Source organism: Anabrus simplex, chromosome 3 (genome assembly GCF_040414725.1).
Source record: "Anabrus simplex isolate iqAnaSimp1 chromosome 3, ASM4041472v1, whole genome shotgun sequence".
NCBI lineage: Eukaryota > Metazoa > Arthropoda > Insecta > Orthoptera > Tettigoniidae > Anabrus > Anabrus simplex.
Genome location: NC_090267.1, coordinates 9,799,678 through 9,919,738, shown reverse-complemented (window position 1 = coordinate 9,919,738; position 120,061 = coordinate 9,799,678). Strand labels below are relative to the sequence as shown.

Below are 120,061 nucleotides of genomic sequence, written 5' to 3'. Positions count from 1 at the left end.
GCATGTCCCGCTCTCCATGGTACAAGTCCAATCTTCGCATTCATCGTCAGCTTCACGTTCCTACACTGTTTGAACAGATCATGAGGGTGGTTTCCCAGTCGAGCGACGAGGGCATCGCCCTGCTAAAAAGGGTAATCAGGACCACGAAACCTAATACTCGTTTCAAGTACCGGGGACCCTGGCTCCTGTACAACAAATTCTAAGTTTCGACACAGTCTATTCATTCTCACGTTCCAAATTCTGTTTCTTGAGAGGGCCCTTCTCCCATGTTAATACGCGACGTCACGTAGCGATGACGGGGTTTCAGTTCTGACCTGCCCTCCTTCGGACAGGACAGAGTGATTTTTCCCCCACCCATGCAGGCAAAAAGCGATTTTCCTGGCTCATCAGGGATTCCATGGACACCAATGAGTAAAAGGGCACTATATTCGCCCTGGGGCTCCCATCGACTCGTTACCTTGGAAAAAAATGTGATTTACAGTACCGACTGCTCGTCCGCATGGACATAAGTTACTTTCGATAAGATTAAGGCGATTGAGATGTGCAGGCGTACAGACATGATTTAGACGGAGCCGTATGATTGTAGTAATATGACGCCGAGTGTAGTTACGAAAAGCGAACCACGGTTTATTAGCAATGTCAGGCATAAGCGTGAATAAGTGCTTCCGTTTAAGCTGGGAAGTTAGGCGCCATTCTGCACTCCATTGATCGTGGATGAAGTGACGACAGTGTTCCCATAAGTCTGTGTGAGGAACTGCGATGTAGTAGTCTAATCCGGTACCCAGAGCTGCCTCCTTAGCTAGGTTATCTGCTGTGATGTTACCTTGTATTCCAGAATGACCCGGAATCCACGCGAATAATACATTAATATTAGACAAGTCATTACTTAATTTGCGTAAATTTTGAATGTACCAATTATTTGTATGTTCGGGATTGTCTAAAGCCATCAAAGTGCTTAAGGAGTCAGAACAAATTACAGCTTTTAATATTCCGGAATATTTTATGTACAATAAAGCCTGGCGTATTGCAAATATTTCGGCATTGAAAGAAGAAGCTAGCTGTGGGAAAGTGTATTTTTTGTTCACAGCCAGTTGGGGGGAGTAAAATGCAGCACCTACACCAGTTGGAGATAGATTCTTCGAACCATCAGTGTAGAAAGTGATATATTGCTCGCGGGTACACAACGCAAAATGAAATAGACTGTTCGTGACATCACTATTTGTTCGTAGTATTGGAGGACTATTTTCGAAGATAGTGTGAAGAATGTCGGGTTTAAATGTACTAGCTCGAAAAGGTATAAAGTATTTCGGGTGGTTTAATGTTTGTACCATGCTAGTACGAAAGTAACCGAATTAGTTAAATGCCCATAATAGAGCCGGTTGATGTTCTTCATTAACATTCCGGTTTTGATAATATTCGTGCAACAGCTATAGTTTCGGGACGATTGGGTGGCGATATTTATTTAATTTGTTTACAAGATATTTGCTGGCGAGTAGTCGTCGTCGAAACTTTAATGGCGGTTCCGATGCTTCAGCTAAAAGTGCGTTCGTTGGGGATTATGATTAAGCGGAGTATTTTAAACTGAAAGGTATCAAGTTTGCGTAGGTGGCTAAAAGATGCTATATCAAGAAAGTGACAGCCATATTCGAATACTGACCGGATGATATTTTATATACCGTAAGAAGGACATATGGATCCGATCCGCAGGTGCGCTTAGTGAGAGATTTAATGATATGATATTTAGTTTCTAATTCGGAAAGAATATATTCGATATGTTCTTTCCAGAGTAATTTGTTATCAATTTTAATTCCTAAATATTTGATCGAAGTTTTGATACTAATCTCACGAGAGCCAAAGGTAATTGGCGTATGATCATAATTTCGTTTCCTCGTAAAAATCATTGCAGAGGATTTTTGATATTCTGTTTCTAAATTATGATGTAGAAGCCATCTATGGAGGATCGTTCGTGTACGTTCAATGGTAGTACGGGATTCAATTGCCGATTCTTTAATGGAATAAATAACTATATCGTCAGCATATTGTAGGATTCTAGCCTGTTGAGAAATCACCCGCTCTAAGTCAAAGGTATATAACAGATATAAGACAGGGCTCAAAATATCACCTTGTGGGAGACCTTTGGAAGTGTAGCTAGAATCGAGACTCTGGCCATTGTTCTTTATAAAAATATGACGATTAGTGAATAATTGCCGTATGATATTAATAAACGGAAGAGGAAATTGCCACTTATGTAATTTGGCAATAGGTACTCCGATGTCCACATTATCATATGCTCCTTTTATATCGAGAAATATAGCCGTCAAAACGTCACCTCGACTTCGAGCTAGTAATAAGTCTGTAAAAAATATATTAAGAGCGTCTGCCGTACTGCGGTCTTTCAAAAACCCAAACTGATACACTGGAAGTATATTATAATATTCTAAACACCATAGAAGACGGTGCAAGAGGATTCGATGGAAAGTTTTACGAAGGCAGGAACCCAAAGCGATCCTTCTATACCCGTTTCCGTCTTGAGGATGTTTACCTTTTTTTTAATAGTGGTATAATTTGAAAATCGTTCCAATCGACAGGAATTGCATGGCTATCGAGTATGGCGTTGAATGTATTTAGCAGCGTTTGCTTAGCGTGGGACGGTAGATATTTCAATATTTTTATAAGTTATAGAATCTCTGCCCGGACTAGTATCTTTTCGATGTTCGAGTGCCAAATCTAGTTCATGGAGGGGGATATTCTGTAATAGAGTAGAAAATCTTGCGGAGGCAGGTATAAAACTATATTCATAAGAAGGTTCCACGTAATCTGGTGTTAGTTGGTGGTAAAATTGGGCAATTCCGTTAGGGTCCGATTGAGAAACAAAATTTGTGTGAGCATTACTTAAATGTTTGATGGCTGCCCATATATCTTTGATAGGAGTGTGTCGATTGATAGATGTGACAAATACCTTCCACGCTGTTCGTCGTTTTTCATTAAAAATAGTCTGTATAGAAGCGACAATTTTTTTATATTGGATATAGTGATCATAGGTGCCGTATGTTCTACAAGCTTTTAAGGCAGCTTGTCTTCGACGAACTAAAGCAGCACATTGGGAAGCCCACCAACGAATAGAATTGCTCTGCATTTTAAAATGCTGCTTGTGTTCAATGGGGTGATAGGTATCTAAATAAGAATGAATAAAGGATAATAGTAGATCATAGTCAAGAATATGTGGATTTGGAATTGTAGAGCGTATTTTATCTGCGAGAAAGGTCATGAATAATGTAGAATCAAACGAGCGGAGATTACGGGATGCAGTAAAGTGTGAGACATTCCTGTGAACCTGGGAATGGGCAAATGGTCGCTTTGATAGGTATCATAAATTACACTCCAATTTGTTTTGTGTGCCAAATCAACTGTGCAAATAGTGAGATCTACTGCACTTTTATTAATGTTAGGAGCTGTTAGACGAGTACGAGAACTGTCGTTGAGGATAACCAGTTCCTGTTTTACGGTGATTTTTTCAATATTCCTCCATTTGGGGAAGCTAGATATGCTCCCCCAAGGAGGATTGTGGGCATTCAAATCACCAGCTATGAGAGTGTTTTTTTGTGAAAATTGCGATAAAAAGATGTCCCATAGGGCATAATGACCTTTTATCCACGGCGGGCAGTATATTGAAACCACGTACCAATCTTGAATTTTTACTGCAAGGGCTTGAGTTCCCGGTATAATATAGTTTAATGGGGCTTCCTGAAAGTAGATGTCTTGTTTGAGTAAAATGCATGTACCTCCAGAGATGGGTGTATCATGCCGTAGGAACATGAAACCTTTCATACAAAAATGAAAAAGAGATTTCAACCCAGTTTCGCTCAATAAAATTACCGCAGGATCAAGAGGATTTAACAAACTCACTAATTCATGTTTCTTATTTAGTATGCTCATACAATTTCATTGCAATAACCGCATGTTTTACTTGGAAGTAGTGGAATGTCCCAATAAAATAAGAACCTCATCATGTAATGACTTTAACAGCTGCTTCCATTGGACGTTTTGTCCCATGTGTTTCGTTAAATCTTCAAATTTTTATAGACGTTTCGACATTTTTCATTAGAATTAACATTTGAATTACAATGTAAAGCTATGAAAGAGGGAGATGCTGATATTTGTGCGTGGGGATCCGAAGGTTGCCCTTGGTGACTTGACTTCCATGATGTAGATGCAGGCTCGTTAGGAGTAGCAGGTATCAAACTCACTACTGGAGTGCCAGAATGTTCTGGAACCGTCTTCGGATTACTTATCAAATTCAGATATGATGCCCTGTCATAACCTGGTTTAACGGGTGGGCGGGGAGGGTTACTAACCACCATAGTAAATTTACGCTTTCGAAGGAGAGTTTCTTCCGATTGGGAAGGTCTATTGGGTAAAGGAAGGAAATGTTGTGGCATCATAAGGGGATTGGATATGGACTCTAATGGGGCAAAATAGCTTTTTACTTCTAAATATGATTTGTTTTCAACACTCATAATACGCTTGATTTCTTTCTGTTGTTTGTGGATTTCACAACTTTCAGCCCCCGCAGGATGATTTTCTGCACAATTAGCGCATTTAACTAATTGGTGAGTGCAATCTTCGGTAGAGTGATTAAGGGAACATTTTCCACACCTCGGCTCCCTTGAACGACAATTAGTAGCGGTATGACCATACCGCTGACTTCGTTTGCATAATAAGGGAGAGAATATAAAGGCCTGAACCTCTAAAATGACCTTAAAAATGGACACACTTTTCGGAAGTTGTTGACTTTCAAATACAACCTTCACAGTACCTGTAGGGATGTATTCAGTTTTTCCCTCTTTGGATGATCGTCTATTTAGACGTTGTACTTTCACTACAGGATATGGCGATTCTAAATAGGTGAGAATGTCGGATTCGGAAATAGTAGTGTCTACTCCCCGTACGACCCCCACTCGATGAATATTCGAGGACGGAATAAATGCTTTCAATTTCTTTACCTTAAGATTGGGATGAGAAAGAAAGGCGTTTGCAGCCTTACTAGACATGAAAGTAATTTGGATCTTATTTCTTCCCTTCTTATGGATGGCCTTGACTTCACCAATTTGCCTCTCATAGAAGATCCGACCCAGAGTCATAGGGTGAATATGTCCTATTTTATTTTGAGATTCGGTCGATTCTACATATACTACGTAGGGGCCAAGATGAGTGTTAGAATATGTAGATACAGGAACGTGCTGGTGCTGATCCATGTCACGTATTGTATCTTGAGAACTGTCTCGTTGGGTATCAGTATTACTAGCGTCCATGTGTAAGTCCTCACGCATGGTATCATTGCCAATATCTGGAGATCTTCCTAAAGGGCCACCGCCACTATCTACAGACATAGTACTCCGAAAGGTGATTACACTATACTAGCACCGAAACAACTACAAGAGAAGAATTACTAGGATACAAACACAAAACACTCTACTTATCTACAGACGTGAAAAAGCCGCTGCACCAGTGACCGGAGAGAGACGTGTGCACTGCACAACAGCCGAACACCGAATGTGTTCTAGGTTACTCCAAGTTCTAATAATCAGGTACTGTATAGTACACGGCCACGGTGATCGCTGACCAAATACCGTCTTCTTCTTCTTCTGCAACTTGATAGGTTTGTTTGGGTTTGAGTCGTACTGTCACCCAGTCACTATACACACTTTTTATCATCTCTTGAATGATAAATAAGACTTAATATACATACGCATCACTCACTCGGGGTTTTTAATCACATGTAGATATGTAATATTGTTAGTAACGTCAAGTTATCTCGCCATTGTATTTAACACCAAAAGAATGTAGAAGTGCAATTCCCATACAAGTTAAGGATTGAATGTTTGCTGGCAGAGGCATGTTAAATTTTATTAATTGCTTAATTAAAAGACGTTGACTATTGCGTACATTGAAAAAATATGATTGCTATCTCCGTTTGGCTGACCATATAAACAGTTTGGGAGGTTAGAGATGTGAAATCTATATATATACTCGGGAGTTAATGTGTGGTCTAAACGCAAGCGTATGGTATTAATTATATGACGCCGAGTGTAAGATCTATTTAAATACCATGGTTTTGTAGGAATATAGGGCTGCACTTGATAGAAGTATTTTCCTTTGATACTTGACGAGTGGTGCCATATGGTTTGCCAAGATTGACGAGCTGCATATTTGAAAAGGGGAAAATAATCTGTAATCGGAACTTTGATTTGAAGGGGGTCAGTATTAGAATGAATTGATTCTTTAGCAGCTAGGTCAGCTTGATCGTTACCTGGGTTGTCCGTGTGCCCTTTTATCCAGATTAAGGTAATACATGCTCCTGACTGCTCGAGTTGATACAGCATTTGCTGGACTTCATATAAGTAAACATTATAAGACTGCGGGGGTGTATGCAAAGTGTGAAGAACACTTTGAAAGTCTGTAAAAATATTGACTTTCGAAAATTCGTAACGTTGTACGTATGATGGAGCTTGGTGAATTGCATAAAGTTCAGCCGTGAAAATAGTTATATTATAAGGTAAATTATATTGAAAACTTTCGCGCGTATTGTAGTCAAAGAATGCTGCCCCTACGCCATGCTGGGATTTTGCTCCATCTGTAAAAATATTTACGTCGTGTGGATTCGGTGATACTTTAAGTTTCTTTACTGTTGACAGAATTACTTCTGTACTCTGTGAAGGGCGGGATGATTGGGAAGAAGAGTGAATACTAATCTGAGGCTTAAAATTAAGGGTTTCGTAGGAGTATGAGTGCATGACTAAATGAGGTGTTCTGGGGACTGAGTCTTGAATATGCCTCAATTCAGAGTACGCCATATATATCGCTAGATATCTGCCATTTTTAGGGGGACGTTTTTGATAATATTCGTACAAAAGTTGCATTTTGGGTATAATAAGTGAATCCGTTCGGGCAAAGTGTTCCATAATATATTTTTTGGCTAACATTAAACGACGAATATTGAGAGGAGACTCACTTGTCTCAACTAAAACCGCATTGGTAGGAGTGGTTTTAAGGGCACCAATACTACATCTCAATGCAGTATGTTGTATTATATCCAATTTTGATATACTATTTCTTGGTGCTTGATCAATTATATACGCACTATAATCAAAATAAGCACGAGTGGTAGCTCGATACAGTAGTAATGCAGAGGATGGGTCAGCTCCCCAGTTACGCCTAGTGACGGTGTGAAGAATTTTAAGATAAACCTCCGCTTTTCGGTGTAAAGCCTGGATATGATAATACCAATTAAGATTGCAATCAAGACAGATACCTAAATAGGTATGCCGATTAGTAAATGGAATACTATATCGGTCAAAACTTATTGGACTTTTATCAAAACACGTTTAGAAGTAAAAATCATAGCTGCACACTTTCGAATCGAAAGTTGTAAACCGTGAGTAGTTAACCACTGAAAAGCTTTGCTCATAACCTGTGAAATCGTTTTCCGGCATTCATCTATGTTGGTATGAGAAAAATAAATCACAAAATCATCAGCAAAGGCCAAGACTCGCGCTAAAGGACTTATTATGGATTCCAATTCTCGCATATATAATGCAAATAATACTCCACTTAATATTGAACCCTGGGGTAATCCATGAGACGTCTGGCGACTTGGAAATTGATGCTGTGCAGATTTTAGGGTGATTGTACGATTAGTAAATAATTGATGCAAAATGGAGATGAAGTTAAATGGAAAGCCGGTCATAGCTAATTTATCCCATAATATATGTAGTAAAACAGAGTCATAAGCACTTTTTATAACTAGGAATATAGATTTGGTAGATTGCTTTCTCCACCAGGCTAACAATATATTAAGGATGAATGTGGAAATTGGATCATGCGTTCTACGCCCCTTTATAAAGGCAAATTGGTACTTAGGGAAAATATTATAATAATCTAATACCCATATTAATCGTCTAAGTATAATATTACTAAATATTGTACGAATACACGAACTTAAAACAATACCACGGAAATGTTCTGGAACATCAGGGGTTTTTGGGTTTTAATATAGGTTTTACAAAAAAGTTGTTCCATTGCACGGGGATGTGAACTGAAGATAGAATATCATTAAAATACCGGAGGAGGAGAAGTTGAGCCTGTGAAGGAAGTAGTCTTATCATATTATATGTTATAGCATCCGGTCCAGGCGAGGAACTATTTGTCGTTGATATCACCGTTTGAAGTTCATGGAAGGTTATAGGTTGCATTAATATGGAGAAATGACGATGTCCTGGTGCTACCGGTGAAATAAAAGGGGATAGCATATAATCAGGGGTGATTGATTGAAGAACATCTGGGACTGATGCTGAAAAGTTCGTGTTATCATACATATCGAATTCCATAATTGAGAGGGAGGATTATGTGACGTTCTCCAAGCATTGTGCTTTTTAGTGTTAAAATAAGTTTGGTTTTAGCAGTGTGTTTTTAATTGCAAATAATTATCTTAAATCATAGATTGGCGATAATGTAGGAATAATATTTTACGCCGATAAATTAGTTCATGACATTCCTTATCCCACCATTTTATTGATTGAGATGGTAGAGGATTAGTTGTCTTGATCGGTTTACATGGGCGATAAGTATTTAGGTATTGAGTCAAAAAGGTGAGGAGGGTAGGAAATGTTATCGTATTACCACCTTCACGCCGTAATAATGTGTGACGTATTCGCGATATATCTGAGTATTAAAATTTATGTAGGATCGTATATTACTAACATGATCCGTTTTTTGCGTTGAGTTAACAGATTTACTAAGGCCATAAGTGACAAGAATGGGAAAATGATCACTAGTATGGGTATCAGCTAAGGTATGCCATGTGGTGGATGGGACCATGTGAGTACGACAAAGCGTTAAATCAGCTGCACTGGGAGGGGAACCTGGGGGAGAGAGACGAGTGGGAGACCCGTCATTAATAATTGTAAAATTATGTTGATTGGACATTAATAGCAAGTTAGATCCTTTTGACGTATCCGTTGAGCCTCCCCAGTCAGTATGGTGACAATTGAAGTCGCCAGAAACGAAAACATATTGGACTTGGTCAAATTGCGAGAAAAAATGCGACCATTGACCTTTCGTAATATATATGTGTGGGGGACAAAATAAATTGATAAAATAAAGATTATTATAAATGAGTCCTATAACATAAGTTTGAGGTATTAGATTATTCATTGCTAGAGGAGAATATCTTAGTGAATTCTGAATACATATAGCTACACCATCACCACCATGTCTTAGTATTTGATAACCCGGTATCTGAAAACGAGAATGCGAAGTAAACCAAGTTTCTTGTAACATTATGAAATTAGCCTGGGATTCTTTTATTAGCAATTGTAATTCCTGCCGTTTAGGAATTGCACTTCTAACATTCCATTGAAGGATGTTGATCATAAACAGTTCTATATGATCCCGCAATTTATAAATAACAGGACTGAGTTGAGGCTCATTCCACAAGATGCTCTGAATTTCTTTTTGAAGATGTTCCTTCGTTTGGGCGAATAATGGGTCCCGTGGGGCCGACATATCTCTCTGAACTTGTTGTTGGGGGGAGGAGGAGGTGTTAGGTTGCACTGTCCCATTTGCTGCTGACGTACTTGGATTGGAAGAAATCCTTTCTGCAGGGATGTGCTCATTACGAATGATAGATTAATAACCTTTTCTATCATATCCTGGCTCAGGTGTAGGAGGCTGAGACTGCATTACTAACTGCGTGAACTTCCGTTTACGCGAATTTTCTGAAGGAGGAGATCTATTTTCCTGTGATAATGGAGGAAACTGTGTAGGGTATTGATCTGGATAATAAACGGGAAGAGCTACTATGGCTTTTGCCTTAGTAAAAGAGATGTGTTCAGTACTCATTATTTTTTCAGTTTAACTTGGTATCGTTGTTCCGGACAGCCATAACATCCTGTTAAATGATCTCGTTTACAATAAGCACACTGGGTATATTGTTCCGTACACTGGTTGGTGGCATGCAATTGAGAGCATTTACCACATCTGTGATTTTTCGCCTGACATTGTTTCTTTGTGTGTCCATATTTCTGACATTTTCTACATCGAATAGGCGAAAAGATAAATGGTTCGACATCCAAAAACACTTTCTATAACGCCACTTGGGGTGGGAGAGATTGTGCACGAAAAATGATCTTTACAGATCCTGTGGGTAGAAACTCTGTTTGGTCATTCTCTACAACCTTTCGATTAAGACGTTGGACTGCCTTAATAGGTAATGGAGTTTCCAAATTGTGGAGAATGTCACCATTTGAAAGGTTCTTATCTACACCTCGTATTATACCTACACGGAGAACGTTTGACGAAGGGATGTATGCCTTGATTTTTACCGATTTCAATATTGGATTGAGTGAGAACGCATTAGCTTGAGTAGCTGAATGGAAAGTAACTTGAATCCTATTTCTGCCTTTTTGAATCGATTTAACATTAATATCTTGCTCATAAAACCGTCACCCAAGCCCCATAAGATGTAACTCACCCATGTTCTTGTCCGCGGTCGATTCTACGAATAATATAAAAGGGCCATAATGATATTTGTTATAATACTCAGGTATAGCATTCGATGGTTGTGTCTCGTTTCGTTGCTCCTGCTGTTGCTCAGATGAACGATTCTTGTTTAAAGGAGTTTGCCTTGTCGATCACTTGTAGCTGAGTTGGGATGTGGTAACTGCACTGAATTGGAAGATTCACTATTTATGGATTCCTCATCCATTGGTACCTCAACTTCATTTTCTACGATTAATTGATCGGCTGTAACTGGCATATGACCCCCACTGGAGGCCGCCATGGCGTACTATTCACTCACTACACACACTCGAGAACACTAATAACCAAACGCCGCACACGAGTCATTCTCAAATACGAACTGTGGACCAAATACATAATACTTCAATACACCAATACCGGACAGCGCTGAGCGGAGTGCGAACAGCGACGGTGGTGACGTCTAGCCTGTAGTTGTGACAAGCCGTTGCCTACGAGCAACGCCGACTCGATCTAGTTTAACCACGGCCGACTTGATGCGTCGCACTAGCTAGCTACTTACCGGCCTTGACAATCTGGTCCACGCGCTGTAATCATGTAGTTACACAGCTCGACACTTGGCGCTGCCGGGCGACCTATTTGCCGTAGAAATGCATACTTCTTTATGGAAAATATATTGACTTTGATCGTAATTTAGAGTTATGGAGAACGTTACATAGGTTAATACTGTTAATCCTAAAGGTTACTTTCGTTGATATTTGCCAGAATGATGTCGTGAAATGAAAATGCGGGGAGGTGACTTAGTCTAGCTGGCGTTCTGATATTGACTCTGATTGGCGATGTTTCTTAATTTAGGGAATAAAATAATGTTACATTGACTAATATTGTTAAAATGATTAATCCTTAATTTATTATCATGGTATTTAGATACGTAGCAGAACTTACCACAATACTCTTGTCTTCTGATATTAATATTGAGATTAAGAGTCATTGTTCAATTAGAGTTTTAAAATTCTTCAACCGCTGCTCTCAGGAAGAGGCTGGAAAAAACATACAAGTCTTACTTTTTCCATATTCGTTGTATGCATAACATAAATATTTTGAATCAAACACGTTTAAATTTAAAATTTCAATATATATAGTTTCATATTACATTTCATTCATACCCTTCACTAGAATATTAAATACCGGGCAAGATGGCCGTGCTAAATTTAGACAATATTTTTTACTTGAAATGCAGTAGGGTGGAACAAGTTGGCCGCGCGGCGTGAAGCTGTGAGGTGTGAGCTTGCATCCGGGAGATAGTTGGTTCGAACCCCAATGTCGGCAGCCCTGGAGATGGTATTCCGTCGTTTCCCGTTTTCACATCAGGTACCTTAATTGAGGCCACGGCCGGTTCCTTCCCACTGCTAGCCCTTTCCTATTCCACCGGCGTCATAAGACCTATCTGTGTCGGTGCGACGTAAAACAAATAGCGAAAAAAGGAGAAGAGAAAGAATTTAAATAAATATTCAGTTTGTGTGTTACAGTAGTCACGTCCTAGTTCGTGAACCATGGGCAACGGCTGAGTGGCTTAGTAAGTGGTCCTGAGAGTCGGGATACCAGTTGCTATGGAATGGGAGTGGGAATCTCGGACATATTCTGAGTCGTGGCCCTCTTTGTGCTCAGGCGGCTAGGACTATACAATTCACCGGTGGTCCATAACCCGTTAGAGGAGAGATCCTCAATTGGACTATGTGCAAGAAGGGCAGCATCCAGCTTCATGTATTTACCGAGCTCAGAACACTTTATGCAAGCCTCGTACCTATGCGAGTAATGGAGTCCCACTCCCATTTGACAGACGAGGGACTCCTTGGAAAGAACTTGGCGAACGAAATGGAATTCGATAGGGAGCTATCAATATTAATGGAGATTATGGAAGAAAGAAGGTAGAACTGGCTGAGTCAGCAAAGAGGATGCATCTGGATGTGCTAGGAGTAAGTGATATTCGCGTAAGGGGAAATAATGAGGAAGAGATAGGAGATTATAAAGTGTACTTGATGGGTGTTAGAAAGGGAAGGGCAGAGTCTGGGGTAGCGCTATTTATCAGGAAAACCATTGCACGCAACATAGTTTCTGTTAGGCACGTAAATGAGCGAATGATGTGGGTAGACTTGTCAGTAGGAGGAATTAGGACAAGAATTGTGTCCGTGTATTCACCATGTGAGGGTGCAGATGAGGATGAAGTTGACAAGTTTTATGAAGCATTGAGTGACATCGTGGTCAGGGTCAACAGCAAGGATAGAATAGTGCTAATGGGCGATTTCAATGCGAGAGTTGGAAACAGGACTGAAGGATACGAAAGGGTGATTGGTAAATGTGGGGAAGATATGGAAGCTAATGGGAATGGGAAGCGTTTGCTGGACTTCTGTGATAGTATGGGTTTAGCTGTTACGAATACATTCTTCAAGCATAAGGCTATTCACCGCTACACATGGGAAGCTAGGGGTACCTGATCCATAATAGACTATATCATAACAAACTTTGAATTCAGGAAATCTGTTAGGAAAGTACGAGTTTTTGCGGATTTTTTGATGATACAGACCACTATCTGATCTGTAGTGAACTAAGTATCACTAGGCCTAGGGTAGAGAAAGTGAAATCAGTCTGCAAACGAAAAAGGGCAGAAAGTCTCCAGAACGAGGAAATTAGACAGAAGTACATGGATATGATTAGTGAGAAGTTTCGAACAGTAGACTGTAAGCATGTTCAGGATATAGAAAATGAATGGGTGGCATACAGGAATGCTGTAATAGAAACAGCAAGGGAATGCCTAGGAACAACTGTGTGTAAAGATGGGAAAAGGCGAACATCTTGGTGGAATGATGAAGTGAGAGCAGCCTGCAAACGTAAAAAGAAGGCTTATCAGAAATGGTTCCAAACAAGGGCCAAGGTAGACCTTGGTACGTAGACGAAAGAAACAGAGCGAAACAAATAGTTGATGAATCCAAAAAGAAGTCATGGGAAGATTTGGTAATAACCTGGAAAGGCCAGGTCAAGCAGCAGGGAAACCTTTCTGGACAGTAATAAAGAATCTTAGGAAGGGAGGGAAAAAGGAAATGAACAGTGTTTTGAGTAATTCAGGTGAACTGATAATAGATCCCAGGACATCACTGGTAAGGTGGAGGGAATATTTTGAACATCTTCTCAATGTAAAAGGAAATCATCATGCTGGTGTTGCAAACAGCCAAGCTCATGGGAAAGAGGAAAAGGATTTTGGTGAAATTATGCTTGAGGAAGTGGAAATGATATTAAATAAACTCCATTTTCATAAAGGCAGCAGGAATAGATGAAAGTAGACCTGAAATGATGAAGTACAGAGGGAAGGCAGGGATGAAATGGCTTCATAGAGTAGTAAAATTAGCGTGGAGTGTTGGTAAGGTACCTTCAGATTGGACAAAAGCAGTAATTGCACCTATCTATAAGCAAGGGAACAGGAAGGATTGCAGCAACTATCGAGGTATCTCATTGATTAGTATACTAGGCAAAGTATGCACTGGCATCCTGGAAGGGAGGGTGCGATCAGTCGTTGAGAGGAAGTTGGATGAAAACCAGTGTGGTTTCAGACCACAGAGAGGCTGTCAGGATCAGATTTTCAGTATGCGCCAGGTAATTGAAAAATGCTACGAGAGGAATAGGCAGTTGTGTTTATGTTTCGTAGATCTAGTGAAAGCATATGACAGGGTACCGAGGGAAAAGATGTTCGCCATCCTGGGGGACTATGGAATTAAAGATAGATTACTACAATCAATCAAAGGCATTTATGTTGACAATTGGGCTTCAGTGAGAATTGATGGTAGAATGAGTTCTTGGTTCAGGGTACTTACAGGAGTCAGACAAGGCTGTAATCTTTCACCTTTGCTGTTCGTAGTTTCCATGGACCATCTGCTGAAAGGTATAAAATGGCAGGGAGGGATTCAGTTAGGTGGAAACGTAGGAAGCAGTTTGGCCTATGCTGACGACTTGGTCTTAATGACAGACTGTGTCGAAAGCCTGCAGTCTAATATCTTGGAACTTGAAAATCGCTGCAATGTGTATAGTATGAAAATTAGCCTTTCAAAGACTAAATTAATGTTAGTAGGTAAGAAACTGAACAGAATTGAATGTCAGATTGGTGATACAAATCTAGAACAGGTCAATAATTTCAAGTATTTAGGTTGTGTGTTCTCCCAGGATGGAAATATAGTAAGTGAGATAGAATCAAACTTTAGTAAAGGTAATGCAGTGAGCTCGCAGTTGCGATCAGCAGTATTCTGTAAGAAGGAAGTCAGCTCCCAGACGAAACTATCTTTACATCGGTCTGTTTTCAGACCAACTTTGCTTTACGGGAGCAAAAGCTGGGTGGACTCAGGATATCTTATTCATAAGTTAGATGTAACAGACATGAAAGTAGCGAGAATGATTGCTGGTACAAACAGGTGGGAACAATGGCAGGAGGGTACTCGGAATGAGGAGATAAAGGCTAATTTAGGAATGAACTCGATGGATGAAGCTGTGCGCATAAACCGGCTTCGGTGGTGGGGTCATGTGAGGCGAATGGAGGGGATAGGTTACCTAGGAGAATAATGGACTCTGTTATGGAGAGTAAGAGAAGTAGAAGGAGACCAAGACGATGATGGTTAGACTCGGTTTCTAACGATTTATAGATGAGAGGTATAGAACTAAATGAGGCCACAACACTAGTTGCAAATAGAGGATTGTGGCGACGTTTCGTAAATTATCAGAGGCTTGCAGACTGAACGCTGAAAGGCATAACAGTCTATAATGATAATGTATGTATGTAATGTATTCAGTGAGAGAAAAGTATTTTGAGTAAATAAATTGTAAAAAAAATCTGCCCGTTTACATCTCGTAGACAGTTTTCAAAATGGCGCCGAATGAAGGTATGGCCCATGCGATCTATGAGATACAAGGAATATATATGTAGTGGGATATTATAGAAGGCAGTGCATGTCCGGGAACGGACAAATATTGAAGGCACTACAGGACAGTAGAGTGTCAAGTGAATTGTTTTACAAAAAAATAGAAGCGAAGGGATTCTTAAAAAACTTCATCTAAAAAAACTGCATCGCAAGAGTGAAGACGCAACCGGTAAACGAGCTATATATTGAAAGAAGATACAAGAATTTAGAGAAGATTCTTGAAGGAAAGCTATCGTCGTTGTAAAACAAATAATATAATTCACTGGCCGACGAATCAGAGTTAATTAAAATAAAAAGTAAGCAAGATACGGTGATATACGCCTAGAAGGATCCCGAGAGCAATCGCGTCGCATTCTGTAAGGAGGGACAAATTGAAACCCAAGAGACCTACTTTCATACGGCAAGAAGACTACCTTGATCTAATTCAAGAAAGAAGAAGAATAAACTTTCGAGATTTTCTCAGAAAGAGCCGATAAAGATATATATACATATACGGAGAACTTAATCCCGACGAGATCAAAGTTATATCTCAGAGAGCAAGAAAAAGGAATAACAACTTAAGAATTATTACTGTCAGATGGATCATATCATGATAATTTTCTGCTCCGAAATGTATATTTTTGTTGCCAGCAGAAGTAATACGATGTGTGCCTGCTAAACATGCACGATGGACCAAACTTGGGAGCGGTACATCCTAACCATATGACCAACCCATGATGAGGAAGGCAACGGCTAACCAGATGACAACCCACAATGAGGAAAGCAACGGCCAACCAGATGACCAACCCATGATGAGGAAGGCAAAGGCCAACCAGAAGACCAACCCACATCCTGACCGCAGAGCTAACGACATCCGAGTGGAGGAGGAACAACTGGACCAAATGTAACGACAAGCGAGCTAAGTCTTTACATTTTTAATTACGTAGTTTTTGATTTGGGCATACATTTACTTTTGGCATGTGCTGATAAGTTCGTCATAGAAACCATTTAATTAAGAGTGCAAGTGAATAATGGAAGTGAAGTGTGAGATATGTAAGTCTATAGTAATACGATCAAGCAGTGTAGAATAAGATTCTAGTACATTACATACACGTCACCGCATTTTTGATCAGAATAACTAATGAGTTACGAGAATTTGAAGTAGGTGTCTTTTACAAATGCCGATAGCAATGATTTGACACATTGTGGAATGTCGATAAATCTCGTATTGGTTATACTAAATGTTTACGTCATGTTTGCTCCGCGCGTCTGAGATGAATGTGTAGAATCACGTACTCTCTGCTCCGCGACATAAGAGAATTGAACTCAGTTTGGGGTTATGATATATAACGTTATTGAGATGTGTTTACAAGAAAGGCAATTGTGACGTATTTGGCATGGTAATATAAGATTAATCGCGATATGATGTAGTGGAGCTTGCCCCCATGTAGGAAAAGGGTAAGCAGATAATTTCCCAGCGGCTCAATTTCTTCCCAGGGTATCCATTTCTCAAGTAAAATCTGAAGATTTTACGTTAGGTCGCTTAACGTGAGTTCCAAGAGAATGACGGTTCACTGAGGACGTAATACCAAATAATTAATTCACCTGACTAATGTACTAACGACGTAAGTCCTTGATAAATTCTAATCAGGCATCAACTCAGTCAATTACTTTCTTGGCTTACCAACTTGCTTATCAACTACGTAAAAGAGAAAGAATGCATCACACTAAAATTCTAGGAAACATAATAATATTTATTTGAATAAAACATTGCCCTAGGAAAAAGTAATGTGATTTTGGGTAAATTTGCTTTGTTACCATGTACAGGTAATAACTCAGAGTCACCAGTGGCTGGTGAAAAGAAAAATAAATGCAATGTTAAGCTATTTACACCAATTCCGAAATGAAGTCAAAAATGGATATTACTATTTACAATTGATCACTGGACATCCACAGTCTTCATTGAAAACAAGTCATTAAGTTGATGCAAATATCGTTATAATATTTAGATTGCTGATTATCATAAAAATCAGGCTAATTAGATCTGAATAAAATGTATAGTTTAGCAGAATAAAAGGTAAAATAAACAAATAGATCTGAGTTTGAATATGAACATAAATATAAATCTGCTCATAAATCTGAACATAAGTTTGAACATAAATTTGAACATAAATCTGAACTAATTTAATTTGGTCTATCTTCTATGATGCGCTTCGGTAACGACTTACGGGCTAAGGCATATTTGCCTAATGCCTGTTAAATCTGGCTCCTAGCCTATCATTTCCCTATGCAGTAATCTCTTAAAGAAAGTAAATTCAAATAAACTCTCTGTCAGAATAAATGAGTTATCTATCTAGCTTTCCACATAATTTTTGATTCACATACACATCTATTTCAGGCTCTATGTGCTCTCCCTTTGTCATATTCCATAACATTTCTCATCTTCGCAAGTTACTCAATTCATTTGGGCAGTCAGAATTTAAATACTACGCATTTATGCTCGGAAATATATTATCGCATTTATTAATATCATATTTGCATTTGGCCATGAACACCGTTATAAAATACATCATAATATTCTCGTACTTGAAATACAGCATCTACTATTGTCACATAATCCCATCAAAATCTCAATTATACTTCAATGTATATCACTCATACCTTAGTTTAAGTCATTCCCGCGGTGTGCTCAGATTCACGTACATGTATCATTTCACACAAATCCTTACCTTTTATAAATGTGACATGGCATTTCCTTAGATGCAGGCAATCCTTGCCCTCTCCGTAACACATAAATAAACATCCGCATTTCATTATACATTGACTTATTTCGCCGAGTTACCAATACTGTAACATGATTTCAACATCAATTAACAACTTCATTATCATAACCTCCACTACAACATGTCGCGATTAATCTTATATTACCATGCCAAATATGTCACAATTGCATTTCTTGTAAACACATCTCAATAACGTTATATATCATAACCCCAAATTGAGTTCAATACTCCTATGTCGCGGAGAAGAGAGTACGTGAATCTACACATTCATCTCAGACGCGCGGACCAAACGTGTTGTAAACATTTAGTATAAGCAATACGATATTTATCAACATTCCACAATGTGTCAAATCATTGCTATCGGCATTTGTAAAAGACACCTTCAAATTCTCGTAACTCATTAGTTATTCTGACCAAAAATGCGGTGACGTGTATGTAATGTACTAGAATCTTATTCTACACTGCTTGATCGTATTACTATAGACTTAAATATCTCACACTTCACTTCCATTATTCACATGCTCTCTTAATTAAATGGTTTTTATGACCAAGTTATCAGCACATGCCAAAAGTAAATGTATACGCAAATCAAAAACTACGTAATTAAAAATGTAAAGACTTAGCTCACTTGTCGTTACATTTGGTCCAGTTGTTCCGCCTCCACTCGGATGTCCTTAGCTCTGCGGTCAGGATGTGGGTTGGTCACCTGGTTGGCCGTTGCCTTCCTCATCATGGGTTGATCATCTGGTTAGCCGTTGCCTTCCTCATCATGGGTTGGTCATCTGGTTAGCCGTTGCCTTCCTCATCATGAGATGGTCATCTGTTTGGCCGTTGCCTTCCTCATCATGGGTTGGTCATCTGGTTAGCCGTTGCCTTCCTCATCATGGGTTGGTCATCTGGTTAGCCGTTGCTTTCCTGATCATGGGTTGGTTATCTGGTTAGGATGTACCGCTCCCCAGTTTGGTCCATCGTGCATGTTTAGCAGGCACACATCATATTCCTTCTGCTGGCAACAAGAAGGTACATTTCGGAGTAGAAAATTGTCATGATATGATCCATCTGACAATAATAATTCTTCAGTTGTTATTCCCTTTTCTTGCTCTCTGAGATATAACTTTGATCTCGTCGGGATTATATATATATATATCGGCTCTTTCTGGGAAAATGTCGAAAAAATTTTCTTCTTCTTTCTTGAATCAGACCAAAGTAGCCTTCTTGCCATATGATAGTATTTCGCTTGGGTTTCAATTGGTCCCTCCTTACACAATGCGACGCGATTGCTCTCGGGATCCTTCTAGGCGTATATCACCGTATCCTGCTTATTTTTTTATATTTCAATTAACTCTGGTTCGTCGGCCGGCGAATTATATTATTTGGTTTACAACGACGATCCCTTTTCTTCAAGAATCTAATCTACATTCTTGTATCTTCTTTCAATATATAGCTCGTTTACCGGTTACATCTTTACCCTTGCGATGCAGATTTTTAAGATGAAGTTTTTTAACAATCCCTTCGCTTCTATTTTTTGTAAAACAATTCACTTTGCTCTCTACTGTTCCGTAGTGCCTTCAATATTTGTCCGTTCCCAGACATGCATGGCCTTCTATAATATCGCACTACATATATATTCTTTGTATCTCATAGATCGGATGGGCCATACCTTCATTCGGCGCCATTTTGAAAGCTGTCTACGAGATGTAAACGGGCACATTTTGTCCCCCGTTACGGACAAAATATATTGGTCACAATATATTTTCTCCTTTCTAACTCGAATCGTAAATGTGAGTTTGCATTTCGTATAGTTTTTTTATCATTCCTAGACTGGCTATTCTGTTACCAAATATCAGTAGATTGATATCGATTCTGTCGTTTTTGATACAATTTGTTTTCTTTGCTCATAACTGCTTATATAACAGCGGATTTCTTTCTCATGTCCAGTCAAAATGAAACATTTTTATAATTTCTCTCAGCGAAATTCATGATGGTACGTTTGTTATTCATTCTTGGACCTGTTGTTTTTCATGTTCAGATCCCACAGTCTCATTTTCTTGGAAGTAAGGCTTGATATTACAGGCATTATGTATGTTTCGATATCTACCGTTCAAGCTTACTATCTCATATGCATTGTTTCCTAGCACACGCTCGACTTTATATGGACCATTGTACATCTTTAGGAACTTTGCACATATTTTAGCTGGTGCATTGGATAACTGAGCAGTTTTAATTAAGACGAGATCGCCTTGTTTAATTGGTACTTGAAATTTCTTGTTTCGTACCCTTCTTAGCCGCTTTTGTGATTGATTCTTTAGCCTTTCTTGGATCATTACTGTTATTTCTTGGACATCTGGCTTCCTTTCCAAGTGCATTGTGAATATACTTTCCCAAATTCTATGCGGGTGTATATTCTTATGGGCTACGCTGGGAATTTGACCGATTGATTTGTTAACGGTATTATTTAAGCTATTTTCTATGATGTCTAGCATGTCTACCCATTTCCAATGATTTTGGCTGCAGTATATTTTCCCGAATTTGGCAATCTCTTTCATGTATCTTTCTACGGGGTTCGCTGCCGGATGACGCACTGAACACAATGTATGCTTGATACCCTCAGTTTTCATTCGCTCACGGAATATTACAGATGTAAACTGCGTTCCTCTATCAGTGAGTATTCTTTTATAGTCCATCTTCGTAGTAAGCGTCTCTCTGGACGACCGGAGGTGTGGCCTGGCCTCGTGTGCGAGGAACTATGGGAGCGTTCGCGCTGGTGGTGGGGGAAGAACTTGAACCTTTCCTCCAGCTGACACAGTCGAGTTCAGGCAGCGGACGTAGCCCTGGGAACTGACTGAAATAGTGTGGAAAGCTTAGGCGCGATACGTTCCCGGGTCGGGGTGGTCATTATGCAATGGCTCATCGGTGTACATACATCACACTAACTCAAAAGTGTAGGAATTACTTAATATGATAAACTAGTGAAAATAAAATAGTACCGTACATTGTACAAATCGAGTCTCATATTTCGATTGTCTGCCTTAAAACCTTGTCCATTAACTACACAGGCCTTTGAGCACAACATTCTAAACTTTCAGTTCTATTCCAGTACGGAAATACTTCGTAACTTTCGTCGTAAATGTTGGTGACGTCAAGAAATCAGAGGGTCATGCCTAAAAGAATTCATATCGGATGATGCTTTCGACACAACGTGAAATAAATCTCAGTGTATAGTAAAAGTGGAGGTCAATATTTTGGCACTCTGTAGCCTCTAATTTATTCTTATTTATACATTCTTATTATACATTCTTACGAATATGAAATCTGTTATATAAAATTGAAAGGTTTGGACCATTTGGTAGAAAATCAATTGAACATAAGACAGTAACTTGCAACTGGTAATACTGCGAATAAAGGAAGTTCGTTTGAAACTGTACTGTACTGTATACCAAGGAAAGGCGCATCGGTACGCGCTATCAGTTCATCAATCGCCTAACGAATAGCAGGAAGTTGTTTCCACTGACAGCCTGGAGATATAATCTACTTAACGTGATTTCTAGTGAAATACGTATAAAAGAGATTAATTAATGCAAATTTGTCGGGAAAATGCACAGAAGAAGCATTAGTAGAAATACTTCAGCTACTTTCATAATAACATTAACAATGTCTACTTTTCTTGTCCATCAGAAGAAATATAATAATATATAATACTCTTGAATAACCTGCTATTGTTATGACTGAGAGAACAGGTCTCCTACAGCAACAGCAGCAACAAAAACAACAACGAAATGCTCCGGAACAATAGACAATATAAATCTGTCTCAAAAAAACAGAGCAAAAATATTATCGGACTTCTTACGTTTTCTATGATCACGTTTGTTTAATATTCGGAGTTCAGGGATCTTATTTACAAATTATTCAGAATAATCTTCACTCTCGTCTGAATCAGTGTCATCTGAAGCTTCACCGAGGTTGATGTCGGACTGGTCTAATTCTAATTCCTTATGCATGGTGTTGTCACGCTCAGTGCCTTTTACGTGGTCGCAACATTTTTTTCCGTTTGTCTTGCGAATACTGTGCAAGCAATATCCGCAAAGAGCTTCCTTTTTGTTGAGTGTGTCTGCTGTCAAGTCACGAGTGATCTATAAGACAGAGAAATATTTCGTACAGAATAAGCATTTTTATTTATATTGGGAATAGGAGCGCCTCATTTATGAACAGTGAAGGTATTAGAGATGCTATGGCACACATTTTTATGCTAAAAAACGAATTATGCTGTATTACTATTAATTGAGATATATTCTTTTTTTTGCTAGGGGCTTTATGTCGCACCGACACAGATAGGTCTTATGGCGACGATGGGATAGGAAAGGCCTAGGAGTTGGAAGGAAGCGGCCGTGGCCTTAATTAACGTACAGCCCCAGCATTTGCCTGGTGTTAAAATGGGAAACCACGGAAAACCATCTTCAGGGCTGCCGATAGTGGGATTCGAACCTACTATCTCCCGGATGCAAGCCCACAGCCACGCGCATCTACGCGCACGGCCAACTCGCCCGGTGAGATATATTCTTATCACGGACCTCTCCTTTGATATCTCCCCAAACCGACTCAGTGTGATTGAGATCTGGATGATATGTTTCATATGTTCACTCATGGTATAAACACTTTCACGTGCCTAGCCTCGCAGTGGTCTCCCAGATTTAGAAGAGGACCTAGAAGCCATGCTCGTCACTTCAGTAATTTCAACTTAGCCCGCAAGTAACAACACGCGCCGCTTGAGAGACGTTTTCACTTCAGCGCTAGCCTGGCGATTGGACCTGCTGTAGGAGTGGGGGGACGATAGCTCCCACCACTGCATGCGCAACCATTTCTCGCGCAGGACGCTTTCAACCAAAACGGACTATAGGTTTTCTTATCTCAGGAAATGCTTTATTAACTAGGCCCCGTATAACGTGCTTAGTATTCGCTCTTTGAATAGCTTGCAATGAGATATATTGTGAAAATATGTCAATAACTACCAGTATATATCTCTTTCCTTTCCTTACGGTTGGCAATTTTCCGAATATATCTACTGCATATATTTCTTGTGCTTTCGATGGAATGATTGGAATCGGTTTATGCCGCAGACGTAATTATTGTGCTTGACTCGAGGGCATATGTCGCATGTCTTGACTATATTTCTGACAGACTTTCGCAATCCTATCCAAGTGAATTTTTCCATTAATGTACTAATAACCTTGTCTATGCCTGCATGACCTGTCATCTTGTGGGTGTGCCAGATTAGCTCTCTCTGTAATTCCTGTGGTATTATGATTCTTTTCCTGTGGTTAATTTTGTCCACTTTTTTCAGCAATATTCCATCCATAATTTCATAATTATTTTTCAACTCTAGTCCGGGTTCCTTATCTGTCAACTTCTCAATTATAAGCTTTAATTTCCTGTCAGATTCCTAGAATTCTCCAAGATTTTCGAGTTTTCTGAGTAATTCTTCATCTTGAGTATCCAACTCAATTTCTAAAACGTGTTCTTTTCGTTCTGGAGGGTTTCGGCTCAACGCATCGGCTAAGATGTTCTGCTTTCCGGTGCAATGTTCAATTTTTAAATCGAACTGTTGCGTGAATAAAATCCAGCAGGTTATTCTTTCGCTGACCATTACCGCTTTCAATCCAAAGGTCAACGCTTTATGGTCTGTTCTTATTGTTACTGGATACCCATAAATGATTCGCCTCCACTGTTGTAATGCGTGGATGATTGCAAGAAGTTCGAGTTCAGTAGTGGTATAGTGCTGCTCATGTTTCTTTAATTTTCTGCTGGTAAATGCCAGATAAGTTCGTTTCTGGTTCTCATCATCTTCTTGATATAAGCATGCCCCTATACCAATGCTCGATGCATCTGCTTGAATTAGAAACTTCCTTTCATAATCTGGGTATCCCAGTTTTATACACTGTTTCATAAGTTCTTTCATATTGATGAAAGCCTGTTCAGTTTCATCGCTCCATTTCCATTTGTTAATGACCTTTAACACGTTGGGTGCCACGTGCCGCCATATGGCGTCACGGTGGTCTTCAAATTTGAGATGGCGTGACGCCATATGGCGGCACACCGTTCTTGAAATCAGAGTTGGCGTGACGCCATATGGCGGCACAGTTGAGTTTCAGCCGATGCGCCGTAGATAATCAGCTGTGACATCTATGCGTGTAAAATTGGAACTACGTGAAGGGCGAACTTCAGGGTCTATTTCAGCTATGTATTTTTACTGTATGCCACCATGTGGCGCCACAGTATTCTTCCGAAGCCACTGCCTGGCCAGTGGTCATTGTCACAGGTGAAAGCGCGCCAGGCTTTATTTATTCCACGTTTACGTACGTATTATCACTCAGTTTATATAGTTGTGCAAAATATTAAAAAATGGAAGATATTGGTAATAATGTTACGAGGGAACACATACATGTGTTACAATCGGATTCGGTTGAAATTTGGTAGGCATATTCGTGGGAGGCAGTGGAATGCCAAGGTGAAAACTGCATGTACCCAGCGCAAGTTTAAACCCAAAATTGAGCAAATAAAGTCATAAAATTAAAAGTGCCGCGGGAGTATCGGGATGTGGCGGAGAGGTAGGGAGGAGCGAAGCAGTGGACGTGAACCAACCGGGCTGCGTCGAGCTGCGCCAGTAGCCAGGTAGCGTGTAGTTAGCGCGTTTCCCTTAACTTCCCGATCAGATGTGCAAAACGTAAATATGAAAACAGCACATGAAACAAGTGTACAAAAGGACGATGTTTGAACAACGATGCCAATAAGGTTTGAAAAATTACAACGAGTAACAAGAACTCGGGCATGCCGAGACGCATATTTTCATTGTTTAGAGTTATCAGAAAACTGTTCACAACAATATGTAATGTAATATAAGTACTTGTTTTGCATTTTACTAGGTTTTCATAAATATTGCGTTAATTTGAATTAGGAAATAAATATCCCGTATTGGAAATTCGTATTGAACATTCCATGTCAAAAATTCTGTGACACCATATGGCGTCACGCTATATTTTATCTTTCCTAAAAATTGATGTGACACCATATGGCGTCACGGATGACCATGGTATGGTGAGATAAAATTTACTTAGTACATCATATAAATACATCCCAAGATTATATAAACAGTCTACAACGCGTACAATTGCTTTGGCACCAGCGGAATGCAATTCAAAAACATGCCTGGCACCAGTGGAATAGTGTGCTACAATCGGCTCGGCACTCAACGTGTTAATAGGTTGTGTAATGGTGCAGCCGTCTCCGTATATCCCTCGCAATGATCTGAGAAAAGTCCTGTCATTCCTAAAAACTGCCTTACATGCTTTATTCTTGTCGGCCGCGGAAATTCGCATATAGCCTCTATTTTCACGGGGTTAGGTCTTATCCCCTCGCCATCGATTACATGACCGACAAAAAGTACCTGGCTTTGGCAAAATTTAGACTTTGACATATTTATTTTAAAGCCAGTTCTCTGCAGGTTGCTTAATAATTTCTCTAGGTTGACACAATGTTCTTCAAAAGTGGTACTCCCAAAAACAAGATCGTCGACATATCAATTAACAAAACCTTTTACCTCACTTGTGAGGCTTCTGTCTAACGCCCATATTAATACGGCAGAACTGTTCTTGAGTCCGAATGGCAACCGACAATAGGCATAAGTCTGATTATTAAACATGAATCCTCTTAATAATCGTGATTTTTCTACGAGGACAATATGGTGAAACGATGCCGTGCAATCCATACTTGTGAAGTACTTCTGGCCTCGAAATTTCCTCACAATGTCCTTGATTCTAGGGGCCTGGTTGTACTCAGGTATTAGCTTTTCATTGAACCTACGAGCATCAAGACATATTCTCAGTTTCCCGTTGTTTTTCCTTACAATTACCAGCGGGTTTACAAATGGGGTGGTTGTTTTAATGGTTAATCCATCGGCTAAATTTTCCTCAACGATCTTCTTTACCTCAGCGAAGTGCTTCTCCGGTACGTCATAAACCTTTCCCTTATACGGTGTCCAAACACTGACTATTAATTTATATTTGAAATTGGGTATTTGCCCCGGTTTGTCATCAAAAACTTCAATATATTTATTTATGATTCCGTATAGAGTTCGCTTTTCTTCTGCTGGCACCGCAGCTTGAGCAATAGCCTCCCAGATCTCTGATTTCTCACAATTTTCCTCTTCGATGGCTATGATCTCCTCGATTCTCTTGATCATTTCGGACTTTATTTCTTGGCTAAAATCCTTTTCTTCTGGCACTAGGTTCTCTCTGCTCAATAAATCCACTTCCTTTCATTCGATCTTTAAGTATTCATTCCCTTCTAACGTATCCTTAAGTTGGATCGTTTCTACTGTTTTGTTTCCATCATTCTCTATGATTGGGAATCGAACCTCACATCTTTCCATATCAATCGTCATCTGTGAACTTAACATGAAGTCTATTCCGAATATAATGTTATATTTTATTTTCTTCATCGCCATAAACGGGTGCTCGGTTTCATGTCTACCGACCCTTATGTTTAGGTATGCTTGAATCTTGCACTCAACCGACTTGTCTGGCATGATACCTCTGATTTTTACCCCAGATACGGGTATTATCGGTATTTCTATTTTCTTGCACAACTCTTGAAATAACATGTTCGACATCACACTTATACTGGCCCCGGAATCTACTAGACAATATATCCTGATGTCGGCCACTCTCACTACTATCACTGGTAATTTGAATGTTGGTTCTTTGTTGTCGCGTGTATCATCTCGAATCAAATCTTCCGGCTGGATGTCTCAATGATCGATTTGAGCTACTACCCAACTGCGAATTTTGACAATATTTTCCTTTCCTTATTTACACACTCCTGACCTACTAATCTGCCATCGGCGTTTTTTTCTCTCCGACAACTCGGAGTTGTTCGTACTTCTCTGCATATCGGTCTCTTTCCATCTTTCTTTTTCCCTTCTCCGTTTATAACTTTGGAGCTCAAGACTTTCCGCTCCTTCGAGGTCACCATTAATATCCTTGTCTTTAATAGCTTCCCCCAACGGCTACTGTTTCGTCTCTGGTCTCTCAACTCTTGTATGTACCTTCTATTTTCCTCATTCTTGCTATATTCGCTCGGTCCTCGTCTGTCGTTGTACCACCTTTTGTTTCTGTAGTACGGTTGACTCCTATTCATTTTGTAACGGGTGTTATTCCCGTACTGTAGGTTATTTCTATTAACTCTTTGCCCACATCTTCCAGGTTGGATTCCGTTACATTGACAACAATATCTCCTCCGTTCCTTGTCTTGTACTTTAGCACGGTTTTCTGTTCTACCCTCATCAACCTTGTCTTCACTACGGTTCGTGATTTTCAGGGCTAATAGTATTGATCGCCTCGAATTGCCTGAGATTCCTAGGATTCCTTTCTATTGGGCATGTGGATGTTAAATCAATCTGTGTCAATCGCTTTTCCATATCAATGGCAGTTTGTATGTCTGAGGCTGCTAATAATCTCTGTACCTCTAACGGAAACTGCCTTTGGATAGTTTTAATTGCCTCAAGTTCACTCGGCGCGGAATCTAGGTCCTGAAATCGATGAAATTGTAGGAAAAATAGTCGCTGTACCGCGTTTGCCCTGAAGACGAGAATTTCCTAGAATACAGCTCTAGTCTCAACTGCTGCTGAATTTCCGGGTCCCAAAATTTTCTCAAAAAAGCAACTTTGAACTCTTCGTAATTATGAAAGCTATACTTGAAAGCGTGAAACCATATATTCGGATTCCCATCCAGATGTTTTTCGATTATGCGCAGCTTTTTCTCTTCTTGAATTCTTCCCTCTCTAAAATACTCTTCGATATCTCTGAGGAATAGTTTCGGGGAAGTCTTCGCTGAACCGTCAAAATGTTTCGGGCGGTCATCATAATTCTTAATGATATTGATTATCGGGGCACCATCACTCTGATCGCTTCCATTTATTATCTCAATATCTCGCCTACTCGGGTCGATTATTCTTAAAGGTGTATTTTCTCTTTCAATTATTTGTACTTCAATTGCTCTTTGCGTTTCGCTCGAGTTTGAAATCACAGATTTCGCAGACTGACTCTCCGCCTTCATCTCCTGCATTTCCTTTCTAATCTGCTTCATCTCCTCTTCGGTCTTCTCCATCTTCCGTTCTGAATCAACCTTATTGCTTTCAATTTTCTCCTTTAATTCATTTATTTTGTCAGCTACTTGGCCTGTAGCTTGAGTAAATTTCTCCTCTAAGTCTTGTTGTCTTATGTGTAGTCCTTCCATGCCACTTGTTAGTTCGTTTATCTCTTCATCCCTTAATTTTCTGATGATTTCCTGGCTCTCTGTTACCTTGTCATTTATCTTGTTTACTTCTTCCCATTTTTTCTCATTACTCCCTCTCATTTCCTCCAAATTAGCAGTCAACTTAACAAATTCTTCATCCATCTGCGTCGTAATGATACTTCGACTTTCTGTCACTTCTCCTCTCATCCTATTTATTTCCTCTCGCATCTCTTTATTTTTATTCTCCATGGTTTCGGTCAACTCAGCCCGCATATTCTGAATTTCATTCCTGACTCCGGAAATTTCTTCTCTCACTTCTTCCTGTTTCCCTTTTAATTCCTCTCATATTTCTTCCATGAATCTCTGGAATGTTGCTTCCCGTTCCTGCTCTTTCTCCTCTTGCTTTCTTCTTTCCTCTGCTTGCTTCTGTTGCCATTCTTCTTGTTTTGGTTCCTTTTCTGCTCGTCTTCTATCCTTCACTTCTTTCTCTTTCTTCTCCTTCTCTTCCTGCCTCTTCTTCTCATCTTCACGTTCTTGTTTCTCCTTCTTTCTTTCTTCTTCCTGCCTCTTCTCCTTCTCTTCCTGTTCTTGTTTCTCCTTCTTTCTTCTTCCCGCCTCTTCCTCTCATCTTCACGTTATTGTTTCTCCTTCTTTCTTTCTTCTTCTTCAGTCAATTACTTTCTTGGCTTACCAACTTGCTTATCAACTACGTAAAAGGGAAAGAATGCATCACACTAAAATTCTAGGAAACATAATAATATTTATTTGAATAAAACATTGCCCTAGGAAAAAGTAATGTGATTTTGGGTAAATTTGCTTTGTTACCATGTATAGATAATAACTCAGAGTCACCAGTGGCTGGTGAAAAGAAAAATAAATGCAATGTTAAGCTATTTACACCAATTCCGAAATGAAGTCAAAAATGGATATTACTATTTACAATTGATCACTGGACATCCACAGTCTTCATTGAAAACAAGTCATTAAGTTGATGCAAATATCGTTATAATATTTACATTGCTGATTATCATAAAAATCAGGCTAATTAGATCTGAATAAAATGTATAGTTTAGCAGAATAAAACGTAAAATAAACAAATAGATCTGAGTTTGAATATGAACATAAATATAAATCTGCTCATAAATCTGAACATAAGTTTGAACATAAATTTGAACATAAATCTGAACTAATTTAATTTGGCTATCTTCTATGATGCGCTTCGGTAACGACTTACGGGCTAAGGCATATTTGCCTAATGCCTGTTAAATCTGGCTCCTAGCCTATCATTTCCCTATGCATTATTCTCTTAAAGAATGTAAATTCAAATAAACTCAGTGTCAGAATTAATGAGTTATCTATCTAGCTTTCCACATAATTTTTGATTCACATACACATCTATTTCAGGCTCTATGTGCTCTCCCTTTGTCATATTCCATAACATCTCTCATCTTCGCAAGTTACTCAATTCATTTGGGCAGTCAGAATGTAAATACTACGCATTTATGCTCGGAAATATATTACCGCATTTATAAATATCATATATGCATTTGGCCATGAGCACCGTTATAAAATACAACACAATATTCTCGTACTTGAAATACAGCATCTACTATTGTCATATAATCCCATCAAAATCTCAATTATACTTCAATGTATATCGCTCATACCTTAGTTTAAGTCATTCCCGCGGTGTGCTCAGTTTGACGTACATGTATCATTTCACACAAATACTTACCTCTTATAAATGTGACATGGCATTTCCTTAGATGCAGGCAATCCTTCCCCTCTCTGTAACACATAAATAAACATCCGCATTTCATTATACATTGACTTATTTCGCCGAGTTACCAATACTGTAACATGATTTCAACATTCAATTAACAACTTCATTATCATAACCTCCACTACAACATGTCGCGATTAATCTTATATTACCATGCCAAATATGTCACAATTGCCTTTCTTGTAAACACATCTCAATAACGTTATATATCATAACCGCAAATTGAGTTCAGTACTCTCATGTCGCGGAGAAAAGAGTACATAATTCTACACATTCATCTCAGACGCGCGGACCAAACATGACGTAAACATTTAGTATAAGCAATACGAGATTTATCAACATTCCACAATGTGTCAAATCATTGCTATCGGCATTTGTAAAAGACACCTCCTTCAAATTCCCGTAACTCATTAGTTATTCTGATCAAAAATGCGGTGACGTGTATGTAATATACTAGAATCTTATTCTACACTGCTTGATCGTATTACTATAGACTTAAATATCTCACACTTCACTTCCATTATTCACTTGCACTCTCAATTAAATGGTTTTTATGACCAACTTATCAGTACATGCCAAAAGTAAATGTATACGCAAATCAAAAACTACGTAATTAAAAATGTAAACACTTAGCTCGCTTGTCGTTACATTTGGTCCAGTTGTTCCGCCTCCACTCGGATGTTGTTAGCTCTGCGGTCAGGATGTGGGTTAGTCATCTGGTTGGCCGTTGCCTTCCTCATCATGGGTTAATCATCTGGTTAGCCGTTGCCTTCCTCATCGTGGGTTGGTCATCTGGTTGGCCGTTGCCTTCCTCATCATGGGTGGTCATATGGTTGGCCGTTGCTTTCGTCATTGTGGGTTGGTCATCTGGTTGACCGTTGCCTTCCTCATCATGGGTTGGTCATCTGGTTGACCGTTGCCTTCCTCATCATGGGTTGGTCATCTGGTTAGGATGTACCGCTCCCCAGTTTGGTCCATCGTGCATATTTAGCAGGCACACATCGTATTACTTCTGCTGGCAACAAAAATATACATTTCGGAGCAGAAAATTGCTTTGATATGATCCATCTGACAATAATAATCCTTCAGGTGTTATTCCTTTTTCTTGCACTCTTAGATATAACTTTGATCTCGTCGGGATTAAGTTCTCCGTATATATCTATATCGGCTCTTTCTGGGAAAATCTTGAAAAGTTATTCTTCTTCTTTCTTGAATTAGACCAAGGTAGTCTTCCTGCCGTATGAAAGTATTTCTCTTGGGTTTCAATTGCTCCCTCCTTACAGAATGCGACGCGATTGCTCTCAGGATACTTCTAGGCGCATATCACCGTATCTTGCTTACTTTTTTATATTTCCATTAACTCTGGTTCGTCGGCCGGTGAATTATATTATTTGTTTTACAACGACTATCCCTTTTTTCTGAGAATCTCCTCTAAATTCTTGTATCTTCTTTCAATATATAGCTCGTTTACCGGTTACGTCTTCACTCTTGCGATGCAGATTTTTAAGATGAAGTTTTTTAACAATCCCTCCGCTTTTATTTTTTTTGTACAAGAATTGACTTGACTCTCTACTCTCCCGTAGTGCCTCACGTATCTCACACTTCACTTTCATTATTCACTTTATTCACTCGATGATGATGATGATGCTTGTTGTCTAAAGGGGCGTAACATCTTGGTCATCGGTCTCATTGCTCAGGTAGCAACACTTCATCCTTACCGTCATAGCAGTAGTGATTCTTACTTGTCAATGTTTAAATGTTAAAGCTCAGATTATCTTCGATAAAAATGTGTTGTGTTGCTGTCGTGGCAAATACGACACCGCCTAAAGGATTATTCATACATATATACATACGTACATACATACATACATAAGTACATACATACATACATATATATACATACATACATACATTATCATTATAGACTGTTATGCCTTTCAGCGTTCACTCTGCAAACCTCTGTGAATTTACTAAATGTCGCCACCATCCTCCACTTTCAACTAGTGCTGTGGCCTCATTTACTTCCATACCTCTTATCTTTAAATCGTTAGAAACTGAGTCTAACCATCGTCGCCTTGGTTTCTCTCTACTTCTCATATTCTCCATAACAGAGTCCATTATTCTCCTAGGTAACCTATCCTCCTCCATTCACCTTACATGACCCCACCACCGTAGCCGGTTTATGCGTACAGCTTCATCCATCGAGTTCATTCCTAAATTAGCGATTATCTCCTCATACCGATCAGCCTCCTGCCATTGTTCAAACCTGTTTGTACCAGCAATCATTCTCGCCACTTTCATGTCTGTTACTTCTAACTTATGAATAATATATCCTGAGTCCACCCAGCTTTCGCTCCCGTAAAGCAAAGTTGTTCTGAAAACAGACCGATGTAAAGATAGTTTCGTCTGGGAGCTGATTTCCTCCTTACAGAATACTGCTGATCGCAACTGCGAGCTCACTGCATTACCTTTACTAAAGTTTGATTCTATCTCACTTATTATATTACCATCCTGGGAGAACACACAACCTAAATACTTGAAATTATTGACCTGTTCTAGATTTGTATCACCAATCTGACATTCAATTCTGTTCAGTTTCTTACCTACTAAAATTAATTTAGTCTTTGAAAGGCTAATTTTCATATTATACACATTGCAGCGATTTTCAAGTTCCAAGATATTAGACTGCAGGCTTTCGGCACAATCTGCCATGAAGACCAAGTCATCAGCATAGGCCAGACAGCTTATTACATTTCCACCTACCTGAATCCCTCCCTGCCATTTTATACCTTTCAGCAGATGATCCATGTTGACTACGAACAGCAAAGGTGAAAGATTACAACCTTGTCTAACTCCTGTAAGTACCCTGAACCAAGAACTCATTCTACCATCAATTCTCACTGAAGCCCAATTGTCAACATAAATGCCTTCGATTGATTTTAATAATCTACCTTTAATTCCATAGTCCCCCAGTATGGCGAACATCATTTCCCTCGGTACCATGTCATATGCTTTCTCTAGATCTACGAAACATAAACACAACTTCCTATTCCTCTCGTAGCATTTTTCAATTACCTGGCGCATACTGAACATCTGATCCTGACAACCCTCTGGTTTTCATCCGAATTCCTCTCAACTACTGATCGCACCCTCCCTTCCAAGATCCCAGTGAATACTTTGCCTGGTATACTAATCAATGTGATACCTCGCTAGTTGTTGCAATCCTTTCTGTTCCCTTACTTATAGATAGGTGCAATTACTGATTTTGTCCAACCTGAAGGTACCTTACCAACACTCCATGCTAATATTACTACTCTATGAAGCCATTTCATCCCTGCCTTCCCACTAGACGTCACCATTTCAGGCCTAAATTCATCTATTCCTGCTGCTTTATGAAAATGGAGTTTATTTACCATTCTTTCCACTTTCTCAAGCATAATTTTACCATCATTTTCCTCCTCCCCACGAGCCTGGCTGTTCGCAACACCACCAACTTCACGTTGAGAAGTTCAAAATATTCCCACCACCTGTCCAGTGATTCCCTGGCATCTATTATGAGTTCACCTGAATTACTCACCCTTCCTTCCTAAGATTTTTTATTACTGTCCAGAAAGGTTTCCCAGCTGCTTGAGCTAGTCTTTCCAGGTTATTACCAAAATCTTCCCAAGACTTGTTTTTGGATTCAACAACTATTTGTTTCGCTCTGTTTCGTTCATCTACGTACAAAACCCTGTCTGCCCCGGCTCTTGCTTGGAGCCATTTCTGATAAGCCTTCTTTTTATGTTTACAAGCTGCTCTCACTTGATCATTCCACCAAGATGTTCGCCTTTTCCCATCTTTACACACAGTTGTTCCTAGGCATTCCCTTGCTCTTTCTAATACAGCATCCCTGTATGCCACCCGTTCTCTTTCTTTATCCTGAACCTGCTTACTGTCTACTGTTCAAAACTTCTCACTAATCATATCCATGTACTTCTGTCTAATTTCCTCGTCCTGGAGATTTTCTACCCTTATTCGTTTGCAGATACTTTTCACTTTCTCTACCCTAGGCCTAGAGATACTTAGCTCACTACAGATCAGATAGTGGTCAGTATTATCGGAAAATACCCAGAAATCTCATACTGTAAATCCCGAACAGATTTCCTGAATTCGAAGGCGGTTAAGATATAGTCCATTATGGATCTGGTACCCCGAGCATTCCATGTGTAGCGGTGAATAGCCTTGTGCTTGAAGAATGTATTCATAACTGCTAAACCCTTACTAGCACAAAAGTCCAGCAAACGCTTCCCATTCCCATTAGCTTCCATATCTTCCCCACATTTACCAATCACCCTTTCGTATCCTTCAGTCCTGTTTCCAACTCTCGCATTGAAATCGCCCATTAGCGCTATTCTATCCTTGCTGTTGACCCTGACCACGATGTCACTCAATGCTTCATAAAACTTGTCAACTTCATCCTCATCTGCACCCTCACATGGTGAATACACTGAGACAATTCTCGTCCTAATTCCTCCAACTGCCAAATCTACCCACATCACTCGCTCATTTACGTGCCTAACAGAAACTATGTTGCGTGCAATGGTATTCCTCATAAAAAGCCCGACCCCATACTCTGCACTTCCCTTTTTAACACCCGTCTGGTGCATTTTATAATCTCCTATCTCTTCTTCGTTATCTCCCCTTAACCGAATATCACTTACTCCTAGCACATCCAGGTACATCCTCTTTGCTGACTCAGCCAGTTCTACTTTCTTCCTTCCATAAACCTTATTAATATTGATAGCTCCCCATCGAATTCCATCTCGTCCGCCAAGTTGTTTCCAACGAGTCCGTCGCCTGTCAAATGGGAGTGGGACTCCGTTTCTCCCATAGGTCCGAGGCTTACTTAAAATGTTCTGAGCTCGGTAAATTCATGAAGCAGGATGCTACCCTACTTGCACATGGTCCAAGTGAGGATCTCTCCTCTAACGGGTTATGGACCACCGGTGGATTTTATAGTCCTAGCCACCTGAGCACAAGGCGGGCCATGTCTCAGAATATGTCCGAGAAACCCACTCCCATTCCATAGCAACTGGTATCCCGACTCTCAACCACTTACTAGGCCATTCAGCCGTTGCCCATGGTTCACGAACTAGGACGTGTCTGCAGTAACCCACGCCATGAACCTATTAAGTGGATTACTAGGTGAAAACGATGAAGTGTCAAAGTATTGAGAATGGTTTCATCACACCGCAGACGTTCGTCTTCCGAATACGATAAATGAAACTATCTGTATCCAAATACAAAAGTATAAGATCAGAAAACTGTTGCTTTGCAAATCCATAATGAAAATCTTATATTTTTAATTTTGAAAAATCAAGTATAGGCATTCCTAGATAAATTGGCTTGGCATAGACGATCTCTGTTTTTTCATTTCAACAGAAATAAGGTCACGATCAATAAATAACATGATAGGCTTTGAAATTTGGTTTTGAGCTGTACTTGCGAGCCCCATACCGCCCATCCCATTGATTAAAGTCGCGATGTTTGCGCACATTTCCCATGCTTTTGCCATAGATCGAGTTATCCATCAGTTTGAAAAACCTACTCTCAAATGTTGCAGCACGTTGACGATGTTCAGTATTCAAATCCATGTGCGGTTTAAGCCGTGATTCCTGCTTAAACTCAACGATACGGTGAATACACTAACTGTAAGCCGTATTCGAGACATTGAACAAGACATTGTATGTGGAAAACATAGCGCTTTTTTGGAAAAAGTGTGGCTAGCAGTTGACTATGTTTCGATGTATCATTAGGTGGAATCATTTTATCAACACAAAAAGGAAGGTCGGAATGTGAATTGTGAAGATGAGAAGGGTAGGCAGGAGAAGCTTCCAGCATGTACCCGCGATGAGGAACTTTAGCAGCCTTATAAACATCAAAATGTTGAATTTCAGTTTCTGTTAGCCATACAAAATCTTTACATGGTAATGGCTGTGACATAGCCCACCCATACAGATTATTGACATCGAAATACATCAGATAAGAATCTTCTTTATCTGAATTACAGTTGTCGATGTAGGGATTATTCGCGATCGCATGCCTGTTGACCAGCGAAACTAGTCCGCCGCGAATGCCGCATTCAAGAAACAAAGGCATGTCGACATCCGTTAGAAGATCAAGTTGAACACCGGTACACTTGAGCATCGCATCCCATGACAGACCGGGTGTTGTGTAGTAAAAGCAACATCACAGTGTAAAAGTGTATCTACCTTCAAATACAAGTCTGCATGTTCATCTAAGTTCTGTAGATGAAACGTTGACCACACCTGGCAGGCATGTAAATTGTGTTCATGAGAAATTGATACCGTATGCTTATCGTATGACGATGAGCTGAGTGACGGTATGCTACATTCACTTAACACACTTGTAAATGCAGACTGAGGAGGTAATTTTGTTTCTTCTAATGTTTGAAAGCTCAAAATATAGTCATAGCGCAGAATACCTTTCCTTATACAAAGTTGTTCAGTATCTAGAAAATACTCTAGAATGTATTTCAAGTCGTCGCTGGAAAGCCCATTTTCAAGTGTATCAAGTGAAAAGTTCATAAATTTATAGGAATCTAGAAATCGAATGGTAATATCGGCTACACGATAACTGAATGAAATAAAGCGTTCATAATTTTACGCAATCACAGTGAACTTTGTACAATTTAATTGTGCAAATTCACGAACGATGAAATGACTGTCGTAGCCTGACAGGTTATGGAAAAAGCATGGAATAAATTTATGTACACGATATGAAAGATTGCACGAATCGTGTGCAGGTCCGCGATATTTCCCAGTAAAGTAACAGTGATCTATAACCTTAATCTGTGGGAAAATAATCGGCTGTTTACAGATGTGTCATTCATCAGTTTCACCACTCAAAATCATCTCATCCAATGTAATTTGAATGGGCACTCGTTGCGAAATAAGCGTATGAACGCGTCGTGCTATCTCTTGTAATTCTTTTAACAGCCATGCCGTACAGTTTTCGCCGCCATACATCTTAAAAAAGATAGAGATGCATCGTAGGAACAAACGACTTTGTAAGCTACTGAAAACTGAGTGTGCTTTTCCACGTAATCCGTGTAGGGTTTGCTCGTGCCTGGCTCGCAACGATGAGAAGGTGCAGTAAAACATCTAAAATCTGCATAAACAGTAAAGGGAACAGGTTCCTGTCGATAATAATTCTCAAACTTCATTTCTGCATTTTCCGTGGTTGGCAGAACAAGTTTTGCGGCTGGATGTGTTGCACAATCAACTAAGTGTGTATCTAACAAGATTTCTGTTGTAAAGTACTACACACATCTCTCGCATAGTAACTTCTTTTGTTTGTGTGATGAAAGTTGAGAGTTTAACAAACGCGAAAGATTGGTTATGAGGCAGTAGTGGATTGTGTTTTCATTGCAAACATGTAAGAGATGAATATGGTGTTGTTACCGAGAAGAAGCAGTGTAAAGTGGCCCTACAATACGGTCTCCGTCGACACCGTATACAGAAAAGAAAATATTCGGTTTTTAAACGTAGAAATGTTTGCTAAAGCCACAGGAAAAGAAACACCTTCAAAAATTAAATACTGTTGCAACTGAATAAACATATCCTTATATTGAAAAGTTCTCGAAGGTTTACAGTATTTGTTGTTGCTGGTTTTAACGCTATGGCGATACACCGTAGAAAGCAATAGTCATCGTTATTCTTAATATTGATCACTGCTCTCTTATTTATAATCGCTGGAGGAAGTTTAATGTGTCGCTTTCCTGAATTGAAGGGGTCAAATTTGCACACATTCATTTGAAAATGCGAAATACTTTCAAGTGCCTTATTACTCGCCCCTTCTTCAAACTTTTGAAATTTAGCTAGCAATTGATCGACGATGTGTTTGCGAAACCATTCCGAAATATCGTTTTAATATAAGAATTTCGTTATTTTAGGGCCATGAGCTAGACACATCTCCTGTAGGTAGGGGCGATAGATAATCACCCACGGTATCCCCTGCCTGCTGTGAGAGGGAAGTCGAAGGGGGGGGGCTCTTAACTTGAAAGCCGCGACACTAGGGCCATGAGCTAGACACATCTCCTGTAGGTAGGGGCGATAGATTATCACCCACGTTATCCCCTGCCTGCTGTAAGAGGGAGGTCGCAGGGAGGGGCTCTTAACTTGGAAGCGGCGACACTAGGGCCGTGAGCTAGACACATCTCCTGCAGGTAGGGGCGATAGAATATCACCCACGGTATGCCGTGCCTGCCGGATGAGGTGACTAAGAGGGAGCCCCCCAGGGGATCTTGACTTGGAAGCGGCGACCCTACGGCCCTAAGCTGTGTTCCTGGCATTGCTCTTTACTTTTATCTAACTTATCTGATCTTCCTTAGTCACATGTCGGAGGTCGTGGGTTTAATTCCTAGCATTACATCTTAGGGGTAAGGCTGGTTCGAGATCGACTTAGAAATCGAACCTAAGCAACGGCTAGAACTAGGCAAGAGAGACTGTGCTTCTTACTCCAAGCAAAGTTAGAGATTCTGTACCTGCCTTGCTATAAGTGTCGCAGACTCAAATGTAGCTGCGAAAGTTTTAGCCGCTCCAGAAGCAAGGAATATTTCAAGTTGAAGCATGTCTACTTGTTGTTTGCTTCTCGTCCAGACACCTCGAGTTCGAAGATACACCTAGCCTAGAATAACAGTCGTGCTGAGCAGCAGCTGCTTCGTAGACCAAGGCTGTAGAGGTTTAGTTTTCTGCTTGCCTCTCCCGACGTATAGCTTGCGCACTTTTCGTCCAGGGACTCCGAGTTCGATTCTTCCCTCGACCTAAGAGCAGAATTTCAACATTGCCCACTACCGGTAGCACGCATAAAGTTTTAGCCCCTGCCAGCACAAAGTCCGCTATGTTTAAACGATGACCGCTGTCAGAACAAAGCACGGAGAATTGTCCTGCTACTACATGCAGCTATAACGTTTTGGCCCTGATATAATGCCAGCACAGTCAGCTGTCACCATAATTTTTTAAATTATCCGCTACTACATGCCTAATGTAGCAGCTATGAAGTTTTACCCCCGTCAAGATGCCAGCACAATGCTCTCTTGTAAAATAATGGCCGCTGTCAGCTGTCCAAAAAGCACGTAGCTTTGAAGAGCACGTCGAGTTTTTAAAATTTCGCGCATCCACGTGCAGAAGGTAGCACCCATGAGGATATAGCAACGTCAAGATGCACTCTTGTTTAAATATGGCAGCTGACACCTGTCAAAAAGCACGTGGCTTTCTTTACAAAGAAGAGCACGTGGCTAAGCTATGATGTTTCGTGCCGTAAAGATGGCAGCACTGACGTTAGCGATCGTCTGCTGTTTAAATATGGCAGCTGTCAGCTGTCAAAAAGCACGTGGCTTTCTTTACAAAGAAGAGCACGTGGCTAAGCTATGATGTTTCGTGCCGTAAAGATGGCAGCACTGAGGTTAGCGATCGTCAGCTGTTTAAATATGGCAGCTGTCAGCTGTCAAAAAAGCACGTGGCGTTGTTTACAAACAAGAGCACGTGGCTAAGCTATGACGTTTCGTGCCGTAAAGATGGCAGCACTGAGGTTAGCGATCGTCTGTTGTTTAAAGATGACAGCTGCAGCTTGACAGCGGTCAAAAAAGCACGTGGCTTTGTTTACAAACAAGAGCACTAGGCTTTGTTTACAAATTCAAATTTCGTGCGCCGAAATCAAATTTCCCGCGCTGCCGGTACAGACCTCCCGCCCAAAAGTCCTTCCCTGGGTGACACTGTAGACATTTTCAAAAAAATTGTTGCGATGTCACAGATGGAAAATTTCTTGCTGAAAGTTTATTCTAGAGAAATTAGTTTTAAAAGCAGACTTGAAGTCTTCCAGAAGTTTCCAAAGTCCGTGATGCCTAGCTCAAGTTTGACGGCAAGATCGACCGTGCCACCGATACCCGGGTGGGGTCCCACGGAACCCCAAGTACTCTCAGATACGCCTCTTCCGCTACCATGAGAAGGGTAGTCATGGTGATGGTCGTTCCAAGATGGGTTGGCGGGTTTGTTACCGCACTTCAGCCATTGCCGGAAAGAATGGATCTGCAGCGCGCCGCTCAAAAGAGACTGGACCAGAGTGGAGTGGGCCCTTACCCCACGCGGCATCGCTCCCCCGATGTCAATTCACGGCTGCCGATGGCTGACGGAGCACTGAAAATGTATTTCACTCGGCGACAGAGATTGTTTGACGGAGATTTAAAGTACTATTTTTTATATTTCAGGTTGTGATGAGGCGAGCGGCATTGAGAATGAGTGTGTGTTTAATTGGCATGGTTTTGGAGACGGGGGCTAGGTAATGGCCACCAGGCCACAGAAAAACGGAAACCCTTTTCAGAGGGGAAGGTTGTACAAATCTAAGTATTTACACAGAAAGGTTCTCCTATGGTCGGGGACGAAGGCCTCCATATCACAAATAGGTTACCTAATAATTTTAAGATTCCATACTGTGACCGTTCATGACATCGTCATAAGTATATAGAGACATCCTGTATAGAGAATACGCCGTTTTCCGCGCAGTTCTACGTTAAATAGCCCGCAAACGAGGATATTCTTGATGGTTCCGGGACTCGAGCCGCCCCCTGTAGAGTCACACGCCCCTCCTCTCGTTGCGCGCAATTGGGAAAACAGGGAGTACAATCGCCTGTGAGTGGAGTTCGTTCTCTCTGAGCGAGAGAGCTGGAACTAGCAAGATGTCACATGACTGAGAAGTGAGGTCACGAAACAGCCTCAAAGAAGTCGTCTCAACATACGAGACGATATCACACCATGTATTCACCTACATATCTAGTGGCACCAATGCGTAGCTGTCAACTGTTTCGAGAGTATTAACATAAATAACTCGGAAATACTTGATAGATAATTTCGAGTTATAACTTCGATGAATGAGGAGATTTTTTGCGGATTTATCATGCAGAGAACCATTCTGTCGGACTCGTTGGTTGAATGGTCAGCGTCCTGACCTTCGGTTCAGAGGGTCCCTTCTTGCTTCGGACTTAAAGAGGCCACATCGTAAAAACGATTGAATATGGCTGATAGTGATATATATAAACGAGGTTAAAGGAAGGAAGTAATCCAATAAAGAGATAGTTCGATCACAGTGTTACAGTGAGGCCTGAACCCACGCTAACAGTGAGCGGTTTATCAGACATCATATTTGTAGATCGGGCAGTATCCTCCGTATTCTGTCACACGCAGTGAGTTGTATACTGTATCAATGATTAGTGAAGTGGAGTGGGTCGATTGATGACCGATAAAAATAAATTAATACATAATATTCATATCCTGTGAGTGCGACCGGTCTGTGTGAGGTACTCCGAGATCTAACTAATTGTGGAGAACTAGTGTATGAAAAAATGAAGGTATCGATATCAAGCTGCAGGACAAATTATCGATATAGGGCTAGGATACTTGAATCTATGAGTACCCTTAGTCATGACAACGTTATAATGCATGACATAATTAGTGCATTTATAAAAAATAGTTCTTCCTCATTTGCATATTTGACCTCCGAGAACTTCAGGTTTGAAGAGGCCTGGTGAGCGGTCCGCTGTACAGTCACTCCAACGCATCAGGGATACTCTGGAGCTCCTGGCGCCGGACGAGGATCCAACCAACATGCAGGTGAACCAACATAGGACGACTTTGGAAGCCATCACAAGTGCGGACGCCCTGATGACAGCGTAAAAACCCTGGTTGTGCCCCCTGAGGAATGCTGATTGCAGACATCTGATTGTTGAGTACATTTTAATTTTTTCCATGATAGCTAGTCACATGTAGGGAAGCAAATCATTCGCATGTGAATACTTTGAATACTATTTGATGATAACACAAGTTTCAGAGGATTATAGTTAGTAAGATTTTTCTGTGAGATTTTCTTCGTGGCTTGAACCACTCACTTTATTAATTAGGGGATATAGTGCATGGTAGTTAATAAGGCCCTTGTAGAATTTACAGGTGACGTGACGTAAATGAAAGGGAATACAATTTCGTAATATGATCTGATCGTCCAAGGCTAAGTTTAAATGCTATGAGTCATCACAAGAATTCCCGATTAGCTATTCTGGATGGCACTTCACAAAAATGGTAGAAATTCCTCCTGTATAGATATAAGACTGGGTACTCCAAGGCGACAAAGAGCCAATTGTGGGGTGTAACTCAATGACATAGATCGCGATTAACTGTGAATTTTCTTTATCCTGAAGGTTAGAGTCCTCTCCTTAAATATGCATGTCCTCGGGATATGAGGATTGAGAAGACAGTATTTGATTGGTAGGCTGGCAAATTTGAATATACAGTGGTGATTAAATATGTAAACTCCCCTGTTGATGTATATGTATATATGGCGATGTATAATGCCGCCTCGTGAGTAAAATTATTGAAGCCAAAGGTGGGCTAATATTTGATGTTACGCTGAGGCGTTAGTGTGTTGAAGAGAAAGAATGTCTTTGCGTTGATTTGAATATTTGAGAAACGGGAGGTAAAGGTTAGAGCTTCGCTCTGCCAGAAAAAAGGGAACGAGCGAATGTCCGTGGTCGACTCGCTTGACAGTTTTATGAGGGGGATGAGGGAAGCTAGACCCCGAACGAGGTACGCTCACCACTTTGAGAAGGGAGGCACATTTAGTTCGTTCTTCTCTTCTTCTTGTATAACGGAGACATGCATAAATTAAGAAAATAACACCGTCGATAACTTCCAGATAGTATAGATGAATGAAATCCTCCCATCTTTCTATTATTTGAGTATAATTAAAGTTAAAATCGTTATAGGGTTTTCAGGTTATTTCACCCCACATGTCGAAGTCCTGGGTTCAAGACCCCAGGTTCCGACGGAGACTGTTGCCCATCTGTAGCAACTGAGATGGACCATGCCAAGATCCTGTCTTTTTTGTCATGGAGATGCAATGCAGTGCGTTGTGTTATTTCTTCCAGTGAGTGTATTATATGGTATATGATGTAATCTATTGGTTGTCGATTGGTATGTCTGTTATTTGAAGGACACCGTTGAATTCGAAAGGTCGTGTGTCATATTAGTGTATAGGTAATCCCTATGAAGCAGTGTTATGAGGAGTTAACCCGTTGGGTGGGCGATGCGGCGAGATACGCGGCTACAATTCGCTTGCTCGTTGGGGAACGCGGATATATCCGCCGATTCAAATTATACTTTTTTCTCAGTTGCCTGCCTGCATTGGTTTATTTTCTTTTCAGCAGCGTATTCCGGATGAGTCTGCCCTCCGATGTTAATTTTTTCAACTATGATCTCCCAATACCAATGTGTCATCCATGAGTTGCAACATAAAGAACGCAACTGAAGTCCGGGCAAGAACGACCTACCGGGCGAGTTGGCCGTGCGCGTAGAGGCGCGCGGCTGTGAGCTAGCATCCGGAAGATAGTAGGTTCGAATCCCACTATCGGTAGCCCTGAAGATGGTTTTCCGTGGTTTCCCATTTTCACAGCAGGCAAATGCTGGGGCTGTACCTCAATTAAGGCCACGGCCGCTTCCTTCCAACTCCTAGGCCATTCCTACCCCATCGTCGCCGTAAGACCTATCTGTGTCGGTGCGACGTAAAACCCCTAGCAAAAAAAGAACGACCTAAGGCCTAATAACTCCGCGCTGAAGCTTTAGTTCATCGCCTAATCGTCCCTTGGACGTAATAATATTGCTGTTGAAGGGATTTCTAGTGATTATGACACTGAAAAGACCTCTCTGATGACACTGTGATCTGATTTATTATCCCCTTCTTTCACGAATGGAGTGTGTGTTTATCGCGAGTTACACGACATTTTATTATCGTATGCATCCGTAATATTTTCTAATTTCCGTCCAAACTGCTGAGACCAGTGTTCTGTTCGATCCTTTTTCTTACATTTTCCCGCTAAAATACATATAAAACGAATTACCGGCCCCCACTGTTAGAGGAAGATGACTTACGGGTCTTGATAAACGAAGTGTTGGAATTTAGTGGGGAGAATTTTGATATTAGTGAAGTAAGTTCTGCCGAAGGGGAATTCGTAAGTGACAGGAAATTACCTGGATTACGTACTGCAGGCTCGAATATACAGGGTTTGGGCGTAGTTGATGCAAATGTTCAGCAGACGCAAAGGAGACAACACGTGTTCGATTCCAGTTCAAGTAACGATCATGACAGTGACAGTTGTGACGATAATACTAATTACCATACAACCATTGCAAGTTCTTTATCAACTTATACTGAAAATAGACTGTCGTATTCTATGAACAGGACAGGCTGAGGACTTGGGTTCGAATATCAGATTGACGTTTATATAAGACACTTTCTGACACCTTAATTTCTTAGTCTAATTTATTTAAAGAAACTATCAAATATACCCTTCCAATAATATTACATCACACTTGTAATTATTCTCTTCTCGATATTACTTTTAAATAACCAGTTTATCAGTCTCTGACTTCCTTGGAAAATACACACACTTCTATGATTCACTTTACAACATTTATAAATTCCCTTCAGTCTTTAAAGTTTCTTAACTAGTTGATACTTTTCTCGGGTTTTGAAGCTTCTTTCTTCTTGCTTCTCTCGTGAATCCTCGTTGTGGTGTTCCTCTGAATCTTCCCGGACGGTATCAGGACTCGAACACAGAACTCTAAGGTGAATACTAACTGAAGCTACAGTCTCCTTCGAACACTCAGTGAGTTCTCTATGCACTGTCTCTGTACTTTACCCTGTGGAACACTGCTAACCAGTTCTACTGCTTGACAGTCTTAATTGCTGCCTAATTTGAGTAACTTCTTATACTGACGGCATGCCCAACTACTGCCTAATCTGACTAACCTCATATACTGCTATCTTCACTGACTTTATTCTACAGAGTCTCTTCTCTGGCAAGTAATCTATTGTCCGTCCCTTCCCAAGAGAACGTTCCTTTCCAATGTTAATAGAATAACTCCCTGAATGACACCAGAATTACTACTGACAGAATGACGCAGAATGACCGAATGACCAAGAATCACCGAATGACCTACAGGCTGCTTTGTCACTCCCCTTTATCATTTCTCTGAGCTTCTGGAACATGTCATCCCCTACTACTATGTTCCCTCACATCCCTGATCTGTTAGTTTCCTATTGGTTACTTCAAGTGTGGTCCCACCCGCCTCATGGATGTACATGTGACTGGTGACCTTCCAGAGATTCTTTCTAGAAATAATCATTGCACCACAGCATTCGTTCTTATTTTTACAGGGCACCTTGCTACGTGACCAACAACAGGTTTGCTTTTCCTGGTCCACCCTCTAAAGGCTTCTAACTATGACCTCGTAGTCTGTTTACTTGTTTCTCTGACCAATATTCTGATTGCACAAGTTTGCCTCATTGTCAGCTCACTGAAATGTTCCAAGTTGAGACTAGCTTTAAGAAATGCTTTTAATCATAATTTCAATTCTGCACTTATTCACTGCACTGATATTCTATTACACTTACTCATTCACTTCCACTGTTTCTTGCTGTATCTTCCTTTTATATATTACACTTAAATTACTCATGAGTATTAGGGATTTCTGACTGGGAGGTCACGGATCGAATCCCGTTCGATGCGCTCGGCCCATAATTTCCCACGGAAGGACGTGTTGCGAATCGGTGCTCGCGACAAGACAAAGCAATTCCCGGTTTGATCCAAATTGCCATCGTGATGTAAAGAGAGTATTTTTTATGGAAAACAAAACTGAGCGAAATATTTTAATCACTTTTTTATGACGAGATATTCCAGAACATAGCTGAACAGACAAAAGATGCCGAGCAGGAAATCGCACATAAAACCCAGTTTTGTAAGACGAAAAGAAAGGAATCGAGATCAAGACTGTTTCCGAACAAATAAGGACGACATAAAGCTTCATATGGACATACTGTTGCCGCAGGGGATTGTATAGAAAGCTAAATTAGGACACTATGTCTCGCAATCGCTTGTTCACTTCGCCTATTTTATATGAGCTGATGAAACAGAAGAGATTTTTCTCGCCAGATTGAGTGGCCTGGCCAGCCTCCCAACTCCAATTTGGCAGGTTCGATTCTGGCTCAGAACGGTGGTATTTGAAGGTGTTCAAATACGTCGGTTTCTTGTAAGCAGATTTACTGGCATGCAAAAGAACTCCTGCGGGACTAAAGTCCGGCACCTCAGTGTCTCCGACAACCGTAAACGTAGTTAGTGGGACTTGGAGCCAATAAAATTATTATATTTTCCTCCACAGCTTTAAGCATATCTCTGACAATGATGTGAATAATGCACAACTTCCTCCAAAAATATACGAAATAAATCCAGTATTTGACCACCTGTTAGTAAAATTTTCGGAAGCTTATAACCGTGATGGTATAATGTCAATTGATGAGAAACCTTTGCTATGGAAAGGGTGGCTAGGGTGGAAAGTTTACATAACAAGAAAACGATCGCGTTTCGGAATGGAATTATATAAATTATGCGAAGGCGAGACAGGTTATATAACATGACCTCCTTCCGTGTGTATCATGATGAACAGCTGTAAAAGACATAACACTGTGAATACTGTAAATATTACCTGTATTGTAGTGTAATGTAGTCCGTTTATGTCACTTGGTAATTGTAAGGAGGTTATATAAACTTGATCCCTCGAAAGCGCTAGCCAACATAACAGAAAATTTCCTGAGTATTATAATTTATTCCATTGCACATCTTTTAAGTATATGTAAATTTGTAAATCTACGATTTACATATACAGAAACATTTATTTCCAGACAGAGATTGATAGTAAACTGCCTAAAATATTCAGGTGAAAGTCACTGCATAAACAAATACCAGAGCTTTGCTGTCAGGAAGAAGCAATCTCGATATCACAGTGTTAAAGCACTTAGTACGTTTTTGCACAAAGTATTGAAGAATTAAAATAATAGAATTTGTCAAGAATTAAATATATTATATTCAAGTAAATATTTCTCTTTGGCCCTTCCATAGTTCATTTTAGTCTAAGACTGTTTTTAATCAAGTAAATAAATATTTTCTTCAATCAGGGAAATCGCTCCCCACCTGAGAGTGAGCTGGTGTGAACCGAGCTCCCCGCTTAAGGGGTTAAGACTCCGTATGATAAATCAGATGCCTTTGTGGGAGATGTGTATAAAGTGTTTTAATATATGATTCGATCTTCCGTGTGCTAAGTAGTTCTGGAAGGGGACGCCCTTTCGATGTATTTTCAATTATATGAAGGTTATGACGCAGTAAACGCTAATCTGATAAGAAACAGAAAAGGACACTCAAAGCTCAAACCGAATTTATGAATTAATGTTATTGAATATGTAAATATCCTGACATTTCTGTGTGAAGCATGTTTCCTTAGCTAATTAAAGGTGTTTGTGCAAAAATGAATGATTTTCCCCTCGTTAATGGTATATAAGTATTCCTCTGATGCACGAGACTCTTTCCCCCTACTTAGAATTAAATAGTTTAAGCCCCTTTCCGGACATACCACGTACTCAAGCTCTTGAGCAAGCCGAGGAAAGACTCAAGTAGGGGCGATGGACTTCGACTCCAGGGACTGGTAAACGGTCTCGTCAAATAAATCCTTACAGCCACTTCGTAAGCCAGTCAAAATAAATTGTTATGCACTGGAACCCGGGACAGGTGCGCTACAGGTACCAAAAAAAAGAAAAACAACCTTCGGTTACTGCCAAGATTTAGTGGCTTATGTTGTAAAGTTAGGAATTTTTACTAGTTTCACCTGAGAAAGGTGAACTCTAAATATCCTCTCCGTGGCTGGGTTGCTGACCAATAGAGTGACAGGGGTTAAGAAATAAAAAAATAATACACGGCGCATGAAATCTTGGGGCAAGCTTGCCCGCAGGTACGAAATTTTTAACCATTACTTGATCTCCAACTTTTAAATTGGTGGGCCCCCGTCAACGACCATATCTTTCTCTAACATTTCATGAGAAGCTTTAAGGTAACTCATTGCCTTCTTCCAGAGATATCTAATAATATCGGGATCTATTGCCTCTGGCAATATTTCATTAAGTGACCAATGATTAGAGAGCGGCGTGTTGGGAACAAACTTGAACACGATAGATGCCGGAGTAAACTTGTGAGATTCATGAACATCCGAATTTAAGTCAAAAGATAAGCAATCCAAGGAAGTATCCCACCTGGAATGATCTTCATTATGAAAAGCGATCAACGCCGATCGAAGATTACGACTGACCCGCTCCTCCAGAGATGGTTGAGGGTAATATGTAGAAGCTATTTATCACAAAAAAAATTGGAACAACTAGTACAAGAAGTTGGGACGTTGATCAAAAGACGTCACTACTGAAATGGACAGGTCGAAACAGAATTTCCGGAATAAGTTAGATGTGAAAGCCTTAGCATTATCAGAAACAATACATTGACAGGGGGCAAAAGAAGCAAAGATACTATTAAGACAAGAAATAGCTGACTGAAGGGTTGCCAGCTTAGTCGGAAACAACCATGAAAAGCTAGTGAAGCCATCTACACATACATGAATGAATATATTACCGTTCTCCTTTGATTGGGGGAAAGGTCCTACGTAGTCTATACATAGACGCCACATGGGGCGAGATGCTTGATTCGATGACAATAGCCCTAGCTTAGTAGACAAGGTGGGCTTACTAAGTAAGCAAAATTTACAAGTTTTAACCATTTATCTAATTTCACCGTCCATACTTTTTAAAATAAACATCTCTCTGATCTTTTCCCGAATTTTAAATATGCCTAAATGGCCTCCTAATGGGGCATCGTGATAGTATTTGAATATACTGGGTACAAGCAGAGCTGTAACCACTACTTTCATCTTCTGATCGTGTCTCGAAGGGCGACATAAGACGCTGTTCATCAATACATAAGGGGAAATATGTTCCCCAGAAGAGAATGGGAGCCATCACGTTGATATTTCTAAATATCCCGAAATGACATAGGGGTATCAGTCAGAATATCATCATACACAAAGGGGCGTGGGAAGAGAAGAACTATCCTCCTCTTCACTGGTCTCAATGCGGCTTAGTCCATCAGCAACTACATTTTTTGATCCTCTAATGTGGCTTACATCAAATTGAAATGCATAGATCCTGACAGCCCAACGGGCAATACGTCCAGTACGACGAGGCCTAGCTTATACCCAATTTAAGGCTTGGTTATCCGTCTCTAATTCAAATTTGACATGTTCGAGATAAAGGCAAACAATACTGCCATTCTCTCAAGTTCATAGATAGAATATTTGGCTTCTTGAGCAAATAAGGTCCTATTTGTTGGGCCGCCTTCCGAGTTCGGTTTCCTGAAGGACAGTGGCAACAGCATCCGTTTGGACTATGAATTTCTTAGAGAAATCTGGCATAGCTAATATAGGGGCGTTAAAAAGAGCTAATTTCAGGTCTTCAAAAGCGGCTTGCTGCGACAGCACCCATTGGAATTTGACGCCTTTCCTACGCACTATGTTCAGAGGCGACGCCCTGTCAGCGAAGTTGGGAATAAATTTCCTGAAGAAATTCACCACGCCTATGAACCTGGCAATGCCTTTGATGTCCTTAGGAGGCTTGAAGTAACGAACAGCCTGAGTTCTGGAATGGTCTATGGAAACACAATCGGGCGACAAAATGTGCCCGAAGAACGACATAGAAGGCTTAGCAAAAGTTACCTTAGATAGTTTAACAGTCAACCCAGCCTTCCGAAGGCGATTGAGGACTTCCTTCAGATGATCTAAATGTTCTTCAGTGGTCTCAGGAAACACGACATCATCGAGGTAGTGATAAAAATATTCGAATTTGTTATCAGAGAAGATCCTACCTAGCAGTCTGGTAAGGACAGCTGCTCCCGTGAGGAGCCCAAAACGCACGCGGTTGTAATCATACAAGTTCCAGTCCGTGCCAAAAGCCGTTAGATATTTCGATTCTTCTGCTAGAGATATCTGGTTAATATGCCTGATTATGATCAAGGATGGTAAAGAACTTGGCCTTTCGAAACCATGAAAAACAAGAGTGAAGATCAGGAAGGGACGCAGATTGTAACACCACCTTATGGTTTAAAACCCTGTAATCAATGACAGGCCTAAAACCGCCTTGGGGGTTCGACACAAGAAAAATAGGCGATGAATTCGCCGGCTTTGAAGGTCGAAACATCTGATCAATAATTTCCTTAAGAGCCTCAGGTAGATGCCTAAGATCTAACAATATCTCACTCTGGTTAGGCAAAGCAGAAGAACATGACACACAATCACTTTTCAAAAGGGGAATATTACAGTTACTAGCAAACCTGAAGTCGCAAGACTTACTCTGAATGTCGAGTTCAAGACCAGTATTAGACATGAAATCGGCCCCCAATATTACAGGACAAGACAACTGTTTAGCAACAAACAACTTCACTCTCCAAGTAACCTTTGAAATGCGAACTTTAGCCAAAATGAAAACTAAAATTTCTAATGGAGTGGAAGTAGCCGAAACACATTTAACAGAAGAGGAACAAGAGTCTGGAAATTTACAAGAAGTTTAAAATTTAGAATACCACTCCTCAGAAATAATGGAACTCACACTCCTGAGTCTAATAGAGGCGAGACTGGTTCGTTAATACAAATTTCACAAATGGCACGAATCCTGGGGTCCCAGCCACAATTCTGAGGCATTCTCTAGGGCCTTAAAATGATAAATTAGAAAACATGTCACCCTTAACAAATTTTGCTTGGTTTAATGGGGGATGAGCCTCGGAAGGTGAACATGCTGACTCAGCCGATGACACTAGTCATTTCCAATTATCAGGGTTAGCAGAGGAAGCACCAGAAGTTGAGGAAGATTTTGTGTAGTTATGACTAGTGCAATTCTTGGCAATATGAGCAATGTGCCGCATTTAAAGCAAACTTGAGATGAACCTTCTCCGTTCCTAGTCTCACTAGATTTTATCAAGGGGCATTTGTTTCAAAGATGTTCAGTTGATCCACATGCATAACACTTACGAGTGGAATATGTTCAGCGAGGTGGTGGCCGAGAACTCTTAAAAGACGGAGGGGATCCTTGGCGACTCGTAACGTATCGCCGTATCTTAATCCTTCGGCTAACACAGACTTTGCCTCTAATTCAGCGAAGGTTTGAGGTCTAGATGCGAAACATAGATACGACCTATAGGGCGGAGAGATACCTTCAACAATCGTCTGCACAATTTGGTCTTCAGGGAAATGCTAGTTGCTTTACGTCGCACCGAAGCAGATAGGTCTTATGGCGACTATGCGACAGGGAAGGGCTAGGAGTGAGAAGGAAGCGGCCGTGACCTTCATTAAGGTACAGCCCCAGCATTTGCCTGATGTGAAAATACGAAACCACGGAAAACCATTTTCAGGGCTGCCGACAGTGGAGTTCGAAACTACTATCTCCCGAAATACTGTATATTGGCCGCACTTAAGCGACTGCAGCTATCGAGCTTTGTTTCAGGGAAATGAAGAGCGAGTACCCTGTTGTAAAACTTAATATCCTAAATGAAGTCTGCCAGGTTCTCGTCCAACCTCTGCACACTTAAGTCGTACTTTTGGATTAACGATGACATGCCTCCAGCCGGAATGAAATTAGACAGTTGGTGGGTATGAAAGTCTTCTATAGATGATCGATAAGCTATTGCTTTAACTATTTTGTCACAGAGGACGCCTACAGAATAAGGGTAAACAATTTGAAGTATTTGGGAGTAAGACAGAGCAAAAGCAAGCGCATCTTCTTGAAATTCTGCCAAGAACCTTAGGAAGGGAAGGACTTCATTAGTTGAATTTACTGAAAACTTGGAAATGCCCTTAAGCAACATAGCCAATGTGCGAGGCAAACTACTAAAACCGGGTGACATAATAGGTGACTGCATAGGCAGTTGCACAGGCTCAAATACTACATTAGTCAAAAAGAAAGGTGGAAGTTGTCTTGGATTACCAGACTCAGTACCCGATGGGGCAGATTTTTGTTGCATAGCAACAGATTTCTTACTCTCAATAGATTTACTAGGATCCTCTTCCGTAGATACACTGACTGACAGTGACAATGCAACACGAAGGAGGAATGGTTCGAAAGGGATGAAAGTTGGGGAAAAAACAGAGTCGGCACGGAAGAATAATTGATGTTTATTTCAAACCGATATGCAGGTTACACAATGCGCACGGCATCGACTCAGTAGGATGTAGGACCACCGCGAGCGGCGATGCACGCAGAAACACGTCGAGGTACAGAGTCAATAAGAGTGCGGATGGTGTCCTGAGGGATGGTTCTCCATTCTCTGTCAAACATTTGCCACAGTTGGTCGTCCGTGCGAGGCTGGGGCAGAGTTTGCAAACGGCGTCCAATGAGATCCCACACGTGTTCGATTGGTGAGAGATCCGGAGAGTGCGCTGGCCACGGAAGCATCTGTACACCTCGTAGAGGTTGTTGGGAGATGCGAGCAGTGTGTGGGCGGGCATTATCCTGCTGAAACAGAGCATTGGGCAGCCCTGAAGGTACGGGAGTGCCACCGGCCGCAGCACATGCTGCACGTAGCGGTGGGCATTTAACGTGCCTTGAATACGCACTAGAGGTGACGTGGAATCATACGCAATAGCGCCCCGAACCATAATGCCGCGTTGTCTAGCGGTAGGGCGCTCCACAGTTACTGCCGGATTTGACATTTCTCCACGCCGACGCCACACTCGTCTGCGGTGACTATCACTGACAGAACAGAAGCGTGACTCATTGGAGAACACGACGTTCCGCCATTCCCTCATCCAAGTCGCTCCAGCCCGGCACCATGCCAGGCGTGCACGTCTATGCTGTGGAGTCAATGGTAGTCTTCTGAGCGGACGCCCGGAGTGCAGGCCTCCTTCAACCAATCGACGGGAAATTGTTCTGGTCGATATTGGAACAGCCAGGGTGTCTTGCACATGCTGAAGAATGGCGGTTGACGCGGCGTGCGTGGCTGCTACCGCTTGGCGGCGGATGCGCCGATCCTCGCGTGCTGACGTCACTCGGGCTGCGCCTGGACCCCTCGCACGTGCCACATGTCCCTGCGCCAACCATCTTCGCCACAGGCGCTGCACCGTGGACACATCCCTATGGGTATCGGCTGCGATTTGACGAAGCGACCAACCTGCCCTTCTCAGCCCGATCACCATACCCCTCGTAAAGTCGTCTGTCTGCTGGAAATGCCTCCGTTGACGGCGGCCTGGCATTCTTAGCTATACACGTGTCCTGTGGCACACGACAACTCGTTCTACAATGACTGTCGGCTGAGAAATCACGGTACGAAGTGGGCCATTCGCCAACGCCGTGTCCCATTTATCATTCGCTACGTGCGCAGCACAGCGGCGCATTTCACATCATGAGCATACCTCAGTGACGTCAGTCTACCCTGCAATTGGCGTAAAGTTGTGACCACTCCTTCTTGGTGTTGCATTTGCTCTGTCAGTCAGTGTAAATATACCATAGGAACTAGATCGGCTTTCGGAGTAGCGGCCCCAGTCAACAATTGACTAACTCTATTCGACATATCAGGGGGGTGTTTCAATAGGACACTGGCTTCCTTAGCATGATCCTCCTCCAATTTTAGAGACAAAAGGTCCCTAGCCCTTTTTTAGAAATGAAACAGCCTAGCCTGCACAACCTTTAAGTTGGCTGGCAGTTGGAACTCTCACTTCAAAGAAACTAACTATACAAGCAAGCTCAGTGGTATTGTCTGTGATAATGGATAGAGCCTCATCAATTTCTTTCTCCCCAAATACCATGATGAAAATAGGAAATTCTAACGACTCCTAAAGTTTGGCAATATCTGAAACAAACCTGCCCCCAGATTGGACCTTTCTAATTAGCTCATAAATCAATTCCCCCTTGCCCAAGTGCCTGGGAGCGAGGACTTCGCGCGGCCCACAAATACTGACAGCAAAATGGAACAAATTTCCTGCAGCCAAGAAAATGATTAGAGTTTGGAGCAAATTCTATGTTTAGCCATCAAAAGGGGGCATTATCTAGACCCATTAAACCACGATCTGCTACCAATTGTTTCGGGGTATTGTGTGGAACGCAGGGCTGAAAGAAGGTGTGGGTTTGAATGGGTCTATCTATAATAGTCAAGGATTAATTTAACATAAAGGTTATGTTATTTTTCAGATATTACATTTTTACAAACAACAATATTTCAGGTACAGAGGTAGTTTGTACAAAATAGAAAATCAGAAATAATAGAATAGCTAAGTTACAATTTGAGCTTCAAGCTCATAATTTAGAAAGGTCCCAACATCACTACTGTTGCGTTTAGTTAGATAGGCAAGGAGACGAATCTCCCAATTTGTTTCACAGGAAATACTAAATCACAATACTGAAGAGCACGTTGCTAAAGCGGTTGTAAGATACGGCCTTCAAAAGGCATCACACATTATTACACAAATATCCATTACATTACAAGAACGGAGCCTCAATGCTCCACAATTCTACGCAGGAGACTATGCTCCCAAACCCTTACAGCCTGCTCAAGGCAATCATTAACTTTTACAAGTGAGATAAGAGCATCATTACTCAATAACTTTTACACTTTCTGGCCTCTCTAGGTACAACCTACAATTTAAAAGACCATATCAGTGACCTTTTGAGTTTATACAGAAGTATCTAGTCCCCATTTTCTGGGCCTTGATAGAAATCAAAAAGTTCAATCACTGGCCCCAAAAGCAAAATGTATGGAAGCGGACACATGCACTCCTTGAAATTAGGACATTAAAACACTAGCTGGGCTTGTGGTCTGACAATGCAGAGGCTAATCCCACACTATTGAGGTGACTAGATGGACAAGTGAAGTTACAATTTACAAGCGAAAACAGTTACATAGTCACCTCTAGCTTAATTGACGGGGAATTCGAGAGGGTAACGCAATCTCTATCTCCGGTTTTCAGTTTAAATACTTATGACTTACTTGAACTTTTACATGAGAAGGAAGAAAAGTTTACATTTTACAAAATTCACTGTTACATAGTTAATGATTGGAAACCTTCACCCCAAGTCAGCTTTTGGAGATAACCACCGAGTTAACAACCGGTGGCCATTAAGATTTCCAATGTTCTGTCTGCCGATGAATGAGGCCCGCGCCTCCTCTCCTAATACATACAGTCTGAAATGCTTCGATTAATACAAGTTAGCTCGAAAAGGCGTCAGTCTTTATTCCTTAGAGAAAGGTTCAAGACGGCTTTGGACGAAAAGCAGACATATCCTCTCAATTTATTGGCAGATAAACCAGGTACGAGAAGCGTTTGAATGGCTGAAAAATAAATAAACAAAATTTCTAATTTGTCAGACACCAGAGCTGGCAGAATAAGTAAGAAGTGATGCAAACCTTGAGATATCAGAAAGAAAGAAAGTTAATTCAGTTCAGAAAACCAATAAACCCAAAATTTCTAGTTGATCCACCTTGCACCAGAGTGCCTGACCTCAGTTCTTTAATAGAGACATCTTTGGAGAAAAGTAGAAAACTTCTTGAAATAGTTGTTGCAAACTGTTATACACACAAAAAACAGAAATTCAGTCAGTTTATGAAACCTTAAAATAACACATTACCCTACCACTTTAGTAGTGACATCTATTGATCAACGTCCATCTTCTTGTACTAGTTGTTTTAATTTTTATGTGATAGATAGCATTCTTGAACGTGCTTAATTTACTGTATGTGCAAGGGGTTGAAGTGTACCTCCCGATTTTATTATTATTATTATTATTATTATTATTATTATTATTATTATTATAGGAGTGTTGTCAGAACACGCGTGTGCATGAGTCTCTAAATATTTGCTTCTCTGTGGTGGTTTCATGTTTCCTAATTACCTGGCATATGATTGGGTTAATGAATGCCCTTTAATGTTTAGCTGACTGATTAATATTGTATTAGCTAGTTAATGCGGTGTAAATATTAGTAATAATGTGTGTCCGGATGTCTTTGCATAATGATCCGCCTGCAATTTATTCTAGAAAATATTATCACCAATGTAGAAAAACCTAATTCCTTATATGATGTTCAGGACAATTCATTGCACGATCATATACGTCTATGTGTTCAACTATCAAGGAAAAACTAGCAGGAAGGTAACAATAAATAAATCTAACATTCCATAATGATCAGGAGAAAATATACCATTTTTAAAATATCTCAGTGGAGCAATGAAATTAAAAACACACGACTATTTTCAAGCCTGAAGTACTTAGTCCCATCCATAAATGAAAGGTGCTCAGACATTACAAACCAACAATGAGGACAGTTTCATTACACAGCTAACAAGGGTATTTTTTACTACGAACCAATGTAGAAATCAAATTAAATATTACCCGATAACGACATTCCGTATTGCTTGCACCATATTCATAACAACAGCGGCATTGCTGGTGTGAGTGAGGAGGGAGTCACCATTATTGTGATCACGCCACTTTTTTCACATTAATGTGGACGTTCCCTGGCGTGTATCCGCAGGTGGTGTTGCTTTAGATAAGATTTCCGAGAGAATGTTCCACCACATTCGCTACAACAGTAAGGGCGTTCATCGCTATGAATGGCCATATGACTAGTAAGGGTGCCCTTTACACTAAAGCATTTACCACAAATAAAACAGCAATGCGGGCGTAGTCCAGTGTGCATTCGCAGGTGACTGCGAAGACACTTCTTATCGCTGTACCTCTTGCCACATACATCACAACCATACGGGCGTTCTGCAGCAGTAGATTTCAGATGACAGGAATGAGAAAGAACATGCATTTTAAGACTATCTTTCAGAGAAAAAACTTTGCCACATTCCTTACACGAGTGCACTCGTACATTGGTGTGCGTAACCATGTGCCTCCTGAGATTGCTGGTATCTATAAACCCTTTACCACATTCACTACAACTATGAGGGTACTCCCCTGTATGTGTGAACAGGTGTTTTTGAAGGCTAGACGTCTGAGGAAAGGAAGCACCACATTCGGTACAGTGGAAAGGGCGTTGCCCAGTGTGAATAAATTTGTGTTCAATAAGATGACTTCTCTTAAGGAAGCTTCTACCGCATTCACTACATTTGAATGGACGTTTGTCAGTTGGACGATTATCAGTATGATTAAGGAGATGTCTTTTTAGACCAGATTTAGTGGAAAATTTCCTACCACACTCCTCACATAAGTAAGGACGTTCTCCTGTGTGAGAGCGAATGTGTTGATCAAGGAGAAACTTCTTTTTGAAACTTTTACCACATGTACTACATTGGTGTTTCCAAACATCTGAGTGACTATGCACTTCTGAATGAAGAGACATGGACAGTGTAGCTTTACCACTTGCAGTACGATGTTGGGGACTTTCCCTGCAGGTTGATACTTGTCTCTCGACGGAAGATTTAAGAAAAAATATATTACTGCATTCTAAAGAATGGATTGGCCTTTCTCCAGAGTGAGACAACACTTGTTGGTGGCTTACAATATGAGGTGGCATATTGCATATGAGATCACTTGCTGTTTCCAATATCTTGCTGTTATTATCACATGTATCCATTGGACTTCTGAAGAATACTACAACATTCTCCACACTAGAATACAGAAAACACAAGTATGTTATTACCGTTTACGAGTAACAGAACAAAATGAAACCAAGAATCCACAAGCAAACGCAACATACGTAGCTACCAAAATGGTTCTTATTTTTTAACAACATAACTGATCCAAACAACATTACATCATGGACATAATAAAAAAATAATCTTGCATACTAAACAAGGCTATGGTATATCTGCACAGTGAGAGTAGATAATAACAAAACCTAATGGAAAAACTATCACTGCACACATAAATACAATCTGTGAAAATTACAAATGCTTGTAAATAAATGTTCAAGTTCAATTACAACAGAGAATAAGGGTGCAGATGTCAGTACAGAGCATCGTATCTCCCATAACCTTTGATGGTGTATTCAAGCCTTCAAATTCTGGGGAGCCACAAGTCATTGTGCACAGACAGTCGGAGATAAGGAACGCCATAAGCACATTATTTAATCCAAAAATCATCACAAACGTTTGGACAGTTAAGAACGATATGACGCAAAATTTCGATTAAGCAGTTCGAGAAATTAGATTAACTAAGTGACTTTTGTCAGGTTATAAAACATTTAATGGGCAGGCAGCGTCCATGAACAAACATGAATCAAGAATTCTGGAATGGCCGTGATTCAAACGAAAGTCCCTCAGTGCTCCCCAGTTGTGAAAACAACAGCTGCTAAACCATGAATAGACATACCATGAACAATAACAGTAGAAAAACACTGTAAAACCCCCAATCTTGTGGTAGAAGCTCGAAGACGGGAACCAATCGCTCAACTGCGAAGTCTGGGGAAAGGCAACCAATAAATGATTCATCAGAGATCCACGTACCCTATGAACTACCAATTATGTAGCAGGTCATTACCGCCCTCAAGAAGCACAAAGCGCCCTGAAAGGATTGCATCATTGTGAGAGCTGTGAAAGCTGGTGGAGATGAAAACATCGAGAATTTAACCGGATCCTAGTCGACTACCGGAAGTTCGGCACGATACCTGATGACTTGAAAACTTCTCTTATACACTCATTATGCAAGAAAGGCGATCGAAGTGATCGTAACACCTACACAGTTATATCAGTGCTGCCAGCAGCCCGTTAAGTACCCTCCAGCAATCTACCAATGTAGAGAGCCAATTCTACCACATGATTGGTGAGTATCGGGGATGATGCACCTCTGGTGGCGGCTGTGATAAATAACACAGGATGGTGCGGCGACAGCAGCATGAAACTTATGCATGAAGCTGAAGCACGGATTGCGAAAATGATAAATAATAAAGGCACTAAACAGCGTAAGGGTAACGCGAAATATTTCGTTGTTAGATGAAAGAGGAACGGCAGAAACCATGGACTTAAGCAATGCACAGTTAAACGTAAGTAAATTATGTAACAATAATGTTAATATTTCACGTACTACTAACTAAATTTGAAGGCCTCCGGAAACGCCGAGATGCCGTAATTTTGTTCCGCATGTGTTCCTTTCATGTGACGCGTGTCTGACGTATTTGACCACCTTGAAGTATCATAATTTCCGGGTGTCAAAGCTGGAAACGGGCGAAAGATTCTGGGAGCTCGAAGAACGGCAAAGCGAGGTAGTTTGGGTATGGCAAGATGTATGAGACAGATACGAAGCCAGGGAAAAGGGCAGAACAACTCGCATGCTGTCTGGGGATTCACAGATACCACACTTACACTACCGGTCAAAAGTATTCGATCACCTATGCAGAAAACGAGATACTTTATTTCAATGTACAACCACATCGTAAAAACTAAATAGACCAAAAAATATATATCTTCTCTCTCTATCATTAAGTAGAATACAATATGGTTTATATTTTAGCCTCTTCAAAGTATCCACCCTTTGCCCTCCGAACAGCCGCACAAACCCTTGGCATTCTGGAAATAAGATCTTGTCGTGTTTGTGTAGATACTGCAGTCCAACAGCTCTGTAAATTATTCCATAGCTCTTCAACATTAGTTGACCTCAGTTTTAGGACCCTCCTGTCAAGTTCATCCCATAACAGTTCAATGGGATTTAAGTCTGGTGACTGACTTGGCTAAATCATATTTTTCAGTTTCCCACATTTCTCTTTTCCATTTACATACCCTGTACACAATTTAGCAGAATGTTTAGGGTCATTGTCCTGCTGCAGAACAAACCCACGACCGATAAGCCCCTAGCCAGATGGAACTACATTGTTGATCAGTATCCTCTGATATCCTTCCTTCTTTAATGTTCCATTAATTCGCACTAGATAACCTACTTTATCACCCGCGAAACATCCCCACACCATAACCGACCCTCCACCATACTTCACCGTAGGTGTCACACACTGTCTCTTCATACGTTCTCCACGAAGTCGACGAACAAATATTCGACGATGGCTCCCAAATACTTCAAACTTTGATTCATCCGTGAATAACACCTTGGACTATTGCTGCACGCTCCAGTTCTTATGTTGCTGCTTCCATTGCATTCTTTTCACCTGATTTTGTGTCCGTAACAAAGGTTTCTTGGCCGCTATGCACCCCTTTAAACCTCATTCACGAAGACCGCGTTGCACTGTTGAGGCAAAGATTGGAGCAGCTCGCATATTATTGACTTTCTCGCGAATCTCAGTTGCCGTACTGTGACCGTTCACGACCTCATCATATGTATGTAGAGACATCCTGTACAGAGCTTATGCCGTTTTCCGCGCGGTTCTGCGTTAAATAGCCGCCAAATGAGGATACTCTTGATGGTTCCGGGATGCGAGCCGCCCCCCGTAGAGTCGCGCGCCTCTCCTCTCATTGTGCGCAATTGGGAAAACAGGGAGTACAAGCGCTCATACGTGGAGTTCGTTCTCCCTCTGAGCGAGAGAGCTGGAGCAAGCAAGATGTCACATGACTGAGAAGTGAGGTCACGAAACAGCCTCAAAGAAGTCGTCTCAACATACGAGACGATATCACCCCATGTATTCCCGTAAATATCTAGTGGCACCAGAGTGTAGCTGTCAACTGTTTCGAGGGTATTAACATTAATAACTCGGAAATACTTGATAGATAATTTCAAGTTATAGCTGCGATGAATGAGGAGATTTTATGCGGATTTATCATGCAGAAAACCATTCTACATAATAATAATAATAATAATAATAATAATAATAATAATAATAATAATAATAATAATAATGGGAAGAGTGCAGGTAGTTGATGTCTTGAAGTTATGAAAACCAGATGTCCGGCTCTGACAGGACCAGGAAAACTAAAAAATCCCCGAGGTCAGGCTCAACCTACTGGGAATTGATACTGACGCTTTGATGATTACAGACAAACCAGCGAAGGATTCGAAACGAATATTGATCAGTGGAAAGTGGGATGTACAGGCTTTAATTTGATATTAAATTCAAAGTGTAAATATACCTGCCAGCGGAGCGATGTTTGACAAGGGGGCGGGGACTGACTCCCCCTCCAGAAAATAAGGCTTTCCACTATATAGGCGAGAGGCAAGAAGCCAGTGTATTCCAGTATATCCAGTGCGTTCGGTCTAATCAGCAGATCTGTTCGTTAATGAACAGTCAGTTTAATATTCAGTGTCATGCACTGGAACCCTGGACAGGTGCAGTACGAGTCCTCTGACGTTTACACTGTACTCATATGAACTTATCTTCCCTGTATGATGTTACACGGGGTCTTCCAGATCGCAAAACACTTGCATTGGCACCGGTTTGCTTGAATCGCTGCAATGTATACACCACTGTAGATTGGGCTACGCCAACTTTAGTTACTATTGTCCTACAAGAATACCCTTCGTGATGCAGAGCTACAATTACAGCACGTTTTTCAGTTCCAATCTTCTGCTTCCATCCCATTTGGAGGTGACATGGTATGCACCTGATCAGATACACAAACACACTGCTAACTGCACACAGTGTACTGAAAACTAATGTGAACTGCTAGCTACACAGACAGCTGAATGAATGAGACCTATTCGTAGAACCGGTCAAATACACAGCAGATTCATTCCGTCTTTACATGTTTATGCTTGTTTTATTACTAGAACAGGGCTATGATAGATTATTTAAAACTAAATCTCTGTTTTAACCACAAATCCATAGTTGTGGTAGGTGATCGAAAACGTTTGACCGGTACTGTTAAACAAAAAAATGCGGGATGAAACAGGCCTGGCACGGTAACATGATAATTACTCGTGAGCGCAAATTTCTGCAAGGGTAAAATAACCGAAAATTGTGAAGTAATTTAACGAGTGTCTCGAGCTGACCGTTATATTTAGTGTAATTGCATTTCTTAATGTGATATGCACGAGATAATAGTGGGAAATAAGCTTCAGTTTTCACAATGAAGTAAGGCGGACATAAAATGCAGATTATTGCAAGCACGGAAGAGCTTTCTTAAGAAAAGAAATTTGCTGACTTCAAACATTGATATTGGAATTAGAAATATGTTTTTGAAGACATTCATGTGGAGCGTGGCATTGTATGGAAGTGAAACATGGACGATAACTATCTCAGAAAGGAAGAGAATAGAAGCTTTTGAAATGTGGTGTTACAAAAGAATGCTGAAGGTGAAATGGATAGATCGAATCACGAATGAAGATATACTGAATCGAATTGGTGAGAGGAGATCGATTTGGCTAAATTTGACAAGAAGAAGAGATATAATGATAGGACACATCTTAAGACACCCAGGACTTGTTCAGTTGGTTTTTGAAGGAAGTGTAGTTGGTAAGAACGGTAGGGGTAGACCAAGGTATGAATATGACAAGCAGATTAGAGCAGATGTAGGATGCAACAGTTACATAGAAATGAAAATGTTAGCACAGGATAGGGTGACATGGAGAGCTGCATCAAACCAGTCTACGGACTGATGACTCAACAATAACATCATCGTAACACAAGAAGTATCTATTGGACTTTTTATCCACTTTCTGAAAATCCTACAATTTCTGCTGGGTTTAAATCCAAGATCTTGGGATAAAGAGGCTGACACTTTACTACAGGTCCACAGAGGGAGCTAGTGCGAGGGATGTATAACTAGACCGTACTTACCTGTCTTCTTCCTTGATATGTGGCTCCAGTTGATCCGTTGTATGTTCTTCTATAGTTATTTCCTCCTTAATGTCTGTAGCATTCTATAAATAAGGGAAGTAAATTAGGAAATCTAGTCTAAGCAACAAAACGAAAATATGTAAATAAACAAGAAAGAGCTCGCAAAATTAATTCTTAATTGCATGATATAACTATAATTAATGTACACTATGTTCCAATGTCAAAATATAAGTAATGGAAAGGAAGCAGCAATTAATAATTACAAAGAGAGACAGCAACATTAAGAGACATATTCAGTATAGCCTAAGCAAGCAACGGGAACAGACGTGCCGTGTTGAGTGTGTGGCTGAGTAGAGTACAGTAAAAGGGGGGAGTGGACGGGTCAAGTGGAGTGTGACGAGGAAGATGATCGGTACAGAGCAATATCAGGTCGCTATCGGAAGATTGCAGGGAAGAATGAAGAAGGGAACAAAAAAAGGAAGGAAGGTGAAGTGGAAATTGGACTGAAGGGTGAGACGCTGTTGGTGGCAGTGATGGTCACTGCGCTGCTGGTTATTGGGGGAATGGAAGTAAATCCAGGCCTGCAGAGCAATGGCAACATGAGCTGGGAGGACATAGAAGTCATAAGGAAGGTCATAAAGGAGGTAATGGAGGAGCTCTGCCCGTTTGAACTGTTAACAAAGATGATAAGGAGCAAGTTAAGGAGCATGAAAAGACAAGGCAGTGGATTCAGGAAAACACGAAAGAATGTAAGGCAAAAATGGAAAACAGTGAGGGAGAAATTGTGTCAGTAAGGAAGAAAATTAAAAAATATGGAAGAGGAGGTGTTGAATCTGAAGAAAGAAATAGAAGCCAACAGCCAAGAATGTAGGAGGAAATCCATATTTATTTCCGGTGTGCAGGAATAAAAGGCAGAAGCTAAAGTGGACATTAATTATAAAGTGGTATATGTCATTCAAAATAAAATGAAAATTAATTTCATTGAGTTCAATATAGATGATGCTGAATAGAGTAGCACAGACCTATAAAAGTGACACTGCTATCCACATTGATGGCGGACATAGTGACAAGAAACGCTGGCAATCTGCAGAGTGAAAAGATTTGGATTAAGAGGGATATGGGAAGAGAGGGGATTAAGAAATCCAAGATTTTAAAGAAACATCCAGTGAGAGCAAGAATGCAAGGTTTGAGGGCGCATATTAGGGGCCAGAAACAGGTGGTGACCAATGGGAAATGGACTCAAAGTTGGACAGTGACAAAACTTCAAGCATTGAAAGAGAGTCTTAAGCAGGAAGAAATGAGTACAACCGGAGAGGATGTGCATTACAGAAATAGGAGAACACCGAGTAACAGTGAGATCACAGAAGCGGTTTTAGGAGGAATCAAGGAAGCGGGAAAAGAAATGAGGCTGGAGGCCAGTGCGGGAAAGGAAATGTGGATACAGGAAGAGCCCGAGGAGGGAAAAACACAAGAAATGGTGAGTGAACATATGCATAATGAAAATCATGGTTTGAAGGAAGAAGCGGAAGTAGGAGGAACTATAATTAAAGGGAGAAGCTTGAGTTTAAAGGAACTGTGGGGTAAGAAAGCTAAAAGTGATGAAGGCATAACAAGAAGTAAAAAGCCAAGGTATTAGTAAGTAAGCTAGGCAATTGTGTTAATGTATAATTACAGATTGGAAGGTTTAGTGTGATTAAAGTTAAGTATATTTGAATGGTGAGTTCAGATGAAGAGGGATGCCGTTATATGTGGAGTGTGATTAAGCTAATAAGGGAGTGGTCATGATGAAAGGTGGGTTGGTTTGTTAATATTCAGTGTGGAAGATGTTAAGAAGTTAAATTCGGTAGATGGTAAAGTGTGTACGTTATTTGTATTTGAAATGAATAGTGAATTTAATGAGGAGTTTGATAGTTGAGTATATTTAAGTGGGAAGGTGAGTAGAGTATGGTCGGTAGTGGAGTCTGGTTTACAGTTTAAATGAGATTGAGTATTTTAATGAGTTGGTGGTATGAGATTGATGAACAGAGTGGTGGTGATGGCTAAGTGTGACTCTGCCAAAAGTGGCTTAGTTATTTAATGTGAGTATGGCCTGAAATTTAAAAGAGATTGGAGTGGTAGTGGCCAAGAATGATTAAATAATAAAAAGAGTGATTGAAAGAGTGATGAAAAGGGAGGTAGTGAAGTATGGTTGGTAAACTCTGGTATGGCAAGACATGATGGTATAATTTAATGTGGAGTCTGGCTTAAAATTTAAATGAGATTACCGTATTTACTTATGTATTAGATCTCCTCGCATATTACACCCCCCCTAGCTTTCTGAAATGAAGAAAATGAAAAAAATAAATCTCGCCTATAAGAAACCCCAACGTAATTCGTCAGAGAAGGATGACTTCGAAGCGGGTACAAGTCTTATTGCAGCTCTGATCACATTGCACAAATTTGTGAATAGTTTCGTCCGTACGACCTACGCAATGAAAAATCCATTCGGTACATCCGTGTTTCGCAGTTAGGGAATGTCCGCCTCTGTAGCGTAGGTTTACTGCAGCTCTGATGACGTGGCACAAATAGATGAATAGGCCCAGCTTCGTGTCCAACCCACACATTGCAGGCATGCATTAGTCATGCTATATGCCTGTGTTTTGTAGTTAATAATGTCCGCCAGCGTAATGGCTTGCACAATTAGTTGCTGTTTTCAGGGGTCTGACTTCGATTCTCGGTACCGTACTAACAGAGATTTACGAGTGGCAGGAAGGCCGATATGCGGTAGAAGCGGTACCTGCAACTTCCCTCCATTGGGCGTGTGTCTAAAAAGGGCTGTGCCAGTATCCAGTATTCGGGAGATAGTAGGTTCGAACCCCACTGTCGGCAGCCCTGAAAATGGTTATCCGTGGTTTTCCATTTTCACACCAGGCAAATGCTGGGGCTGTACTTTAATTAACGCCACGGTCGCTTCCTTCCCACTACTAGCCCTTTCCCGTCCCATTGTCGCCATAAGACCTATCTGTGTCGGTGCGACGTAAAGCAACTAGCAAACAAAAAAAAGGGCTGTATCACTTCAGGATGAGGAAATGAGTTTACTTTAGTTGAGAAATATTCGCGGTTATTGCTATTTATAGAGCAGGCGAGATCATTAAAAAAGTGGTCGTTTAATATCTCGTAACTTGGGCCATTATAGGTATATATTTGGAGAGAAGTAAGTTTAAAACGTGACAAAAGCTATCCAATTAAAATTATTGTTTTACTCGCCGACATACCTAACAAAAATAATAATTTTATGTCCAGACGTACCTTAAACGACTTTTGGAGACACCAAACAAAATGTACCAGGGTACCGGTATTAATAAAAGAAGAGACAACGAACGTACAAATTAAACATTATGATAATAAAACTCATTACTGCCACACCTGTAGATTTCCATAAATGCAGTATATTTTCATGTTATTTGTTTTTATTTTTTCCGTTGAATGTTTGGCACTATCAGGGCGATAATATACCTAACCTAAACAATGTGGTCTGTCTTATCTCATGGACAAAAGTTTACGCAAATCCTGATGTGACAAATGTATAGAACAAGCATGAAATATACTCAAAAATAAGGGTCTGTGTTTCAACAGCCGCAGTTATCAAAAGAATGTTACCAGTTACTATGTATTACATTCGGAAGTACAACTCGTAACATATGCTAGTTATCAGCTGATGGTTAGGCATACCTTCTACAGTACGGCTTTATTTGGAAGGACTGGCTTCTGCTACATATACACCAACTGGGAATATCAGAGATCATCTGGGAATAGATCTACACTGTTTAGACTCTATAGTCGGGAACAAAAGTATTTTCAAAAGTTTCAAAAAGACGGAACCTCGTATGCTCTTGCTTGCAGTGCATGGCTCAAAGAGAATGAAGCATGGCTGATGCGACTGAAGAGAGATAGCAGTGAAGATGACGTCACATAGAATGCCAACACGTCGGCCGGATGTTGGCGGAGGAACGCGATAATGAACTTTGAAATAAGAATAATAGTTAACACCACCTTTCCAATACTTAACTTTCCTTATATTTAGGAAATAAACATTACAACAGGTGTTGTGAGATGGGACATGTTTCGCTTAACTGTCGTCAGCATCATCAGCCGAAAATAAATCTTAGCCTAAAGTTAGGTCAGGGCCCCGAACCTAGTGTCCTTAAAATATATGGTGCCCTATGAAACAACATTTACATTTAGAAAATCAAATAGGCTAAAAACTATTGTGAAAAAACAAAATATTACAACATGGCTAAGAGAAAAAAACACAATCATGTTCAAACAGAGGATAAAAACAGAAAGTACAATACAGAGCTGGTAGTGAAATAATTAATATCATTAGGGTATCATTGCTACCAGTCAGACAATCAGAATGTTCAAACATAAAACTAAAGTGAAAATATATAAGTGTTCATCATGGCTAACTTAGAAAAAAACAACAAATAATCGTGTTGCCAGAGGTTAAAAACATTAGGTACAACACAGAGCTGGCAGTGTAATAATCAAACTCATAGCTGCCAGTGTAATAATCAAACTCATAGCTGCCAGTCAGTTAATAAGAATGTTCATCATGACAAAAAATGATGATTATATTCTTTTGAATGAAGAAATAGTTAAATCACACTCTTGTATAGAATACGTGAGACGGGCAAGAGAAATCACATATTGTAGCAGACATGGAGTAGTGACACTTCAAACAGGAATTTATCACGCCTGAAGCCGCTTCATTTTTACAGGGAGTCCAAGATCGAAACAGAAAAAATAAGATGCCAAGTGCGTGAACTGAAATCTGAAAAATGGAAAAAGGAAAAAGATTTATTCGGGCCTTGAAAATAGGGTGTTCAAAATGTGAGTCTAAGATCGCTTACCCCTTACGTTGGATCAGCGTTGACCGGAGACATTAGCCGTTCAAGGGGGTCTGTTAAACGTAAGCCCATTGCTGCGTGTCTTGTATCTGTGAGATTGCTTAGGCAGAGAGTAAGTTGGGACGGGAGGGATAGGCGCAACAATGAGAGTGCTGGAAGCTGGCGGAGGAGTTGTATTATGGGGAGAGGGTAATGTGGAATCTGTTATGATGACCGGAGGGGTATTTAAATGTTTATAATTGAAGATTTTTATGAAAATGTAATAATTTATATTAAAATTAGGGAGTAACTTGGGGACTTGTTCAATTAATGGGCTTTTGTTCTCTGGGACATCATTCCAATTATTATTATTATTATTATTATTATTATTATTATTAAAATGTTGATCCAAGAAAATGTGTGTATTTTCCAATCCAGTCATTAAGCTGCTTTTATTTACATATTTTATAATGTGGAGGTACTGATCAATTGTACAATAATTGTGGCTGGAATCCCTCATGTGGTTGCTCATGGCAGAGTATTTTTTATGCTTCAAGGCATTATAATGTTCCAAGTATCTAGTTCTAAAACTGCGGCCAGTTTGTCTGATATAAGAAAATTCACACTGGAGGCATTTGAGTCTGTAAATACCAGAGTTAGTAAATTTGTCCTGAGAAGTATTTACCAAGTTGGAATTAAAGAATATATTCCGATTAGTGTTGCGGGTTCGGTAGGCAATTCTGATGTTATGCTTCTTAAATGGGTTGGTAATGCTGTATATGGTGAGGTTAGTGAAGGTGAAGGTGGCGGTGTTTATTCTTTTTGGCTTACATGGAATTAAATTTGTAGTATTTTTTTATTTTATTTTACCAATAATCTTATTTATCAGGTTTGAATTTATAAATATATATATATATTATACCCGTAACACGGTTCTCAAGCAAAGTCCCCGATGTATGCGGAGTTATGCTACCCGCCGAACACGCTTCCCCTGCGAACATGTCAGCTGTGAGCAGTGGGGAAGTGAGACGACTGAGTAACATGGCCAAGTCTAAAGTTATGAATTTCATGGCCGTTCCGTATTGAACCGAGAATCACAACAGTAATTTAATATAACAGATTCCACCTTTTCAATACACAATTGTTGCACTATAGGCTATATTACAACATATTAGTTAAAATGGTACCGGTTTCGACACATATACATTGTCATTATCAGCCATAGGTAAAACTAAGCAAGTAAATAGGTTTGCATATAGCAACAAAATATACAGGTTAAATAAAATTCATAAAATTGTCACGTTTAAAATAGTTCATATAAAATGCCCACAGGTATCTACACGTTGACGGCGTATTAGTCTTATACATTATCTGGAGTGTTTACTGTGGAATTTACACTTTGATATTGAACCATACTGTTCATTGGGACACTTGTATTAATTTTAGTATTGGATATTGGAATCACACTAGGCCACCCACGAAGCCAGTGTCTTACTGTATATGTCATAAAGGAGTCCAGAAGAAGCGTTCTTGTGGGAAGTGAGCGCGAGCGTCATTATGGGAAATCTCCAGAAACTCATTAAAAGGAGTTATGTCCCAAGCCAAGCCTCTTGATGAAGACCGGGAACGCTTCCCAGATCCCGGCACAACTTATATTAGGAGGGATGTAAGAATTAAATTAATATCTTTTGTTACGGAAGAGTTGCATTGGATTTGAGACAAGAATTGCAACCTGTATAATTTCTGCTTTATTTTGATATGCATTAAGGCTGCATTCATTAATGCATTCGTTAATTAGAGCTCATGATATACTTTATGCGGGAAAAGCTTCGCGGGCGCGCGCAGATTGCACGCGATCAAGCAGCGTGATGACGCTATACGGGATTATAAAATAAGGCCGCCTGGCATATCAGGCTCATTCTTGGACCAGAAGGTCGCTTGAACGAGTCGTCATACTGCGTGTTGGTACTGAGAACAACGCTTTGTCTTCGAGCTGCACATTCTACTGGAACTGCTATATCTGCGAGGAGTTACCCCAGCATCAAGTCAGAACGAGTGTTTGACATCATCATTGCAAGGAAGCCACAACCAGGAGCTGAAGCCAACACGACAACGGGCATCGATCCAGGAACGTTGGGAACACCTGATCAGCGCGACATCAAAGGGAACACCTTCCAACTACAGAGGGAGCTGTACGGAGGCGCCACACAAGAAAGAATGTCTCCAAGTGGTCAACAGTATCTGATGCCAGCGCCGCAGTCTATCATGATGTGGTAGATTCAGTGGTCCACAAGGAGGGCCGCTTCGTTATGTCATCGATAACATAAGGTCAGAGCTTTCCAATTCTGTTTCAAGCATGTCATTTAAATTTAGATAGGAATATGGGGGCCGTCAGGCAACAGATTAGTTATAGTAGGAAAATTTTCCTTGTAATTTAGAGCTAGGCCTCAAGCTCGAACCCCGGACATTAAGGTAGATGATTTTTGTAGATTCTTTGTTAGCGTGTTTATATTCCATTTCGATTGTATTATTTTAACGTACGGGTGATTTTTATGGGTCTGATCGAACTCCTTTTGTCATAGGAAGTTAGTCTAACAGACAGGCACTTTTTACTGTATCGCATTTAGGCTTTTGTTTCTGCAGACGTAGATACGTATTGGTGAGACCTGCATGAACCAGTAAACCACCCAGCTTCACTGATAGAGCGAGCGAGTCCGAATATTTGAGAGATATGAGCCCATGAGAGGCAGAAGTAAGATTTGCGAGTGATATGAGAGAGCCCAGCACAATTGAGAGTATATTGGATATATTTGGAGATGCCTAGTATGGCCATGTGACTATCGCTTAATGATTAGTGTTTTTTGTAGCACCAATGTTGAGCCCATGAGAGGCGGAAGTAAGATTTGCGATACTGCTGGTGATGTTGAGACAAGGGCAGATAGCCCAGGTGTATTTAAATGAGGGCTTTTAGCAGCAGATTACGTGAGGTGTTTCTTTTGAAAGGCGAGATTTTTAGCCTGCCGCCCAGATGTGCTCATAAATAAGGGGGACTGTCGCTAGTGAAGTGGTGAGGGTGAAGGTCGTTGAGCTTGACGTCACAGGCTTGAGAATTTGGTTTTGTCGTCTGCGGCTTGTCAAGTGTGCGAAGGGGAAGAAGACCTCGATGTTTTGAAAGCAGGAAGAGATCTTTTTTGTCCTATTTGTTTTACGTAATATTTTACACTGGCCCGTTTGATACTGACACCCGTGTATATGTTGATTATGTCCATTTTATATTGTTTGCATAGGTATCTTTGACGCCTTACTTATCATGGGACTAGGGTTCGTGACCGAGTCAGGTCATTGTACATTTTGTGGAGATTTTTGTTTGCACCGGGGTTCGACGGTACGAGGCATAGTAAATTTTATGGGAGTCATTCAATAATGTGTATTTCAGCAGATATCCGTTTTTCTAGAGTTCGTTACTTACACTATTGTAACATGCTTGTTACAGAACAGCTGTTTTCGTGAAGGCAGTGAACTGGTTGTCATCGGCTCAGCGTTATTTTACCCTATCATAATGTAAAGCTCTTTCATTTGTAAATAATTCAATTTTATGTAATAAATCCCTATTTGTTAAACTCTGAATGCAGCGATGTTTCTGTTAGATATTTTATTTTAATTTTTACTTAGCCGACTCTTACCTGATTTGTCACATATCCTCGTGTTTATCTTTTGTTGCCCCGTTATGCCCATGTTATCCCTGAGAAGAACGCTTATCCGGCTGAGTGAAGAGGATTATGTTCAGGTAAGACTATGTGCACCAGCTCACGTCTGTGAGAGTTCTTTCACTACTGTACTCTGGGTTCGAGACCGGCTTTCGCCTGGCCGGAACTTCAGGGTCCAGTAGGGCACATAGTATTTATGGCGCCGAGCAACGTGTTGGCCGAATTTTCGTAAAGGGCTAACCATAGCGACATAATATTTTGTCGCCAAGCAACGGTGTGGCTCGAGATTTCTGTAAATGAGGGCTAACAATAGCGCCATAGTATTAATGACGACGAGCAACGAATGGCCCGATATTTCAGTAAAAGGGACCATAGCGCTATTGTCTACATTGTGAACTTGGTGTGGCTAACTGAGGACCCGAGATTGCAGTAAGGAGGGTCATACAGCTTGTTTTATTATGCCGTCAGGTGATGCTTGATAGTTGTGTAAACGAGCTCACACAACCAACTGGTCTTTTGCTGATTTTCCCCATAGAGTAGGGCTATAGGTCATAGCTTGTGTCTATAAAAGCAGGACCTGAAATTTCGGTAAATAAAGGTCGTGCAAGGCTTGATTTCAGGCATTTGTTATGACAGCTGCATTCAATTATGTGTTGTGCAGGTATACCAAGTGTGGTCTTGGATCTGTACTGTTAGCTTTGTGATATATTAGGAGTATGTTGTTAAAACTTGTGAGGTTGAATGACGGCCAGTTCAGAGGGGTATTTTTTGATGTTATGTCCTTGGTCTTACCATTAGAATATGGATATTGCTGTTGATGGTGTTTAGCGAGGATGTGCTGATTTTGTGGTTTCCGTGGAGTGATGGATGATATTCATGCGGGGATTTGACCTGCAGGAGATTGTGTTTTACAGGTGTAGAATCGTATAGATTTGATTTTTGCATGTTGTAGTTTTTGCTGTTTTTATGACATTTTGTTGGAGAATTTTTGTGTTTGTGTTGTATATATTTTGTATCATAGTGTTGTGCTGACGGTTACCCTATGTTTGAATGACATGATGTTAGATTGAGGTAGCCAATTTAGGCTTTGGAAGTTCGAGAGTTTAGCAGTTAGGAACATTTTGATAAATTAGAAAGTGTAGGAAGTTGATAGTAGTTGAAATTTAATCGATGACATACGGAGCGGTTTTTCCGCCGGACCTTATTACGAGTGAATCTTGAATGTCGGTAGACATGGGTGAGGTGCTGAGGCACCTGAGCGATCAGCTAAAGGAGCTATTCAATGAACAGTGTGCCAAAAACGAGGTACAGTTTGTGGCGCTTGGTGAACGTTTGAACGAACAAGTCAGTGCAAAATTTAAAGAACAGGAAATTAGGAACTCGGAACAAGTAAAAGAACTTAAGGAACACTTGACCGAACAATTAGTACTCACTGAAACACGGGTAGCTAACCAAATAACTGAGCTAAAGGAACACACTAGCATTCGTTTGGAGCAATTGGCCTCTGAAAATGAAGCGACTAGGGAAACCATAGCAGAATTAGATACGAAAATAGAGAATGTACGGCTGTGCTGTGTTAACACGACCGAGAAGTTGAGTCAACAGGTTGAAGAATCGCACAGAACGGTAGAGAAGCAAATTCGGGACGTAAAGAACAGTATTGAGGGAATAGAACAGCGTATGGAAGAAAAAGATAAGGAGACCCAGTCCGAACTAGGAACATTTAGAGAAAACCTGGTGGCAGTAGTAGTCCGTATGGACTATACCCAAGAAGAACTAGTCAGAATAGAAGAAAAACTAGAGGCTAGGACTCAAGAAATGGTAGACAAATATGAAAGGACGACCGAGAAAAATAAGGCTAAAATTGCTGGACTGGAACTGGGTTTACAACAGACTAGGAAGGAAGTCAGCGCAGAGGTCCAGGGTTTGAAGAAGTGCCGAGAGCAGGAACAACGGACAACTGAGAAGCGTGTACAAGGGTTAGAACATGAAATGGAGAATATGCGTGATAAGTTGGACCAATTAAAAATTGAGGAAGAAAACGGAGTAAAGAAGCGGAAGCTGAGTAGGACTCATAGCCCGATAGAACGCCAGTATGGAGATGACAGCCTGAATGAAAGTCAGGATGAGGGACATGAGATACTAGGAGAATCATTTAGGGCAAAGCCAAGAGTAGGAAATTCAACCCTATTCAGTCAGGACAGTGTTTTACCGGGTTATCATTGGATTAGGGCACCCGAGGAGAAACCGAAGAAATTCGAGGGAAATGGAGAGGTCACGTCCCGTTCATTCCTTAAAGAGTTAGAGACCTACATGGACGAAGACCAGATACCACCAGAGCGCAGACTACGCACGGCAGAAAAGTATCTTGGAGGGATTGCTGGAGCCTGGTTTAAGGCGTTTGGGCAATCATTTAAGAATTATGATGAGTTTAAACGGGCATTCCTGAATAAATTCTGGAATCAGGGGCATCAGTTGGCGCTTAGAATGGAGCTCTACGCTCGTAGATATCCGAATAGTACTCCCACAAGACTAAGCGAGTTCTTTATTTCACAATATTTACGTTTGCAAGAGCTAGATCATCAGCCCGATGAAATGGAAATCGTCACAACCATTATCAGACAGCTGCCTGTAGAGGTACAGAGGGCTCTTATCGCGGCAAATGTTACGACGGCGGTGGCAGCGGAAGAAATGCTTAGGCTCTGGGACCAGATGTCTGCACTGCATCAGCCACGTATACGGGCCATAGAGACTGTCCATAATGTGAACGTACAGGCGGAAGAGCAGATGGGAGAAAGAAGCCACAAGGAGTGTCAAAACTCCGGCACTCAAACGCCTACCCGGAGGGAACGAGATGAAGAAAGTCCTAAAACCAGAGGAGATACGAACTGGCGACCTCGAAGATGGAGCACATGGCAGGAGGAACCGGACCGATGGAGAGGGCAAGAACGCCGAAGGAATTCATTTGAACAGCGGCGGAATGACCGGCCGTACTGGAGACGAGACGGTGAGCGTTACAATCCCAGAAGTAACAGCCAGCGGTGGAATGGGAACCGAGCGAGATATGACAGGCCGAGGGAGAGTTCACTGCGCCCGAGAAATGGTGAGAGACAAGACGGCGCCTACCACTCAAGAGTAAGAGAATCGGGGAATATGTCAACACGCGACACATGGCAGGAAGCAATACGAACTCACAGTGCTGCCAACTCTCCTGGAGCTACGAGCTTGGCATACCAAGAATTTCACAATGGAGCCAGGCAGAAGAGTCTCAACCCAAATGCACCCAGCTTTGCTGAGATCGAGAGGGAGGATAAAAAACGAGAAATTTAGTGCCAGGAGATAGAATATTTCGCGAGGATGCCGGTTGGATGACTATAGCTATTCATAATTGGGTTATCACTCCAGATGATCTACTAGAGGATCCTAATAAAAGTAACTTGCCCCGACCTAAAGAATTACCTGTAATTTATACGAGAATTCACGGTTTAAACGTACGCTCTCTGGCTGATACTGGAGCCACGGTCAGTGTCGTATCACAGGCCTTTGTTTCGGAAATTCAAAGCAGAGTTCGTATCCCGTCCATACCAATTTCAAAGGTCAAAATTAAGGGTATTATACCTGACAAAGTAACGTCCTGTAAGGAGCAGGTATTACTTGACATCCAGATTGGAGATTTACTGGTGTCCCATCCATGTATTGTGCTTCCTAAAATGGAATACAATCTTATATTAGGAGCCGATTTCTTAAGAGAATACGAAGCTGTTATTGACATGGGTACAAACTCTATCCAGTTGAAATTAAATGGTAACCAGGAACGAATAGAGTTAAACAAGAACCAGGATTACCAACCCGGTGAACGTATTTGGACAATGGATATGCAGACGGAAGAACTTGATTCAGAAAGGTGGCTACAGGGTCACGAAGAAATTATTCCGGGAGTTCGAAATTATGGTATCCGAATTGGAAGAACAGCGAGAGAGAGAAATTTTTTTGGATCTGTTGCCGAGTAAAATCGAAGAAGCAAAGATTAGCCCGGAAGACAAGGGGCGGCTGCAGGAGTTACTGATGAGGCATGAGACGGTCTTTGGTTCGAGGCCTGGAAAGATCCCGAATTACCAATATAAATTATGTGTAAATAACTGGGAGCCGTTCAAACAGAGACCATATCCGATTCCAGAGAAAATGCTACCCCAGGTCCGGGAGGTAATCGAAGACATGGAGAGGAACCGGATAATCGCCAAGTCCCCGAGTCCGTTTTTAAACCCGTTATGTGCAGTGCCCAAGGCAAATGGAATTGTGCGCGTGTGCCTAGACGCACGATCTTTGAACCAACGCCTAGTCCCCGAGTATGAGAGACCTCCAAACCTTAAGGATATTCTTAAGAAGTTCGGAGATATGGAATTTTTCAGTACGGAAGACATGACCTCAAGCTTTCACCATATCGTCTTGGATCCAAGTACAAATATGCTAACCGGATACTTTTTTTGATAATCAGACGTATATTTTCCTACGTCTTCCATTTGGCCTGGCCTCAAGTTGTGCTGCTTTGATCCGGGCACTGGAATCGAACCTCAGTCCCGAGGTAAAATAGTTTACGATTCGGTATATCGACGATATTTTAATCTGCACTAAAACCCTAGAAGAACACATGGAAAAATTGAATTTACTCTTTCAGGACCTCGAGCGATGCAATTTCAAGGTTAATTTTGAGAAATCACACTTCTGTCAGAGCAGGGTACTGTTCCTGGGACATGTTGTCGACGGTCGAGGCATTCGGCCGAACCCAGCTAAAATTGCAGCGATACAGAATTTTCCTAGGCCAATCAAGATTAAACACGTTAGGCAGTTCTTGGGCCTAACGAACTTTTTCTCCAATCATTGTCCCGGTTACACGGATACAGTGGCGCCACTTCAAGATATGTTGAAGACCAATAATAGATGGAAATGGGGAGAAGAGCAAGAAAGAGCTTTTGTAAACACTAAAGTACTTTTAGAAAATTCCGTAAAATTGGGGTACCCTAGCTTCGATAGGAAGTTCATCATACAGACGGACGCTTCTGCAGTAGGAGTCGGAGCAGTACTTTACCAGGAAACACCCGAGAGGTAGCATAAGATATCATATTTGGCTTTCATGAGTAGAAAATTACGAGGACACGAGTTGAAATACACGACCACCGAGTTGGAGATGTTAGCCATAGTTACTGCCTTAGCACACTACAGAAAGTATGTATACGGATTCCCAGTAGTGATTAGAACAGATCACAAAGCACTTACCTTCATTCTTAAGACGGACATGGCTAATGCACGGGTCAGTAGATGGGCACTTTACGTCCAGCAGTTCGACCTCACGGTAGAACATTGCCCAGGGAAATTGAACATACTAGCTGACGCGTTGAGCAGAAATCCTAATCCGGAGGAACTTACAATACACTTAACTATGTTAGACCAAGAGGATCAGAATATACTGGGGAGACTTCGGAATATTCATGAGGAACAGGAAAATTACCCAGAGACCGGACGGCTGATCCAGTACTTTCGGAAAGAACTCCAACCCGGGACTCCACAGTACGCTGAAGCGGAGCGCAAAGCGGCAAATTATCACTATTTTAACAATATTTTACATAAATTTGTGGATGAGAATCATACGAAATTTAGAATTGTGGTACCTCCCCGATTACAGATTGACTTGGTGTGGATAGCTCATCACTCGACAGGACATTCAGGAATTGATAAAGTGGTAGCAATACTGCAGGAAACTTTCGTGTGGCCTAGAATGAGGTCGATGGTACAGAAAATCCTGCGTACCTGTGACATCTGTCAGAGGGTGAAACCAAATCCGTACCTTCTGAAGCAACCGCCACGACCACTGATACCTACGGGACCACGTTAATTATATGCAATAGACTTCTTCGGTCCCTTACCCTCTGCTACTAGGGGCTTAAAGTACATCCTTGTCTGTATTTGGACGTCTTCAGTAAATTTGTTACATTATGCCCTATTCAAAAGGCGAATACTCGTTCGACGCTATCGCAGATCAAAAGGAAGATAATACCCATTATGGGTAAGCCTGAGAGCATCTTAAGTGATCATGGGAGCCAATTCACTGCTGCAGGGTTTAAGCGTGAACTAGAAAGACTAGGAATTAAGCATGTCTTATCCAGCATCGGACATCCGCAAGCTAACCCGAGTGAACGTGTCATGAGGGAGATATCCAAGTATTGTAGGATATACTGCCCGAGAGAACATTATAAGTGGAACACTGTAGTGCCCATTATTACAGTGTATTAACACAACCAGGCACGAATCGACCGGTTTGATTCCAGCATGGATTCACAATAATGAGCTGCCTAAACGTCCTTGGGAAAATGTAATTCCGTGCCCTAGGGATCCTCAACTAGCTCGAGAGATATGTGTTAGTAACGTTGCGGAACACTTAAAAGCACAGGCTGAGAAGCGGCTGCGAAGAACCAGGAACAAGCGATTTCATAGACCCCTACAAGTGGGCGAGTTGGTGTTAGTTAAGACACCCACTGTCTCTAACCCTACGGAGAGATACTACCATAAGTTCGCTGAGCTATATACTGGACCGTATAGAATAATTCATAGTTATGAAAATAACTCATACAAGGTACAAAGCTTGGACGCTACAGTGACTAAGGTCTTTAACTCAGCAAATCTTAAGCTTTTTTTTCAACCAGGCCAATACCAATTAGACAATCAGGAAGATGAAGAAGAAGGAGGCGAAGAAGAGGAAGAAGAACTTGGGGAAGAAGACACCGAATATATTGCCGGAGAAGAGGTTGTCATTCCGGAAGAAGATGAACGTGACGGCGAAGAAGAACAACCAGAGGTACCCAATGGTGAAGAAGGAGAAGAAGAAGTAAATATGATTTCTCCAGGAAACCATAAACAGCTACCTGAGCAGCGCGACGAAACGGAGTGTCAAGACTGCGAGAGTAACCACCGGAGATTTCTAGCTCTGCTGGATGCCTATTACCAAGTTAGGAAGGATCGGGAGGCTATCATGTCTGTAGCTGAAGATAGTCCCGTGCCATGAAGTTTTGAATATTGACAGCATATATGATTGCAATGAGAAGATGATCTCGACATTTAGGAAAATAAAATTTTTGACAAAATTTTATTTTGTCGTTCACGGGGGGCTATGAACCATACTGTTCATTGGGACAATTGTATTAATTTTAGTATTGGATATTGGAATCACACTAGGCCACCCACGAAGCCAGTGTCTTACTGTATATGTCATAAAGGAGTCCAGAAGAAGCGTTCTTGTGGGAAGTGAGCGCGAGCGTCATTATGAGAAATCTCCAGAAACTCATTAAAAGGAGTTATGTCCCAAGCCAAGCCTCTTGATGAAGATTGGGGACGCTTCCCAGATCCCGGCAAAACTTATATTAGGAGGGAAGTAAGAATTAAATTAATATCTTTGGTTACGGAAGAGTTGCATTGGATTTGAGACAAGAATTGCAACCTGCTTTATTTTGATATGCATTAGGGCTGCATTCATTAATGCATTCGTTAATTAGAGCTCATGATATACTTTATGCGGGAAAAGCTTCGCGGGCGCGCGCAGATTGCACGCGATCAAGCAGCGTGATGGCGCTATACGGGATTATAAAATAAGGCCGCCTGGCATATCAGGCTCATTCTTGGACCAGAAGGCCGCTTGAACGAGTCGTCATACTGCGTGTTGGTACTGAGAACAACGCTTTGTCTTCGAGCTGCACATTCTACTGGAACTGCTATATCTGCGAGGAGTTACCCCAGCATCAAGTCAGAACGAGTGTTTGACATCATCATTGCAAGGAAGCCACAACCAGGAGCTGAAGCCAACACGACAACGGGCATCGATCCAGGAACGTTGGGAGCACCTGATCAGCGCGACATCAAAGGGAACACCTTCCAACTACAGAGGGAGCTGTACGGAGGCGCCACACAAGAAAGAATGTCTCCAAGTGGTCAACAGTATCTGATGCCAGCGCCGCAGTCTATCATGATGTGGTAGATTCAGTGGTCCACAGGGAGGGCCGCTTCGTTATGTCATCGATAACATAAGGTCAGAGCTTTCCAATTCTGCTTCAAGCATGTCATTTAAATTTAGATAGGAATATGGGGGCCGTCAGTCAACAGATTAGTTATGGTAGGAAAATTTTCCTTGTAATTTAGAGCTAGGCCTCAAGCTCGAACCCCGGACATTAAGGTAGATGATTTTTGTAGATTCCTTGTTAGCGTGTTTATATTTCATTTCGATTGTATTATTTTAACGTACGGGTGATTTTTATGGGTCTGATCGAACTCCTTTTGTCATAGGAAGTTAGTCTAACAGACAGGCACTTTTTACTGTATCGCATTTAGGCTTTTGTTTCTGCAGACGTAGATACGTATTGGTGAGACCTGCATGAACCAGTAAACCACCCATCTTCACTGATAGAGCGAGCGAGTCCGAATATTTGAGAGATATGAGCCCATGAGAGGCAGAAGTAAGATTTGCGAGTGATATGAGAGAGCCCAGCATAATTGAGAGTATATTGGATATATTTGGAGATGCCTAGTATGGCCATGTGACTATCGCTTAATGATTAGTGTTTTTTGTAGCACCAAGGTTGAGCCCATGAGAGGCGGAAGTAAGATTTGCGATACTGCTGGTGATGTTGAGACAAGGGCAGATAGCCCAGGTGTATTTAAATGAGGGCTTTTAGCAGCAGATTACGTGAGGTGTTTCTTTTGAAAGGCGAGATTTTTAGCCTGCCGCCCAGATGTGCTCATAAATAAGGGGGACTGTCGCTAGTGAAGTGGTGAGGGTGAAGGTCGTTGAGCTTGACGTCACAGGCTTGAGAATTGGGTTTTGTCGTCTGCGGCTTGTCAAGTGTGCGAAGGGGAAGAAGACCTCGATGTTTTGAAAGCAGGAAGAGATCTTTTTTTATGTCCTATTTGTTTTACGTAATATTTTACACTGGCCCGTTTGATACTGACACCCGTGTATATGTTGATTATGTCCATTTTATATTGTTTGCATAGGTATCTTTGAAGCCTTACTCGTCATGGGACTAGGGTTCGTGACCGAGTCAGGTCATTGTACATTTTGTGGAGATTTTTGTTTGCACCGGGGTTCGACGGTACGAGGCATAGTAAATTTTATGGGAGTCATTCAATAATGTGTATTTCAGCAGATATCCGTTTTTCTAGAGTTCGTTACTTACACTATTGTAACATGCTTGTTACAGAACAGCTGTTTTCGTGAAGGCAGTGAACTGGTTGTCATCGGCTCAGCGTTATTTTACCCTATCATAATGTAAAGCTCTTTCATTTGTAAATAATTCAATTTTATGTAATAAATCCCTATTTGTTAAACTTTGAATGCAGCGATGTTTTCTGTTAGATATTTTATTTTTATTTAGCCGCTTCTTACCTGATTAGTCACATATCCTCGTGTTTATCTTTTGTTGCCACGTTATACCCATGTTATCCCTGAGAAGAACGCTTATCCGGCTGAGTGAAGAGGATTATGTTCAGGTAAGACTATGTGCACCAGCTCACGTCAGTGAGAGTTCTTTCACTACTGTACTCTGGGTTCGAGACCGGCTTTCGCCTGGCCGGAACTTCAGGGTCCAGTAGAGCACAATAAAATAAAAACCCTTGCGAACACGTTAAAATCTTGGTCATGATACTGTATCCTCTCCATACTAAGCTTTCCGGCACTCTGCAACAAGGTTTTACGTCCCAATTGAACCGAGGAACTATAGTCCTACACAATATAATAGGACCCACATGTACATTTTAATACCAACAGCAAAACTTCAAATTAAGAAGACTATACAACCAGCAGTGACCACACTATTTCTCAATACAGTAACACGAACAAGATTTTAACGTGTTCGCAAGGGTTTTTATCATATCAAAGTATAAATTCCACAGTAAACACTCCAGATAATGTATAAGATTAATACACCGTCAACGTGTAGATATCTGTGGACATTTTATATGAACTATTTTAAACGTGACAATTTTACAAATTTTATTTAACCTGTATACTTTGTTGCTATATGCAATCCTATTTACTTGCTTAGTTTTACCTATGGCTTATGATGACACTGTATACATGTCAAAACCGGTACCATTTTAACTAATATGTTGTAACATAACCTACAGTGCAACAATTGTGTATTGAAAACGTGGAATCTGTTATATTAAATTAGGATTGTAACATGTCCAAGGTTGTATTACGTCAGACAGAATGTTCCATTCTTTTCCATCGTTAATTTCTTCCAGATGGATTAATGATATGAAGAAATAAACCACATCACTGTGTAGCCTAATTTTTTATTGTCATAATCCCCAAGTTTCATGGAGATCCGTTAAAATTTGCGTAAGATATTAGCAATTACAGTTCCTAGGGGATAGTGAATAAATAGGCAAGTATTACCTTGTGCCACAGTCGAGGCCGGTTGGACGGCTGTTGGTCATGCTGTTGCCGTGATGTTAGTCGCCAGTTCGACTCTCCGATGGAAGTTTAAGTTCACGTACTATTGAACTCTGATTCTACAACGCATCTACAAGACTTAGAAGTATTACAGCATCGTTTGCGTATGGTAATAGAAGTTCAAAAATCAAATCAAAATCCCTTTATTTGCAAATGAGGTGTCTACCTCGGTGGCAAATGGTACACTAAAATACATTATTGTCAAGCACGAAATATTAATTTAACAAGAGAAGAAAATTTTCCTATAATACAATATTATACAATTTACGCTAACAATGTTTTCTATTAAACACACGGCTCATCCTTAAGAAATTTATATTGTTTACAAAATTCTACTTATAATATCTCCTGTACTAGTTACAAATATAGTCAACTGATATACAGTATGTGGAATTACTTCAAATGATACTATACAACTGGTATAAGATTAATATTCACATTACATTTATTTATTTACTTTTTTTTTTACCCATTCTGGATCCTTAGTAGCATAACAACCTGCTGCGTCTTAACCAGAGCCCCTTTTGCCACCACTTTTCAGAGTTACTGAAGGGCCTTCACAGTTACCGTAGCAGTCCCAGGGCCCTCGAAGTCCCCACTGTACTTCACCCCTACAGGCAGTCCCCTACTTTGGCTGTCCAAACTCCTTAGACCAGGGGATGGAATTAATTAATTCACACACATTTTATTTTTTACAATAACCTGCACTGCTCGAATGCCCTCTAACACTTCATTTATTTTCTCTGTTGCTGTTTACTCTATTCTTGAATATCTGTACAGATTTTGGAAAAGGATCAAACACTACCCCTGGTAAACTGTTCCACTCCTTCACACCCTTCCCAATGAATGAAAATTTACCCCAATCGCTTCTGCTAAAATTCCTTCTAATTTTATATTTGTGGTCAGTCCTGCCGATATAATTATTTTCTCTCACGGATATCTCCCTATGCTTCTTCTCCTGTATAGGCTCTATATAATCCTATAAGTCTAGTTTTCTCCCTTCTCTTACTTAAAGTTTCCCAACCAAGTTCCTTTAACATTTCTGATACACTACTCTTTCTCCTGAAATCCCCTGTTACAAATCTTGCTGCTTTCCTCAGCACACTATCTATTTCTTTTATTAGGTATTCTTGGTGAGGATCCCAAACACTGCTTGCATATTCCAATAATGGACAAACCATACTCAAGTAACTTTTTTCTTTTAATTCTTTGTTGCATCCTTGAAGTAGCCTCATTATGACATGTAACGATCTGTATGCTTTCCCAACAATGTCATGAATATGACCCTTCCAGTGCAAATTACTTTCAAATCTCACACCTAAGTATTTGCACTTGCCATCTTTTGGGATAACTACCTCATCCTAAGTATATTCAAATTCAGTTTTTAAGCTCCTGTTTGTCAAAGTTGTAACAGTTGATTTGCCTCCATTAACCCTCATATTATTTTCTTCAATCCATTGTTGGATACTTTCAAGGTTGCTTTGTAATTCTGAACAATCCTCAATGTTGTTTATTTCCCTATAAACAATTATGTCATCTGCATACAATCTTATTTTTGATGTTATATTGTTCCCTAAATCATTTGCGTATATTAAGAAAGGTAACGGACCGATTATACTACCCTGTGCAATTCCCTTCCAAACTTTCTCTTCCTGAGATACATTATTTCCTACTTTGACTTTCTGAACCCTTGAATTTAGAAATGTTTTTATCCAACGTGTAACCCTTACGTCCAATCCTATTCCCTCCAATTTCTTTAATAATATTCCATGTTCCACTCTATCAAAGGCTTTGGAAAGATCTATGGCTATGCAATCTAACTGGCCTCCTGAATCCAACTGATCTGATACGTCCTGCTGAAATCCCGCCAGCTGTGTCTCACAAGAAAATTTCTTTCTAAATCCATACTGGCTCCTCATGATCAAATTTTTATCATCACATATCCCTCTGATGTACTTCGATATTAAACTCTCCAGTATTTTACAAACTATACTGGTCAGGCTGATTGGTCTGTAGTTCTCTGGTTTCCTTTTATCACCCTTTCCTTTATAAATTGGTATTATTAGAGATTCCTTCCATTCCTTTGGTATTACACTATTATTTATGACATAGTCAAAGAGAAATTTTAAATAAGGCACTATGTACCACCCCATTGCCTTTAATACCTCCCCAGTAAATTGATCACTTCCTGCTGCTTTTCCGTGCTGAAGCAGTTGGATTTCTCTGAAAATATCTTCGTTTGTGAATGAGAAGCTTCTTGTTTCCCTCTGTCTCTCTCCCTCTCTATCTTCTGTTTCAGTTTCCAACTCTTGACAATCATCTACAGAATCTCTAAATTCCCTACTAAATAGGTTTTCTTTCTCAGTATCTGTTAAATAGTGTTCACCCCCTTCTCCCACCATTGTAGGAATTTGGATTCCTTTTCCTTTTTGATTCCTGATATATGAATACAGCTTTTTCCATTTCCCTTTGTGGTCATTACCCTCTTGAAGTATGCCATTCATATAATTCTCTTTTGCTTCCTTTTTCAATCTATTCAGCTCCCTCATTAGCTGTTTTCTAGTTTCTCTACTCTCCCTACCCTCTTTGATTTTCCTGTTTACTATTCTACATTTTCTTTTTAATTTTATTTCCCTTGTATAATAAACAGGGTCTGAGGTCATTTTACCCTTCTTATCAGGTACAAATCTCTTCTCTCCTTCCCAAATGATTCCTTTAAATTTAGCCCAAAGTGTATCCACGTTACTCCCTTCTCTTATCCAACAACTTAATTGTGATTTAAGGTAAGTCCCAAATTCATCAACTTTAGTTTTTCTGTACAATTTCTTGTCTTGTGTAACCCTCTTATTAAGCCTTTTTGATACGAGTCCTACATCCATTATTACAGCCTTATGGTCTCCTATTCCTTCAATTACCTCAGTTTTATCAACAATTTCCCATGGTTTAACCAAGAATACATCTAGTAAGTTATTGAGACGAGTCGGTTCTTGTACTACTTGTGTAAATCCAGCCTCCCAAATTAACTTATTTACCAGCTTCTGTTCATGGCCTTCACTTGCAGCTCCATTCCATTCTACTTCAGGCAAATTTAGATCTCCCCCAATTATTACCATATCATTATTATTGTTTTCACGAGTATAATCTATTATTTTCTCAAAGATTTCCATGTCTCTTTCCTCTCTTCCAGGCCTGTATGTTCCTATAATTCCCACCTCCTTCATATTATCACAGACTAATTTTATCCCTAATATTTCACCCCTTTCATCGGTAAACCATTCATGTGAACAGTAAGTTTCCTTCACCAGAATAAACACCCCCCTCCCTTTTTATCTCCTCCGTCTCTACGATAGACTGTGTACCCTTCTGGAAATACTTCTCTATTACCCACCCCTTCTTTCAACCATGATTCCACTCCTATCACCACATCAGTCTCATAAGATTCCATCAATGTACCGAATTTTAATTGTTTATTTACTACACTTTGACAGTTTACCAAGAGCAATCTCAGACCCCCTTCCTCCCTAAAACTTGACTGTTGCAATTGGGTAACTTGAAATTCCTGAGTTTCTTTTTCTAGTTGACTGAGCCAGCTTGAAGTACAGCTGGCTCTTTCTACTAGTTTCCTGGTCAGTATTATAACTCAAGGGAGTTGCCTGTTTTACAGTACATATCTTAAGATTAATAAAATCTAGAACAATATTTGCTATCTTTCGTTTACCTGAATTGTTTGGATGGAGGTTATGTTTTGTAGAACAGTATCGCTCAAAACTGTTGCATTCAATAACCTGAGTATTCCGAAAATGTTTACAAATTTTTAACAATATCTGTATTGACCTTGTCCACTTCAATGTTCACACACGAGTCTCTACTCAAATCATGCCTGTGGGGCACATTCACTACAAAAACGTTAGTGTGGGTCAGCTTCCCTAGTGTATGTTTAAGTTGTGATCTTACATTCTTGGAGTCGTCGTGAGCTACGTCGTTCGTCCTACCGATGATAAGCACTGCATTGCCGCTCCCAAAGTTCCTAGTTGTTGCTTCTACTTTTTCCACAACACTGCTGATAGAAGCTCCTGGATTTCCGGAAATTCAGTTGTAGATTTCTTCTTAGCCAGCCATCCACGAACTACTTGACACCACGTGCTCGAGTTTGTTACTTGTACCGGTATATCACTCGAAGAATGGTCAGTCCCAATTTCTAGCGATCGCAGTCTTTCTTTTAATTCTTGATTTTCAACTTTAAGAGTCTCATTGTCCTTTTTTAGAATGTTTATAATTTCAAATGCACTTTTATATTCCTCATCGACTGCTTTCGGTGCTTCGTCAACGCCGTCCCCAACAACATTCCGAACACACTGCTCACAAATCCAGTCAATATTTCCATTAGTTTTTACGTCTCTAGGGCAATTTCCGCACTTATAATGCCACCATCGATCACATGAATCACACAACATTCCATTTTTCACTAATCTTTGACATTTTCCGCACTTTTCGTCACATTTTACGGTTAATTTACTCGGAGAATAAAACACTACGTCGTCATTACCGGGCCCCAAGTTGTGTACGAGTTGAGACGTGAACAGTTAAGGTGTTTAACTATTTACAGGAACAGTGTGATTCGAACTAGTAAGATACTACGCTACCCAGTACTTCAATGTAATTTGATGTTTAAATTACAGGAGATGATCGGATTTGAATGAGAGTGTTTAAACTTCACAAAGTGATTTAACATTGAATGCTAAAAGTGAGAAAACGTTGTCGTTCGTGACACTTCAAAACTGTTCATAATTTTGTATTTAATCCTGACAAGTGATGAACCTGTGCTAATCGCGAGACGTAATTCAGTATTTCAAACTGTACAGGCGATTGAATTTTGTGACAGTGTTACTCTACCAATGTGTTAGAACATTTCGACAAACTATGCGTTTATGTTACAAGCTACTGACACAAGTAGTTGAATTTAACAGTGCTATTGAACTTAAGATTTATTTTCCAAGTGACCATATTCACGATAGAACATAGCCTTAGAACTGTGGTTAAATAAACTGGTACAGTTAACATTTCTTGTGTTGAACCCGGGACGGTTCCTAAAAGGACAGTGTTTTCTCTATTTAATTGTGAACGGGTCTAAATTCATCCCAGAACAAATTCTTTGGTTTCATTTATTTCTAGAATTAATTCGAACTTGAACTGTGTAAAATATGGAAGTGGAATATTTTATTTTCTACGTGACTATTCAGCTGAAGTTCTCATATTTAACATTGATAAAGTGACTTATTTATTTTCTGTGGATGATACATCACAGATGTAATTTTGAGTTCAATTCAAGCCCTCAGCAATAACTGTGTTCATTAGTGAATCCCACTGTGAAATCGACTACTAACTATTATTTCATTTGTGCAGACCAGTTACTTACGATCTATTTCATGCCCAGTGCCACGGTACAACCAACACTACGGTTGCTCCTAGACCATCCAGACCTCCGAGATATTCGAGACCTTCCAGATATTGAAGACTGGCTCGGAAGATGGTGGCACCATAAGCAGACATTGTGACCCGCAATGTATCAGGGCCAATTCCGCCCCCAAGCAGAAGTACTCATTATAACTGCAGTGTTGAGGTGATGTTGAAATCTGACTTTATTTCATGAATAAACTTTATGATATCCCAGAGAACAACAGCCCATTAATTGAACAAGTCCCCAAGTTACTCACTAATCTTAATATATACCGAGCTCGATAGCTGCAGTCGCTTAAGTTCAGCCAGTATCCAGTATTCAGGAGACAGTAGGTTCGAACCCCACTGTCGGCAGCCCTGAAAATGGTTTTCCATGGTGTCCCATTTTCACACCAGGCAAATGCTGGGGCTGTACCTTAATTAAGGCTATGGCCGCTTCCTTCCCACTCCTAGTCCTTCCCTGTCCCATCGTCGCCATAAGACCTATCTGTGTCGGTGTGACGTAAAGCAACTAGCAAAAAAAAAATTTTTGAATATAAATCATTACAATTTCACAAAATTCTTCAATTATAAACCTTTCAATACCCCTCCGGTCATCATAACAGACTCCACCTTACTCCCTCCCCATAATACAACTCCGCAGCCAGTTTCCAGCACTCTCATTGTTGCGACTATCCCTCCCGTCCCAACATACTCTCTGCCTAAGCAAGCTCACAGATACAACACACGCAGCAGCGGGCATACGATTAACAGACCCCCTTGAACGGCTAATATCTCCGGTCAACGCTGATCCAACATAAGAGGTAAGCGATCTTAGACTCGCATTTTGAACACCCTATTTTGAAGGCCCGAGTACATCTTTATCCTTTTTCCATTTTTCAGATATCAGTTCACGCACTTGGCATCTTATTTTTTACCGTTTCGATCTTGGACTCCCAGTAAAAATAAAGCGGCTTCAGGCGTGAATAATTCCTGTTTGAAGTGTTACTACTCCGTGTCTGCTACAATATGTGATTTCTCTTGCCCGTCTCACGTATCTGTACAAGAGTGTGATTTAATTATTTCTTCATTCAAAAGAATATAATCATCATTTTTTTGTCATGATGAACATTCTTATTAACTGACTGGTAGCTATGAGTTTGATTATTACACTGCCAGCTCTGTGTTGTACCTAATGTTTTTTACCTCTGGCAACACGATTATGTGTTTTTTTCTAATTTAGCCATGATGAACACTTATATATTTTCACTCTTGTTTTATGTTTGAACATTCTGATTGACTGGTAGCAATGATACCCTAATGATTTTAATTATTTCACTACCAGCTCTGTATTGCACTTTCTGTTTTTATCCTCTGTTTCAACATGATTGTGTGTTTTTCTCTTAGCCATGTTGTAATATTTTATGTTTTTTTCACACTAGTTTTTAGCCTATTTGATTTCCTAAATGTAAATGTTGTTTCTTAGGGTACCATATATTTTAATGACACAAGGTTAGGGGCCCTGACCTAACTTTAGGTTAAGATTTATTTTCGGCTGATGATGCTTACGACTGTTAAGCGAAACATGTCCCATCTCACAACGCCTGTTGTAATGTTTATTTCCTAAATATGAGGAAAGTTAAGTATGGAAAGGTGGTGTTAACTATTTTTCTTATTTTAAAGTTCATAATCTGACATCCAATACGGTCTACAATGAGGTTTATACTTGCAAGGCGATAATTCAAATGAAAGCAGTGATCAGGTTTACTGTGTCGTAGGCCTACTGCTGAACTGACAGAGACAAATGACTGGCCATTAAGTTCCTTTGTATCCGTATTGAAATATATAACACGATACCCTTATCCCTTTCTTTTACAGGATTGAGTATGAAGTGAGACGAATCTTCTTAGCGAGTTTTTACGGCCGTATGCCCATCCTGACTTCAACCTAACCAGAGGAATTAATGAGATGTAACGAATGACGTGATATGAGTAACTAAAACTGACTATTATATGTACCATAGGCCTAAAAGCCGTGTTCACCATTTTTTTTCTTTTTACATTTAGAGACACTGCCTTACGACAAAAATAGCCAGTATAACTTACATACATTCTAACTTTGTTAAATAGTAGTATAGAATGTTTACACGTACAATTTATAGCTCTTTATAATCTAGAAGTCATGTGTTCGTTGCACAAAATTATGTGGTTATTGCATATTGGACCCCCTTTAATATTTTTGGCTGTAAAAGTGGGAGAAAAAGAGGTCTAATAGGCGAGTAAATACGGTAAGAGTGGCAAAGGATCTGCAGCAGAGGTCGACACCATGAACAAATATCATTTTAAAACAAATCTATTTGAAAGATATAGAGATAGGTGAAGTGGTATCAGGGCAGTAGTCCGAGTAGTGAGCAGAATGAGGCACACAAATGTTCAGTCTGGATCAGCAAGCATTTGTAGGTCAACGGGGAGAATGGTATGAGGAGTAGAATGTGCAAAGGTTTGCGTGTCCAGTCAGGAGAGATAGAAAAGTTTTTAACCTTCATATGCCGTTTGCCGATGATTGCCGCTTTATTTTATTTCACATTATATTATGACATCTTAATGTTTTCTTCTTGCCATCGCTTAAATTTTGTTTTATAGTGATGTAATACCACGGCGGGCAGATCTCAAATAGGAGCTGGCCAGGGGCCATTCTGCCGTGGTGAAGATTAATTATTCAAATTTCCTCTATTTTGTTTGTTTGATTGCCTATTTTTATCTAATTTAACTTCATTTAATTTAAATTTTGTTAGTGTAACTATTGTGTTTTGTTGGTATCTGTGCGGTAAGTGGAGATGAGCCGATTATTTTATGGTAAATTATTTTGGTTTGTTTGTTTGTTCAGTTAGTGCTATTTGATTGTGTAAGCATATAGTTTGGTATTTAGGTAGAATTTAAGTTGAAAGAGCTTGTCTAGGTTGGGCGTTGTCATTTTTCTCCATTAACAGATCAAAGGTAGCAAATACTGTAGATCTGGAGGAAAATAAAGAAAGTTAAACATAATGACAGGAAGAGAGAGCAAGAGAAAAGGGGGACTTGAAACGACAATGACAAACTCCACACCTTGTCTTCCCTTTCTGTTCTTCTGTTTTCCTACACTGCCTTGTCACGTTATTTACGAGTTCCTATGATTATAGATATGACCTGACATATTACTTGTTTGCTCCTTCCGACTGCTCAGTTCCCAGAGAGGTTTCTGTTACACAGGTTCTCATCCAAACAAAACTCTTCATACGATGACATGCCTAACATGTCAACAAACAGTCATTTCTTTGATTGTTGTTTAACTATAAAGAACATGGAATTTGAAAAGACTCTGTTCAGGTACCGTACTTTAAAACTACCTTAAGACAACCACAGAAATGCATACAGACGTTTACTTTTTCATTCAACACACAATGCTTTCACAGAAGGGCTCTAATAAAGGTGAAAGGCCTGAATGTAGTTAACTGAAATTAAGCATTTCATCGATAGAACAATGGTCAGCTGAATTCACCAACTGAACCTTACTAAGGAAAGATAAAGGATGATACCCGAGGAATGTGTCTAACACTTGTCCTGTTTCTTTACACAGTTAGGAACGAAGAGAGAGAAATCTTCATAGTGAGTTTTTATGTCCAGATGCCCTTTCTAACGCCAACCTCATCAGAGGAGTCAATGAGTAAAAATTATGTAAGACACCAGGTAGGGAGGGCCAATATACAGTCTACTTCTGTCAAATAGCACTACAGAATCAGCTCAAGGCTTATCTCATAAACTGTAATTGGTTACCAGGATATTTTAAATTAATGCTGTGGTTAAATGTAAGAGAGGACCAAGAGTGCTAACTTCGCAAACAAAAAAAGCAAATAAGTAAATAAATAAATAAAGATCTCCATGCGATGGATGCAGATTAGGAATTAGAAATTATACACCACCTCTTCTCTTGCTGTGACAGATAACATTATAATAGTGATTGACATTATTAACAAACACGACTCAAACCAGCTAACCATGGTGTCAGACCATACAGATTTGACATGTCAAAAATCATTGTCACCAGCTGGGTAACACAACCGATGTTGAATACTTTAAACTGAATAATGAGCAAGAGGTAAGGAAATACTAGTGGATTGTGTAGCAAATATTGCTTAAGTAAATCAAAGTTTTATGGTACCTGGGGAAAAATGCTGCAGTTTTTGTTGCTCACACTGCCTGTGCTCAGTGCTCTCAGATGAGATTGGCCATACCCAAAAAGGACTACCAGTGCACTGACTTTTATACAGGGATGTGACAGCCATCAGTTCATTATAACACCACTTCCAGCAACAGCATATAATAACTTTGAGCTAACGTCATAACATCATGCTAACACACCGTGTTTGAAGCTGGCAACTCTACTGATACACTCCTAGTAACAACAAAACCAGGTGGCACACATCACATAGTGGAGAGCCTTAGAACTATACCACACACCATGCTGGACTTACGGGAAGTGCTCGAAAAATTATAAAAACTGGGTAAGAAAATGGGCAAATTAGTATTTTTACAAGAATCTTCAAATTGATGTGTTAAAATGAGGGGTCTCTTTCTTATATCTGTTCACCAGTTTTCTCACAATTTCCATTATCATGCAGCAGCTTATCAGTTTGATCAATTAATTCAAATGTGTTTACCTGTGATGGTCCTGGCTCTGTCAACTCTGGTTTGGTTTCTACCTTTACACGTGCCACTGCTGACTCAGGTTCAAAATGTTCCTGCAGGAAAGTAAATATATTAGGCACACTCTTCAGACTCATCTGGTGGTCTATCTTAAAAATTGGTCGTGTTCAATCTGGACAAGATGCCTTGAGAAAGTTCTCTCATGCAGATGACATTTTATAGTCTTACCTCTACAAGCAGTCATCAGTACACAATAACGATAGATATGACAAAACCATAACAAGTTTTACAACCAGAAAAATCTTGTTTATGAAAAGAACTGACAGGATTTCCTGCTACACAGACAGTAATTACAGTATAAGTATACTTATAACGACTTTGCTACTCACAGTCACTTTGACACACGGCCAAACCTGTCATGTTTTTATCTTACAAATACTGAACTACTAGCTGATGTACCCGTACTTCGCTACGTGATTCTCAGAAAGACTGAATTTGTGGTTTTCCTATCTGAAGTCAACAAAGGTCGTTACAAAAACATCAGTAGGAAAGTAATGATTAAAAGCAATGTTATCACATAAAATACTGGATCAAATGAAAAGCCACACATTTTCTCACTTTTAAAAAACAGTACTACAGTGCAGATCTAACAGTGTAAAGTTTCCGAGCTGGAATGACTAGGCTGCAGACAGCGTGAACACTCCTCTGCCATTATTCCGTTAAGTATGCACACTGCTCATTCCAATCAGTGCCTCAGAGTAGAAATTGAATAGCTCGAATGCTATGATGAACCAGTGTGTTAGGTGTCGGTAGTATCAGAAAATGTATGAACCAGAGGAATGGCATGCTAAAGAAGAAACTTATCTAACTCCCCAGATATTTCCTGCCAATATTTAGGCAGGCTGTTACACTCGATACGAACGGGCAAGTTGGCTGTGTGGTTAGGGGCGCGCAGATGTGAGCTTCCATCTGGGAGATAGTGGATTTGAAGCCCACTGTCATCAGTCCTGAAGATTACAAGTAACTAACCTCAAGTTTTAATCCATACTGAAAGTCGGTTTAATACAATAAATAATGTTTTATTTTAAACCACCTATTCAATACATTAAAATGTTATTACATTCAGTGTTTCACCACTAATATAAATATATAAGCCGGACATGTCTCGCATCATCAGCCAATCTAAACTCTCAAAGGTTGGTTTATGTTTACATTTGTACATTTCACAATCTTAAACTTACTTTACTAATATCACAGAAGGCAGAATCATTAACTAGAACTTAATATTGGAAAGGATGATAATTATACATTCATTTATAATTATGGTAGAATAAGTTTACTCTCAAATATTTACAAACATTTGTTATGTCTAAAGTCTCGAAGAATGACTTGTGATTCAAACTTAAGAACTTATGATAAGGTCATACACATTTAAAGTTTAAATCATGAGATCGGGCTAAAAGTTTGTTATACTTTGAGGATGAGTCAACGAAATTCTAAGATTTGGTCATCTTGTTGATTTTAACATGTGACAGGTTGAACTTTAGTCTTTAAAAAGTTTGAACTTTTGTAGTGATTTGACACCGGTAATGTTGTTGATTGAGTATGTATTTGTTGACATCAATGACCAAAGCTTTGAAGCATTGAATTGAAATGGAGCGTAGTTAAAAGGGACGTGATTCGACGAACAATGTAGCTACAAGTTGTTAAATAGACTATCACTTGTTGGCATGTCTGTAACAAGACAAAAGATTTGTGTGTGTCGAATGTTGTGTTACTAGTTGAGTGTGCACTTAAGGAAACTTCACTTACCCCTCTTATTACTGCTTGTCTGTCTAGGGTTGTCTACTAAAGTTGTGTAGTAACTGCCTGTTCTTCTGCGTCTCCTCCTTGTGTTGTACGACTGAGATGGTAGGGGCTAGGTGGGAGGGAGTAGGGGTGGTCGGAGTAATGTTAGTAGGTGTGGCTTTGGGAGGGGAGAGTGTAGAGGAGGTACAGAGAGGGATTGTGTTCATTAATGTTACTTGAATACTGGTTGTTTTGGGGATAAAAACTTTAGCAAAATCACTTTTCTCTAGATTAAGTGTTTGTAAAATTTTCGGCAATTTTTTTTTTTTTGCTACTTGCTTTACGTCGCACCTACCCAGATAGGTCTTATGGTGACAATGGGACAGGAAAGGCCTAGGAGTTGGGAGGAAGCGGCCGTGGCCTTAATTAAGGTAGATGTGAAAATGGGAAACCATGGGAAAACCATCTTCAGGGCTGCCGTCAGTGGGATTCGAACCCACTATCTCCCAGATGCAGGCTCACAGCCGTGCGCCTCTAACCGCACGACCTACTTGCCCGGTTAGGCAATTGTTCATGTAAAAGAGTTTTTAAATTTTATTTCAATTTTGTAATTTAAACTTTTTCCTAATGAAAATGGTGGTCTAGTTCAATACAAATACTTTCTATTTTTGTCAGTAATGTTCCCTTTTCTATTTATTTTTTTTGATCATTTTTTAAGTCTTTCTCTGTAGTTGTAAACTGGTGGCCTGATTCTCTCATGTGAACACTCATAGCAGAATGTTTATTGACTTCTGCAGCATTGACATGTTCAAGGTATCTAGTAAGAAAGCTACGTCTTTAAGATGTTTGGTTCTTGAAAGAAGGTTTAAAATCTAAGTTAGTACCTACATTTTTAATATCTATAGAAAGAAATAACATATACAATCCAAACGTAGCTGATACTCAGAATAAAATAAATGAGATCGGGCTGAAAAGTGAAATTAAGTTACTCTACAGGAAGAAATCATTCCTAAACTTGCAATTATACGTGCACACTTGGAATTTTCTCAACTATTATCCCCTCTATAATGAATATCTATCCAAACTGTATAACAGAAAAGCTTGTTGACGTTTTGGACATGAAACAGAAAACCCTGGATAACTAACGCTTCCACATAAAGGAAAACAAATTAAATTCAAACAAACTTAACCATAGGGCAAATTATCCCAATTCTGATCTAAAAAAACATTCCCACCACAATCAATCTATCAGATACAAACTTCATGGATAATGAGATGAACCTACTCAATAAAGGTTCAAAATTTGATTGGCCTCATTCACAAAAAATAGAAGATGAGATCACCATAGTAGCAGAAGTCGAATCTAACTTAAATAAATAGACGGCCGATTTACAAAATTATAACAGGTTTGAAGTCAAAAAGAAATACCCAACTTTCATAACAGAAATGAAAGGATGACCTAATCCTACTCTCAAAAAACTAATCATTACACTAAAATCTAACTTAAACAATAACAACATAATCGTTGATACAGATGTTGACTCCCATAGGGAACCCGAAATATTTGTCCCGAATGAGTAAATTTATAATAGCAACAGAAATGGTACGTTATTGGACATTATAAATTTTCCAGCTAACTAATTCCTGGTTGCCAGCGTTTCACCCCGTGTGCTACATTGTGCTCATCAGTTGGTACTTAGCACACCCACCCAGACGCATGGCTAGTGCATACATCAGAGGACACTGCGTAGGCTACTTGGAGCCACCGGCAGTGCCAATGCATTATGAGAGATTTTGACTAATTACCAAAAATTGATGCCTGCTTGGCCATCAGATGACACAGATGTTGATTCCCATAGGGAACCTGAAATATTTGCCCCGAATAAGTAATTTTATAATACCAATAGAACTGGTCTGGTATTGGGCATTATAAATTTTCCAGCTAACTCATCCCTGGCTGACAGCGTTTCACCCTGAAATATTTGCCCCAAATTAGTAATTTTATAATACCAATAGAACTGGTCTGGTATTGGGCATTATAAATTTTCCAGCTAACTCATCCCTGGCTGACAGCGTTTCACCCCTGTGTGCTAAGTTGGGCTCATCAGTTGGAACTTAGCACACCCACAACAGTCAACAAATAAAATAAATAAACATGTGTCATAGATAGGAAACACCAGATAAGAATTTTGCCTAACAATACCAAAAAGGAAAGATCAGAAAACGAGCAAGTTATGCCACATTTCCAATATCCAAAGGTTTAAGGAACATCAAGAAAAGAATTATGAATGGTGAAAACCAGAGGCAATAAGAGTATAGTTAATAACAAATAACTCCAATCAAAGATTGCAGGGTAAGGATGAAGAAAAATACAAAAAGGGAAAGGAAATAAGGATCGAAACTATAGGAAAGATTCACTTCGCCAGGCAGTGTTTATAAAAGTCTCACAAGTGTGGAATTAGTAATAGATGTCGCAAACAGGACATGTAAGTATTTAGATAACAGTTCTCATTGTCCTAAGCAAAGTCTGTATTTACAAAAAAGGGAAAAAAGGAGTCTGCAAGCATAAGTTTAAATGCCAGTAAGCTGCAAGAGCAAAAGTGGGTAGAGGCCAGACAGCCAAATGAAAAATTTAAAGTCCAAATAACAAGTTCATAGTTCTTGCTCACCAAGCAGTCTACAGGTATTGGCACAGAAGTTCAGTACTTCACCACTTTGATATGAAGACAGACTCATTTTTGAGGGATGGAGCCCGAGAATATAAAGCATAATGGAAAAGTCTAGAAGTATACGGAAAAAGAAAGAGAGCATGTTCCAGAATGACGACGGCACAATCACTTGTCCATACGTGTTGAACAGGCATGCTCGGCATAGAAGGTGAGGATGGTAGCGCCTTGAGGGAGATGACATCACAGTCACATGTTCAGCAGAGTAGATGACAGCGGGCGAGCACAGCAGTAGAGAGTGAAAGGTCGCAGCAGAGCAGTCGATGAAAATGCGGCAGCGGAAGGTAGAAATAATAAAGAATATGTAGTGGAGAGATCGTAACATATTCCCACGTGCTGACGAATAGCGAAGCGACAATGAAGGTGTTGAGACGATGCCGTGTCGATCTTCATAAGGGGCGCCAACTTGGAAGAGCGATGATTGAGACTAGAAGAAGAAAGCAGACAGACGAGAGATGATGTACCCAAACGAAGAGGAAAAGATTAGGATAAAGGAGGGGGAAAATGTAAAGAGAGAAAGAGAAAAAGGGGAGGGGAGAATGAAGAGAATGGACCGGTCCAAAAAACAGGGAAAAAATGCAACATGAAAGGGAGGAGTTCAAAAGGCAGAGAGGTGATACATACATTAAAAAATACAATATAATATTATACAATATAGAAAAAAGATATATGTGGCATACATTATATAGGTAAAGGATTACGGAACGATGTCCTATATAAAAAATAAATTTCATGAGGTGAAAGTAAATAAGAAAGAGAAAACAAAAGGCCTATGCACTCATGGGGAGTCTGCGTGGAACGGGGAGGTGGAGAGCAGCATTTTATGAGCAGGAAAATGTTTAAAAAGGACAGTTTAAAAAAGTCCATAGAAAAAGATAAAATACAGAAACAACTCAAGGACAAAGAGAACCAAAGGGAATAACTACCCCCGGAAGAAATTTTTTCCCTAGAATCACAAACAAAACGAAGGAAGCACGGGAAGGAGAAAAAAAAAGAAAAGAAAAAAAGGAAACAGGTTAATTAATTTCTGAAGTTGAGAGAGATGGACACGTTTAACATCAAGAGAATCAGAAGGGGATTGCAAAAGAGCATTAGCAGGGTTAGGCAAGGAAATAATATGAAATGGGCCTACCTTTTTTTTTTTGTTATTTGATTTACGTTGCACCGACACAGATAGGTCTTATGGTGACGATGGGACAGGAAAGGCCTAGGAATGGGAAGGAAGCGGCCGTGGCCTTAATTAAAGTACAACTCCGGCATTTGTCTGGTGTGAAAATGGGAAGCCACGGAAAACCATCTTCAGGGCTGCTGACAGTGGGATTCGAACCCACTATCTCCTGGATGCGAGCACACAGCTGCGCGCCCCTAAGTACAAGGCAATGGGCCTATCCACCGAGCGGCTAACTTAGCACAGAACTGACAACTGGAGGAGCTTTGGGGGGGGGGTCATTACGGGGGAAAACCGAAAACCATATCGCTAAGTTTTAAAGTAGATGATACATGACGAGAGTCGTGTTTTCTTAGAGATAAGTTGAGCAGTACGAAGATTAGAAAGGGCTTCGGTCCAAAGAGATTCAGTACATTTAAAACATTGGATTCTAAAAGGGTGTGAAGATCCCAATTAAGAGATAAGGGAGTGTGAAGATCTGGCCCAAAAATGTTAAGCAGGTGTTTGGGGGGGTGGCACAATTTATACTAGAATTGAAAGCAAGGGCTAGGGCAGAGAGATTTATATCCCAATCCTCATGGTGGGAATTGTGGAAGATTGAAAGAGCAATTTTAAGATTATGATGATAATGTTCGACATTGTTAGCCTGGGGATAATATGGAGAGGAGTTAATTCTCTTACTTCTTAATTGCATACACATATAAAAAACTTCAGAAGTGAAAATGGAGGCATAATCATACACCAAATTAGAGGGTAGGCCAATAAGAAGAAATACAAAGTTAGAGAGAAGATTAATAATAATGTGAGAAGAAATTTTGCATAAAGTGTCAAGAATCAAATATTTAGAAAACCCATTTAATAAGGTGAAAATATAGGTGTTACCACCCGATAAGCAAACAAAAGGTCCAACCAGAACAACAAGAAAGGTTTGAGCTGGTTAAGTAGGAGGAAAAACAGAATGTAAGCCCGCAGATTTAGTATTTAGAGGCTTCGCCAACTGACAAGGTTCGCAAGCGGAAACATATTGACGAATGCATTTGCGCATTTGTGGCCAACAATACAGAGAGGCAATATGAGCGTAAGTCCTGGCAAAACCAAAATGACCTCCCATGGAAGAAGAGTGAAAATAAGAAAGTATCCCAGGTTAAAGAAGAGAGGGAACGACTCTAGCAGAAGATTTAGGGATGAGCTTAAAAATAAGAAGACCTCTGGATAACAAAAAAGGACCTTGATATGAGGGATCAGAAAGCAAGGTTTTCGTTTGAATCCAAAAATCATCGTAAGTTGATGAGAGTGGCAAGACTGAAAAGATAAAGCGAAGTCAATTAATGAACAAATTAAATGATCCAATGAGGGTGCATTAAGGATGGTAATTGACTGCGAATCAGGAGGGGAAAAAGAAATGTCAGAAGAAGGGGTGTAAAAAGAAAACAAGATAAAGCATCAGCAACAGAATTCTGTATACTGGAAATGAATTTAAGAGAAAATTTAAACCTTGAAAGACGCAATAAACATCAGCCAGTTTTGCTGATCTTGGGAGCATTTTGGTGAAGCCATGAGAGGGAACGATTATCAGTTTTTACAATAAGTTCTCTGTGATCAAGGTAATCAGAAAATTGCTTGAGTGTAATTACCAAGGCTACGGCTTCACGTTCGTAGATAGAATAATTGCGTTCAGTAAAAGAAAGAAGTCTACTGAAATAGGGAATGGGCAAAAGGGTGCCAACAACCACCTGATTAAGAACACCAGAAATTGCATGATTAGAAGCGTCGGTGTGCCCTTCAAAAGGTAAAGAAAAGTCTGGAAACTGCAGGATAGGAGCTTTAATAAGAAGAGATTTAATGGTAGGAAAAGCATGTTGTTGAGTAATTGTCCAAAGAAATTTAACATTTTTACACTTAAGGTAGTACAGGAGTTCAGCAATATGAGAAAAGTTGGGAATAAAATGGTTATAAAAAAGAAGCCATTATTAAAAATGTGCACAATTGCTTAACATTTTTAGGGGTAGAAAGTTGAGTAATAGCAGCAGTACGGTCAGGATCAACAGATACATCCTGTGAAGAAATAATATGCCCTAAAAATTTTACGTAAGTTTGAGAAAGGGAAATTTTAGAAGGGTTGATGGTAAGACCCGCAGTACAAAGACGAGAAAGCACTTCCGTAAGATGAGTAACATGAGAATCAAAATTGGGAGAAAAATCAATAGATCATCCACGTACAGATAGAGATATTTGTATTTAATATTGAAAAAGAGTGAATCGACAAGATGTTGAATAACCTGGGATCCTACATTTAAGCCAAAAGGAAGTTTGTAAATTGATAAAGACCATTAGGCATAATAAAAGCAGTATGCTTAGAGCTGGCAGAATGTAAAGGAATGTGATGAAAAGCAGAATTACAATCAAATATGGAAAAATATTTAGCATTGGCAAAAAAAAATTGAAAAGCATTTTGCATCTTGGGAAGAAGATAGGCATCATATTTAATCTCATTATTGAGACGAAGTTAATCTACAACAAAACGCGTAGAACGATTAGGCTTATTAACAAGAAAAGCCGGTGAGGCATAATTAGATGTAGAAGGGATAGTACCATCAGAAAGCATTTTAGAAACATGTTGCTGTAAAAGTTTCATATGAGGTGGACTTGAATGGTAAGGGGGTGATCTGCCGCGGGAAATATCCACGAGATCAATATGAGTTTCATAATTATGAGCAGTACCAAGATGTTCCATAACAACATCCGAAAATTGAGCAAGTAAAGAATTTAAGACGAACTGCTGCGAAGTAGTAGCATAAATATGTGAGGTAGCAAGAAGTTGCACAGTAGGGTAATCAGAAGGATTGATCAAAGGAATCTGAGTCGCAGAATCAAAATGAAAAGAAATAGAAGATTTCGGAGTATGAAGAGTTAAACCGGTGTGTGAGAAAAAAATCATACCCTAACATAAGAGGTATACGAACGTCTTGTGCAACGCAAAAAGGAAAAGACCATGAGAACTTAAAAATCTTTATAGTAAGAGTAACTTTACCAAGAATATGTAAAGGGTGGCAAGATAATGAAGTACATAATAAGTTAGAAAAACGTAATTGAAGGTGTGAACGCAACTGAAGTAATTGCTGAAAAAAATAGAAACTAAGAAGTGAGATAGAAGCTCCTGTGTCCAATAAGGCAAGGGAAGTTCTGTAGTAAGCCTATAGAAAAACAAAAGCAGTTCTAATATGCAACATAGGGAGAGACAGACGGCAGATCCCAACAGCCTACATACGGCGGAAGAGAGCGTTTCCCAAAGGAGGAGTAGAACACTTACGGGCGATGTGGCCATGATCTTGACAGCAAAAACAAGAAAGAGTGGTAGTAGGTGGATTGAGGGAAGGTGTGAGAGGAGTGGAAGGGAGAGGGAAATAACAAATGTAGAAGGAAGGGGGATAGAACCATAATAAGAGGCATTACAGTAAGAGTTAAAAGTATCCATTTCAGCTATGTGATAAAGGTGTGAAATAGAGGTGGGAGGAGAGAAAGGATTAATTAACTGGCAAAAGGGAGGAGCAGCATAAAAGCGAACAAGTTAAATAAGTTCCTAAGGGTGTTCAGGTATGGCCAGAATGACAGCAAATCCAGTAAGAGAATCTAAAAAATCATAAGTTGATTCCTCTGAACATTGATGACGACACAAAAAGAAAGAAATTAATTGCTCGCGAATTTCATATCGAAGAAAGTAATTATGTAAACAAAACGAAATTTCATCCAATCGTGAAAATCAGACATATTCTGTAAAAGGAAGTTACTGAAATGACCAGAAGTTTTAGAGTACAAAACAGAGAGTAAATGAGAAAATGAGGCTAAATTTGTTTTTAAAAATTTACAAGCGGCAAATAGGCAGTGTTAATTCCTTCGGATGCATTGAACTAAGTTGGGGAATGGAATCTACACATTACTTGATAAGATGAAAATTAATTGCTTGTGAATGGGAAGAAGTAGGAGATGGGGTAGGAGATTCATACAAAAATTGTGGAGAAGGGGTGTATGGTGGTGTGGGATCAGGTTGAGAGGTGGGTATGAAAAGGTTGAGAGGAGAATGAGGTGACTGACATAAATTCGGTTTGGTATTAGGAAATAAGAACCGGCCTCGTGGTGTAGGAGTAGCGTGCCTGTCTCTTACCCGGAGGCCCTGGGTTCGATTTACGGCCAGGTCAGGGATTTTTACCTGGACCTGAGGGCTGCTTCGAGGTCCACTCAGCCTACGTGATTAGAATTGAGGAGCTATCTGACGGTGAGATAGCGGCCCCAGTCTAGAAAGCCAGGAATAACAGCCGAGAGGATTCGTCGTGCTGACCACACCAACCTCATAATCTGCAGTTCTTCGGGCTGAGCAGCGGTCGCTTGGTAGGCCAAGGCACTTCAAGGGATGTAGTGCCATGGGGTTTGGTTTGGTATTAGGAAAGAAGGCTGTGTAATCAATAGACGGTTCAATTTTCAGAGAAGAGATAACATAAGAGGGCAGATCAGAAGACAAAGTAGAATCTGGAGTGAGAGAAGAATTATGGGACAATAAGTCATAATCATAACACGGATTTGGAGCAGACAAATTAAAAGCAATAGAAGAGGATGTAGAAGAAGTATCAGAGTGATATGGAGAAAGGTTATCTGAAAAGTAGGTCATGGTATACGGCCAAATAAAGACAAAAGAAATGAAAAAGATGACAAATCCACCAAAATAATAATAGAATTGTATGCACTGCTACCAACTTGCAATGTATGATGGGCAGTAATGGACGCTTTGCTAGGAGACTAGCAGTAAGTAACATTAGGGTAAGTAAATATTAACAGTGATAAAGTAGAAAAGCAGCGTACGAGTGATATATGTAGTAGCCAAATGTGCAGTGAGAAGGTCAAGAGCCCCCAGAGGACATGAAAAGGGACAAGAGAAAGGCAAATATAAAGAATGTAAATAAATATATCTAACAATCAATAAATAAAATAAATAAACGTCATAGATAGGAAACACCAGATAAGAATTTTGCCTAAAAATACAAAAAAGGAAAGCTCGGAAAGTGAGCAAATTATGCCTTATTTACAATATCCAAATGTTTAAGGAACATCAAGAAAAGAATTACGAACGGTGAAAACCAGAGGCAATAAGAGTATAGTTAATTATGAAAGAATTTCAATCAAAGGATGCAGGATAAGGATGAAGAAAAATACAAAAAGGGAAAGGAAATAAGGATCGAAACTACAGGAAAGATTCACTTTGCCGGGCAGTGTTTATAAAAGAAGTCTCACAAGTGCGGAATTAGTAATAGATTACACGTAATAAATCTCATTGTATACCATATTGGACATCAAAATATGAACATTAAAATAAGAATGATAGTTAAACCACCTTTCCAATACTTATCTTTCCTTATATTTAGGAAGTAAACATTACAACAGGCGCTTACTTCCTAAATATAAAGAAAGATAAGTATTGGAAAGGTTGTATTAACTAATAATAATAATAATAATAATAATAATAATAATAATAATAATAATAATAATAATAATGTTATTTGCTTTACGTCCCACTAACTACTTTTTAAGATCTTCGAAGACGCCGAGGTGCCGGAATTTAGTCCCGCATTTCTTTAACGTGCCAGTAAATCAAAAGACAAGATGGATGCATACTGCAATGGTGGATGTTATCAAACAAGAACAAACCAGCAACCAGCAGTCATCTATCTATCTATGAAGAACATGAATAGCCCTCAACTCACTGGGATTCAATCTGGGGTCCTGTGGGTAAGATGAAGGCACTGTACCTATAGAATAGGGAGGTTCAGTTATTTTGACACTGAATATAGTATTAAATAACCAAACTTTGGACTAGTCCTGGGATCAACTGATGTCAACAACTACCCACCATTTCCAATAACAATAGAATGATAGGATGCATTTGGATAAAGACTTCCAGGAGAACAACTGCAGAAACATCTACAGAAGCACTGAATGGAATCTCAGTCACTATAACCCACCCAGCCTCCACTTCAGAGGACCAGGTGCCTATTCCACGAATGAACTTTGCAACTTTTCACTTTGCACTTTTCATTTCAGTTTTTGTTCCACCATCACTTTTCAGATTTAGCTTGCAAAGTGAAAAGTGAAAAGTTGGGAATCTTTTCACTTTTCAAGCCTGTCATATTCCTCCATTGGTACAGAAATGCAAAGTGCAAAGTAATTAAGTGAAAAGTTTTCAGAAATTTTTGCAAAGAGATGATTCACTTTTCAGTTGTTAATTAACAAGTATGTACACTAGTTTCTTGGCCTAGAATTTGGTTTAGTGATATAAACATGTTACGACGAGAGCTTTTGTTATCATCAAGTGAGGACAGTGATGAAGAATCCAACAAGAGAACATACAAAGACAGGATTAATTTTCGTAACCTCACTTCGACAGAATTTTGCGAGTGTTTTCATGTTACCCCATTACAGGCTGACTATATTCTTGAAATGATTGGTCATTTATTGAAACCTGCAACAAAAAGAAGTAAATCCCTTTCCGAAAAGGAACAAATTCTGATATGCTTACATTGGTTAGGAAATGGTGCCCAGCTGCACGGTGTGGCAGCAATGCATGGGACATCAAAATCAACTGTTTGCAGAACTGTTACTAAAGTCGTAGATGCTATAGTACATGTAATATTTCCTAACATAGTACGTTGGCCTGATTATCCACATTATATAGCGACGGAATTTCTAATGAAGGGTGGCTTTCTTTCTGTGTGATGTACTCTCGTTAATATTGATGCTCCTACTGAGCACAAGGAGACATGGGCATCATTCTCTCAATATTATGATGATTGACCTTCTACAGTGCTAATGCTAGTTGGCCGGGTAGCGTGCACGATTCCAGGGTCTTAAGAAACACTGCTGTACGTAGACTTTTGACTCAGGTTGGAGGCCGTTCCCAGGAGCAGTTATATTAGGTGACAGTGCCTATGGACTAAAAGAGTGGCTAATACCCCCTCTTAACAGAAATCCTGACGATGCTGTTGAGCAACGATTTAACAAGGCACATAAATCGACACAGCGTATTGTTGAGAAGAGTATCGGAATTTTAAAGGAACGTTTTCCTTGCTTAAACCACTTACGATTATGTCCAACAAAAGCAGGAAAGGTGGTCTTAGCGTGTATTGCATTGCATAATATTGCACGTAAGGTTGGAAGAGAAAATGAAGAAGACTTACTTACCTTGATGGATGAAAATGAAGACCCCAATCCTGGAAATGATGAGACACCCGATTTAGACGCCGTTGCTAAACTCAATTCGTTATTGAGATATTTCACTAACTGAACTGAACAATAATATCTGTTTCTATATTAATAACATTAATTTTTATTTACTATACTATATTTCTACTAATCTACATATAATAAACATGTTAGCATGAAATTTAAGTTCAAATCAATCACTCAGTACTTTCATTGGCTATGTATTCTATGTATTCGTCTGTATTATAGACAAAATTCTGCGAAGCAGAAGTCGCAATGTCACTAGTTATTCTGATGGTGGTATCTCCAATTCCTTTTCCAACTTCAGGGTTTGCAATTTCCTGTGGTAAATTTCCACATGGAGAAGTTCCTTCCTCAGTTTTTATGTCACCGTATCTTCTTCAATGTTAGCAATAGGACGCGGGGAATTCGACAGCTTCCTTTTCTTTCTCCTCGGTGTATTTTGTAGGTTTTCGAGGTTTTCGCCACTGGGAAGTTCAGCAGGATTCGGTATTGGCTCCACGGTCGCTTGATCTTCCATGTAGCTTTCAGGAAGATTCAGCCCATCTAAAACGGCCGAATCTTTCTACAGGATGTCAAAGATAGCAGCATCCACCTCATCCAAATGTTTATCCTTCCCCCCTTCACTTCCAGTTTTCTTGGCATTATCTCTTTTTGCCTAAAAGCAAGAATTTAATGCTTCAGACGTAATATATATAGGTAAGAGGAAATCATTACATATATTCTTCAATCACTTCTACATTACAATTTTATGTAACATGCTGCATCGACATATGTGAGGTTATAATACCAATATAAATGGTCCGTCATTGGACATTATAAATTTTCCAGCTAACTCATTCCTGGTTGCCAGCGTTTCGCCCTCGTGTGCTAGGCTGGGTTCATCAGTTGGTACCTAGCACACCTACCAAGACGCTGGCTAGTGCATACCGGGGAGGCCACTGCGTAGGCTAATTGTAGCCACCGGCAGTGCCAATGCACTATGAGACACTTTGTCTCTTTATCAAAAATTGATGCCTGCTTGGCCATCAGATGATTAGATGTTTATTCCCAGTGGCCTACGCAGTGACCTCCCCGGTATGCACTAGCCAGTGTCTTAGTTGGTGTGCTAGGTACCAACTGATGAGCCCAGCCTAGCACACGAGGGCGAAACGCTGGCAACCAGGAATGAGTTAGCTGGAAAATTTATAATGTCCAATAACGGACCAATTATATTGGTATTATAAATTTACTCATTCGGAACAAATATTTCAGAATCCCTATGGGGATCAACATCTATCATCCGATGGCCAAGCAAGCATCAATTTTTGATAATGAGACAAAGTGTCTCATAGTGTATTGGCACTGCCGGTGGCTACAATTAGCCTACGCAGTGGCCTCCCCGGTATGCACTAGCCAGCGTCTTGGTAGGTGTGCTAGGTACCTACTGATGAGCCCAGCCTAGCACACGAGGGTGAAACGCTGGCAACCAGGAATGAGTTAGCTGGAAAATTTATAATGTCCAATAACGGACCAATTATATTGGTATTATAAATTTACTCATTCGGAACAAATATTTCAGAATCCCTATGGGAATCAACATCTAATCATATGTGCGGTTATACGAATTGATTTAAGCCATATATTCTCGATTAATGCATTTAATGAAAACGTAAATATTTACTTACTCGTGCACGACATTTCCATAATCCAAATAGATTATCCCTCGCGTATGTCCAAGATTTTTCGGCTCCAGCTAACTGCAAAGACTGAGCTTTCTTTAGAACTTCAGTCCACGCGGATCGCTTGTCTTCATGTAATAGATTATTTTTGAAGTTGCCAAAAAGAATGTCCCGTTTCTCCTTGACAACTTCTAAAACTGCTAGCTTCTTGTAATTTTCTTTCTTTCCCATGATCAAAACTTTAAAACTGCCGGTACCACAATTATCGTCAAATTCACCGCGAAAAATAAAGTATTAAAGTCATGGAGTATTATACAGTTTGACCATGGAATAAACATGATCGGTTCACTCATACGCAAAGACTTTTCACTTTGCAAGATTTGAAAAGTGAAAAGTTGCAAAGTGCATTCGTGGAACAGGCCCCAGCCTGAACTATGCTGAAGTAGCTGCACAATGGAAGTAGGCTGACAATCAATGTCACTACTTATCTGCATTTAGGGCAATCGCCCACGTGGACCGTTCCCTATCTGTTGTTTTCCAAGCCTTTTCTTAAAAGAATGCAAAGAAATTGGAAATTTATTGAACATCTCCCTCGGTAAGTTATTCCGATCCCTAACTCCCCTTCCTATAAACAAATATTTGCCCCAATTTTTCCTCTTGTATTCCAGCTTTATCTTCATATTATGATCTTTCCTATTTATAAAGACACCACTCAAACTTATTTGTCTGCTGATGTCATTCCATGCCATCTCTCCACTGACAGCTCGGAACATACCACTTAGACTCTCAACAATTTGGCAGAGATCCACGACAACATTTGGGAGATTGAGACATTAACACTAGGATTTCCAAACATTCTTCCTACCTACTTTTACCGAAGCGGTCATTTTGACCGATAGTAGCACGTATTCGTTTCTTGAGGATATTGGTGCCGGAAAAAGGTTCGAATTGAGTATAAAAACATCATAGACCATAACTTAATATCATGCATGACTTGTGAACACTATTATGAATAAATAAATAAACAAATAAGTACACTAGTGTTCTTCTTACACACTTCAGTTTACATTATATACTGTGCATATCTGCATCAATGTCACTTTCTGCTTTTCAACTTATTTGTCGCACTGTGCACGCACACTTTGCTTGGTCACCTTTGAAGTGAACTTAACCACAGACCAGTTGTATACAGATTGCACACCTTTCAATTGTCCTGTTCCCTTTGCACACTTCTTCCCTGATTCATGAAAAACTCAGCAAGACGCAATACTAAGTGTTCACTTGGGGTCTGATCGGTGGATTGCGTTTCATCTTTTTCAAGATAGGGAAAACCGTTTACAACATACTTGGCTTCCACATAGACAGCCAAACAATATTTTATACCAAACTTCTCTGGTTTATTGGCCATATACTGCATAAAGGGGCATTTAACTTCCGATGGAAAGAGCTATTCATCCACGGTAATGTTCTCACTTGGTCTGAAGCAAATAGTAAAATTAGATATAAATTTGTCCCGCACAATGGATACAAGCGCCAATTTATCAATTTTCAGGTGATCCCTGCTGGTAGACTTTTCATAAAATCGAAGAAACCTCATGATATCCAGGAAACGGTTTTGTGTCACAGTTTGGGAGAAAATACCAGGACCCCACTTCTGTGACGACAGATCAAGAATGTTCGTGTCCGCTCCATAAGTTCCGCGTGCATATAAAATACCAATGACAGTGTCCAATTCTTCCAAAGAAAGTCTCCGTTCAGGATTATTCAGAACTTTGCGGGCTCCAACCTCAGTATATCATTCGATGTGACGCAGCTTGGATTCGTCAAGAAAAAACGACAAGCTGTAGCGGCACAAGTTCTTTCAATGTGGCGTTTTTCATGTCCTGTGGAACCTCGGACTTCCCTCAGTATAGTTTATTGTCCTCGACGGCCTGGAAGGCTTTGTAGATCAACAAGAGTCTGCACTGTTCCAACCAAAGCGACTTCTTCGTCACCGACCATCATGTGCTAACCACGGCGATATGTTGACTCACCACAGCGTATGCTCGGCCTTCTGTAGTTGATATCGTGCTCCTTGCTAGTAATTTCATTATCTTCCTTAGTGTGTCCTTCACCTGCAAAATATAATACCAAACTTACTTACACTGTGCACTGAATAACGTAAATAAATAATGACTAACTTCAAATAGGCTTACCTTTGTCATCAGCTGCTTTGCAAGTGTGTGCGCATTGCAGTGTTGCGGTTAGTTCCCTAACCCTTGACGTCGAAGGCTGCTGTGTGATTTCATGTTCACATGGAAATTCTACAGGCTCGAAAGAACTAGAATCACTATCCGAACTATTTCCGATTGTCAAGTTATACACGTCTCCGCAATTATCCAGTTCTAAATCCGTCCCAGCTTCATCGCTTGATTGTGATGGGAAAATTATATGCTTAAGCTTCAGAATTTCGGCATTCATTTGCAGACTACGCGGGAACTTGTTTCTTCAGGGTAATTACAAACAATCAGGAAATCTAGTTTGAATGTTTGTAACGATTGAACACAATTGCCTGCTCGTTACAATTGCACACCTTTCATTACTGAACAAATACTGACTATATTTTCCTGTCAGTGTACTTGTATCATTGTCTGAAAAGAGCCAACAGCTGTCCCATTGCAGCACAACAACAAGTTATATTCAATACTATGGTAATAAAGTACACTATAACAGCTTGTTAGAATCATACCCCGTTCTAAATGACTGCCACAAAAAGTCTGATGGGGTAGCTACTGCAATACCGGTCAAAATGACCGCCCGGTAAAAGTAGGTATATGACCTCATAGCGCTAACTAGAAAGGAGTTACGGATTTTTGAAGCTATATGCCGAAAAGTATACTTAATATCAATAAAAGTATGTTCTAAACGTATAACGAGAGTGATAGCGAAAATAAAAATTGGAAATGGTCATTTTGACCGCTGCGGTAAACCTAGTGTTAACTATAGTAGAGACTGGACTTCTGTTTTGATTCATCCATTGCACAAGAAGGAAACGTGACCAACATGAACACTTATCAAGGAAACTCACTGGTACCTGTCACAAGATTTTCTCCACCTATGACAATACCATGGGGGATTCAGAAAAGGGTGCTCTTGTACTGAACAGATACTCAATCTGAAGTCAGTGCCCTCTCAAGTAAAAACGGCTGGTAAGATATACACCACAGTCTTTGTCGACACTAAGAAGGCATATAACTCAGTCGACAGACCTACTTTCATTAAAATCCTGTAGGAATTAGCACTGGACCACAAGACTCGTGGATTTCAAATAACACCAAATCACGCGTGAACGCTCTCAGAAAGTTTTGAAACCAAGGCAGGTGTAAGACAAGGAGACAGCCTCTCCTCTTTCCTCTTCAAAAGTGCACTGGAAAAGGTAGTAAGAGAGTGGCAAAAGGAGTTAACTAGACTGGGGATACCATGTATTATTTCTATGTGACACAAGTGGAATGGACTGCATGTTGATTTTCTGGCATTCACTGATAACCTGGATCTTCTAATTCAACAGAATCAATAGTGAAATAACTCAAACAACAAACAGCAAAAGTAGGAATACTCATTTCATTTGAGACAAAACAATACATCAAGAACATCAGTGAATCTCCTTGTACACTGAATCTGCAGCAAGGAACGATCAAGACATCCAACAGGTTAAGTACCGGGGAGAATGGCTGAAACGCAATCTCTTTGAAAGAGTACGGAACACGGTTAGTGCTGTGTGTGTGTGCTCCCAGTTTTCGATCATTAGCAGGTGTAGTGAAGGCATAATTTGTTACGAAAAAAGTGAATTTCAACTTTAAAAGTGCATGATGTTTACTTCACGACATCACTCAGTGCTGTGCAGTGGATATTTTAAATATAAACAAAATGTAATTATGGGAAGAGACAAGAGGAATGCGGCCAGCCATGGAACCAGGACCGAGATGGGGCCTGCAGATGGAACGGTAGTGAAGCTACCCTAGCGGACAGCATTGTCCAGCAGGTAAGGAAACCTCTACAGTCCAAAGACATTATCTCGGCTATCGTTAAGGCAATAACTGAAAGTAACACAAAGGCCATGGCTGAACAACTCAAGGCCACCCTGGACTTCAACACTGAGATTATCAATGAACTTAAATTTGATATTAAAAATGGGAAATTGAACTGAAAGCAGTGCAGGATGAACTCAAAAAGAGTACTGATGCTCTAGAGCAATATCAACATAGAGGAAGTGTGCGTGTTAGGAATTCCCTACTCACCGAATGAGAATTCAGACAAACTTTCTGACAGGTTGTTTAAAGATAAACTTGGACTTGACATTGCCGTGCAGGAAACTGATAGGTCTCGCCAAGTTGGCAGGCCGGGGCTGGAAGTGAAACGGCCTATAATAGTGAAATTTATAAGCAATAGGAAAAGAGAGGAAGTCTTTCGTAAGAAGCGCAGGTTAGCAGGCACTGGAATCACTATCAGGGAGGACGTGACTGCGGCTCGGACTCTAATATTAAAGGCACCTGTAGATAAACTTGGAGTGAGAAATGTCTGGACAATAGAGGGAATCATTGTAAAAAAGAGGGGAAACCAGACATAACATAACAATGGATGAACTGAACTCTCTCAAATAAATGAACAATACCATAGTGTAGTATCTCATCCTGTGTCTGTAGATTCTACTGTGAAATAGCTTTCTAGTTCCTTAACTGTTTCTTTCAATGTGATTTCCTTATTTGTAAAAAATTCGTAAAACAGTCGTGTAGCATTCACAAGTTCCACCCACACCTACAAACTCTTTCTCTTCTACTTATTTCTGAAATGCTCGCCGGCAGGTACTTAAAGCCTGGGAGTACAGCATGTCAGCAAAACCCTATTCTAGACTAACTCTTCAACTGTATATTAGTGTAATTTTATTAATCTCCTTATTTTATTATTATTTATTTGTCTTTATTGAAATGTTCAAACATATGCTAGGGGCTTTACGTCGCATCGACATAGATAGGTCTTATGGCGACCAAACATATGCTATGTGTATATAATTATTTGTGTGTGTTATCAGTGTCTGTTCCAGGAATGTGTCGTCTACCCTTTAAACATGTCAGCAGCCGGTATCCTTGAAACTACTGTTACTGTTGACAAGGCATTCCTGAATGTCATTGACCAGAGTGTATTCCTAGACGACAATAACCCTCGTGTACCTTCACCAACTGCTTCTAGCCCTCAGCCTACTGAACTGCTATTGAAACAATCACTGTCTCCGTTCTTGGGAACTCTACAGTGTTGCCATATCAATTCCATCTCACTCCTTAGTCACACAGATGAAGTTCATTCGAAAATAACAACCCGTAATATGCATAAGTTGTTTATTACTGAAGCCTAGTTGTCCGATAAAATTAGATCTACCCTTGTAAAACTAGAAGGATATACTCTCTATCGGCATGATCGCACTGCCAGACGCGGTGGTGGTGGTGGTGTAGCAGTGTACTGTAGAGATGATATTAAAATAGAATAATTATTAAATCATCATCTGGCATCACTCCACATACGGAATATATGTTTGCTGAGACCATAATTAACCGTCAAAAAGTATTGATAGGAATTGTCTATAAACTACCGAATGTTACCAACATCTCCGACCTTGAACCTGACCTTCTCAAACTAGTACCAACCTACGAACATATACTACTTCTTGGTGACTAACTCAAAGAACTTGGCCCCGATTGGCAAACCAGACCGAATCAGCAAACTATTTACCTCCATCAACATGACGATCTTACCACTAGATGCAACTAATCATGTTCATACACTTAGATATACAAGCCATACTGGAATTGACCTCCTGATTACAAATAACCTGCATCAAGTTCTTACGTACAGTCAATTTCCTGTACCTGGCATCTCAACTCATGACTTAATTTACCTGTGCTACTCCCTACGTGTACAAAAATACAAAGCTGAATGCATTAGTTATAGGGATTGAAAAAATATCGATCTACAACAACTAAAAAATGATGCGTACAGTTTACCTTTGGAAGATATAAAGCAGTTGCAACACACAGACATGAAAGTGACAAGATTTAATTCTCTACTCATAGGACTATATGACAAGCATGCTAAAGTTAGGCAAGCTAGAGTCACTTTCTCGCCTGCACCTTGTTTAACAAGCGATATAAAAGCAATAATAGCTCGCCATGGCACAATGTTCCGTCGATACAAGGAAACAAATAATGAAATAGATTTTGAAGACTATCATCTTTTATGTAACAGAACAAAGAAATTAATTTGCAACAGCAAATTTAATCACATTAAAAATGCAACAAAGAACTTAAATGCACGTGAAACCTGGAACAAACATCGAGCTATGGGAGTTGGAAAATGCAAAGAGCCAACTTTATCTCTCGGTACACTTAACTCTCACTTCGTTACTAACCCAATAAAGGAATCTCCACCTCAAAATCAAATCAATCTAAATGAAAGAATCAGTGGCCCTACAGAAAATGAACATAATTTCTCTTTTCACCCTGTCAGTATAAATGATGTAAAGCGTATTTTAAATTCAGTTAAGTCACAAGCTAAAGGAGCAGGCTTCATAAAAAACATTTTTGGCACGGTCCTACCAAATATTACCCACATTGTAAACCACTGTCTCACCACAGGGACGTTTCCAACTGCATGGAAGGATGCTCAAGTAACCCCAATATTAAAACATAAAAGTACCACAGCAAATGCGCCATCTGATTACCAGCCTATTTCAATTCTAACCCCTCTCTCAAAAGTTCTTGAACGAGTTGTACACGAGCAGCTAATAGAATTCTTAACCGGACATTCTCTCTTTGACCCATTGCAATCTGGCTTCAGAAAGGGACACAGTACTACGACTGCACATCTTCGGGTAACAGATGACATAAGACGAGCAATGGACAAACGGCATGTGACGATACTAACACTCCTTGACTTTAGTAGTGTGTTCGACACGTTAAATATAGACATACACTGAAGAAAAAAGAAATAGGAACACCCAGAAGGAGTGGTGCTACATTGCTGCAAATGAACATACAGGACGAGTGTTCGGTTGTGATTCGATGATTACACTTCCAAGTCCCTCAGACTGCAAGTTTGGACAACAATCAATACAGGATGTGCCCACCACAGGCTGCAATACATTGATAATACATGGACTTAATAAGGCCCTGGATCTCTTCCTGACGAATTGTGGCCCATGCTCGCTGCACTGCACAGGTCAGTTGTTCCAGAGTTGTGGGTGGCTGAGGACGGTCGGCCAGTTGTCGACCCATCACGTCCCACACATGCTCAATAGGACTAAGGTCCGGGGATCTGGCGGGCCATTCTAAGGTTCTGATGTCGTGGAGAGCTTCTCTGGAGATGCGTGCAGTGTGAACCTGGGCACTGTCCTGCAGAAACATCCCATGAACAATGTTCGCCATCATAGGGACAACCACTGGATTGAGTACCCTATCAACGTACTGTCGAGCAGTCATAGTCCCCTCAACAAGCACCAACTGAGATTTCACATTGAAGCCAATAGCTCCCCAGACCGTAACGCTTGGTGTTGGCCCTGTGTGCCTCTCGACAATAAGATCAGGGCAGCCCCTCTCACGGGTACATCGGTGCACACGATTCCGGCGATCACTGCGGGCAAGACAGAAGCGTGATTCATCACTAAAGACGACCCTATGCCATTCGTCGACCCATGTCGATATTTCTCGACACCAGGTCAGTCTTACACGTCGCTGTTGTGGGGTCAATGGAATACCTTCTGCAGGGACACGGGCTCGAAAGCCAGCTGCACGAAGGCGATTACCAACAGTCTGTTGTATAACGTGGAGTGCCACAGCTGCTCAAATTTGCGCTGCTGTTGCATGGGATTCCATCCGGGCCATCCGAATGATGCGGCGATCCTCTCTCACACTGTCAGTCGCGCTGGGCCTGTGCCAGGTCTACGAGTGTGGGTACCTTCATTTGACCACTGCTGCCATACACGTTATACCGTAGATGCCTGTCGGCCAACACGTGCAGCGACAGTCCTTAGCGATAATCCAGCCTCACACAACCCAATTATCCGAGCCCTCTCAAACGGCGACAGTTGTTGATAGTGTGCTCTTCTCTGTCATCGAGGCATGTTTGACGGGGAACTTCACTGCACAGACTGCAAATCAACTACGCTACACCAGAGTCCGTATACTGGAGTTGATTCCTCCGCGACCATTCACGTGGGGAGACCTGTAGCAACAACCAATGGGTCCGAAACTTTGATTGTTTATGTACCTACATGGCATCGTTCCATATCTTGAAAATCACCACAAACGACCAATGCCTTGATGGTGTTGCAATTTCCATTTTCTTAAGTGTACTATTATCGAAGCTGCGCTTTCTGCATGTCGGCCCGATAGCCCTAAATTTTTTTGAGTCATACCTTACAAATCGTCGCCAGCGAGTAGCAGTAAACAATCAAAGATCCCCGTGGGCTGTGAAATCATTCGGTGTCCCTCAACGGTCTGTTCTAGAGCCCTTACTGTTCATCTTGCATATTAATGACATAATTTCCACACTTCAGTATTGCAACTACCACTTATATGTGGATGATCTGCAGATATACAAACACACCACTACAAACAATTTACATGAGACAGTTCAGCATATTAATTCGGATATTGAAAGGCTTACCGCCTGATAAAAACAACCACTTAATCCTAAATCCTCTTAAAGCACAAAGTAATATCATAGGAAACTAAATTATTACATGTAATAAGCAATATCAATCCTTCTCAAATCATAATCAATGACATACCTTAGAAATGTAACTAATCTTGGAATCTTCATCAATGAGAATCTGACCTGGAATGAACACCTAGCAAATGTATGTAGAAATGTTCATGCAACTCTCTATCCCCTGAAACGTCACAAAAAAATTTTACTTCAAAAACATAAATTAAAATTAATCCAAGCACTACTATTCCGAATTTTAGACTACTGTGATACGGTACTAGTCAATCTAAATTCTGAACAAGCTTTGAGACTTCAGGGGGCACAAAACTCATGCATACGATATGCCTTCCAACTGCGACATGACGCTCATGTTACACCATATTTCAATACATCGGGATGGCTTCGCATAAATGAGTGAAGGAATTTTCACCTAATGACACTTGTTTACCAAGTACTCTCGATGAACATTCCTACTTACCTCTCTTGTAATTTTAGTTATCTTTCCTCATTCCATGAAATTAGTACCCGTTCTGATTCTCTACTTGAAATTCCACTAATACTAACGAATTTCTAGAATGGACATTTGGCACCTTACTTCCTCTCATAAAATCAATTCTGCCTGCTGAAAGTTTTTCACGGGAACATAAAACTGAGTTGTGTGAGTCATTGTGTGTATGAGGTGTGAATGGGTTTCCTTCATTTTTATTATTATTATTATTATTATTATTAGTATTGTCACACAAATTGCGGTACTGATATGTAGACCTAACTTAGTCTTACAATTATCTGTCCATAGCATTATTTCCTTTTAGAATTCCTATGTCTCACTTCTATGTTTACATTTTAAAATTTTATTGTTTATAGTGGTTAAGTGTAAGGGAGGGCTGTGAGCTCTAACTTCGCCACAAATGTAAATCAGAAATAGATAAATAAATAAATAAATAAATAAATTATCAACTCAAGTTAATAAGTTACAACTGGCATACCAACTGACCAAGAACGCCGATGACAAAAATTGTCTCTCCCACAACTTTAAAATGAAGCACTACAAGTCAGCCATTCACCCGAAGCCTTATATCCTTAGGATGTCTAATATTCAACAGGGAGGGACACACAGACAAGCTCAAAACTCAGGAGAGAAAAAATTGAGGAAGATATTAGGACCAGTCAAGGAAGGGAATGAATACAAAGTGGATCCAACCAAGAGCTCTATAAATAACATGAAAAAATCATGCATGTAACCAGGAAGAGACACCTAGCATTTTATGGACATGTATACAGGATGCATCCTGCCAGATTGACCAACCAGCTGCTTGTTTACTGGCAAAAGAGGAAGACCCAATCATCATGGTTGATGGAAGTAAACAAATATCTGCAGGAAGTGGGAGGAACAGAAACAGATATACAAGACTGGACATCTCTCAGGAGGATGCTTAAACAAAACAAGTTCCAGGACAAAGCAACAAGAAGGAAAACAGGTACTCTCTGGACAAAGGAGAGAAAGGAACACAGCAAGAGAAAGGGCAAACATCAAAACCCACCGCAAATGTAATAGTTGAATATCGTGGTCCTCATTCGGTCTATACGAAACAAGAAGAAGAATAATGATAGGACACATTTGAAGACAACCAGGACTTGTTCAGTTACTTTTCGAGTGAAGTGTAGGTGATATGAATGGTAGGGGTATACCAAGATAAGAATATGACAAGCAGATTAGAGCAGACGTAGGATACAGTAGTTACGTAGAAATGAAAGGATTACCACAGGATAGGGCGGCATGGAAGTCTGCATTAATCTATGGACTGCTGACTCAAGAAACTACATCAACCACCGCTCAACTGATGGCCATCGACAGCGACATGCTACATTGTACAGGAATGAAACCAGGCTGCCATCTAGATGTGTCATGCAATGAAAGGAGACACAATTAAACACCCACTGAAGTACTCTTCAAAAGATGGCAAGTTTATGTTTCTTGTTATGTACCGAACTTCATTCAAAGTGAAAATTAATTCTAGATTTTAGAATGCAATAAATCATTTGGAATAACCCTGTATAATCACAACCTAAAAGAGTAGTACATTATGAGATTTCATTTCCAATACTACGACTAATTCCTTTAATACAAATTTTTGAACATGAATTGAATTCCAGTCACTACAAAGTAACCTGGAATGATACTTACGAAATGTCCTTCACGCCAGACTGGTTCCTTCTTAATCTCAATTTTCTGGTCCATTTCAAACAGTAGCAGAAGTATTTACATGAACTGTCTACTGAAACAAGAAAAATAAAATACATATATTACTATTTTTGGAGTCAAAGTGTACAGACCAACGATGTACGACTGCATGGAATTCAAATCACAGGCATATGGATTTTATTTCAAACACCTCACATGCACTGGCTGGGACTGAACCATGGGCAACTTGGTGAGAAGCCAGTGGCCACTCAATGTCTGTAGACTGGTTTGATACAGATCTCCATATCCCCATATCGTGAGCTATCCTCCAGGTACATAGACTGGTTTCATACAGATCTTCACGCCACAGTATCCTGTGCTTACCTAATCTTTTCTATGTAACTATTACATCCCCCATCTGTTCTAATATGTACCAATGCCCAACCAAATTCCTACCCCATACACTTCCCTTTGAAATCAGCTGATTGATTTCTGGGTTTTGCAACATGCATCCTATTAATCCTTTCTTTCTTTCTATATGTCAACTTGTACCAAATTTTTCTCCTCTTATCAACCATATTCGCTATCACTTTATTTCTGACCTGAATGATCCATTTGACTTTTGACACATTTCAGTAACATTATACTTTCTAGCAACAACATTTAATATATGCTAGATAACAGATCCAACTGAAACTACGGCGGTGAGTTTGTCTGGAGCATTACCAGTTGACACACTGTGTATTTGCTGAGCAATGTGACAAAAAGACATGCCTGGCCATGGCAAAACCACAGACAATCCTGAGTTTATCTACCTCTTACAGAGGACTGCACACGGCCAAAAGAAAATAATTAAGCAAATTTGATGTGTATCATACAAGTTTGAAAATGGACATTTTACACAACGGATATTAAGAACCTATATAATCATATGATGTGGTGTAACAGAAGACTGCTGAAGGTGAGATGGGTAGACTGAATCACAAATAATGAGATAATGAATCGAATTGATGAAAGGAAATTAATTTGGTTACATTTAATGAGAAGAAGAGAGAGAATGAGAGGACACTCAGGAATTTTTCAGTTAGGTTTTGAGGGAAGTGTAGATAGTAAGAATAGCAGGGGTAGAGCATGGCATGAATATGACAAAACGATTAGAGTTGGTGTAGTAGTTACTTAGAATGGAAAAGGTTAGCAGGGGATAGGGTGGCAAGGTGTGCTGCATCAAACCACTCAAAGGACTACTGATGCAAACAACAATTAATACCTTTCAGATTAACATCCTTTAAACACAATTAATGTTACAACCCCACAGATTCTGTTCTGAATAGTATTTAATACATCTGAAATAGACATTCAGGTTATTGGGTTGTGTGGAGTACATCTAGTAGAGGCTATATTAATTACACTATAAAAAGTCAAAAACACACCTGTGGGAATTTAACACATTACCTCATGTCATATGATGTCGACTTGTAGAAGAAACTGGCGTTCAAGCGACCGAAATACAGTTAAATTGAAATTTCTGCATATGGCAGCTTAGATGGCTTGGCACATTGGTGTTTTTATTTGCAGAGAAAAGTGAAAAAAAACAATTCTTTAATGAAACGAGCCGTACAGAAACAACATAATTACTGGGATAAAACTGCCCTACAAGTTAATCATAACTGAGTGTGTTTTAAGTATCCAAAAAAGCAGTAGTAAACAACAGAACGCCACTTCGAAACCGAAACGCTTACAGGTAATTGCCGTATTTGGACAATTATAACTATTACGGCCCTCTTTGTCCAGACGAATATACCCTCGGTACTAATCGCTTACTTAATAATTATACCCAGCATGAAGTTGGGTTATGGCACAGAAAACGACCAAGCATATGCCGCACATCTGAGTACCTAAAGCGAAGCATCAACTAACAATGCATAACGACCAGTTAAGCGATGGAAACAAATATTCTACACAATGATACACACACTCAAGTAAGTCATGCAGTTTTTCACTCGAGATTGAACAACTGTACCGCTAATTTGGCTGGAAACGCGCTGAATTTTTAACGGCAATGAAGCAACGTAACCATCGCACTGCAAACTGCTCTATAATTATCGCAGCTTGCTATCGACAAGTGTGAAGAAATCTTTTTCTTCTTGAAATTTAATTGGGCTCGGTATTTAACTAACACCCAGTTCCAATACTGTATGAATGAAACGAGTGTGAAGAGATACTACCAGCGCCTCCTAGAGAGGCCTCTAGGAGGCGCTGATACTACCGTACCAATGTCTTCTAGGTTACTCCCTCTTCTTCTTCTGCTCCTTCTTCTTCATTCTTCTTGGTTAGTTGTTGGACATCGTCGTAAGGCGCTACGTCCAGTCACTGGCTTGCGGGTTAATTAATGTCTGGGAG

The 120,061-nt window shown here is 40.2% G+C and overlaps 1 protein-coding gene across 1 annotated transcript; it reads right to left on the bottom strand.

The window, feature by feature from the left end:
- Positions 1 to 54,514: 54,514 nt before the first annotated feature.
- Positions 54,515 to 119,741, bottom strand: LOC136866605 (gastrula zinc finger protein XlCGF57.1-like). Its single transcript, XM_068226925.1, has 5 exons — positions 119,114 to 119,741; positions 117,665 to 117,752; positions 92,146 to 92,226; positions 62,941 to 63,023; positions 54,515 to 57,892 (listed from the first exon to the last, which is right to left on the bottom strand). The coding sequence occupies exons 2-5, from the start codon at positions 117,716 to 117,718 to the stop codon at positions 56,779 to 56,781; spliced, it is 1,332 nt and encodes a 443-aa protein (XP_068083026.1). The 5' UTR covers positions 117,719 to 117,752; positions 119,114 to 119,741; the 3' UTR covers positions 54,515 to 56,778.
- Between the last annotated feature and the right edge of the window lie 320 nt (positions 119,742 to 120,061).

Coding starts and splice junctions, on each gene's coding strand:
- LOC136866605 (XM_068226925.1), bottom strand. CDS start 117,718: ATGGACCAGAAAATTGAGATTAAGAAGGAACCAGTCTGGCGTGAAGGA. Junction 92,227..117,664: donor TCTGGCGTGAAGGACATTTC/GTAAGTATCATT, acceptor ACTTTCCTGCAG/GAACATTTTGAACCTGAGTC. Junction 57,893..62,940: donor CATATCAAGGAAGAAGACAG/GTAAGTACGGTC, acceptor TCTGTATTCTAG/TGTGGAGAATGTTGTAGTAT.